The sequence below is a fragment of the Periplaneta americana genome, chromosome 1, assembly GCF_040183065.1.
Source record: "Periplaneta americana isolate PAMFEO1 chromosome 1, P.americana_PAMFEO1_priV1, whole genome shotgun sequence".
NCBI lineage: Eukaryota > Metazoa > Arthropoda > Insecta > Blattodea > Blattidae > Periplaneta > Periplaneta americana.
The window spans coordinates 83,134,884-83,255,733 of record NC_091117.1 but is presented as its reverse complement, the minus strand read 5'-3'; the positions used below and the strand labels follow the sequence as shown (position 1 = coordinate 83,255,733).

At 34.2% G+C, this 120,850-nt stretch overlaps 1 protein-coding gene and 1 long non-coding RNA gene across 3 annotated transcripts; both read left to right on the top strand.

Annotated features, from left to right (window-relative positions):
- Nucleotides 1-2,027: 2,027 nt before the first annotated feature.
- Nucleotides 2,028-9,419, top strand: LOC138709062 (uncharacterized). The gene is made up of 3 exons (XR_011334819.1): nucleotides 2,028-2,135; nucleotides 3,414-3,593; nucleotides 9,221-9,419. It is a non-coding gene; the product is annotated as an uncharacterized lncRNA (long non-coding RNA).
- Nucleotides 9,420-37,617: 28,198 nt separating this feature from the next.
- On the top strand, nucleotides 37,618-120,313 carry LOC138697486 (transient receptor potential cation channel protein painless-like). Of its 2 annotated transcripts, none has more exons than XM_069822787.1 (3): nucleotides 37,618-37,679; nucleotides 112,627-113,164; nucleotides 116,547-120,313. In XM_069822787.1, exons 2-3 carry the CDS (start codon nucleotides 112,746-112,748, stop codon nucleotides 119,719-119,721), a joined length of 3,594 nt encoding a protein of 1,197 aa, XP_069678888.1. In that variant the 5' UTR covers nucleotides 37,618-37,679; nucleotides 112,627-112,745; the 3' UTR covers nucleotides 119,722-120,313. The 2 variants fall into 2 exon arrangements, with proteins under 2 accessions (XP_069678888.1, XP_069678882.1); XM_069822781.1 differs by lacking the exon at nucleotides 37,618-37,679 and adding an exon at nucleotides 105,178-105,465.
- Nucleotides 120,314-120,850: the final 537 nt, after the last annotated feature.

The following is a 120,850-nucleotide window of genomic DNA, read 5'->3' as shown; positions in this document are numbered from 1 at the left end:
TAAGCAGACATATTTTCTTCGGTACCGGTAATACTTCACTATCTAATGTGTCAGCCAATTTTATACAATACAAGAAATCAGGAAGAAAATTTTCTGACAAGTGAGACGGTGAAATGCAGAATAACAAATGCTTTCCCCTTAGATAATTAGCTATAATATATTATATGGAGTTGGCCTGGATAGCGCAGTCGGTATAGTGCTGGTCCTCTGTGCTTGAAGTTGCGGGTTCGACCCTGGCTCAGGTCGATGGAATTTAAGTGTGCTTAAATGCAACAGGCTCATGTCAGTAGATTTACTGGCATGTAAAAGAACTCCTGAGGGACAAAATTTCAGCACATCGGCGACGCTGATATAACCTCGGCAGTTGCGAGCATCGTTAAATAAACCATAATTGTTTTATATGATATGGAATTATTTCTATATTTCATTGCAAATTTCGTGTAGGGGGAGGTACACTTTCCACTAGTATAATTTTACTATACATCAGCATAATATTCTTTTCTCACAATCTATAGATTCTTTGAAAATACAAATTTGAATGCTTAATATACAGAGTGTCTTAGGGAGAATGTAAAATACTTCAGGATAATGTAGTTTGGGTTAATCTACATCAGTTCACGTGATATACCTATGCCCGAAATGTAACGGTCTGGAAGTTATTGATGAGGAAACTTTTAAATGGAGAGAGGCGTTATAGACTCATTTCTACGTTTTATAATATTGTGATATAATATATTATTGAAAATACGGCACCTTGTGTTGTTCCAATAAGCATGTCTGCATATTTACTATGCGAATATACGAATTAAATGTCAAGTGAATGTGTATTCCGTTATGTATGTTACGCTTGTGTTGCGGTGCTCAGATTCTACCTTGTGCAAAATATCTGGCGTATTACGTCAAGTATGGTACACGGAACTGCAAGATGTTCTAGTATTTCTCCTCAACAGCTAAACTTCGGACATAGGTATATCAGATTAAATCGATGTAGGTTAACTCAAACTACATTATCCTGAAATATTTCAAATTCCTCCTGAGACATTCTGTATATTATCTCTATATTAGTAAGCAATTTTAATATTTTTTAACTTAAAACAGAACAGCTATTTTTTATTATGAACATTTGTGAAATATTTTATTCAGTCAGACAGAGTTTACCTGATAACTGAAAAAGTAAGTATTTAAATGGAACTTTGTATGCATGTACAGGTCTCTATTGTGAACAACATAGGTACTGTAATATAGAATGTACAACATATTACTTTAAATATTGATTTCATATTAAATTTAAAAAAATTATCAACATTATTTTCTTAATAAACAATACATTCATCATTAAATATTTTAGAGTATGTTGTTCATATGGCAGATTTCTACATGCATGCAAAGTTTCATTAAAACATCTTAAGTACCTATACTTTTTGAGTTACTAGTTAAGCCCTGTCTGGCTGAACAAAATACTCCATAAATTTCCATAATTAAAAAAAATAACTATTAGGTTTCCAAAAATATTAAAATTGCTCAGTGATGTACAGGCTGTGTATATTAAGAATGCCGAGTTTTACTTCCAAAGAACCTATAGAATCTGAAGAAAAAAATATTGATATATGGTAAAATTATACTAGAAGAAGGTGTACCTTCCCTCTGAGTTTTTAATCCTCCAACGGCCAGAACTTTCCGCGAGTGTAGAGGACAATCTCTCTTTTTTTTGTGTTATTAAGGTCCCTACCTTAAATATATTAATTTATTACGCACGATTAAACCAATGTCAACATATAACAACATTTATGTAACTTTCTATTGTCGATCTTTGTAAATAAAATATAATGCTAGAAATAATTACAATATTTTTACTATAGCTATTTTACGTAAATTTATACAAAATTAATTAATCACTATGTACAGTTTATATAAGTCTTAAAGTGTACCAATAAAATCATAAGACTTAACTTTCATATTATAGTTAATAGGCGCTTACTGTTCTAATTTAAATAAGAATTGTGTAGTACAAATTAATTCTAATGTTTCAAGGGTGTAACTTCCAGCATGAAGAGTAATGAGGGCCTGAACCGATCAGAAATTGGAGGACTGTTTGGTGAATTGTGGACATCTCTTGAATCGCAATTAAATTTCAGGTAACTTAATAAGTGCACCATGACATTTAGGCCTACTGTTTGGTGTTTTCAGTGCATAAAGAGAAAAAAAGAAATCTGCCTAATTCTGATCATAGTTACCGTCAATGCCTGTAAAACTAGTATAATAAATGTCTAACGACCTCATGATGTGTTCGAGTTTATTAAGTTCTTATATTTAGAGCCAAATATGATCAAATTAACCTTGATGGTAAATCGAGTATAGGCCTACCATGGAAACTGTTTTTGATCTATTTATAATCAAGATAGAAATACTTTCATTTCTATGAATGTGGTCGACCTGGTTTCTTAATAATGGTGGCTATTTTTCATGCAGTGCTTATCTATGCTTTCTGATGATTATTAAACATTATTAACATGAATTTTTATGATATAGATGACAGAATATAGTTCTAATACTTTAGTGTTCTTCTTTAAATCAAAATTTTCATTGTGCACACTAACCAGCTGTAGCATTAGTAACAAAGAAGGATATTAAATTTATTGTTTACGGTAACATGAAGGCATTTCAGATAGATTAGAAAATGATATCGCAAATACATTGATAAATTCTTACAATTAGGCTACTTTTGAAAGCTAAATCACATAAAAAATCAAACTGTGGTTTATTGTGTTGTATTGTATTGTATTATATTTATTAACATTCCATGGCATTCGTACATTGCTTCGAAGCTAAAATATAGAACAAGTCAAAAAACGTAATCCCATTTTTTTTTTATAATTTTGGAGAGAGTGCATTTTGATTCTAGACGGCTAAGTCAGTTACTGCACCATTTCTATAAGTTTGTTTACAGTGTGGAGGTTATTCCTGGACACTGTATTTTTAAGTTTCTTTTTTTTTTTTTTTTTTTTTTAGAGTGTAAATAAAAATTTCATCAAAAGTCGCCGACAGTGTGTGAATTCAGACGTACACCACTTTGAACAACTTCTATAACAACAAAATAAATACAAATTGACTGTGTGTAGATGATGCTATAGGAATAAATATACCAGGGAGGTTACCGATCAATAATGTAATGTAAGCATGTCTGATGCGCGTGTTCCCGGCCGGATTCGATCTCAAATTTAATTCATACTTACAAAATACAACAAACATTTGAATTCCGCAAGTATGAATTAAACATTAAAATCCTAGTGTGAAAGCAAATAATAAATTATTTAACTTACATAAATAAGCCAATATAATCTTCGACAAACCTTGCATTATATACTATTTGCTACTGTACCTATACTGTATGTGTTCTTTTCTTGTCGCCATAGGACTGAATACCTTAATGGTGATAAAGAAGGTTTCGGGTCCCTAAATGCTGATAACAAGACCTGGAATGGAATGATGGGGATGGTAATAGCACAAGATGTCGATGTTGCACTGACCGCATTCATAATGACTACCAGTCGTCAAGAAGTTGTTGACTTTCTTCCTCCAATTGTAGAGGCAAGGTAATACCTATATGAAAAATTGTGACCTATAAAAACAATTATTTATTCACAGGCTCATAGATACTGTATAAATACACAACATAGGAACAGTTGCATTGAAAACAGTCTTGCAACATATGCAAGATTCCAGGGTAGCTGAAACAGCACTACAGTACAAAATCTAAAGGACTACGAAGCTGGGAAAGATGGAGAGAACTAAATTAGGAGGCGGAACGATCTAAGATGTAGTCATCATCATAATCACCTTCATCGTCACAATCCTTTCATTCCTTTACAGAACATAATTACGGCCCTGGCAAAATTTTGAGAGCATATTCTGTTTTGAGCTAGATTTTTAGTCTGTCTCCATGTATAACTTTCAATTAGTTTTAGATCTTTCTTCTCCAAGTATGTTTCGGCCTCCTCCATCTTTTGTTTCTCTGAGCATTTCATTCTAACAGCTGCCTTACAATGCACATTGATGTCAATGATAATGGATTTCTTGGCACTCATATTTTAAATTGTGATAAAGTTATACAGAGTTTAGAGAGAGAATTGAAAAAATATAAACCTGCATTTAAAATTTTCACACAAATAAGAGCTTCTAGAATCCCTCATAACGAGAAATTTGTCCCTTGACATGTCATCTATCTGTCCATTTGTTCACTCGATATAAATTATTGAAGGCCTATTTATCGAAAGGGTTTAAGCGCCTGAGATATTGATTGAAAATATACTGCTCAGTGCGGGTTGAGACATTCCAAAAACTTGTTCGGCGCACGAATGAGTCACTTACAGCTGATCTACGACAGAGCACATTTAGTGTGATATTCTCTTAGAATGAATAAAATGAAATTTGAAAAATTGTCACTTATCCCCTTTGGAAAGATAGGTCTTCAATTTTCAATAGATTGACACTAAACTATTCTGTTTCAATACTGAAATGCAATGTTGTTTACTTCTAGTAAACTGTCTCTTCCTATCCCATTTATCTCACTCCAAGTTCTAAATTTTTATGGAAAAGGTTTCAAATCAGAAGTGACTATGCCACAATATAATAAAAATTGTCTCATCTTAATCATACCTTTCACTAATTTCATCTCATTTCATTCAATTTCATTCCACTTTATTTCACACTATTTATTTATTTATTTATTTATTTATTTATTTATTTATTTATTTATTTTAAAACAATGGTTTTCATAGGGCTTAACCATAGGCGATGTAAAAGAGTTATTAATCCAGGAACTATAGAACAGATATCTTCTTTTAACTACTTAGGCTGCAATATATCTTATTTGGGTGAACAGGATATTAACAATAAGTTGAGCAAATTCCAACAGATGTGTGGAACAATAAGAAGAACTTTAAGAAATAAAACACAGCGCTCAACACAATTAAAACTTTACAAAACCCTAACAGTTCAATTATTAACTTACGGCTCAGAAAACTGATCATTAAACCGCACATCAAAAATAAAAATTCAAGTAAGTGAAATGAAGTTCCTACGAGGTGTTGCCGGTTATACTTTATTGGATCATCAAAGAAATAAAAATAGCCGACAATTATTAAATATTTTTAATTTAGAAGAAAAGATTAAAAATCAGAAACAAAATTGGTACCAACATAACTTATTACAAGAATGACTAATGACAGATTACCAAAACAAATTATGGATTATGCACCAATAGGATACAGAAATTTCGGAAGACCGAAAATAAGATGGACAGATGATTTAAGCCTTGAAGACGGAACAGGCCAATAGACCTAATCCCTGTAGCTGAAGAAGATCTATCTATCTATCTATCTGTCTGTCTGTCTGTCTGTCTGTCTGTCTGTCTGTCTGTCTGTCTGTCTGTCTGTCTGTCTGTCTGTCTATCTACCTACCTACCTACCTACCTACCTACCTACCTACCTACCTACCTACCTATCTATCTACCTATCTATCTATCTATCTATCTATCTATCTATCTATCTATCTATCTGTTTATTTACTTATTTATTTATTTATTTATTTATTTATTTATTTATTTATTTATTTACTAGCTTAAATTACCCGGCGTTGCCCGGGTTTTAAATTTTGGTCTATTTGTAAATAAACCGTTTGTTAGACTTATCGGAGACCTCGGCAAGGGAACTATATAAAACCAAAACGAACCATATTTACTTATGTTTTCTCCTCTCTGGTGACGAATATTAAAGAAAGTGCCACTAATATCCAAAGAAACTGACTAATCGAAATAATTCCATCTCACCTATGAATAGAGTTTTAACAACATTAAGACCTTATGCTACAGGGATATTTAAGATATTTAACATTGTGATTGATGATAATATTTATCGTACCACGGCATTATGCATTATTAAGCCTTTCAGCCCACAATATATTTAATTTCCTTCAAGGCCAAACTACAATCTGTAACGGATGGATTCTATCAAATACATGGATTTCAGGGTGTTTTGCAGTAACGGAGACTATACTCATCAGAATTCACTCTCCTGGAGAAGGCAATGTAGAACACTACCACAACAGAAAATCATATTTTTCTATAAACGGCCAAGTCATTAGTGACCATAACTTATTAATAAGAGACGGGTTAACAGTAACAGTAAAATAGGCTCTATATTATTATTGCAATATATAATATTGTAACATTATCACAAATATTACTATAACTTATAATAATTGCTTAAAATCGAATGGCTATAATAGCAATACATGGGATAAAAACATAATATCCTTTCGTTTTTCCAGTTAATATTGCCACTCATATTACGTTTCGCATGAGTTTTTGACACAAATTCTTGTTAGTGCATAATTTTAATGAGTAAATATTTCGCAATAGTAGGTCTACTATGGCTATTCAATATTAAGTAAATTATGTGGTAGCAATCCTTGTAGTTTGAAAGAATTCTAGAATTCAATTGGATAAAACAGTCTGCTCACTATCTACAAAACTGCATCGAGGAATTCATAATACGGTCCTGGACTGCTTAAAGATACTTATTGCATGAATTCTCTAGTTTTAGCCTTCATGATGTGTAACAACAATGTAATTTAATTTCGTGTTAAATTTTCCAAGGCCTCGTGAAAGTCTATGTTGAATACAACAGACAATAATAAAGAACAATTGACTGTAGAAGATTTTGCATTTTAATATAATACATGAATATTTGATCTATTTATTTTTATTTTTTACTAGCTGTACCCGTGCGCTCCGCTGCACTTGTTAGAAATAAATATAAACTAATTACATAATTAAAATAGGACATCTGGTCCAGGGAACATTCGTGTTTGATAGAAGGATAAATCGTTTAATATGTCACTTAATTTAATTTGTATTTAAATAATTAAAATGCGATCATTTTGGTCCAGAGACAACTCATTTAGTGCAATGATAATTCCTTTAACATGTTTCTTAATTGTTATTACATGCAAATAATTAAAATATGATCATTTGCTTCAGAGAACATCCGTTTTTGGTGCAATTTGGTCCATCAAAATTTTGCTTGGAATGAAACGTATCGGAAATCATTTTTAAAGAAACTTTTGTTATGTAAAAAGCAATAATAAGAGATATATTTCGGTTTATTTAATTCAGGCCCCCTTATAACCCTCCTTTTAAATAAAGCATTTCGAATACCATATAGCCTAAAATCTAAGTTACAACAAACTTAATTTATATTGTAATTTTCATCGAAATCCGTTCAGCCATTATCGCACAGACAGAAAGATTTAAATATCAGTCCTATCAAAATTTTGCCTGGAATAAAACTTATCGGAAATCATTTTTAAAGAAACTTTTGGTATGTAACATTTTTCATGAAAATCAATAATAAGCGAGATATTTCGGTTTATTTAATTCATGCCCCCTTATAACCCCCCTTTTAAATAAAGTATTTTGAATGTCATATAGCCTAAAATCTAAGTTACAACGAACTTAATTTATGTTCCAATTGTCATATAAATCCGTTCAGCCATTATCGCGTGAAAAGGTAACAAACATCTAGACAGACAGACAGACAGACTGACAGACAGACAGACAGACCGACAGACAGACAGACAGACATACAAACAAAAATTTCAAAAAAGCGATTTTCGGTTTCAGGATGATTAATTATACATGTTAACACCAATTATTTTTAGAAAAGCGAAAATTACCAGAAAAATTTCGCTTACAGATTTATTATTAGTATAGATATCAGAAGTTACTGTAATAACATTATAGCATTATGTCCATCTAGAGAAATTACGCTTCCCAATGGTGAAATAATAATTAATTATATAAATCGGTTAATTTAGCTTCCGATATTACTTCATACAAATACAGAAACATTGTCTGTAGGCTATCTTTCATAGATTTCGATTGTTGCTGTCTAAGGCCCCTTATAGAAGAAGTAATTTGTTTTTTAATTCATTACACGGCCTTAGATGGCAGTTATTTTAATTTTAAAACTCATTTATCTCATTAAATATCAGTCCTATCAAATTTTTTCAAGGAATAAAACTTATCGCAAATTATTTTTCAAAAAACTTTTGTTATGTAATATTTTTCACAAAAATCAATAATAAGCGAGATATTTCGATTTATTTAATTCAGGCCCCCTTATAACCCCCCTTTTAAATAATGTATTTTGAATACCATATAGCCTAAAATCTAAGTTACAACGAACTTAATTTATATTCCAATTTTCATCGAAATCCGTTCAGCCATTATCGCGTGAAAAGGTAACAAACATACAGACAGACAGACAGACAGCCAGACATACAAACAAAAATTTCAAAAAAGCGGTTTTCGGTTTCAGGGTGGTTAATTATATATGTTAGGACCAATTATTTTTGGAAAATCGAAAATTACCAGAAAAATTTCGGCTACAGATTTATTATTAGTATAGATATATTTAATTAATTCAACTTCCATTTGCACAATTTTAATGTAGCCTATGTTCTTCTCCTGGTTATGAAGGTTAAATGTGCAAAACTTTGGCACATATCGGTCAAAGCGTGTAGATTTGTATATAGAACTTACACATCCACATACATACATACATACATACATACATACATACATACATACATACATACATACATACATACATACATACATACATACATACATACATACATACATACATACATACATACATACATACATACATACCCACATTCAATTTTATATATTAAGATTTATTTATTTATTTATTTATTTATTTATTTATTTATTTATTTATTTATTTATTTATTTATTTATTTATTTATTTATTTATTCATTCATTTATTTATTTACTTACTTATTTATTCATATGTTTATTCATTCATTCGTTTATTTATTTATATAATTATTTATTAAATTTATTTAATACATTCAATATTGTTTAATGTACGTATGTAATAATTTTTAATGTATTTAGTATGTATTTTTATAATAAATGTATATACTTTATTACCTTAATCAACCATATAGTAAGGATGAGTAACTTTTCCCTTAACTGCTGAAGGCTGTAACAGTGAGATTAAGTTTGGTAGCATGTGGATTTAATCATTCGCAATTTAACTAAAACCTTGAATATCTTTGAAATTATTTCGTGTTGATTAGTCATGTGTGGCTTGAAACTCTTCATTATAAGTTAAGTTATTTTGTTTTCAGGTCTGTGATATTCATACGACATTCCGATAAATACATCGTTACATGGAGCCACTTCTTGGCACCGTTTCGCAGAGACATGTGGTTGGGCATGTTAATGATAACAGTTCTACTTGGTTTTGGCCTCTTTGCTACATATCGAATATCCCCAGCGAAAAGAATGTCTATGACTTCTACTGGTTTATTCAGTTATCCATTTCGAATCATCCGTGTCTTCTGCCTGCAAGGTAAGCTATTAACTTAGTTTTACAGAATGATCATTTTATTTCGTATTATACTAAAAGGTGAGAAGAGTAAGCCTCAACTAATTAGTGAATGCAGGTAAATATGGTCAAAAAGCTAAAGTTATTACTGCCCACCGTTGTGCGTACATATTTATTTTTCGAATGAATACAAATTATTAATCTGCTCCAATGAACGCATCTCTACCTTGGGAGACTTGTTTAACTATTATTAGTATATTAGTAGATCATTCTATCCTTACAATATTTATTCCTAAAAATATAATCTTTGGTGTAAAAATACATAATCCTGCATTTATTCTTATTACTTGTTTTGTATTTCTATCCGTTAGGAGAACTCAATTATTAGTGTACTAGTATGCAGTTTGCAGCAGAGTTAAATTATTAGTCATCTTTATGCAGTCAGAAAAACTCTATTAATTCAATTCAATTTATTTGGCCATTAGACATACAGTTTTAGGTTTCGTCAGAACACATTGAAAAACATATAAATACATTTTAAAAAACACTAATAAAAGAAACAGTAACATTTAAATAATACAATGAAAACCTGAAGTAATTTGAGACTTTTAGATTAAAGAAAACTAACTAAATTGCGATTAAACTTATTTATTAAAATGCAATTTCATACAAATTTGTGTTGAAAAACTCAGCAACAGAATAAAAAGGATTATTTAATAACCAATTGTAAAATCTAGTTTTGAAGCTATTGATTGGTAATTTATAATATTGACTGGGGAGCTTATTATATAATTTCATCCCCATAATTAAAAAGTTTGTGTTGCTCTTGTGTAATCTACAATATGGAATATTAATTTGTTCACTATTTCTAATTTCATGATCATGTATATTGCCCACTAATGAGTAATTGCCGATATTTTGTCGAGTGTAAAGTACTAGATCATATATATATATATATATATATATATATATATATATATATACACACACAAATTTATGATTGTTAAAATCCGCGATTGTCTGAAAAGTGGCCGACAATGTTCCAGATAGTTTGATTTACATAAAATTCTAATGGCTTTCTTTTGTAAAACAATACGCTTCCAATTTTGGTTCCATTTCCCCAGAAAATTAGGGCATATCGGATTATCGACTATTATTATCATTACTCTGTCTCGGTGTCCAGTTTCAAGAATACCAAAATTATATTATTAGTCCTTCTTGGAGGCAATGTGTACTTTCTAATCGTATAGTGATCAAATTGTGTGCTTAATACTGAGAATATCGACGTAGAACTAAAAGAAATTATATTTCTTCGTTCACAATCTCAGGCCTAGACCAGATCATCTCGCAATGGAGTATTCGCGAAGTCTATCTGACCTCGTACCTCATGGCCATGGTGTTGTCTGTGTCCTACTGCGCCAGGTTCATCGCCACTCTCACCATCAGGCAGCCCGCATTGCCATTCAGTAATTTTCAAGAGCTACTGGACCATGGTTCTTACAGACTGGGGGTTCTGCCTCGGTCCTACCAGTTGAGTTACTTCCAGGTAACGTACCTATCTAACCTCAGAATTGAGGCGAGAGAAGCAATTTTGCATTTTGTGATTAAGCCACAAATTTTTCGATGGTGTTTGGATAAAGGGAGATAAGTCATAAAATCAGTTCTGGGTTAAATGAAAATTAAATATCGAGAACTTACTGCAAATAATTTTCTACACAAAATAAACACATAAAATGTATTCTTTTGTTTATTGCATACTCACATGTAGAATTTCACTTTGAAACATTCACAGCATACTCACTTGTAGAATTTCACTTTGAAACATTCACAGCATACATTTATGAAACCATGCTCTTAAACCATATGTGAAACGCCTCATACAGCATATTGGGTACGTCAACCGCGTCAGATGTGGAGGATGATTAGGAATTTGACCAACATAGAGCAGTGGAAACGAGCAGAAATAAACCAAGGCTTGATATTAATTAATATATAATAAAATATGATTAAATGAAAAATACAAACAAGTATAAATGTAATATATACAATAAGGTAATAATAATAATTAAATAAATAATATTAAGAAAAATAAATGTGAATGACAAGAAGATAGCAACGGTCGATATGCACAGAACTTTCCTGAAACTGTATACAACTGTGCCAGATACATATACAATATCAACTATTGGCTTGTAAGATATATATGTATATATATATATATATATATATATATATACAGGGAACGGATTTATATGGACCAAAAATATATGAAATATGTAAATATATATGTAGTTATTTTTACCAAAATATGGAATTAAATATGGATTTTTACCAAAATATGGAATTAAATATGGACTTAAAATTATAAAAAAATGACTATGTACGTTAAATATTGGTACATTTTAATCAAACTAAACAAAAAATATAATGGACGTACCTTATCTTCCAATGTAGTTTCAACAAAACACAATTTTTATTGTCTGTTACCATAACAATAGGTTACAAACATTTCTTTCAAGTGCTGAAAAGTGAATCTTCTTCTATTGTCTCTGAGGATAGATTTATACTGACTAAAAGAGCGTTCGACGTCACAAGAAGTAACTGGTACATAATTCAATTTCACAATGTCTGCTGGGGATAAGTCCAAGTTAATCTTCACTGTTGATTCACCACTCATCACAGCAACAACCTTTTGTAGTTCTTCATATCCAGGGTTTTTTGAAAGTACAGTGTCCACCTTAGCTCTTACTGCATCTGCAACTTTACCTCTACCACGATTCAGTTGTTCCACAGTACTATTTATAATTTCAAAACTTTCAGATAGTGAAAGGTGCCTATTTTGGAGACTTTTGAGCGTTTTTATGATGCATGAAAATGTATGCTGAATGTGAGCTAAGTCATTCTTCACACTTATGTCACAGGTAACTGTTTTCGCAGTATCAATTGAGACTGCATCTTCAGAGTCCAATGCAAGGAGAACATTGTTAATAGAGTCTATATGTTCGGCATAATATTCAACTGCTTCTAGCCATGTACCCCATCTAGTTAAAATTGGCTTTGGTGGCAATGGAATTTCAGGGTACATTTCTTTCAACACGTTAACTCTACTGGGAGCTTTGAGAAATACTTTTTTCACTGATGAAATCAACAAATCTACTTTAGGGAAATTGTCTCTGACCACTTCTGCCACACGATGAAATGCATGCGCCACACAAGTAAAATGAGTCAATTTAGGATATACAACAGATAATGCTTGTCCAGCTTTGACCATATAAGGGGCAGCATCGCTAATAAAGAATAACACATTATCGTACATAATACCCTTTGGCCACAGGATACCCATAGCTTCGTTGAACAGTTTAACTATAGTTTTGTTATTGCACTTTTCTAGAACATCACAATGTAAAAGAATTCGTTCAGAATATTGTTCACTTAACAAACCGATAACTACATTACCAACAAGTCTACCTTCTTTGTCGGGAGTCTCATCAATGGAAACCCAAATTGAACTATCTTTAATTTCATCTCTTATCTTCTGTATTGTCTCATCGTAGATGGATGGAGCATACGTCTTCCTAAGTGTTGACTCATCCGGGATTGTATGTTGAGTATATTTTTCAAGGAATTCCCTGAAGACCTTATTCTTTAGTTTGTAGAGAGGAATATCAGCAGAGATGAGAGAACGGCACAGGTCGATGTTAAACTCAGATCTTACATTCGATGTTGTTGGTTGTGTTAAAAACAATTGTCTCTGCTTGGAATTTAGTTGTTTGTTGGCCTGATGTTTACTAGTTGTAATGTGTTGTTGCACCAGGGACTTTTGTGTAGATGATACTGCACACTGACACAAATTACAAAATAATATTTTATTGTCAGTTGATAAACCATCTTCTTTAAATTCTGAAATGTAACTTGTTAGTTTTGATTTTAAATTGACTGAATGACGTACTTTTAGCATATTTACCGTCTTTATAGTATGATTTACAAAACTGAACCTATGTGTACTCTGACTGGCATTTAACTGTTGAGCTGCACAACTGAAGTCTGTTAAAAATTTTAAATTAAATTAATACAGTTTTGTAACTTACTTTCCCATTGTTGACAGGACTGCTAATTTTCAAATAACTCTGATGTTAAAGGGATTACTGAACATGTGTTTAAATCTCTATTGTTGAAATGTATTTTTAAAAGTTAATGGAATTTTGTTTTGTTTTATTGTTAAACCTAATATAATATGGACTGTTTTATATGAAATATGGAAAATATATGGAAATTAACGAAAATATGTACTAAACTCTAAAATATGGAAAAATATGGAAAATAAAAGTAGGATTTTTCAACCCTACACATTGTGAAACATAAAGATAATGCAAAATATAAATTATATTAGCTTTATAAGTAAATATGTATTTACATATAAATCCTTTCCCTGTATATATATATATATATATATATATATATATATATATATATATATATATATATATTCCTGTACAGTATTACAACTCTTTAAGTATCAAATACGTAACGAGAGGAGAAGGGTTGCTATCAATTATTCATACAAATGTCTATACCTTACCTCGAGACGAATCTCAAGGTAGCAGCAGCAGCAGCAGCAGCAGCAGTAGCAGTAGCAGCAGTAGCAGCAGTAGCAGCAGTAGCAGCAGTAGTAGCAGTAGTAGTAGTAGTAGCAGCAGCAGCAGTAGCAGTAGCAGTAGCAGTAGCAGTAGTAGTAGTAGTAGCAGCAGTAGCAGCAGTAGTAGCAGTAGTAGCAGTAGCAGTAGCAGCAGCAGTAGCAGCAGTAGTAGCAGTAGTAGCAGTAGTAGCAGCAGCAGTAGCAGCAGTAGCAGCAGTAGCAGTAGTAGTAGTAGCAGTAGTAGTAGCAGCAGTAGTAGCAGCAGTAGCAGCAGCAGCAGCAGTAGCAGTAGCAGGAGTAGTAGTAGTAGTAGTAGTAGTAGTAGTAGTAGCAGTAGCAGGAGCAGTAGCAGTAGTAGCAGTAGCAGGAGCAGTAGCAGTAGCAGTAGGAGTAGTAGTAGTAGTAGTAGCAGTAGTAGCAGTAGTAGTAGTAGTAGTATTAGTAGTATTAGTAGCAGTGGTAGTAGTAGTAGTAGTAGTAGTAGTAGTAGTAGTAGTAGTAGTAGTAGTAGTAGTAGTAGTTTTATTTTGGCTGGCAGAGTTAAGGCCATGAGGCCTTCTCTTCCACTCAACCAGGTTTCAATAATATACTTGAAATACAAAATTAGATTACAAAGATTACAAAACAACACAAAAAGTACGGTACCCTGTACTTCTGTTTCTAATATGGAACATTCTAATGACCAACTCAGTACTCGGTTCCTTATATCTATCTCCCTTGCTGTGGAACTTGCGAACATCTGACGAACTTCCAAGTCAGTGTAGCTCAAAATTTAACTATGCACGGAAGATCTATTTCCCGCTCTCCTCGTTTACCCATGCACCTGTGCTGCTATGACGTAACGGCTAATGTAAGGAATGCCGATATAAAAGCATGGCGTTGATGGACGGGGGTCTACCTCGTTGACAGCCGGGATACACGGCTCAACTTGTGTATTTCCCTAGGGAACAAAACTCCATTTGCACAAAAAATTACTCAACCCCCTCTAACCGAACACCATCGAATTTTTTCTACACAGCTTCAAAACACTTTATCATGAGCTAACTTTGGGCTATACGGAACAACGAAATATTTGCAGAGCTATATTGAGAGTATTCACTTTACTCATTTCAAAACGCCTGGAAAAAAAAAAAAAAAAAAAAAAAAAAAAAAAAAAAAAAAAAAAAAAAAAAAAAAACTTGATCGATGTGATCGATAGACCCCTAACTTTTCAATGTAACCCGCTAAAATACAATAAGAAACTTTAAAACGTGTTAATGTCTTCAATTTATTTAAGTCAATTTATATGTGTATAAATAAATAATTAATCAGCCTATAATATATTTGTATTTCCTAATTTTGAATTTTTCTTTTTGAAAAAACATATATAGGCCTACATTTCTTATTTATTTAGTTTCTTTTTTCATAAATTGTCCTATTTGATTGCCGTACAAAATTATGTAAATTCTTTTCTATGTTAATATTATACTATGCGATTTCATTGTAGTGCTCATTTTATTTTAGCTTAAAGTTTATTGCTATATTCCTCTTCTATTGAAACATTAATGAACTGCAACCATACACGAGTACTGCTCCTTCGGTCCTCAAAATTATTAAACATTATTAAATATATCCTCACTATTTTCTTACGTATTGTTATGTTATTCTATTTGTATTGTTATTTATCTTTATTTTGGAGGTACGTATATTTTTGTATATATTTAAAAAATGTAAATTTGTAATTACACAATGTAAATAAATTTGAAAAGCAAAATTTAAAATCCAATAAACACACACAAATTGGAAAATAAGGGAAAAAATTAATGAATGATTTAATTAATTCATCAATATTTATATAAGTGAATTGTATAAATAAATAAGTACACAAACATACCTACAAAGTAACACATACTAAAGAACAAACAAATAGGCAGACGAATAAACAGACAATTAAACCGACAGACAGACAAACAAATAGTCATACACACAAACAGACATATAAACAAGTACAGACATACAAACAGACATACAAACAGACAAATAGACAGACCAACAAACAGACCACAATAAGACAATCATGCAAACAAAGAAACAGACAAACAACCAGACAGATAGATAATAAAATAAACAAATAAGCAGACAAGCAGACACACAAAACACAGAGATACAAACACATCAATAGACAAACAAGTAGGCATACAAACAAACAATAGCAAACGGACGAAAAACAGACAGACAATAAGTAAGTAAGTAAATAAACAAATAATAAACACGTAAATAAATGCATGAAATCAAAAGTCCATAAATAAACAGAGAAATAGGTAAATACATAAATACATACATATATAAATAAACGTATAAACAAATAAATAAAAAAAACAATTGAAGAGAACAGAGAAATAAGTAGATACATAAATACATACACATATAAATAAACGTATAAACAAATAAATAAAAAAAAAACAATTGAAGAGAACAGGGGAAAAACAAAGTCGCAGTTCTCTTAAGAGTGATATCATCTAATTCAGTATATTACTGCAAAATTTGTTGCTGTTCCTAATGAAAAAGTAGGAAACGATTACTGTATCCGTGGTGATAATTCTCCTCTACCAGTTTTGATAAGAAAAACACAAATTGTTCAGTAATATATTGCATCAGACGATGATATCACCCTTCAGAGAATTGTGACATTAGTTTTTCACTGAAATCTTCAATTATACAAAAAAAAAAACAAGTAAACAAATAATCAGCAAATAAAATAAACACAAACAAATATCAATAAATGAATGTGCACACATAAAAATAAAAGAATTACAACTGAGTACTAGTTTTTGTGTCTCATGACTCATTTTTTCCCCCCTTTCAAACAGCTTCTTTTCACTTTTCCATGGTCTCTTTGTTAATTAAATGTAATATAAGGATCAATTTTGGCAGCCGATTACAGTCCATCTTGTCACTATATTGAATTTAATTACCAGACATTGCTATGCACCTTCTACTATTTCTCCAGCTTCTAATTTTCTCTAGCTGTGAACGATTTGTAAATGCATATTTACTTCAATATTTTAACACTCTAGGATTAAGATTAAATATTTCTCTAATACTCTCTATAAATATCACTATGTATAATGTCCTATAGAAGTGATTATATCCCATGTTTGAAATCCAAATTATTAAAATTATTATAATTATTTTTATAGTTATTGTCAATGGATCAACTTCTATTGAAGAATTTTGTAAATGTAACGATAACATACAGATTTTTTTTTTTCCTTGCTGTTATTTATAATCGCTTTGATATCTTTGGTCATATTGCGAGTTAATCTTTGGTTGAAATCTGAAGGCCTGTGTACTATTGTTGAGACTGGTTCTATTGTTGTGAACTAGATGGCGACTGTATATGTATTACTGATTTGTTATTAATAATACGATTTCGGTGATGAATGAGGCCGGCGATATTCAGGCATGTTGTGGCCCGACTTTCCTGGCATTTGCCTTACGGTTGAGGAAAAACCCTGAAAAACCTCAACCAGGAAATCGAACCCGGGTCCTCTGCGTAAGATACCAGCATGCTGATCCTTACACCACAGAGGTGGTCCATACAGATTTATCCGCGTTTCTGGACAAATTAAAATAAACATTAATCATAATACGTGTATTTAATAACACGAAAGGAAAATAGATTGCACGAGATTCGTAAAACTTTCAATAGAACAGAACGTTTCGAAAATGAGTAACATGTTTTGTTTTAAAAGTAATTTATGTTACAGAGAAAGGCTACTCGAAGCAAACTGTTAAAATTTAGCTCATCCATATTTTACAGTCGGCCTCAGATCCGGTGATGGAAGGAATATACGAGAAACTGCTGAAACCAGAAATCAACGACTCACCTGCAAACTTCCTGTCTGGTTTAAAACGCACGTGTGATTTAGAAAATTACGCCTTTATGATGCCTGTCTCTGCTTCGTACTCTTTGAGACAAAATATTTCGTGCGACGTCATTGAAGTGCCGGGCACATATACTTCCTCACTCTTGGCATCCATCATTGTCGGTAAAAACAGCCCATATCGGCGAATTCTGAGTCACAGGTAAGATATCTACTGATGTGAAATGTAAAGGAATCTTATTTTTATTGAATTAATTAACTTGTTTTCATTTATTCATTATTATTAATGTAATCATTTCAGATGTCATTCTTTTCTTCTTCCTTCTTCTTTCCTTACATTTTTTCAGTATCTTCGTTTCTTTTTACTTAAACATTTACTCTCTCATTTCACTTACTTTTAACGTGAATACGTCTTCGTTTCATAAGTAAATAAACCATTATAACATAGCATCATTAGATTTAACACGAAGTTCCACAAGTTGCCGCTAGATGCTGCACATGCCAAAGCGTAAGCATACTGTCACCTGTCGAGTGTTGCATAATCTAATGACAGTGAATAACCGACAATCATACATACATACAGTGCGATTATTTAGTCCTGACAGTCACCGTAAATGTGCGAGTCCATTTAGTTACGCCAAGGGGTGTTTGGGTTAGTTACTCGCTTGCCTTCGGAGCGATCGGATGTCATGCGTGCGGTAGAGCAGTATGTTTCTAGTACAATTAAGCTGTACTGCATTCCTTTACCGACCGCTCGCCTTTATCTCTACTCCGAAACTCTCCCCACTACTCCTATTACTTTCCCCCTTTCGCGTCGCTTAGTTGTCAGGACTAAATAATAGGTCTGTACATACATACATACATACATACATACATACATATTCTGCTCATGGGCAAGTCTTTCACTGCAAACCCAGCATTCTGCAATCTTTCATATTTTCTGCCTTCCTCTTAGTCTCTGCATATGATCCGTATATCTTAATGTCGTCTATCATCTGATATCTTCTTCTACCCCGAACTCTTCTCCCGTTCACCATTCCTTCCAGTGCATCTTTCAGTAGGCAGTTCCTTCTCAGCTAGTGACCCAACCAATTCCTTTTTCTCTTTCTGATCAGTTTCAGCATCATTCTTTCTTCATCTACACTTTTCAACACAACTTCATTTCTTATTCTGTCTGTCCACTTCACACGCTCATTCTTCTCCCAAAGCACTTCACTAGTCCCTTCCTTAGTTCTTTTTCTAGAGGTCCACAGAAGATGCTCCTTTTTAAAAGCTTTCTTTGCCATTGGTATTCTTCTTTTTATTTCTTGGCAGCAGCTCATGTTACTGCTTACAGTACATCCCAAGTATTTGGAGCTGTTCACTTGCTCTACTGCCTCATTTAGAATTCGTAAGTTTACCTTCTTTATTTTTCTTCCTATGAGATCCCATATATAAAACAATAAATATAAGACATAACAATAAGAAACCATATCAAGCAACTCTAATGCCGAAGCAACGCAACAAGCAACTAGCAATATGCAACAGGCAATATTTTGCTGATTAATACTCGTATGTGTAACATTCGGTAACGTCCAGATATAAAAAATATTCCGCATCCCGAAACGTCCATATTCAATAAAGACCGTCATTTATACATCCTTGCGGCAAAATGATCCGCTTAAATAAATTGTTTATTAAATGAAATGTAGAAGGAACCTGCTTAAATGGAAGTGAATGAAAATATTGGAAGAGTTTTATTTAAATTGATATATGTATTAAGGAATTCTTTTTACATTCTTTATTTTATTTATTTATTTTATTTATTCATTTGTTGTTGAACATAACTGGCAAAGCCCAATTACAATGTTCACGACTAACAAATTAATTTATAAAACATAAACAAGGAAAAGGAAACATATACTATTAAAAACTGAAACAAAATAGAAATAAAAGAAAGAAAAAAGGAGAAATTGAAATAAGGTGTGAAAGTAGCTTCAAATTAACTAACAACAATATTCTTTAAAATATGATAACAAGTAATTCTGTATCTAGATAAATTCATATTGAAAATATCAACATTTGGATGAGGACGTAATTTATTGTATAACTGTAACATTTGGAAAATTGGGGAATTTTTGTGGGATTCAGTATTTGTCCTTGGTATGTAAAACAAATTTCGAAATTTCGTTTTAAACTTAGGTGCTCTTCATTTGGAACATTTTCTTGAGGGTTGTCATGGAGTTTGAGATGATATGAAATGAATCTCAGATAGCCAGGTATATCGTTTTCATCCTTATTTTGCTAATAATTTTCGACTGTGTTCAAAATTTTATTTTGGTTCATCAGACAACTTCGATTTAATGATTGATTTATATTGGTGTTGTTGTTTAGTAACTGTTCGAAGACAGGTTGGAACCTCATAAGTAACACCAACAAGGCATCACTCATGAGGCAACTAAGCCAAGGGATAATGTGGTAGGGGGCTAGTTCCCATAAACTAATAATACTCGAGTGACCAATTCTTCTGTCTCTGTGTTGTTGCCAGTGGTAACGTTCTAAGTTTTTAACAACTGGTTCTTTCCGCTAACGATCGCAAATTCCTTACTTTTAATATAAGATATATTAAATAACGCAATAACAAACAGCTAGAAATAAAAGGAAATTGCAATGAAACATGCTATTGCAGAATTATGTGTAGAGTAATTTAAAAACACAAATGCTGACCCACGTCACAAACAAGGGGAGTATAGAATATTCACAAGGCCTAGTTTTTAATGTCTAACTACACCGACAAATTGTTTTAAACATCTCAAGATACATCTTCATATGCACTTACATTCTCCATTTTTACAAGTTTGTTTAACTTTTCACTTTCCGAAACATCAACAATTGTATCATCTATTTTACTTTCCTTAAACGAACCTCTACCACAGGCCTGTAGTACCCATAAGTAGGGGAAATACGACGTCAGCCTCCCTCCACTTCTATTGGGGATCATTGACTTCTACGTAGAGTTGTTGACATCCTTTGCATAGAGTCTAACAGTGGTGGCACTGTAATTAAAAAATGGTAATAAAGTCATTCTATTTATAATGCGTTATGTCGTTTCGAGGTTTACGATTATGCTAGATTTTCTGTCTGTAGTTCCTTTGAGATTTCTTTGCATCTAGCCTGCTTTAGATTTTCCAAAACTTTCCTCTTATCATCACCTACGGAAACATAAATTTGTAGCATGAACCTTGAAAGTTAATATATATGTCACTATTCATTTCAATACAAACGAGTGATGTCCTTAATTTAACAGTATATATATAAATAATCAATATAGAAGAGATACGTTTGGAGTAAATCCCGAAAAGATAAAGTATATGATGATGTCTCGTGACCAGAATATTGTACGCAACGGAAATATAAACATTGGAAATTTATCCTTTGAAGAGGTGGAAAAATTCAAATATCTTGGAGCAACAGTAATAAGTATAAACGATACTCGGGAGGAAATGAAACGCAGAATAAATAAGGGAAATACTTGTTATTATTCGGTTGAGAATCTTTCGTCATCCAGTCTGCTCCCAAAAAAGCTGAAAGTTAGAATTTGTAAAACAGTTATATTATCAGTTGTTCTGTATGGTTGTGAAACTTTCACTCTCACTTTTAGGGATGGACAGAGATTAAGGGTGTTTGAGAATAAGGTGCTTAGGAAAATACTTGGAGTTAAAAGGGATGTTACAGGAGAATGGAGAAAGTTACACAACACAGAACTGCACGCATTGTATTCTTCATCTGATATAATTAGGAACATTAAATTCAGACGTTTGAGATGGGCAGGGCATGCAGCAAATATGAGCGAATCCAGAAATGCATATAGAGTGTTAGTTGGAAGGCCGGTGGGAAAAGACATTTGGGGAGGCCGAGATGTACATGGGAGGATAATATAAAAATGGATTTGAGGGCGAAGGGATATGACGGTAGAGACTGGATTACTCTGCTCAGGATAGGGACCAATGGCGGGCTTATGTGAGGTCGGCAAAGAACCTCCGTGTTCCTTAAAAGTCGTAAGTAATCAATATACAGTTCATAATAATGAACTACAAGAAAGTTTGTCTATTCCATAATTCTTAATATGGACTTTGTTTAAATGTCGTTTAATATTGAAATGACGAGTAGAAATAAACTGGATGGGACACAGTAAACAAACAATTCTTTCGTATTCTTCAACAACAAAATAATCATATTCCCATTCCTTTGGAAGTAGCCTAGTATTCCTTCACGGGTTTAGATTTTGTCTTGTTTCAATTCTCTTCACACTGCAGTACGCGTATTGTGTACCTTACGCCGCTAGGATGAATGTTGATAGAACTGAGTACAGCTAGAACGCCATGACCACACTAGAAGAAAAGGTGGGTGGGGGAGAAGGGGTAATAAGGCAGTTGCTCTGAGAAGCTACAGTTCTGCAGGTCTGCTCTACCACAACTATTGAAATAAGTTTTATAGAACGCTTTGACGTATCTTTGAACTACACTACTATATAAATTTCTCTGTGCGAAAATTACATAACTGATTCAAACATAAGCTCAGCTTAAGGGTAGCCTATATGCATGGTAACGACCACAAATAATATCAGAAAATGCAGGCTCTAAATTTCTAAAATTATACAAGAAAACTAACTCACAAGTAGACAAAAATAAATAAGTAAATAAATAAATAAATAAAACAACAACAAACAACAACAAATGCCCTTTAAGGAACCCGCAAGTTCATTGCCGCCCTCACACAAGCCCCCCCATCGTCTCTATCCTGTGCAAGATTAATCCAGTCTCAATCATCATATCCCACCTCCCTCAAATCAATTTTAATATTATCCTCCCATCTAAATCTCGGCTCCCCAAAGATCTTTTTCCCTCCGGTCTTCCGACGAACACTCTATATGCATTTCTGGATTCGCCCATACGTGCTACATGCCCTGCCCATCTGAAACGTCTGGATTTAATGTTCCTAATTATGTTAGGTGAAGAATAAAATGCGTGCAGTTCTGCGTTGTGTAACTTTCTCCATTTTCCTGTTACTTCATCCCTCTTAGCCCCAATTATTTTCGTAAGAACCTTATTCTCAAACACCCTTAATTTCTGTTCCCCTCTCAATGTGAGAGTCCAAGTTTCACAACCATACAGAACAACCGGTAATATAACTGCTTTATAAATTCTAACTTTCAGATTTTTTGACAGCAGACTAAATGACAAAAGCTTCTCAACCGAATAATAACCGCATTTCCCATATTTATTTTGGGTTTAATTTCCTCCCGAGTGAAATAAATAAATAAATAAATAAATAAATAAATAAATAAATAAATAAATAAATAAGTAAATATGTAAATAAATAAACAAACAAACAAGCAAGCAAACAAATAAATAAATAAATAAATATTCCAGACGAATTTTGTTTGAAATAGGAAGTATATTTCAATTCGACCACAGGGTCCCTTTATCCCTTATGGATATCTCAAATATACACACTATGTAATTCCGGTCATAAGGCAGACATACATCCACTTTACACTAACTGTGTGTCCTAAGTGTCCAAATGGTCAGTAATCCCCGACCATTCTCCTCACACAAAATAATTCTTCGCCAGGTTCAGTGCGACATCGCCTCAGCATTGCTGGTGTAGTCTGTTGGAAAGAGCGTCGCACGGCATCCTTCAATTCATCCATGGTGTCGTACCGTTCATGTGCAACATTGCTTTTGATGAAACCCCACACCGCATTGTCACAGGTTGTGAAGTCAGGGCTGCGAGGTGGCCAGTCGAGAGGAGCTGGTAAGATGGGTGACTCACGGCCAATCCAGCGGTGTGTAAACCTGGGACAATGCGCTGTTGGGTTTCATCAAGGGCATTGTTGGACATGAACGGTACGACACTACTGATGAATTGAAGGACTCCTTGCGACGCGCTTTCCAGCAGATTACACCAGCAATGCTGAGGCGATCATCACACCGAACCTGGCGACGCATTATTTTGTGTGAGGAGAATGATGGGTACATACTGACCCTTTGGACACTTAGAACACACAGTTAGTGTAAAGTGGGTGTATGTGTGCATTATGACATAATTACATGTATATTTGAGAGATATGTGAGAGGTTACGGGACTTTGTGCCCAGCCTTTACATTACAATGCTTTTTTTTATGACTGAATATTAGATTGTGTTTTATGCTGCTGAATTCTATTGCATGTTGGACGTTAATATATGTTGGACTTCATTGTCAGATTTTTTCACTATTGGACTAAATTACAGTAGAACTTTAATGTAGAACAATGTCGTATGTGAACCTTTACGTATGGACATTATTATGGTTACTATTACGTCAGCATTTATGCGGATATGTCTGCCATTTCATAATAAAAATAATCGTCCGCATACATTTTTGGAAATCCTCTAATTTGTCCGCGTTTTTCATATTGAAGTCTTATTTATTCATTTTTATTTTGTTTTGTCTCATGTTGCTGTGAGTTGTTAGAAGCTGTTGCATTGTATGTGATCGATAAATGTGTAAATGCTGTTTATCCAGATACATCCTTCATTTTGTTAATTGTAAATAGCAGTGAACTTATCAAGGAAGTTATTAAATTCAATGGATTAGACTTACCATCGATTTTGTGGAAGCCTTCTTTTAGTGAAATTTAATTTAAGACATTTTACATGCAAACGTACGTTTGACTATTTGTATAGTAAGTATCAAGGAAGTGTTAAAGAAAATTAGAGCTAGTAATAAATATGCAGAAGCTGCAGAAGTGATATAAATGACGAAGTTGGTACAAGAAGTTCGTTGGTGGGAGGAATGTATCAGCGTTTACAGATTTCAGGATACGATATTCCTATGTTAGTGTGATTTTTTTTCCATGGACGTTATCTGTGAGTATGATTACTCTACCTACAACAATAGTTTCTCCCCAGTAATCTAGAATTGAATCATTTTTAATGACCTACGTAAATATTTAAAAGTAAGCGCAATGTTTTCTCTATATAATATGAGCATAATCTTCAAATAAATTGTCACAAAGTTTCTACGCATTAAACATCATGACGTGCAATCTCTATTCCATCTATTTCCTTCCTCACCAACATACAATTACGTTCTACCTAACGTACGCATTTCCGTGTTACATTCCGGCATTACTGAGCAAGCGCCATTTAATTTTATTTTTAAATCCTTCCATGTACCTAAATTGTATCAGTATATAATTACTTAATTCCGATCCAGTTGTATGTTCAACTATGTAAGCAAGTTTTAATCCTGGTTGAGTGTAAGAGAAGGCCTTACGGCCTTAACTCTGCCAGGTTAAATGAAGCAATTATTATTATTATTATTATTATTATTATTATTATTATTATTATTATCATTTTTCTCCCTTTGATTTAATTTTAATTTTTGATGAATAATTTGATGATAATTTGAGAATAATTTTATTATATTCATGTTATTTAAAATCTCTCACGAAATGAAGAAAATACACGTGTATCCAAGATATCAACTTGAAAATTGACGAAATTGTTAAAAAATGAAGCCAACTTATAATTTATAAAACAACAGTCTTTTTTTTTTTAATTGAATGAATGGCACTATGTGCATAGGGTTCAATTCCGTCTATAGAAATGAAATCCAACATGTGCATAGAAAACTTTTCAGAAGATATGAAATATACATTATATAAAATGGTCGGCATTCCAGCAATTATTATAAGGTAAGCCAATTATTTTATTGCCGAAAAGTGACTCGCTGAGTCACCGCTAAGCGGGCTGTTATTTGCCCGTATCACTTTTCTAACGCCGCCATAGTAAGCGAAATCTGTTTCCAGGCTACAATGAGTTGCATAATCCGCTTTTTTACGCCAACTATGGAGGAATCGGGAATTAGCCTATATTTTCTGCAATTACATTAAAGACTAGGGGCATTTCCTTGCAGATAAAGGTGACGGGCATGTAGGACTGACATCCCTACTGCTACTAAATGCCGATAAAGGTGGGAGTCTTACCCTCTCGCCGCCCTCTGGGCCGATTTGGCCTTCATAGGGTTGACTTTACTTTACCTTTACCTTTATCTAAAAGAGTGGAATTATTTTGCACCACAACAATATTAAAATTTCAGCCATATTGGTGCAGATTTCGTCTTAGTTATAAATATTTCTGAGCAAATTTTCCATCAGACTCAACTATCAACATAACATGCTTAGTAAATCTGAATAATTTGGTTCTTGTCCAGACTATGGACTGTTAAATATATACAGGAACATCATTTTATTTTACTTCAATTTTTATTGTACCTGAGTTTTTGAATGCACTTCAATCCTACCCCTTCTTCTAGTAAACTTACACAGAACCAAGACCGCATAGAGCCTACAGCCAAAGTTGTCTCACAGTCACAGTATACAGTACTGAGTGAGTATAGTACGTTCCAGAAATATGTCGTATTTTCCAGTGAATTTTTATTTTATTTTACTGGGTTATTTTACGACGCTGTATCAACATCTAGGTTATTTAGCGTCTGAATGATATGAAGGTGATAATGCCGGTGAAATGAGTCCGGGGTCCAGCACCTAAAGTTACCCAGCATTTGCTCGTATTGGGTTGAGGGAAAACCCCAGAAAAAACCTCAACCAGGTAACTTGTCCCGACCAGGAATCGAACCCGGGCCACCTGGTTTCGCAGCCAGACGCGCTGACCGTTACTCCACAGGTGTGGACTTTTCCAGTGAATAAAGTGCATTCATTATTGAATCATATTTTCGCTCAGGTACTGTGTCCGTTTGGTTACGTCGCTTCCCAGTTTCCTCCATCAGTTTCTGCTGGCCCCTCTGTGAAGGCTAGTGGCTGGGCTGTCTTAGCTCTTTTATGAAAACATTAATTTCTGTTAGGAATTGGACGTCTACGTAATATTACAATAATTTAAATAAAATGTCCTCGTTACGTAACTTTCACGTCATTTCTCCCTTTCCTACAACCTTGCGACATAACCACTTGGACGGACAGTAGATAGCATGTCTGGGTAAATTCATCTCTGCGAATAGGGCAGAAGTGAATATTGAACTTACAGTTATAGTGTAGGTACAGAATTACTTCAACAGGCGCAGAATTATAGCCCACCATGTCGACTGATTTGAGTGCTTTGCATCATTTCTTTTAGGGTTACTGTAAAACAGTTGTATTTGCTAAACATCCTATAACAATAGAAGAATTAAAGAATTAAATTCAAGAATCAATATACTAAATTTTAGAAGATATGCTTAAAAACGTTTTCGATAATATGCACAAAATAACTGAAGCCTGTATCGAAATGAACGTCCACTATTTTCAACAATTTGTTTAAAATATCCAGATTTTGATTATTTTTCAATTTAAATGCAGTCTCCATATTGTATGCTAATGCGCTAAAGACAGTGTACTACATATTGAATAATGAATACGTCCGCCTGCATACTTCAGCTAGTTACTAAAACATGTATCGTTAATACAGTACTGTATTTAGATTAAATAAAATCCTAACGAAAATTATCAAACTGAAGATCGTAATAGTTTCTAGTTTACGTAAATGGGTGCACTACTTTTCTGCCCTCCTATACCTAGTAAAGTGATCTGTTTTTTATACTAGTATCATCAAACTCCGGTCGTGGAAGGGGGTAACAAAAGTCTTTCTGGTTCTCAACAATTAATCCAAAGATATAGCCAGGTTAATATTAGAAATATTAGTAAAAATAAAATGATGTCCCAGTACAACTGTTGTAGTTAAATATGTGTTCCAATTATTAGTAATAATAGTCAATGTTCTTTTAATTATTGTTGAAATATTAGCCTCTTTTCTGTTCATCACTAAATCAATGGTGTGTAAAAATGATAAACATTCTTGACGCAGTTTTTACGTGTTATTAACCCACATTGAAATTCTCTGATAGTCTGCCATTCTTTATTGTCTTCTCTTTTAGGTAGCACTGTACACCATTGCTTTCATCTATGTTTGCAGAAAATTGATTGCACTAGTCAAGTTCAATTTGTGATGATATGAGGAAAATAACAAGAGTTCCATGGAATGATTCAGAGGTATTGGTTGTGCTGATGGTAGCAGGAGATTCATTGTCCAAATTAGTGGGAGGGGAAACACGCTTTGTCTGATACATAGTTATCGATAAGGTAATCACAAAGTTCAGTTATCTTTTAATTGTCTGACTTTTCTTCGTATAGATTAAAACCAAAAGTCATTCAATTCTTCATAATGAAAGAAAATAATGAAAGACCAACAATTTACGTAAGCCGCTTAGCTTCCTCAGTTGTTTTATTCATAAGTATTTTCTAACCCAAGACGTTTACTTTTGTTAACTTATGATAGAGGCCATTCGGTATCTCCTGAAACCTATCTGCGCGTGAGGGGAAGGAAAAAGTGAACTGAGAAGCTTCTCTCTCTCGCTACGCTTCTATTTGCAAGCTAGCTAGCTCGCTTACCCCAACCATAAGGGATTAAAATCACAGTACATATGGCGATCACCATCTGTGAGTTACGGCGCACGAATACATTTGGTTTCACGAGGTAACGAACGACCAATACCATTCATGTCAAACTCAATGCCACCATAAAGCTACACAGAGCACGGTACCAGACTCGGGGCAGATGACGTAAAGCAGACGACAATTGAGTCGTATTTCAGTGTTCTGTCATGAATCACACTGCCGTGTGCGACTGTAAGACCAGGAAAATTTCTTGCGCACTATTAGCTATAGTATTTAGTGACAAGTTTATAATCTCGAACTCCGAAGATTCATTGGGACATACAATCTTTGCTGCTGTTAAAATGGAGTCCTTAATAAACTGTTCGTCTGAAAATTTCGATGTCTTCCGAAAATCATGAGTGCTAGTTCATAACTTAATGAAGGATGAGTGGAACGGAGAAAAATTCTCTCCGGCACCGGGATTTGAACCCGGGTTTTCAGCTCTACGTGTTGACGCTCTATCCACTAAGCCATACTGGATTGCCATTCCGGTGCCGGATTGAATCCTCTCAGTTTAAGTTCCACCTTTTAGTTTCCCTTTAGTGGCCAACCCTCATGTACTGTGTCACAGATGTGTGACAGTGGCATAATGTACAACACATTATGTGCAGAGGTGCACTCATTACGAGTGACTAAGTGGTCGGGATCCGATGATGACGCAGAATTTCTACATGGAAATATCATATGTACTTCGGTACATCGTAATAATAGTTCATAACTTGCTCTCACAGCAACAACACTATACACCTCCATGTTCTACGAAAACATAAAAAAAAAACACTTTAAGAACAAAGCGCTAACCGACAGGTTATTATCTCAGTTTCCACAGAATCCCGTGAAGCTTTCTCTCATTCAAAAAGTTAGTATCGACGCATAAGATGCACCATGCTTTTCAGACATATTTTCAAAGAGAAAAGTGCGTCTTACACCCAGGAAATACGGGAATGTATAATAAACTTTAAGTAGAGTAGCCTACATAAGAAATTATAACAAAAATGTATACCTTACGGAATGATTAATGTCTATTTATATCAGTCCTTAAATTTATATTCATTTCCTTCAAAATTTGGTATCAATTTAATGATCAATTCTATAGTTTTAAATTTATATTAATTTCCTTCAAACTTTCGTATCAATTTAATGATCAATTCTATAGTTTTAAATTTATATTAATTTCCTTCAAACTTTGGTATCAATTTAATGATCAATTCTATATTTTCTTGGGTCATCGAAATGCAGGTCTCGGTCATTAATATTATCTATTACTAGTACGACTTTTTTACATATTAATTATGATTCTATGAAACAGGCTTTAGTCTCCTCTTAGGACTATACTACAGTAAATACGCCTACATGTACTATTAGCACATTCCATGATCTTTAAAACTGTGCAACTACGGTAAATAGCATCTAACTTGTTAGACAAATAATTGTAATATCTCGCAGCTCTTCCTATTTTTTTTTCTTTTTTATTATCATGATATTTTAATTAATTATTTTTATCTGTATGCTATATAGTACGTTTCTGCTCTTCAACTCTTTATGTATTGTAACACACACGTATTCTCCTATTAGTATAGCCTACTCATTTTATATTATATCGCAAGTGAATTAATCGTCGAATTTATTCGAGCAGTTTATGTCTTATAAATTGTATATATTCCCCTTACATTACGTAACTGATTTTGATTATATGTAACTTTCTACTTTATTTTATATTCTCCTTATATTATATAACTGATCCCGACTATTTGTAATTTTCTATTATATTTTATGTAATCTCTAAGCTAGCTTCTTTTGTATTGTTTAGTATTCTATTACATAATATTATGTATTTCATGTAGTCTATATTATTAAAATCTGGTTGAGTGGAAGAAAAGGCCTTATGGCCTTAACTGTGCCAGACAAACTACTACTACTACTACTACTACTACTACTACTACTACTACTACGACCACCACCACCACTACCACCACCACCACCACCACCACCACCACTTAATCACATCTATCCACTTTTAGACATTTTACTAGAGCATCTCGTTCTTTTTCATCAAATCCTTCAAAGTCCGCCTGGTGTTTCAACTCGTAATGACGTTTTGTATTGTACTTTGTTATAAAGAAATAATGTTTACATACTAAGCATTGTATAAGATTGATTTGCTACAAGGGTACATAAGAACACATTCTCCCATTCTACGTTTATTAACAAATCTACGCAAAGTAGGACATTCAGCGCGAATCATGTCTATGCATTCAGACGCAGTATTTTCTTGAGCTTCTTACGTCTCCCCCTGCCGAAGCACTGTGCTAGCAGTTCGGGCCACGAGATGCCCTGGGTCCGAGCTTGTGGCAAACCTGCGGCAGCTGCCACCAATGGCCGAGCTTGACATGACTGACCTATACCATTCTGTGATAGGTGGAATCTGCATTGAACTATTGTGCTTCTTCAATTCATACTGGTCCACACCTGTGGAGTAACGGTCAGCGCGTCTGGCTGCGAAACCAGGTGGCCCGGGTTCGATTCCCGGTCGGGGCAAGTTATCTGGTTGAGGTTTTTTCCGGGGTTTTTCCTCAACCCAATACGAGCAAATGCTGGATAACTTTAGGTGCTGGACCCCGGACTCATTTCACCGGCATTATCACCTTCATATCATTCAGACGCTAAATAACCTAGATGTTGATACAGCGTCGTAAAATAACCCAATTAAAAAAAAAATTCATACTGATGCAATAGCATTCAGCATTGCCACCTCAAAATCCACCCACTCTTGTTATGTTATAATCAGGCTTCGGTCCTGGGCACAGAAACGCAAGAAGTTCAGAACGCACGGACGATAGTGTTGTGTTGGTCGAGTGGAGTGGGAGATGGAACGCACCGTACGTCTCAACATGTAAACAGTCCGTCACAGTACGGCACAAAATATATTTCACTCTGTACAGATGCAGTATATACAGTACATTCCTAGTGTAGACAATGTCTACTATTAAAGTATTAAAGTGAGTTATAAACCTTCAAACAGGTGTCCCTACGCCGAAGCCTGTTACACGTACCGCAGCCAAGCAGCAATAGGCCTACACACAACGGTAATGCACATTACGGACCCACCTGTGCAGTCACCCTTCCACACGGGTCATGACATCATTTATACTCCGTGTACTCTAAACCTCATACTGGTTACTCTGTGTCCCTAGGCCGAAGCCTGGTTATAATACACTAAATCCAGATAAATATTCTCTTAAAAGCTAAAGTGAATGTATGCTACTTCTTCTTTGACAATGTGCTGGTACGTAGCATCCATTTATTCATTTCTCAGCAAATTAAACGTAAACAATAGCGAAAGTAATAAGAAGTACCCAACAATTTAGTTATTTACAAACATATGTTTCTTTTTAGGATCAGGAAAATACATTGCAGTGGGCAGCTACGTCGGTTGTTGGATCGAACTGTGTACTTATATCAACAAGGATTGCTGGAGACTTCTTTGACATCTGTAACAATAGAAGCAACGCTACCAATGGTTATAGTGTTAACGACGGGGATATTGGCAGGGATTCTAGTCTTCTTTACAGAACACATATTTTCATATTACTGCTATAAATCCTAGTTGAGGAAAAGATTTACTTTATTTCGTTCGAGAAGAAGAAATACATGGTATGTGGTTTCCTGGGTTCTTCTTGGAACAGTGTCAGGTTCATGAATGCATGACGCTCTACTTCCATGATCTCCACTCACCTTCCTGATGCTTTTAACTTTGTATTAGTATTATTATTTATTATTAGTCCGTTATATTTGCAATATTCGTAAGTATGATCATGTTTCCCCGTCTTTCCAAAATCTGTCTTGGCTAAGGCTAAGTGATAGACGAGCCCTGCATTCTCTTATTCTCTTATTTAAAATTCTGCGCACCCCTACCCTAATCTATTTGGCTTCTCGTTTTCAAAATTTATCCGCATATCATCAGCTAAATGCCAGGTCTCATCATAACAATTTACTCATTATACCCTACCACAAGACATCTTTATATTCTTCATCCTATACATTTTCAGTTGCTAGAAATTGGAACTCGCTTCAGAGTGATATAAGAGGTTGTTAGACAATAACTTCATTTAGGCCAAAATTACATAAATTCTTATATACCAAATTAATTACTGATTAATATTTGTTACTTACAAAGAACCTAACATCTGTCCATTCTTATTTTTACCATTAATTTCTCTTAATAGAATACAGAATCTCTAATGGCAAAATTTCATTACATTAATATTCTCACTACATAAATATATTTTAGATTTATATTTTTTCTCCCTATAATATAGTTCTAGTAAACTTATATTAAATTAATTCTCATCATTTTAACCAATTAGCTACCCTATCTCAACTTAATTATAATTATTTACATATTGCATATAGATTGGATTGAATTAAATTAGCTCATAAATTAAGTTATTACTTTTTCTTTTAGGTTTATCTCAATTTAAATAAACATGTACTAGTTGTTAAAACTTAACTGAAGAATATTGCTGCAGAATCTTTTAAGTGTATTGTAATTATTCATAATTTAAATATGTATGTAACTATTACCACTATTATTATTATTATTATTATTATTATTATTATTATTATTATTATTCTCTGTAACTTAAATATTATCTAAATATGTAATGTTCTAATAAACAGAACAGATTGTGTAAAAGACTTGGAAATATTCATATACAGTAAACTGTATTTTCATAATCACGTTGATTACACATTACTAATTCGGATAGAGTAACTTTATCAGGATAGGCATCCTTGGTCCGTGCTTTATGTTTAAAAACAATCACTAGTAGTCGCGTGTCCCCCAGCCGACAGTAGTGACGACGAATATTCATTCATATCAGCTATACTGTTCATTCACTGATGTTTCAGCTAGGTGCTAGGGTGTAGAGAGCACTCTGTCCAGCAGGTATAGATATTAGATATTTGATAGCTGTCTCAACCAGAATTTAATAACCGGCCTTCTAATCAATTCTAAATGAATATTTATATTTATTTTTTTAGCTAGTGGAAGGGTGTAGTGTTTATTTAGTCTGAAGCAAGTCAAGGCCTTATCCTATATAACCTATTCTGATACAGCTACTTTATTCGAACCTTACACATCACGCAATCAGAACTTTGGGAATAATGGTCAATAATTTATTATTTTTTCCACGTCTACTTCTCTTGTAATACTCTATTATGCATTTCCTTGGGGATAAAGGTGGCGGGCACATAGGACTGACACCCCTACTGCCATTAAATGCCGATTGTCTGTAAAGATGGAAGCCTTAACCTCTCGCTACACTCTGAGCCGATTTGGCCTGTCATGGGATTGACTTTACTTTTGTACTCTACATTAGTGCGATTGAAACTCGAATATGCATCTGTAGTTTTTGAACTCCGTTACAAATACTGATTCGGCTAAATTAGAAAATATTCAAAGAAAATTTATAACCTTAAGTTCATTCAGACTTCTGCTCATTAATTCTGAGTATGGCTGTGACAGAAAATGCGCTTACTTTACTTGTCGAAGCTTATAATGTTAGACATCATAAGCTCAATTAAATATCTATTCTTTCTTTACCAAGGTCCTCAAAAAGTGATATATCATGTGATTCCTTCTTAAGAAATATTAGCTTACGTATTCCGACTAAATATATGAGAGCTCACAAACTTTTCTGTAATAGTAATTCAAAATTTCTTACTTCAGCCTCCAGATGCATTCAAAATTCCAACATGCATGGCTGCGAATTCGATCCGTTCAGTGTATACCCTTAGTTTGTTCATAGTAATGACAATTTTTATTTATTCTTAATTTTAAACAAAGTTACAGGTATTTTCTAATAAAATATGACCCAAATACAGAGATATTATTGTAGTACACTGTGTACTGGGTATGTAATCCCACTACTACTCCCTCTAGCTCCACCTCAGTCCAGTCCACTTCAGTGTCAATCGCAGAAAAAAAAAATGCCAACATAATTTAACTTTTGAAATTGTGTTTCTAATAACAGTAACTGGAGATAGAGAGAGAGAGAGAGAGAGAGAGTGTGTGTGCATCAATAAGACTACGTAACAGTGCTAACAGAAACTTTTTTTTATATGAAGCTTACCTTCCTGAAGATATAGGTATCATATGAAATGTAAACTCAAATTATTTTATTATAATCCTGTTTTTAAGTTTACACATTATACTGGGATCACTTTTCTTTTTTCTGCAATGTTGTGCAGTATGTTATTCATACATCTCCAAGTGGCGGGCTGAACACGTGCAGACTTCTAACACATGAGTACAGCCTGTTACAAAAAAAGAAAACATTACATTGCTTCCATTTCTCAAATGAGGTCTAGAAATTCTTATACATTTAGAAATTTAAAATAAATGTTATAATTCAGACACATGATCTGAAGAATTAATTCATCAATTTAAGCACAGAAACTTAACATAAAAAGCAAAAAAGATATTTTCAATTCAATATTTTCTAACGTGAAAAGAAAAAAAAAAGAGTTCAGACAAGTTTGGGGGGCCAGTGGTTCCCCATGCCTCCCCCATAACTCCGCCTATGGTGCAGAGTAAGAAATTTCTTGATCCTGGAGCTCTGGAATTAACAGTCCAGACTCCCAAAATAGTTCTTAAACACTAGCTAATTGAAAAACATACATTAACAGCTGATGCCTCTATGAGTAAGTGTTGCAAACTTTAGGGACACAAAACAGTACCTATTATCTAGCCAAGACCACTTACATTCAATGCCCATTAAACTTAAAAATATATTATTTTTTAAATAAAACATTAAAATATTTAAATTTAGAGTCTTGTCTGTTGTCTGTTACACTAATAATAAACAAATATTTATGAAAAAGATTTTTTCATTGAAATTCTCAGTTTTGCACGGAATTATTGTAAAGTTTTTTTCAATAAATTGTAACTTGTACAGAAATTACACCACTATACCGAAATTACCCTCCAAACATGTAGAAATTTGAATCATATTGAATTTTTATGTTTGGTGAATGTTGTAGCAAATAAATATGTATTAATCTTTAATTTTTAAGATTAAAAAAATAATTGTTACCTAACTAATTATAAGATCAAAAGTCGTATAAAAATCACCACATAACAAAACCCAATATGAATTTCGTTTCTTTTGTACATATTACAAGATATTAAGTTTCGACCCATTCTGACAAATATTATTCTGCAAGGAACACAGAAAAATGCTGAACATTTAAAAACCCAGTAAATAGAACTTCAAATGCAGTACGCGTTCCTTTGAAAAATGTTTGTTGGTGACTTAAAAATGGTGGAACAGATAAGGTGATAACATTATCTGAAAGAGGGAGAATTTAACTTTTTTTCTGAAGGCAAAAATTACCAAAATCTGTCAAATTTCAGTCATAACTTCCCTTAAGCGGGAGACAACTTATTGCGGGTGTATTCAGGGAGTAAATCGTTTCATCTCCAATCATAGCATGTACCGGTACTGTATTACAAGAAGACTACTCCTCCACCTTGTTTATATCAGGTGAAAGGTTAGTTGGAAACAGATTTTTAGGCTTGCCAACTTTCGTAATTAAAAATTAGGGACACAAACGTTACTGACAATTTTAAGCACTAATTTTCACATATCAATCCACATATTCAACAGTAGTACTCTTATAATAGTGTATGTATATTTTAATAGAATCACTATTTCATATGTAAAAAAAAAAATACAAAAACTTGCCAAAATAACCATAAAACAAATTGAAAAGCAGTATAAATTCTTTATTGTTAACTCGTTGGAAACTAGGAACCCATCTTCTTTATATATATATATATATATATATATATATATATATTTTAGTGGGTTATTTTACGACGCTTTATCAACATCTCCGGGGAACCCATCTTATTGATGTAATTACTAACCTAATATAAACTAACCTAACGTAATCTGAACTAACCCGAACTAACTTAATCTATCTACACAAAAGATTCCAGCCACTCTTCTCGGAAAAAACAGAGACGTTTTATCACAAGAACTATTTATATATTTTAACACACTTGAAAGGCTGCGGTATTTTCCAAGTCTCTGTTGTTGTCCTCGTTGATGTCTGTATCTGTCCTATAAGTGGCCGTATAAATCTTTTTTTTTTTTTCCTTCCATTTTTCCGCCGAAACCAAAGAATGACGCATCAAGTGAAACAAAGTGGACATAATACTGAATGGCGCCAAACTTGAGTCAAAGTGCATAAGATGATCACAGAGAATATATGATTCAGTAAAATAATATCCTGTAGGCTGTGATCAAACCTGCCCTAATGTGTCACTCTGTTGACACATCAACGAAAATTAAATTTATGCCTTTAACATGCGTACTAGAGTCATTTCTGCATGCGTCACATATTGCAAGCATGTCTGTACTGTTCTCCAACCAGGAGATCAACCGTGAAAGGAATTTGCTTACTATTGCATCATCTATTGGAACGAAGTAGATAGATAATATTGCCGTTATAACGTCAGTTTAAAAACCATGCGCTCTCCTGCATTTGTTATTTCCTGTATGGAGAGATTAAAAGACCAGGAGATTAACAGTGATCTAATTTTGTAACTAGGGTAGTATCAATATGTGTGTATCAATGTTATTGTTTGTGCTGTGAGAGCTAGCCAATACAGATACGAGTACCCACGTGTGTGACCTTATGACATCTTATGACATCAACATTCATTCACAGCATTACCCCGCTTCGGCTTATTCCCCAAAGACTTTCTCGTCGTTGGAGTACAGTATGAGACTGTGCGGAAATATCTTCCAATCCAGACTAAATCCAACAATATGATAGGAACGAAAATCAACTGTAAAGATCTAATATGCCATGAAATCGGGACATTTTGATGCGCGCGCAAATTATTTCGGGACGTGGGACGCAATGGTCGAAATCGAGACTGTCCCGGGAAAAGCGGGACGGTTGGCAAACCTACAGATTTTGAACTAACGCATGAAGAAATTCAACGACCTTGTCATTTTAATGCCGTTCCCATACATTAGATCTAGTCTGAATGTTTACGTTGCACGTATCATATTTCGCATAGGCCATTTACTGATAACATTTACCGACTGATTTTATACGTTATCTTGTTCATTCCAACACAGAACAAACGCGAGAACAGAGGATGCAGCATAAAGAAGTTAACTGTCTCCAGCCTTATCAGTCATACGAAGATGTAGTTTCTATTGGTAAGTACAATATGGTCTGCCTTTTTATTTATAATTATTACTGATTGTCCAAGCCATAGTATTTGAGGAAAAAACGTCGCAAAACGAAATGAGATATGAGAATAGGCCCTGCAAACTACACTAGGCCACCATATTTAATTCTCTTGGATGTGATAAGAAAGATGCTCGCGTACTGCTTCCCAGGATGTTTGACAAGCGTTGTCAACTGTCACCAACTCTCATTCTCCTACAAAGTGCAAGCTTTCTCACGCACAATTCATAAGAACATGGACCTACATACCAGTTACACTCACTAGAAATTAGCGAAGACTCAGAAGTGAGAAAGAAATAGTAATTTGCCGAGAGTCACAGATCATTTCACAAAGGAGTTTGAACCCCCCTCCTTGAACTTACAAAAATACATATTTAGATTTGAATTTTGTATCCGTCTTTAAAGGAAATACATATTTAGTAGATTTGAGTATTTTTTTTTGTCCATAATCGTTTTCCCTTCTCTAATTTTTCACTGTCAGAGTAATAAAATCTATATCGACATAAGGCATAGTTCTCCTACCCCTATTTCAATATAATATGAATTCATAAGTAGGCCTAACTCTTGCATACACGTAACTTTTATCTAACTCAATTTGTTGTGATCTTTGTAGCTTCTAAGTTCATTCATAATATGTATACTTTTTGCTGGGTGAGTGGAAGAGAAGGCCTTACAGTTCTTAAATCTGCCGACTAAATAAATTATTATTATTATTATTATTATTATTATTATTATTATTATTATTATTATTATTATTATTATTATTATTTTGATATAAAGTAGCATAACAAACACATATTATTAGTATTTTGAAGTTGAAGGGCGGGCTCTGTTATTTTTCTGCACGAGCAGGTTGATTTGTTGTTTTATTTCAGCTGTAATCTGTTTTTAATTTGGAAATTTAGGAAATAGTGTCACACACAGCTAGAAGGCACTTCATGATAATCTCCGCATCTGTAAATGGCTTACTTAATTTCTGCTGCGTGGTACGATGCTTTTGTTGTCGATTCGTTTTCATGTACAGAATAATACATTACTTTCTGTTGAGATATTACGGTTATTTTTAACGTTTTCAGTCTTTTTACCCTCGATTGAGAATGTTTTGGACACTTGGTATCAACATTTGAATGCACGCTATTGTCATATCTATTGAGATATAAAGTTCATAACCAGGGAAAGGATTTATATGTAAATACATATTTACTTATAAAGCTAATATAATTTATATTTTGCATTATCTTTATGTTTCACAATGTGTAGGGTTGAAAAATCCTACTTTTATTTTCCATATTTTTCCATATTTTAGAGTTTAGTACATATTTTCGTTAATTTCCATATATTTTCCATATTTCATATAAAACAGTCCATATTATATTAGGTTTAACAATAAAACAAAACAAAATTCCATTAACTTTTAAAAATACATTTCAACAATAGAGATTTAAACACATGTTCAGTAATCCCTTTAACATCAGAGTTATTTGAAAATTAGCAGTCCTATCAACAATGGGAAAGTAAGTTACAAAACTGTATTAATTTAATTTAAAATTTTTAACAGACTTCAGTTGTGCAGCTCAACAGTTAAATGCCAGTCAGAGTACACATAGGTTCAGTTTTGTAAATCATACTATAAAGACGGTAAATATGCCAAAAGTACGTCATTCAGTCAATTTAAAATCAAAACTAACAAGTTACATTTCAGAATTTAAAGAAGATGGTTTATCAACTGACAATAAAATATTATTTTGTAATTTGTGTCAGTGTGCAGTATCATCTACACAAAAGTTCCTGGTGCAACAACACATTACAACTAGTAAACATCAGGCCAACAAACAACTAAATTCCAAGCAGAGACAATTGTTTTTAACACAACCAACAACATCGAATGTAAGATCTGAGTTTAACATCGACCTGTGCCGTTCTCTCATCTCTGCTGATATTCCTCTCTACAAACTAAAGAATAAGGTCTTCAGGGAATTCCTTGAAAAATATACTCAACATACAATCCCGGATGAGTCAACACTTAGGAAGACGTATGCTCCATCCATCTACGATGAGACAATACAGAAGATAAGAGATGAAATTAAAGATAGTTCAATTTGGGTTTCCATTGATGAGACTCCCGACAAAGAAGGTAGACTTGTTGGTAATGTAGTTATCGGTTTGTTAAGTGAACAATATTCTGAACGAATTCTTTTACATTGTGATGTTCTAGAAAAGTGCAATAACAAAACTATAGTTAAACTGTTCAACGAAGCTATGGGTATCCTGTGGCCAAAGGGTATTATGTACGATAATGTGTTATTCTTTATTAGCGATGCTGCCCCTTATATGGTCAAAGCTGGACAAGCATTATCTGTTGTATATCCTAAATTGACTCATTTTACTTGTGTGGCGCATGCATTTCATCGTGTGGCAGAAGTGGTCAGAGACAATTTCCCTAAAGTAGATTTGTTGATTTCATCAGTGAAAAAAGTATTTCTCAAAGCTCCCAGTAGAGTTAACGTGTTGAAAGAAATGTACCCTGAAATTCCATTGCCACCAAAGCCAATTTTAACTAGATGGGGTACATGGCTAGAAGCAGTTGAATATTATGCCGAACATATAGACTCTATTAACAATGTTCTCCTTGCATTGGACTCTGAAGATGCAGTCTCAATTGATACTGCGAAAACAGTTACCTGTGACATAAGTGTGAAGAATGACTTAGCTCACATTCAGCATACATTTTCATGCATCATAAAAACGCTCAAAAGTCTCCAAAATAGGCACCTTTCACTATCTGAAAGTTTTGAAATTATAAATAGTACTGTGGAACAACTGAATCGTGGTAGAGGTAAAGTTGCAGATGCAGTAAGAGCTAAGGTGGACACTGTACTTTCAAAAAACCCTGGATATGAAGAACTACAAAAGGTTGTTGCTGTGATGAGTGGTGAATCAACAGTGAAGATTAACTTGGACTTATCCCCAGCAGACATTGTGAAATTGAATTATGTACCAGTTACTTCTTGTGACGTCGAACGCTCTTTTAGTCAGTATAAATCTATCCTCAGAGACAATAGAAGAAGATTCACTTTTCAGCACTTGAAAGAAATGTTTGTAACCTATTGTTATGGTAACAGACAATAAAAATTGTGTTTTGTTGAAACTACATTGGAAGATAAGGTACGTCCATTATATTTTTTGTTTAGTTTGATTAAAATGTACCAATATTTAACGTACATAGTCATTTTTTTATAATTTTAAGTCCATATTTAATTCCATATTTTGGTAAAAATCCATATTTAATTCCATATTTTGGTAAAAATAACTACATATATATTTACATATTTCATATATTTTTAGTCCATATAAATCCGTTCCCTGTTCATAACCCATTATTATATCAAGAAACTAGACAGGACACTTCCGGTACTATTTTTTTAAGTAGCTACCGTACACAAATATGTGTCGTTGTAAACCTTCACTGGCAGTAATGATGCAGGGTAACCAAAGTTTTCTACAGTTGCCCATTATTAAAAATTAAAAAATTATTCTCAGAAAAGGAATTGATACAGTAATATTAGTTCAAGAGTCACAATAATCTAAATGTCTTTGAGAGCCGCTTGCGGCCCGCGGGCCGCGTGATGAGTGCCGGTGACCTATACTCTACAGTAGAGTCTCGATTATAGAGCTTTGATTAATCGAGGTTCCGTGTTATCCGAGCCCGATCCAAAAAAAATACTGTAAATACTGTACAGTATCATATTAGTTGCTTTTTTTTATGTATACGTACTGTATTTTTTAACGCCTGAGGTTCATATTAACATCATTTGTTCATTCTATATAGTCTATTAAGTAAAGAGTTTGTCTAATTTCTAATCAAAACAGTTTTCCAGTAACCACCCGTTTTATCAGAGTTTTTGCTTATCCGAGTAGTTTTGGTCCACATTAACTCGGATGATCGAGACTCTATAATATGGGTTTTCTTAATTCCCTTATTTTTCTCGTCGTTCTTAAAAATTCGTTGCAACAGGCAACAATGTCGCTACGTTCCATTAAATATTTCTTATAGTCTCGTTTTTGCTGTACTGAAATCCAAAAGCTTTTAGTACTTACCGCAATTAGAAACGCCAAGTTATAATTAATTTGTAGTGTTTCATATTTTGCGAGCTTCCGGTAAAATAACATCTAAACTAGTAAAGCCTTCTAATACAGCCTAAAGAAAGCAATATCCGTCTTAAAGCTTCCTTAATAAATGTGACCAATGTTGTAACAGGAGAGTAGCGAATACGTTTTTTGGAAGGGCTTTTAAGCTTCTCTCCCGACTATTTTTTTTTTTTCACAATTTCTTAATTTCTCCATTCAATCGGCTGGCATAAGATTATGTATTTCGTGTATTTTTCCTCAGACACCAATCTCCTGAACGTAGGTAGCTTTGTAGCTATAAGAAATAAGCAACTTTCAAGGTTGTTTATTTCTTCTTTAGACCGAACTGCATTCCAGAGAAACGTTCTATTTGCGCGTTCTATTAAATCATCCTCCTCTCTTGGCCCAGCCCTCTCGCCTGACTTCCTGTTTGATAATGAATTATCCATATTTCTCATAACGACACACACTCACACTACTTTGAACTTCAGTGTAAATATGGAATACGAACCAATCCGGTTAACGAAAACAGAGAAGGAAAAACAAGGATTGAGTAAAGGTTTCCTGTTCTCCTCGGTAGACATAAAAAATTACAGTGTAACATTTGCAAGCGAAGCGCGGTTACCACACACATGCACGCACGCACACACATACACACACACTAAACCTATAGACATCACAATACAAGAGATGCTAGAAATCTACAAGGTAACTCACAATGTAACTCACGGTATGCCCTTACAAATTGAGGCTACCCTTCATCTGAGACATTGGCCCCATCCTACAGACAGGGTGACCATTCAAGAGGCACAGGATGACCTAAAATATCCAATATAAATCTACACTGACGGAAGCAAAATTAATTAGAGAGTTGGTGCTGCAGCAGTAATCTTCCAAAACGAGAAAGTAATTCACAAACTGAAATTTAAACTAAACAATATTTGTTCCAATAACCAAGCGGAACAAATTGCAATTTTACAAGCTCTTTAGACACTGAAAGAAAATCCACAAAATAGCATCACAGAAATAATGGCTGCAGTATATACTGATAGTCAAATAACCATAGCCCTACTTAAAAATAATGAAAACCGAAATGAATTAGGCACAGTGGAAACGTAAATAAAGTGCAGGTAATGTGTGGGGAGAGGACGAGTCGTACGATGAACATGAGGGATGCACAGGGTTTTAGCTACAATTAGTTATATTAATTAACATTAGGCCTAATTGACATATTTTCCAAAAACACATAAAATAAAAGAACAAAAATTGCATAACATTATCATATACACATTTTAACAAACAAGGAATTGTAATGCTGAAATAATTCAATATAACAAATCAAATTTTGCTACTTAGTCTATGTATATGTTGTTGTTTTCAAGCAGCATTTTTATGGTCATGAATTTCAATGTCTGTTTGACTAACATAATATCACCGCCTTCTATACTATACCTGAATAAATTGAACTTTGAGAAGGGATTATTATTATTATTATTATTATTATTATTATTATTATTATTATTATTATTTTAGGAAGTAGTGTTGTCAATTCAGACCAATATACTGTAGTCTTGTTAATTCGGCCACAGAAGACGGTGATATTACGTTAGTCATACAGAGAATGAAATTTATGACTGTAAAAAATGCTGCTTGAAAGCAACATCATATAAGTAACAAAATTTGATTGTTATATTGAATTATTTCAACACTATAATTGCTTGTTTGTTAAAATGTGTGTATGATAAAGTTATGCAATTTCTGTTCTTTTGTGTTGTGTGTTTTTGGAAAATATAATTTTAATTAATGCTCCGTCATAAATGTAACTAAAACCGTGTGCATCCCTCGTGTTTATCGTATGGCTAGTACTCTCCCACACGTTACCTGCATTTTCTTTACGTTTTCACTGTGCCTAAACGAGACGCTCTACTGTAATAGAAAGAATAAAGCAAAAATGTAAACAACGATAACAGATGGACAATCCACACGAAATGGGTTAAAGCTCATGTAGGACTGCATGGTAATGAATTGGCGGATAGACTTGCTAAGGAGGCAGCCATGGAAGACATACTAGATAGCGTATACGACAAGATACCAAAAAGCCATATATTCAGAGAAGCAAAAGAAAATGGATTAAGCACCTGGCAACGTCAATGAGAGAGCGCAACAAAGGGAACTGGCTGCAAACTATTTTTCCCATCAGTAAAGGAACGCCTGAAGAACAAGTTGCCAATCAACCCGCAAATAACTGCCATAGTGTCTGGACATAGGAAGACAAGGGAATACTACCATCGCTTCGGAATCATAGACAGTCCATTGTGCAAATGTGGAGAAGAACATCAAACAGTGAACCTAAACGACCAAAGGGAAATACTGAAAGGAAAAATAATAAAGAAGCCACTGGCCAGCAACGAACAAAGAACTAGTGTAGTTCAAAGATATCTCAAGGATTTTGTATAATTCGTTCAAAAAATTAATTTTGATGAATTGTAAGAGTGTATAAAATTGTATAAGAAAACATGTAATGTTATATACGGGATGTAATGGAGCATGCGGATGAAGGAAAAAAAAAACACACAGCCTCTCATTTCTCTCTCTCTTTCTTTCTCTCTCACTGTCGTACTTCCACATGCACACACGTATAAATTAATAACGATATCCGTGAAATTATTGATGAAATTATCTGGAAAGGATACAAAAAATACTGAAAAATACAATAAAACGTAGCTAATTCGGACTTCAATATTATTATGAATTTGCGCTAATTCGGATAGTTTTTTTTTTCTTACACAAGACACTTTGAGATTAATATTCCACACAATGAAGTTAGAAGTGAATGCAAAGAGTGCAAAATATGTTGATAAACTCAAATTATTCAACAAAAGATTCATTTACATTATATTAATTGAATTTCTGGACTGTAATCCGAAAGTTCAGATAGTTTATCTTGTCTTCCACGTTCACACGACGAAGGAAAAGAAGTTTATTTTGCACCTAATTTACTCCTTGAATACATCTTCGTTATAAACAGACAGAAAAAGCAGCAAACAAACAAAATAAAGGAAAAACAGAGCGGAGTCGTGCATGAGAATTCCTTCACGCGTAAACCTAAGCTTTGATGAAATCAGCCGAAGACTTCCGAAGGAAACTCAGCGTATGGAAGTCGATCATTTTTGTTGTACGTAGAGAACAGCAGTGCAAACAAACCGGACAATACTTACGTCTTTCTTCAAACCACAGTCTGAAAATTCCAAAGCAGCTCTTCCTGTGCAGTAATTTACTACAACTAAAGAATTTAAAAACTCAATCCTTTTTAATTAATGTTTAGCATTCCATATGTTTGTAAAAGATATTTATAATATGTACGTCCTGTGCAGTAATTGACATGGATTAAGAACTTCGAACTCAGTCACACAGTAGCGTACGCATAATTTTGTCAAGGGAAGAGAGCAATATTAAAATTGTTTACAATATAACTTACATTATCAGTATTTAACATTTTGTGTATTATTATTATTATTATTATTATTATTATTATTAGCTGAGTCTTCACAGAGGGATATGAAACTAGTTCCTGCAAGAACGTTCGCGAAAACATCGTCACACTGCGGCTGTGAAAAAACAATTGCCAATGTGAAATTTTCACTTCTTCTTCTTCTTCTTCTTTGGCACTACGGCCCTTGTAGTCTAGCCTTGGCCTCCCTTAGGATCTTGGTCCATTCCTGTCCAACCAGAGCCTTCTGCCTCCTTCTTCTCACGCCTAGAGTCCTTAAATCTTCCTCCACTCCATCCAACCATCTTAGTTTCTGTCTGCCAATATTGCGCCTGCCTTCTGGTTTTGTGTTTAGAATCTTTTTTAGTATTCTCTGATCATTCATCCTGATTACATGTCCTAACCATTCCAATCTACGGGCTTCGATTTCAGCAACAATATCTGGAGATTTATATTGAGTTTTCAGTTCTGTATTATATCTAAGAAATTTTCACTAACCTCGCGAGAATCACTGCGCTACTGTTCGTTGAGAAATTTTAAAATTGAGCTTTGCGGTAGCTTAGACATATCAAAGAACTCGAAACGGTAATGTGAAGTTCATATTAAAAATATGAACACTGTCAAGTGCACAAAACGTTAAACGAACGTTTCACAATAAAGTCAGAACTCAAACTAATGAACGAGTGAATACCGTTCTTAAATAGAGTTTAAAATCGACAACGCACAATATCCAATAACATCTGCACTGCAGAACTGTTAAAGCAACCTTTTCAATACGTTACACAACAAGTTAAATTTCATATGAGGGGGTCAGAAGCAAAGGTGTACAAGTGACTTTCTAAGAACAAGAGTTACGTGCTTCCAGGGCGAACTAAGTCATCTAAAATTTTATTGACAATACACTAAAATTGAAATAAAAGATTTCACGAAATTTACGAAAGCTTAAGCACTTTCAACCACATTTTCTAAAAAATAACATAAGTGCACTAATAGCCCTTTGCTTCTGACCCCCTTATATTGTGTCAGCTTCATTTTATTACAAGGTCGGTACTAGGCTGTAGGTCTCTCTATAATAAAGATAGCATTGTTATAATTCGAACGTGCTGCAGCACCAAGCATAAGGATTATACTAGTATCGAAGGAGGGTTAGGAATGCTATGCTTATATAGATAAAAGAATATTCAAACCTAAATATGTCATTTTTTCAAAACGTTCAAGAGGGGCAGGATTCTAACCCGGTAAACCCCCCCCCCTTGCGTACGCCTCTGCAGTCACATATATTTTTTTTATTAATGTTTTGTGTTCCATACGTCTGTAAAATATAATGACTAACACTAACTTGGTAATAAAACAACTACAAAATATAAAATAATTATTTTTTCTATTGAAGAAATAAACCTAGTTCAGTAATTTTATTTAATTCCCACTAAATATTCCCCGCGTAAGTCCGAATTAATAAGGCTCTACTGTACTTATTTATGCAGCTAGTGGGATAAGTTCATTATTATTGCTCGAGTGTGTTTTTGAAGAACTAGGAGTTAGCCAACTTCTTTAATTACAGGGTTGTTTCCGATCTCTCATAACGAATTTGAATGATATCATGTGCGTTAGGAATCACACGACAGCTGAGGTGTTGCGCGAGGTGACAGACCAGTAGTGAGTGATCTTATAGTCAGAGTGCACGGCGACTCACAGCAGAAATCCCAAGAAAATGGAGCCTTTTTGGGAAGGGTACATAACAGCCCTTTCCGATGCCAAGTACAGTTAAGTGAAAATAAAAGAAGCCTGCAATAAACAATGTTTCGTTATTTCCAAGAAAGGCATCGTCTGTGTACTTAATAATACTGGTACTGTACTTGGCATCGGAAAGAGTTGTTATGTACCCTTCCCAAAAAGACTCGATTTTCTTGGGCATTGCTACTGCGATACACCGTGCACTCTGATTATGAAATCACTCATTACTGGTCTGTCGCTTCTCGCCGCAATTCAGCTATCGGTGTGATTCCTGACGCTTATGACGTCATTTAAATTCGTTATCACAGATCAGAAACAACCATGTATATGAAAGCGATAATGAAGCGCATCCCACTATTTGCATACAATACTTTATCCACAATCATATCATAACGTTTACTTACATACAAATAGCTTTTAAAGAACACGGAGGTACATTGCCGCCCTCAAATAAGCTCGCCATCGGTCCCTATCCTGAGTAAGATTATTCCAGTCTCTACCATCATATCCCATCTTTCTCAGATCCAGTTTAATATTATCCTCCCGTCTATGTCTCGCCCTCCCCTAATATATTTCCCCCCCCCCCCAGGTCTTTCAACTGACACTCTTTATGCATTTCTGGATTCACTCATTCGTGCTACATGCCCTGCCCACCTCAAAAGTCTGGATTTAATGTTCGTAGTTATGTTAGGTGAAGAATGCAATGCTTGCAGTTCTGCGTTGTGTATTTGTGTATTTTAAAAACTAGAAATTTATAATAATTTTCTTTATAAATAAAAGTAGGTCTATCATCATTCAATGTACTCTAGACGTTGGAATCCATAGATCATATTAAGTCATTGATTGTCATGTCAACCTAATAATATTTATAATATTTCCAATTGAAAGACCTATATGCCTAGCTGCAATTGAGAATTTATTAAGTTACTATGGTGAAAGAAGTATGTATAGGGTGCGTCAGAAAGAACGGATGGATTTCACATGGCAAGAAAATTGTAAAGATTCATCAAATCAAAAATTTATTGTTATCAACATATTCACCAATACATGCAGTTTATTTATGGAAAACAACATTATCCATATGATGTCCTTGGCTTTCAATACAGGCATCGAGGCGTTTTCTGATGTTCGCCATCACTTTCACAGTCATAGCTGGTGCAATTGCCACAATTTCTTCGCGAATCGCTGTCTTCAGTTCGTCCAGTGTATGTGATCGATGTTTACAAACTTACGCCTTCAAATGGTCCCAAAAAAGAAGTCGCAGGGCGCGAGATCTTACCGTAGCCTCGGACAATCTCAGTGCAATAGAATTTCGTCCAGGTGATTTCTTCTTTAATGTTGAACCTGTGATACGAAATGAAGCCACCCACCGCAAAATTGTATTCCGAGTTGGAATCCTAGCGTGACATCCGATGTCGAAATGAGTCCTGAGTGGCGATCACAGACTCTTCATTTTTCAAAAATGTCTCTACGATGAAAGCACGTTGTACACCAGACCAACACCATATTCTCAACTGAAACTGCATTCTATGGCCGACCCAACAGTCGTGGTCCCCCACACTATATCTCTCTCCTCGTTGCGTATCGATAGTTTGAAATCCATCCGTTCTTTCTGAAGCACCCTTTATAAGTAGTCATTATTATCATTATGTTTTAGCAATTTAATCCTTCCAGCCACACTATGGCTCTGGAGTTCACTCACAAACAAACATTCTGATGGGGGCAAATATAAAAGGTTATTTTTTTACACGTTAATAATGTCAAAAACGTGCTTATACAAATTTTGGCACTCGACCTGAATTACGAGACCGTCCAGAAAGTAATTTTCCCTGGTGCCATTTACAGAAAAAAAGCACAATTAAGTTAAATGGAAAGATTTTTGAAAAAGATACAGTAATTGTTGCGCTATTTATTAACATATGTCCCACCAGATTTCAGACATTTGTCATGGGATCAATATTTGTGTCTTTGTATCGTAAAAGTTAGCCGCCTGGGATCGAAACCAGCGTTTGACAGCCGTCTGCACCTCTTTGTCGATCCTATGATATGACAAATGTCTCAATTCCGGTGGGGAATATGTTGAAAAATAGCTCAATTGGTATGTCTGTTCCAATAAATTTTTCCAATTAAATCGTGTTTTTTTTTCTGTTAACGGCCCCTGGCGAAATTATTTTTTACGGCCCTCGTAATTGCGGTCGAGTGGCCAAAAATTTGTATAAGCACTTCTTTTGATATTAACATGGTGAAATAAAAAAAATAACTTTCTTATCTACTCCCATCAGATTGTTTGCTTGTCAGTCTCTAACAGAAGTGAATACCAGGAGTGTTTCTTTGAGTGTAAAGACGGCGGGCAGGTACGATTAAACTGTCTTTAATGCCGATTGTCTGTACAGGTGTGAGTCTTAACCCCTCGCTACTGTGTGAGCCTTCATGGCCTGTCATGAGGATGTCTTTACCTTTTATTCAGAAGAACTGAAGAGTGTCTGAAGACTGGTATGCATCTTCGGGGTTGACACATGCAATTCTACTGCTAGATTGTTCCGTAACTTCAATTGTCACATTAAGCTTTATATACAGAGTGAGTCAGGAGGAAAGGTACATGGTTTGAGGGATGATAATATTGGCATTCTGAACAAAAAGTTTATATGAACATATGTCCTATTCTTAACGGTTTCGGGGAAAACTAATGGAAACAATGAGGAACGGGAAAAGTGCAGGTGATAGTAAATTAAAACATTGTTACCTTATGTTCTGTTTTGTGTACTTTTCTTTACAGAACATGTTCAGAAAGTCCAGGATCAACTTCAATGCACTTTGCAGCTCTTGTAGACAGCTGCTATGTTGTTGATCTGAGCTGATTCGGACATTCCTTTACTTGAGCACAAGCATGTAAAATGCGAGCGTGAAGTTCCTTCCTTATTTCCACTTTGCGGTTGTAGACTTCGCTCTTAAGCCAACCTCACTCACAGTAACCCAATGGAGTAAGATTGGGTGACCTCGGTGGCCAAGAAATGACTCCACCGCGACCGATCCAAAGCCCAGGATACGTTTCATTTATCCTTATACAACCTAATGTCGTTTTAGTTGCATCCGCATGTGAATGCTAATGAAGGACATGAGACTGACGTGCGTGATTTTCAAACAGCTGTATGTGAGATACTGTTAAAAACAGGGCATATGTTCATATAAACTTTTTTGTTCATATAAACCTTTCCTCCTGACTCACATGTATTTATTTCGGTGGTTTGTAGATATACGCCACGGTTTAGGCGCAATTTTGAAGCTGCGTGGGAGTTTCGTCGTGATTTCGAATGCTGTGTACATGCTCACTACATCTCGCCAAAATATTGTAAAAAATTGCACAAAATTGTAAAAATTGTAGAAAATTACTAAATTGTAAAATTGTAAAAATTTTAAAAAATTGTAATTGTAATATTGTAAAATTTTGACTTGTTCCACATCTTAAAGCTTCATTGCTCAAGTAAGATCTATGGAATATAATAAATGAATGAATGAATGAAGATATTAATCATGTGATGTGAGTGATGTCCGATGTTCGCAACATGTCGATCACACATCAAGGAAGCCCCGCAGTTTGCCCTCTAGTTTTAAGTCCAAGAAAGTTCAAATATACAGTAGTAGGAGTTACGTATATGAAAGTTTTCAGTCTCTGTCTCCTTCTCACGAAATGTTAATGTTGTAGTTGGAGAGTACACAGGAAAATTTCCTGTTTAATTCTGGTGTAGTGTAGCAGCTATTAGTAACATTCCCCAAAAGATAGAAACTAAGAATGATAATTATAGATGTCTATAAATGGCAGCCTACAGACGTCCTTGGAAATTGCTTCTTCAAGCGTGACATCCGTGTCAACCGAAACTTCAGTGGCATGTCACACAACATCCGCGCATGGAATTTATAGTATTGCAGAGCTGTTCTCATAACGTTTTTTTTTTTATAATTACATACAAGTTCTTAAAGTAACTTCCTCCAATATCAGGTACCCGTCACTACACCTCTGGAAGGCGACGGATGTCATCCACAGCGTAAGTTTGTCTGAGCTTTGACTACTCTACAGCTGTTACAATGGTCTGTTTATTCTTTTATTGGACTGACATTTTTTTACAATACAAATTACATTTTTAAAGTGTCAAACAAAATAAGATCACTTTAGATAAAATATGTCACATTACTGTTAAATGAGGTTTGAACAAAAAACGCAGAAACGAGAAAAATAATACACTTAATTAGTTAACACAGCAATACCATGAAGCAACTTTTATCTGGAAGCTAGAAACACCTCCATAGTTTGCTAATGAAAAACAGTTATATTATAGTTTCACATTAGCATGTCATAAGTTTCTTAACAGTGATTGTCACATTCCGTGATGTCATAAGTTGAAACCTTTGCACCATTGATAGATATTCTACTTGTCCACAAAACACGTTCGAGCAGGTTACTTAACGCCTATACAGCTCTAATAACAGTTTTTGTCTGTATATACTTTGTCAAATTTGTTGACATAATGGAAGAATTACAACTAGAACCTGTAATTAATCACGTAAACATTATCGGAACAACTGAATAAATCATCTGCATGCAATGCGTAGAGATAGAATCCCAAGTCATGCTCCACTATCGTCCAAACGGGAAGAGATCTCTCGGTCGTCCAAAGAAGCGCTGGATTGAAATTCAACTGTGAGATAATAACAGGCCATATGGCCTAATACTTGAAGAAGAAGAAGAAGAAGAAGAAGTAAATTGGAGTATTTTTCCGTTATATATGGAAGTTTGTATTGAGTCCTTTGTAGATATATCCTTAACTGTGATGTTAATATTATTAGGATGTGTTAAACTTAGATGTCATACGTGTGAATATTCTGGAGAAACTATATGGAATTTTGGTTATGTTAATGTGGTTATTGTAGCTGTAATGGTTTCAGAAGGCTACATCCTGTTGACCATCTTGTCCCTGTAATGTTTTTATGAAGTGTCGCATCATTATCGCTTCTGCTTTATTACTGACCGCAGTGAGGCGAAGACCTCCTTGTTTGTAGTCGCTCCATATCTGCAATCTGTTCATCTTATACAGATGGTTTTACCATAAGCACAATCCAACAGCTCGTTTAATCTGCTAAGAAAATTTTTCAGGTAATGGTAGAATTTTAGCTGCGTACCAGATTTTTGCAAGATCTATGGCATTTAGGCCTATATACCAAATTCTTTGTATTATATTTAAATTTCTACTTAATTGTTGAAACATAATGCACTTTACGTTACCCACAACAATCTTAGATCAATTCATTTCTACTATTTCCTCAAGACTGCGTGTGAAAATAATACCTACAATTTTAATTGTACGTATGTGTTTCGGATCTTGTATGAGAAAAGAGATATCATTAGCATAAGCTCTTAAGGTGTGTAGATATTTGTTGGTGCTAATGCTTGAAACAAATTCATGTAGGCCTAGTAATCTAATACAGGGTTCCATGACGATAGCAAAAATTAGGACCTATGGCTGATAAGGAGCATCCTTGTCGAATACCTTTCTCTATTTTCACTGGGTTCGTAAGATATTCATTAACAGATAGTTTTTACTGTGCTGTTCCATACAAAGCCCGAATTATGTCTAACATTGCTATGTAGATATTGAAACGATCTAGGATTCGGAACATATAAGAATGGTCGATGATGTCAAAGGCTTTTTCAAGATACAAAGAAATCAGAGCTGCTTTTTCATTAGGATGGATATGATAGTGCATAATAGTATTGCGTACTGTTGCCAAATTTTCAAAAATATTTCTCCAGGAATGCCACAAGTCAGCTCAATTTGACTGATGTCGCGTAAAGTTTCTTCAAACGATTGAAAGTTTATAGTCAGTATTTATTAAGGAAACTCTGCAATTCTCTTGGGAGATCCTTTGAGAATTAGGACTATTATACCATCGGTGAACCTAAGAGAATCTTATGTTCAATGTAAATTTCACTGAATACTTCTAATAATGAATCTTTAACATACTGTCAATAGGATTTAAAGAAGTTATACTGTACATTAAACTATCTGAGCCTGGAGCATTATTACTTGTTGTATGCTTTAATACGTTCTCAATTTCTTGCAGAGTTATTAGTTGTGCCATGGAGTCTTGTTGATCTAAATAATGTATGTGATGTTCTACACTCTACGGTAGAAAATTACTAGCTTCATCACATGTTAGAGTCCTCTGGTACAGATGCGTGTAATAGTTCCTTGCTTCATTGTTGGTTTTAAGTCGTCTCCATTGTTGTTTTTTAAATTAGTAATGTAACGCATTTTTCCTCGTTTCTTTTCTTTTACTACAAGATATAGAGCACTTCTTTCTTCTGCAGCCATTGATAACTTTCTCGGATTGACGTACCTTTCATCACATTCTTTTGAATTGCACAAAGTTTATGTTTAATTTCTTGCATTTCTGCGTAGGCACATTCTTCACGCGATTGTTTTGTATGCAATTCATGTAGTACACTATAATAAAAGTTCAGAGAATTTTTCCTGTTGGTTGCATTAATATATCCTATTGCTTTAAAAAGGACTGTATTTTGGGTTTTATAAATTGTTGCCACGTATCACCTTTCGTCAATTTAATTTTATTAAATCCTTGTCTGCGTTTTAATAGATAACAGTTCTTCTTGAAACTCTATTCTTGTATTTTCATCATTCAAGAGTGAGGAATTTAATTTCCAATATTCTTTACCATATAACGGTAGAACTCTATCAGTGGCTAATTTCATGATAACACTATCGTGATCAGAGAAGGAAATTGAAAGGACAGAAATATATCGTACTGATTGTATCATTTCTTGTGTGAGGTAAAAACGGTCAATTCTAGAAGCCATGTTTTGAGGATGAAATCTATAATTAGTTTGAGAAGATGTTTCTGTTCCCAGGCACATTTTAATTGAAGTCGAGTAACCATAGTATCTAACGCTGGCGAGAAATTTTAATTTCCGGTCTGATCTTTTGCACACATTATACAATTAGAGTCTCCGCCAAAAATTAGATTATGATACCTGTGACGGAAAAAATTATGGTAGTTCGGTTCTAATGAAGTGCTCTCTTTCACGCCGTTTATTTGTTCCGGATGGTAAGTATATATTTATTATCAATGTGTCATCAGCTGTGTACGGAAGAAAAGTTCGAGACAGAAGAAAATGGCAGATGATAGACAACATTAAGACATAGGGTAAGGGGTACATTTTCGAACATAATACAATTCTGAACGCACTAAGATGTTTTAACATTTGCGAGTTTCATATGTTCGTAAATATGCTTGAGTTGTATAGCGTCGATAATCAGTCTTCTATAAGTTTGTCTCCTAAAAATATGTATTGTAAAGTGTTACTATATATACCACAAATAAATCATTTTTCAAATAAAGGTAAGTACTTTGGCTCTTATAAAAAGGCTCATAGTTTCCTGTTGTAGTATGATAAAATATTGTTTTTTATATGCTTCTAACCCGTTCTGTGGTCTTCGTTACACATGTCACCGGCACACCAATGCTATCTATTAACACTTTAGAAAACTATTTAGTAATTTCTCAAGGATAGCTGAATTACAATTTCGAACATTATTCAGGTATAATTCTGAACGTTAAGAGTACAATTTCGAAAAGTTGTTTGTAACCATTCTAATTGCATCATTTCTGTTGTTGGCATTTTAGATGCCGCGAAGGAAAACAGAACAGGAAAAACGTTTGAAATGGGGTTCTAATGCTATGGAAAAGACAATCAATGTAATTTCAGGGGATATTTCATTGAAAGGAGAATCCGCGTTGTATCACCTTCCACTGAGCACTCTACATGATAGAGTAAACAAGGAAAAGGAAAAAAGGGCTGGTCTTACTCCACGTGTTACAGGGAAGATTGAACATCCAACGGTACTGTCTGGAGACATGGAAAAAGCTTTGGTAGATAGGCTCCTGTACTTAGCAACTAGAGAGTTAGGTCTTACCTCCTTGCAGGTTAAACATGCTGCTTTTGATTTGGCCGTGGTCAGTCAGAGTCCCTCAGAAAATTCGCAAAATGGTCTTTCTGATTCTCCAGAAAATGTAGTTTGTGCCATTCTTAACTCGCCCGAGAAAAAAACTTGTTTACGTAAAAGAAAACTGCTCACGTCACTCCACCTTTCTCCGCAAGAGCATATCAACGAGATACGACCTAAGAAATCCTCTGCAGTTACTCGTAATACTCGGCCTAAAGGAAAGAATAAATCTGCACTCAAAAGAAGAGTGAAACAAAGGGCAACATCGTCCGATCCATCAAATGAAGACGAATGTAGCCTCTGCCTACTAAATTATTATTCAAAGGAATCCATGTTGAAAGGGAAGTGGATCCGATGCCAGACGTGCGACGTGTGGTATCACGAAGTGTGAGTGGGTGCTAGAGCATAAAGCAGTTTTTTTTGTGGCAAATGCCTTTGATCGAAATTGTACCTGATCTGTTCAGAATTGTATCCCTGTGGTACATTTGCGAACGTTTTTTGTTTACTGAAACATTTACAACTATGGACTATGTAAACATCCTTTATTTCTTATATTGTTGTGGAACGACAACTAGGTCTTGAACATTGTATTCACAATAAATTTAGAAATTTCTTATGCTTATATTTCCCACAAAATACAAATATGTGTTTACTGTTCCAAATTGTATCCCCTTACCCTATGGATCATATGCAGAAAATAAGAGGAAGGCGGAAAATACGAAAGACAGGAGAATGCTGGGTTTTACAGTGAAAGACCTGCCCTTGAGCAGAAAACTATGAATGAATGAATGAATACTAAAATATATATTAGTCTATATTAAAGCTTCATAATTTTACTTGTAATAAGCATTGAAGTTATTTGGGCACCTTTGCATTGTGATGTTATATTCAAATTTATACATAATTTTATATATAGGTCTATATATTTTTTTCATTGGATAAAATAAAACATTAAAACAATAAAGGACAAATCTAACAATTTGAAATATTACTGTTTCTTGTTGCTGTATTAATATCTAACAATGTAGATGAAGCTCATTGGTCAATCACAGTGATTCTTAAATATTTAAACTCGTCTTGAAAAATTCAATGGAGTTGAAAATTTCACTTTCTCCCATCATACTCATCTATGAAGAAACAATTGTACCCCATATCCGAAGGGATCGCTTTGCAGGAATAGTTATAATCTCTGAGAAAGTAGTACCTGGAACGTTCCAGACAAGATGCTGGAAGATATGTTATAGGCTATGCAGTACTTCAGTTCCCATGAGGAAACTCCTACTGTTATTTTGTAACTGTGTTTTCCGTCTTGATGACTTGCTGTTTTTTTTTTTTTTTTTTTTTTTTTGGAACTGTTATTTTTACAGAATCGTTCCGAAAGTATTGTTATCATAGACCCATTTACTGTGGATGTAGAGCAGACATTTTCAACTGCTGGCTCAGTGACGTCACACGTCCCTGCTCTCGAGCTTCTTGAGAGGAGAATCATAGGTGAAAGATCAAAAGGGTATTGGCAGTGGAAGGAATGGAGATGTTTAAATAGCGGAGACACAACATTACTCTCCCTCACGTGCTCTACTAGCTCTGCTCCGAGACGGGAAACATCACAAGTTGTCCAGTTGGAAATGACTGATATAGACGGTGCTTCAACTATAAATGACATGCTGTGGTAACGTCACAATGCAAGTTGAGGATGACTGGTCTAAAGGAAGGAAAAATCATACAATGCTCAAGTTATTTCCCTTCACGCTTGCAGTTTCTCACTGCTTCTCGAAACCAACATCAATCTTTTCTTTCTATTCCTCGTCCCTATAAACCAGGTGTGCAAGAAATGTGCTACAATTGTGGTACACGTCACAAGCCGGAACACGTGACTCATCAGTTCCTCTCACCCCCACACGTCATTGGATATGGCAGAGGGAGAGGAAATAATATGTATTCCTTGTGCTTGCGGACGTCACAGATACGTAATTCAAGGCCGGAGGATTGTGGACGGGGAATAAACTCTTTCCCATCCTTCCACCCATTTCTTCCCCAGTTCTGCATTCCTGCTATAAGCTTACTTCTCCTCCTACACAGAAGCTTTCCCTCGCCTATGGAATTCATTACCTAGTGACGTCAGAGATTGCCGGATAATGCCGCAGTTTAAAATTAAACTAGGAAAGTATGTTTTATCCCACGAAATCCGTTATTGAGAAACTGTTAGATTTATGCTGACAATGTTTTTTGTCTTTATTATTTTAGTAACAATTTCCTTGTGTTTGAGTAACCCTTCCTCTTGTCTTTGTGCCAGGATACTACAACAGCCTATTTTCTTTAATTGATTATACTGAAGCTGAGTGTCACCGTTATTTTGTATCTGTATCTCTTTTATTTTGATTGTGTAATTTCTTAATATGTTAAACTAATTTGTATTACTTTAAATTATTCTACTTGCATGTGCAGTTGTTTTTATTATTATTTAAATTTTGTCACACGTTATTATATTACTTTAATTTGCATGATGATGATGACGTACACTTTTTCTTGTAGTTGTATTACATTTTTTATAGTGTGGTATAGAAGCCTGACGGTCTTAACTCCAGCAGAGTAAATAAATAAATTAATAATAATAATAATAATAATAATAATAATAATAATAATAATAATAATAATAATAATAATTGATTACATTACGTAATTATATTAAGAGAGTCATATCATATATTTTGAAGGGATTAACATTTTGGTGTGCCGTGTTGAGTCTAGGCCTGTCTAGGGTGTGCCGTGAGTAAAAAAAGGTTGCGGAACACTTGTTTAGAAAATCAATTTCATGTTGAAGTTTGCCGATAAGCTATTAATGTTTGACTATAATTATATGTGTACAAAATCGCCTTTGCTTATCATAAAATAAATAAATTTTCATTAACGTTTTCGATACTTGTGTATCATCTTCAGATGTGAAATGTTAGATTAATATGGTGAAAACCTTGCCTATTAGATGGAACTTAATGTGGTAATTTTCGGGTCGTATTAGTGTGATTGCTTGGACTTAGGTTGACCTATGATATACGTTAGGTTAAATCACTGCGAGTCATATGATATGATCTAAAATATAAAATAAAACTGTTTAAGAATTGTAACCACTATTAGCGTAGTTATTGAAATGTGAACACTTTGTATAAACACTTTAAAAGTTTTATCACTTTGAACATGTGTCGGCTGTATTTGCCGATACACAAGTATCGAAAACGTTAATGAAAATTTATTTATTTTATGATAAGCAAAGGCGGTTTTGTACACATATAATTGAATCGGTGAGTTGGAAAAGGGGTCAAGTCCATCATTTTTCAAAATGGCATTTATTGGCGATACTTGACTGCTATGTCTGTACGCATCGTTTGGTATAACAAGGAGTCATGTCCCGTCCACAGAAGTGTGCGTTAGATTAGTATTGAGTTGGAGAAGGGGTCATGTCCAGAGTTTTTTGTCTCTCCTGAACAATTTACTTTTCAGGACATGACCCCTTTTCCAACTCAACGATTCAATTATAGTCAAACTTGTTTAGAAGGTTAACCTGCCTCATGCATTTGCAGAATCTGTTTGGTTCTATACATTTTCAGTGTATTCTGTTTATATAGTACAACACATGCAGCTAAAGACGTAATTCTTGGGAGCTTACTTCAAACACGACTTGTCTTAAATTCTCTTCTAGGAAAAGCGACGAAGTGACGTCAGACAGCATCACATTGAGACCGAAGTAGGTGAAAGGCTTTGACGTGGAGATGCCAAGGTTAAGGCTACCGTGGAGGGGGTACTCGCAAGCAATAATTTCACTAGAACAGGAGTTCTAAATCTGTTGTACGCGTACCACCACACGGAATTTGACGTGTTACGCCTTTAAACTTGTGCCGGCCTGGGTGGTGCAAGCGGTAAAGGCACGGAATGCCTCTACCGCTTGGTCCGAAGAGTTGTGGGTTCGAATCCCGCCTCAGGCATGGATGTTGTGTTTGTATTGGTTTAAGTAAAAGGAAACAAAGAGAAGAAAACAAAGATAAATGGAAAACGGCCGGTAAAAAAAGAAAACTTGTGAAAACGACCAATACGTATTTTATTGTAGCTATTTCAGTATACATACATACATACATACATACATACATACATAATGTTCTGCCAAATGGCAGGTCTTTCACTGCAAATCCAGCATTCTCCAATATATCCTATTTTCTGCCTTCTTCTTAGTCTCCGTATATGATTCATATGTCACAGTTCACTCGTCCAAAAGCAGACAAGCATAAAACATTCCAAAACTATAGCTCGACCAGTTTTGACTTATGGGTGTATTAGAAAAAGAGATAAATCCGAATAACCGCAGCTGATATGCGATTTATGAGAAGAACGGCAGGATACACAAGAGGAATGAAGGCGTTCTAAACGAACTCAAGATCGAACCAATATCAGAATATACAGGAACACAAAGAAAAAATGGGTAAGCCCTATCAACAGGATGAATAACAGCAGGGTCTCAAAAATAATCCTCCGTTAGGCCTACACACAGCCAGGAAAAACATCAACAGGACGTTCTGGAGAAAGATGGATCGAGTCCGTAACAGGGCACATGACCTACTACATGTTTGGAAGATGATGATGATGATGATGATGATGATGATTATTATTATTATTATTATTATTATTATTATTATTATATTTCATGTGGTTTGTAGTAGTTAATTGTGGTTGAGTGGATGAGAGGGCTTGAAGGCCTCACTCAACAAGACGAAGAAATATAAATAAATATTCCTTATTTTACCCGTAAAAATAAAAAAAAACTGCTTCATTTGAATGCGCTAGAAGTATGTATACATTTACAGCATGACTACTGTCAATTTCTCATATCTAGTGTTGGTGTTAGTTTTCTATAATGCTTGGGTAGGACGAAATAAAATGAACAGTGAAGAGCTTCAAAACCACTGTTGTAAATTACTGAAAAAACAACAGCAAGAGCTTTTTCTCTTAAAAATCGCTGACAGTATTAGTGCTTCAATAAGCTGACTTGGAGTGTTCTTTAATAGGAGCAGTTGACTTAGATTGATCTTTCAATGTAGGCCAGATTTTGAAAGCCATTTTAAGGGAGTAGAAATGTTTTTCGTACGCTTTAATCTCTTTTATATTATTGTTCAGACCCTAAATTAGCAGTTGGCATCAACATCTCAATTTCCATTTCTTTTTTTACTTAGATTGTTCTTTGCTTGCACCCTTTATATGGATTGTGAACACCTTTTATTGAAAAGAAATAGACAGTCCTTTCCCATGATGAAACCCTTCAACTTTTTGAATTACCAACGAAGGACTGGATAGTACTTTTATATCTATAAGTAAGTCGAAATTCTGAATAAGAATGGAAAATGAATATCTAAATTTACATGAAATAGCAAACAGATTTCTTCATTTTTCCTCCACATATCTTTGTTAAACTGCATTTTCTGCCGTGACTGTGCTTAAAACGATACAAAGGAACCTCCTGTATCTTTCTGACTGTCTCCGGTTTGCTGTCATTTCAATTCATCCCAGAATTAACAACCTAATGGACAGAAAAAAAAAGAACAAGAAGTCTGACTAGCCTCGCTGAAACCTTAAAAATGTTTAATTGTAATAAAAACATAAAATAAACTAAGCAATACGGTTAACTTTCTCAAACAACTTATAATTATTGCTGTGTTAATGACCTACATTTTTAAATTCGTATTATTGATGTTGGAACTAGTGTTAAGAATTCAGAGATTCATACATTTTTATACATACAGTTACATACATTGCATATAAAAACATTTGGCATGTCTATGCGCTTCTCCTGCTCACCTAACTTCTGTGGTGAGTCACAGTTAGGATGACCAGATGTCCTCTTTTGTCCGGACATATCTTCCTTTTTAGGCCTTTGTCCGAGGTCCGGGCGAATTTTAAAAAAATCAAGAAATGTCCTCCTTTTCGTAACTTGTACGCCTAATATTTTGAAATTATCTGATTTGACGCCTTTTTCAAGTAATTTGCCTGTAGATGGCAGCAGCATCGACGGAATATACTCTTTGCCAACGATCATAATTCTCTTTCCTTACAAAGTAATATTAAATTCACATTTTGTGCGGTCTTTTTATGTAGCCTATTTTGATAATAATTATAGTTCCCTTGTCTTTCATATGTAGTTAACTGTAAAATCATTTTATATTATTTTTATTTTAAGTATGCTGTAATAAAAATAGATATTGTCATAATTTTAAGTGTAATATAGGCCTAAGACTAAATCTCAATAGATATTTTCTGTCCTCTTTAATAATTATAGTTCCCTTGGCTTTATATGTAGCTAACTGTAAAATCATTATTATCAAGTTTTGTCATACTTATTTTGTAATATTAACATAGTTTTAAGTATGATAAAAACCTAAATCTGTGCTGTAAATATTTTGTAAGACAATAGATATTGACGTAATTTATAATGTAATATAGGCCTAATCCTAAATCTAAGTACATATTATTTCCGTCCTCTTTTTTCGAACAATGTCCTCCTTTTTGAAGCTTTGTGTCCTCTTTTCTATCGATGTGAATCTGGTTACCCTAATGACAGTGCATAATTATTATTTCCATTGCATTGCCCTTTACTTTTTAAGCCAATAGGCTATCATTAAAATCAATTGTATTCATTTTATATGTGTTATATGGTCAGAAAGGGATAATGTATCAATGAAAATTATTATAAATTAATTAATGATGTCCGCTTCAGAAAAACTACAACATGCTACAAAATTCCATTAACTCAGTGATTGATAATTAATTAAATTATTTGTCAACATATCACATCGTTTTCAGAGTGGGTACTATTCATAGGCATTTCGCTAGCCCGCGCTACGAGCGTGCTAAACTAGCCCCGGCTATCGACTGGTTACTTGTAGAGGATTCATACCATATCATATCGCTAACACTGGTTTATGAAAACGAAAAACGTTAGTTCGCTTATCACCCACCGGAAGCCCGCGCTAAGAATGTCTATGAATACGCTAAAGTCTTAAGATTACGCCATACTTAATTATAAATACTTATGTTAGTTAAATGTATGAATTTAAAAAAAAATTGTAAAGGTATTTACGAGTAAATTGTTTGTGAATTGGCCGCGCTCTCTGAAAGGTTGAGAATCACTGGTCTAAACGCCTTCGCTGTATCTGCATAGAATCCGAGCTGGTAAGGATATGGATCAGTGTTGTTAAACTGTGTGAAATTCCACAAAACGAGTGGAATGATTGGCTGTGTGGATTTTGTGTGGAATACTTACAACTAGGCCCACTAAAGCTTTTAGTTAATTAAGACATAAATACCTATGCATTTGAAAATACCGGTACATTTGACTCTAGAGTAGTCGTGGGTGGATTATCTAAACCGTTCTTAATCTGTAGGAATAGCTTGGATTTTGTCATTCTGTTTGAAGGTTCTCGACTCTTTCTTTATAGACTTTCAAAGTTCTGAGTGTCAAGGAAATACTGGACACCGTTGAGGCGAAGACAGAGGACGGACACTGGAAAGTTTTCTTTTCTCAATCGTAATATCAGGGACTGGAATTCTCTACCAACAGATTTACTAAAGGCTTTATCAACAACTAAAAATGTGTTCAAAATTAGGCTTAAGGATTTTACTAATATACGGTAATATATTATGCATATTATTTTGTTGTTTTACAAGTATAGTGAATAAGCATAGTGAATCTCCAGTTATTCATATTGGGTGTGCAGTGTGTTCTGGTGAAAGTTTAGTGAGATGCAAGCAAATTCTGAGAGTTATAGTGGCAGAAAAAAGAGACTGATTTACAGTGAAAGGGTGTGAGTTACAATGAAAGGCCTAAAATAGCTTGCAATAGAGTCTAGGCTAGATGTTTTGAGTTTAATATAGTAAGTAGAATTCTATAGAAAAATAAGGGTGTAATTGATGTTTTGTTACTTGTAGTGTTGTATCAGTGAAGACGTGTGTTGTGTCAGTGAAGTTTTATAGTTTATAGTGGTAGTGCAAAGTATTTGAACAGTGAAATGTTTTTGAAGTGTTAGTGAAATCAGGGTAGTGTCAGTGAAATGTGTCGTAGTTCCAGTGCAGTGAGTGAGTTGAGAGGGAAATGAGTGTAGAACTGGAGGGTACTTGTGCATGTATTAGCATATCGTATTTCCTCGTGGGTTTAACCCTTTCTTACCTAAAGATACCATATGGCAATAATTAACTTTATAGCATTTATATACTTGTGTGTTACATATGAAGGTAAATTTTGCTGGATAACTTCTATTTCAATACATTTTCATCAATATAGTTTTGTTTCAAATGTTGCCACTCACGTAACTTGGTCACTGAATTGATCCTAATACAGCTATTTGTTTCAACATGGATTGCTTGCAAATTTAATTTGGGTTAGAAAGGGTTAAGTTCGAACTTAGGCTGAAGATACACATTAGATTCACTTCAAATGCTATTTTAAGTGATCGTGCTTCATGTAATTTAGGATACTCGTTTGTTATTATTATTATTATTATTATTATTATTAATTGTAATTTCGATATGTGTCAGAGGAAGAACAATTGCTTGTATGCATCTGAAGTCTGAGTAGTAGAATATGTAGCTAATCGGCGATGTATGCATTGGAGGGGGAAAAGAACTGGCCACTCTACCCCATTATCTCCTGGGTTTCAGGAATGTTTGTCCAAACATTTTCGGTCCAATACAACATTTCGTCCAAATTTCTATGACCACACATTTAAGTCCAGTGGAGTAATTCCATAGCATTTTCGTCCTAGAGTAAATTTCATCCCGAAATTTTTTAGTCAAAAAATTTATCACGATTGATTTTGGAATTTAGATACTAGAAGCACATTTTAAACAGATGACAACAATATAATACCAAATAATGAAGAACTAAAAAATGGACAGGTTGTGCTAAGGAAATGCATCTTACATTAGTTTTACTTAAAATTATCAGGTATGGATCCCAAAGTAATTACTAAAAAAGGGAACAAACCACTGCTGATATAAGACGGCTACTGTTATCAACACCACTCTTATAATAAGACTCGAACCAGGATATAGTGGCGATGTGAGAATCGGTCTACCTGTAATGAAATTACACAGCAACCCGCAGAACCCCGAAGATGAAAATTAAAGAAGAACATTACAATTTCTAAGAAATAGCTGTAATGAATGCATGACCTTTGTTCTTTGATTCTTTTTTTTTTTTTTGTAATAAACATAGCTACGAGAATTTCAAGTAAATAAATTTGGAGTAAATTAGGTAAGAACAAAATATGTATAGGACGAAACTTCACATAATACTAAAATGACATGGACGAAAGATTTGTGGACAAAATTTGATGCAGGATAAACATATAACTGAACAAACGTAAAATTAGGACCAAATTTACGAATGGACGAAAACGTAATGGACTAACATTCTGCTAACCATCTCCTGGCCTAGTTGCGTCATAAGTGATGCCTTATTGGTGTTATTTATGAGGTTCAAACCTGTCTTCGGACAATTGACTAAACAACAACAATTGTAATTTATTATTAATTGTCATTATTAAGTGTAATTAGTTGCCACTGCCACCGGGTATTTACCCATTTGCAGTGTACATACATACATACATACATACATACATACATACATACATACATACATACATACATACATACATACATACATACATACCGCTCATAGCTCAGACAGCTCTGTCTGACGTCGCTTGGAGAACAAATTTTTACCGCTATGAGTCATGTTGAGAGGATGGGTGAGACACTAACAAGAAGCTGAGTCACTTGTCTGGTTTTCCCTGTTCGCTCCATGTACTACTGGTAACAAATATATTTTTATTAGACCTACTTAAGATTAAATTGCTTAATACACTCCGTATTTAAACAAATAATACTGAATGTAAATAAATAGATAAATAATACAGTACATCTAATACATAATTTAAACACTTCATAAACACTATTATACAATGAAGATTGACCTATTTCTGAAATTATGTAGCTATGAAAGTGTGAATATCGAAGTGGCAATAAACCAGTGTTGAATGTAGAAATCTATGTAACTATAGTACATTTTATTCATATACTGTAGCCTATCTATTCTTCATGATTATAGTTCATAAGACAAAAATATACTCTAAAGTCATGTGTGGAATTGTGTGGGATTTGGTTGTTACGGGATGGATTTTCATAGTCTGACAACACTGGCACGGATATGACGGCATAATGAATATGCTCGATGACAAAGTTCGTTAAATGAATTTATATTAAAAAAATATTAGTCAACTGTTATTTTAAAACTTACTTTTATAGTAATTTAGACCAAATGTTAAAAAAACAGTATTTTTATGTTACTCTCTATGACTGTTTACATTGCACTTAATTGCGTAAGGAACGGGGTGGCAAAATATAAACTGCCCCGGTCGGCAGAATGTCCAAGGATGTCCTATGTAATACAAAAGTTAGCAATTTACAAACAAACTTATTTCGGAAAACGTATAATGCTAAATTTTATTACCTGTTTACATGTTTCGGCCTGCTATTGGCCATCTTCAGAACATCTTCTAAGATGGCCAATTTAACACGTGAAAGACACATTATACGTTTTCCGAAGTGATATAGTGTTAAAAGTTGTGTAATGAAGATGTACAAAAGTCATATATGGAATTTTGTGGGATTTGGTTGTTACGTGGGTGGATTTTCATAATCTGACAGCACTGGTACGGATATGACGACGTAATGAACATGCTCGACAACGAAGTACGTTAAATGAATTTATAAAAAAAAAATATTAGTCAACTGTTATTTTAAAACTTACTTTTGTAGTAATTTAGACCAAATGTTAAAAAAAGAAAAAAAAACATTTTTACGTTACTCTGTATGATTGTTTACATTGCACTTAATCGCGTAAGGAAGGGGGCTGCAAAATATTAACTGTCCCGGGTGGCAGAATGTCCAAGGATGTCCTATGTGAGACAGAAGTTAGCAATTTCTAAACAAAAATATTTATTTATCAGAAATGTAAACATTGTTGTTAGGAACAAAGGAATTGTGTCTAAAATATGGAATGAAGATAATGTGACTGATGAAAAGGGGGATAATATTGTCACTCGAAAAAAAATACTTCTTACAAATAATCTAATACATCACGAACTTCGGTTGCCTACTAGGGATTGAAACTCAATATTGGCTTTCGGACGGGGTTAAAGCTGAGCCTAGTATCTACGTGTATTCGTACGTATCCTGCGGGTAGTGTAATATGCTAAAAATAAATGTTTGAGCTGTGACTTCAGTCAGTAAGGAACTAATCAGTTCAGGAAATATATCCGCTTGGTGAAGACGAAGTGAGTACAATCTGTTAATCATAGGCTTGGCTACAGTATAAATGTGCCTTTCTGTGCATGTTATGATTTTATAATACCGGTGATATTTGTCTCAGATATATTTTATTCTTTGTCACATTTTATTTGGATGTGTATGTAAAATTGCCTGCAGCATACTACTCTCCAATTACGTAGTAAGTATTTTCATTACTAGTATTCATTATTGAGAAAATAAAGTAACTTATTTACACCGGTAGTTTTGAAACCGTGCAGCGCGACTTTCTGGAGTGTGGCGACCTTAGGCAACGCCCTCGAGGGTTTCTTGATAGCTTGACAGAATAATCGCCCGACATGACAAGTTGCGCATTGTGAATTCCAAATAATGTGTTACTTTTTCAGTTTCTTTCTCTCACAGACTCAAGTATTTACTGATTTACACGTAAAAACAAAAGTATTAATATCATTTTTTGCCAACCAATTTAAAAATTTGTGGCGTTAATTTTTATTATGAATAGCGTATAGATAATATCAGTCTGTGAAGGCGTAGTACGGCTTTGAAGAGGGTGAAAGGACACTCTAGTGGGACTTTATCAGTTCTTTAAGGGGAGATGACAATGAAAATGGTAAAAAAGCCTATTTCTGAATTTTATTTTTAGGTTGCCAAATTTTCATTTCGAAATTCCGACAGAAAATTCCCCAAAATGATATTTAAGCCACGGTGCCATTCCGCACTTCCTTATAATCCTGAACTTTACGGATAATTTTCCTAACATTACATTTTATGAAAAAGATTGCACCCATAACTCAGAAACTGACGAATTTTTCTTAGAATTTTGCACACTTGCTTAACTTTGCATATGTTTTATTTTAATGTCAGACAATCTTCATAGCTGGTATATTTTCCAATTAATACAGAACTTTAATTTTTGCAGTGAAAATAAATTGTGGAAAATTATTTTTAATTAATCATATAAATGTCACAGAAAAATCCTGGCCGACAATATTACTTGACTATGTATGAAGTAAGAGTGTACAAAATATCGTTGAATTATATTCATTGTTTTCGTAAAAATGGTAAATGAGTAAAATGAAAATTACTAAAATATTTTAAGCCACTCTTGCCCGAAACACATATTCAATTTTCATGATAATTGTCATACCTGCTTCAAATGATATTATATGCAACATATCCAAATTTCATAACTCTATGGCACAAACTAAGGTGGTGGTGGTGTTGGTGGTGGTGGTGGTGGTGGTGGTGGTGGTGGTGGTGGTGGTGGTGGACCTAATATTGTCTGACTTTGTTTAATTGTGTTATTGATTTTGAGTATGTGCTATTCTTTTGTATGTCCAACAACTATTAGTGAACGTTTGCATTTACTGCAGTAACTTATACGGAGTTCAGGGTATGATTTTCAACTTATTGAAAACTATTTTCAGGTTGCGTTTGCACAGTCAAGTTCATAACTTTATAGAAATGCGTTTCTTCTCGTACCGTACTTATCTTATTGTCTCACCTTTGAAGTCTAACCTAACATTGTTCATAAATTAACGCTGGACGTTTATTTAAGACAAAATTTAGTAATTAAACTTAATAAATACGAAAAATATAACTACTGTATTTCGATATAAGGATATGTCGGAACCGTCTATATATGGAAATGTTTGGACCGCAGCGACGGCCATCTTTGTTTCTATATTAAGGCCTCCCCACACCAACGCGAAATATTCGCAGGCGTGGCGGCGACGAATAGTTCGCGTATACAACGGCAACGAAATTCGCACGTTACCCCACACCGACGCGAAATATTCGCAGCGCTGACGGAGACCAAATTTGGAGTATGCAGAGGAATATCATGTCGTAGCTCCTGTGATAGTCAATCAATCGCACTGTTATTTTTATGATTGGCAGGTCAATGTCTGAGGAAAGCATGGAACAAATTTTGAAATCAAAATTATTTTTAAAACGCGGGGGAAAAAAAAGATATCGGTACTAATTTGGAAGTGATCTGTTGAAAATAGACATTTATACCTTCAGGAGTGGTTAACGGCAAACTCTTTTATTTTTCACGTTAGATGGGGGTCAAAGCGAATGAAATGTTGAGAAAGAATGGAAATTACTTTTAAAAGTTGTCGCTATTCAGAACCTTTACTGGTTTTTAATTTACGGCGTGTTAAAGAAAAGAGTATTTTTTTACTTGGCGAAGAACTCAAGACAACCTCTTGTCTGTTAATACAGAAATCTTTGCTATGATTTCAAATCCGCTTACAAAATATTTCCATCGCTTAAATTGTTTTAATTATGAGTTTTGAAATGTAATAATAAATATTCAAATAAATGTAATTAAAATATAAATAATGCAATTAAAAATAAATGTAATCACAATATTAAAATAAATGTAGTTACAATATTAAAATAAATGTAACTGAAATATTATAATACATTTAATTAAATTATTGAAAGAAAAGAATCAAAATGGCGAACGATGATACCTAGTATTTAGCCTTAGATGTTGTGCTTGCGGTTGCAAACGTTGTCAAAGAACTTAAAGCTCTGGAGGAGAGAACACATAGAAAAAAAGATAGAAGTGTGGGTTAGAAAGTGAACTCCACGTAGAAAAATACAAATGTGCATCAGAAACAAGAAGGTAAAGATATCTGAAAAGATAAATTACCTATGAAACGAATATTCAGAGAATCCCTCATAACATGAATTACCATCCCAGCACATATAAATAATTGAAAATAGTGAAGTGAATATAAAAGATCCTTTATTGGTAATACATTTTTTATTCCTACTCATAGAGATCACATTGGAAGGTTCTCGGTCATTTAGCAATTTTCTAGGAATTGATGAGAGTACGTTCAACAAACTCCTAACACGATATAAATCATTTTAGTGTCGTGAAATAATACATTCACATTTGGAAACAATTATTATACTTTAATTGTCCGCGTTTCTATTATAATGTAATATAATACGTCTAAACTCCCTCAATAACATATTTCTCATGTTTTTTTTTCATCATTAGATACAAAAAGAAAACCATACTAACTTTTATTAAACTTTTTACCAACTAATACTCCCTTGAATGTATAATGGCTACATTCACTAAAATGCGCTTTCAACGCAGAAAATATCATAAAATTCATACAGTATTTACAGTTCTAAATATATGATCGTGCAAAAATAATACACAATAAAAGTGTGTTAAGTGCGTAACAAAATCTCGAAAACAGAAGAGACTCTACTTCGTCTCGTCTTTTCTAACTTTTCTTTGATTCTGTTATAATGCCTCCTTCAAGAGAAGGAAGACAAGAGATGATGCCAAATCTAAAATCTGGGACGGGTTTGTCCACAAGTAGTGATATTTGCGTATAATTAATAAAATTATCCTGTTTATGTGTAAGTGTAAGTGTGAAGCAGTAACCGCTAGGTGTAGGTTTTGCTCATTTTTTCGGCGATGTATGCAATGGAGGGGGAAAGGAACTGGCCACCCTACTCCATTATCTCCTGGCCTAGTTGTCTCATAAGTGGTGCCTTCTTGGTATCATTTGTGAGGTTCAGACTTGTCTTCGGAAAATTGAATAAACAAGAATCCTGTAATATTATATTTAATATTTAAAAATTAATTGCAAGTCTGTTATTTTAACATTATGTAGACAAATATCGCATAATAAAATAAAAATATTAGCCTAAGTCCATAACATTGATTATTATTAATTGAGCTGTAGTGACACCAAACGCGAGTATTAATATTAGGAGATACAGCGCGAATCCATAAGGTTTAATGAAAACAATTAATAGGCGTATTTATGTTTATTGAAACAACTCTAATATACTAGCTAATATAAAAGTTCCTACAGTATTTCATAGGAATAAAATATGAATGAGATTAGTTTTGACAAAAATTGTTATTAAATATAGGCTTATATGTTTACTTTTAAGAATGAAACCTTTCATAAACTAAGAAAATTATTACTTTGAACTATTAAACCTTAGTAAGATGTTAAATGACGCAAAGTTCATATAGCTAGGTTCTCTAGAAATATATTTCTGTACTAAGCAATGCAATGATATTCTGAAGGACTGATAAAAGTCAACAAAGATGCGAATATGAAATTATTCCTTATAGACATGCCTTATGTAGGCTAGAATTTTTCTCTTAAGGTATGTTAAAAATGTGAATAACTTACCACTTTCATTAAATTTCAATTGGATTGCATCTCATATTGCCCTTTTTCCTTACTTACTTGTAATCCTGTAGAATAAATCGTATAATACTGGATGTTTCCTTACAATTTCTCACAGAACGCCATCATAAAATTCGCGGCGGCAGCGAAAAAAACCGCGGAGGCGGCGAATCTAAATTTCAAAGCTGCAGATTCGCAGACGTCCGGCGATACTTTCGCGTCGGTGTGGGTACACTCATATACCGAAATGTACACTAAGACAGTGGCAACTTTGCGAAGCGAAACATTCGCCACCGCTGCGAATATTTCGCGTCGGTGTGGGGAGGCCTTTCTGAGTATTGGAGACGGTCTTGCTAATACACAGTGATATTTTAGTCCCTCCACACTACAGCAGGTAGAATGGCGGTCAGTATACCCGCAGAGATATAAACCTCGACTCTGTCAAGGGCAAGATAACTTCACCCTCCCCCATTGTATGGTCTGGTTCAACTTACGTCATACCCTAAAGATGAAACCTAACCATTTTCCTCCCATTACTACATATGCTAGTGGATTGTGGTGATTTTTCTTGTTTGTACGTTGAATTTTCTTTCGTCAACTTCGTTTATAATTTCTATACTGACAAATATTACAAGTGGTAGTGATTTTGTAACTGGTATGTTGGCACCTGAAACAGACATTGTCGGTATTGGAGTTCCATGAAATTCAAATTGTACTAGATTTCTGAGCCGGTTACTGGAATCTAGTGAAATTTCAACATACTAATAATTAATTAATATCAGTATTAATATTAATACATAATAGTTATCTTATATGTTGCGTTGTGGTTATAATTCAAGACTATAGTCAGGTAAGTTTTTGGAGTCCTTATCAATAATTTCATGTGGTCAAACAAAATACATTTTTAGGTTAGGTCTCGTGAATCAATTGTTTAGTCAAACCAATGAATTTCATATTGCCAGACAGAATACCTAACATGTTGATCCCTTTCTCGTATAGTTTGCCTTCGAGAATATGTTATAAATTATTGAATTATTTAGAACAATTACATAAATTAAAGTATGGTAAGTAAATAAGTCATTCAGTACGTAGGATTGAATGATATCTGGTAATAGTTGGCAACACTGAGAAGGCGGCAATATTTGCTATTTAGGAACTGTTCTTACATGACCCTCACTATAATAAAAGGGTTGCAGATAACGATCAGTGTTGGACTATCTGTTCCAGTGTGTGTGTTGTGACAAAATTGAAAATGTTTATGACAGAACAATCAATTCTGAGACCACGTACCACGAGAAGCATATATTGATTTCTGTGAATGGTTGCAGATTCGGCGACATGGTGTTGAAGTACCGATTAGAATATTTTTATGTTTTTACGGATGAAGCCTGGTTTTTACCTGTCTTGTTATGCTAATTCTCAAAATAACAGAATTTGGTAATCTTTCCATAATGTAGTGAAAGAAAAGAAACTGGATCCAGAGAAAATAGGCGTGTGGTGTGAATCCTGAATTCATTCATTCATAGTATTCTGGGCAAGGCAGGTCTTTTACTGCAAACTCAGCATTCTCCAATATTTCTTATTTTCCGCTCTTCTCTTACTATTGGCCTTATTTCTTTTTAGAACCGTTGTTCTGAAGTTTACTGTTCCGATATTCTGTTTCTATTTATTGGACAGTTAAAGTTAGTGAAGAATAGCTGTTAAACAGTTTTATTTAACAGGATAATGCTACGGCTCATCCATGCCAAGTGTCAGTTAATTTGCTGAGAGACATTTTCGGAAAGAGAATAATTTCGCAAGTTCTATGACCTCCGAGACCCTTTAATCTTCTTACTCCACCCGATTATATCTTTTGGGATGCTGCTAAGTCGACAGTAGGTCTATATCAAGACAACCCTAAAGAATTTATGACCTAAATTTGCCAATAAGAAATTACAGAAATACAGTGACAAATAAACATTAAACTATCCCATAATAAAATAAAACATGTGGAGCTACGCCTTGGATAGAATGGGGGACATTTTCAGCGTTTTATTTGAAAGAGAAAGTTCACATTATTATTATTATTATTATTATTATTATTATTATTATTATTATTATTATTATTATTATTATTATTATCATCATCATCATCATCATCATCACTTTTTTTGACGTTCAACAAAATTTTGTCAAATATCATTTCGAGAAGATTAACTCCATATGTAGATGAAATTATTGGGGATCATCACTGTGGTTTTAGGCGTAATAGATCGACTATTGATCAGATTTTTTGTGTTCCACAGATATTGGAGAAAAAATGGGTGTATAAGGGTACAGTACATAAGTTATTCATAGATTTCAAAAAAGCATATGACTCGGTTAAGAGAGAAGTTTTATATAATATTCCTATTGAATTTGATATTCCCAAGAAACTAGTTCGATTAATTAAAATGTATCTTAGTGAAACTTACAGCAGAGTCCGTATAGTTCAATTTCTATCTGATGCTTTTCCAATTCACTGCGGGCTAAAGCAAGGAGATGCACTATCACCTTTACTTTTTAACTTCGCTCTAGAATATGCCATTAGGAAAGTTCAGGCTAACAGAGAGAGTTTGGAATTGAACGGGTTACATTAGCGTCTTGTCTATGCAGATGACGTGAATATGTTAGGAGAAAATCCACAAACGTTTAGGGAAAACACGGAAATTCTTTTTGAAGCAAGTAAAGCGATAGGGATTGAAGTAAATCCCGAAAAGACAAAGTATATGATTATGTCTCGTGACCAGAATATTGTACGAAATGGAAATACAAAAATTGGAGATTTATCCTTCGAAGAGGTGGAAAAATTGAAATATCTTGGAGCAAGAGTAACAAATATAAATGATACTCGGGAGCAAATTAAACGCAGAATAAATATGGGAAATGCCTGTTATTATTCGGTTGAGAAGCTTTTGTCATCTAGTCTGCTGTCAAAAAAAGTGAAAGTTAGAATTTATAAAACAGTTATATTACCGGTTGTTCTTTATGGTTGTGAAACTTGTACTCACTTTGAGAGAAGATCAGAGATTAAGGATGTTTGAGAATAAGGTGCTTAGGAAAATATTTGGAGCTAAGAGGGATGAAGTTACAGAAGAATGGAGAAAGTTACACAATGCAGAACTGCATGCAGAACTGACATAATTGGGAACATTAAATCCAGACGTTTAAGATGGGCAGGGCATGTAGCGCGTACGAGCGAATCCAGAAATGCATATAGAGTGTTAGTTGGGAGGCCGGAGGGAATAAGACCTTTGGGGAGGCCGAGACGTAGATGGGAGGATAATATTAAAGTGGATTTGAGGGCGGTAGGATATGATGGTAGGGACTGGATTAATCTTGCTCAGGGTAGGGATCGATAGCGGGTTCCTTAAAAGCCATAAGTAAGTAAGTATTATTATTATTATTATTATTATTATTATTATTATTATTATTATTATTATTATTATTATTATTATTATTATTAGGTATTCTGTCTTTTACTGACTTATCTAAATCCACTTCAACCAGTCCGCCATTGTCTCAACACCAAAAGGTATTTGCAATCATTCGTGAATGGTTGTTTAGGCTAATGCTATCACAAAGTCAGGGTTACCACTACACTCCTCTTATCTAGCGGGTTGTCGCTTATGCCGTTACTGTGGAACGATTTGCATGATATGTATTATCAATTTCTGTATATCACAACTGGTTGAATTGTTTATGCCTTAAATTTAATAAAATTGTTTTGTATTATAATATAGCTCAACTTATGAATGATCGTTTGCGTTTGTAAATTTAATAATCTGATTGGCTATGTATTGTATACTTTTAGTAGAGCCATCGATGTTGGTCAGTCGACAGACTCGCTGGGCTGCTGATCCGGAGCTGCGTTCGGGCTTGGGTTGGACCCCCCTTTGGACTTTGGTTTCTTCGGAGGTTTTCCCCAGCCGTGGGACTGAAGCCGGATGGTCTATGGCGAGTCCTTGACATCAACCCCTTTGATTTGATTACCCCCTTTGATTTGATTACCTGGTTGGGTTTTTCCGAGGTTTCCCCCACCGAAAAGGCAAATGCCGGGTAATATTTTGGCGAATCCTCGGACCTCATCTCATCTCACTACATCTCGCCAAAATGTAAAAAAATGTAAAAAAAATGTAGAAAAATGTAAAAAAATTGTACAAAATTGTAAAAATTGTAGAAAATTACTAAATTGTAAAACTATAAAAATTTGTAAAAATTGTAATTGTAATATTGTAAAATGTTGACATGTTCCACATCTTAAAGCTTCATTGCTCATGTAAGATCTATGGAATAAAAAAAAAAAAAAAAAAAAAATAAAAAAAAAAAAAAAAAAAATTTAAAGATCAGACTCTTCCAAACCAGAAAACGAATGGCAACACTGAAATACCTCCACTTATCCCTTATAGACAATAATGCTGTATTATAAGTGTGCATTTTAACAGATTATTCCTTGTATAGATTAGAACACAATTCCATAGTAGGTTATTCCCAAATGAATACTTTTCTCAGAAAAAAAAAATGTATTTTCCCATAATGTTAACTCTGTTTTACTCGATATGTACAGAGTCCTTAATATTCAGGGTGAACCTTAAACAATATCATTAATTTCAGGGGACTGTTCTTTGAGATATTTCAAACAGAAATGTTTAATACAATATTTCTCGTTTTTGCTTCTTTTTCAAAATAAACATTGTTTTATATGAAATATTTCATAACGTGTTTTGGGAAAGCCATAAGTCACAATATGCTCAGTCAATTTAATAGAGCAGTGTATTATTATAAAAAATGATTTAAAAGAATTTTAGTTTTGTCCTTTAAATGTGCAGAAATATGATTCGAACAAATGTAACATTTTAAAATTCCTTTTGAGAACGAAACACTATCATCGTCATCTCACTCAGACGCTAGATAACCACAGGAGTTGACAAAGCGTAATAAAATATCCAACTTCTCTTCACTTCGTCGTAATGTCCATATTTCTAACCCCCTGAAACGCCACACTCCATACAAAGCACTTCACTAGTCTCTTCCTTAGTTCTTTTTGCAGAGATCCGCACAAGATGCATCTTTTTCTATTAAAAGCTTTCTTTGAAACTTCCTTTACTAGATTATCTAACATATCAAATGTCGAGATACTACAGAGAGAGGTCGTGTGACACGGCTAATATTATACGCTTCGTGCCGGTAACGAGAGGAGATGGCGTCTTTGGGCGTGATGGCACAAGTTACACTGATTCATGGCCTAACTACTAATGACATTAACATTCAGCTTTGGCTCATAGTCTTGTTACAGCAAGCACTTTAAATTCTTGAGAACTGATCTCGTCACTGGTGCCTATACTCGGTGCGGAGAAGGACATATTCTACGTCAAAAAGTAATAAGTAAAATTAAATGGGCTACTCTAATATTAGCATGGGAATAAATTAATTACTCTAGGAATCGATTAATTAATAAATCTCTAAGAAGTAACAACATTCTACATTTACAGGGATAGCTCTAACATTGCTCACTAGGTGGAGAAGTCCCCAATGTTTCAGTGATTGTCATTAAATCCGAAGCCGAGATTCCTGCCTTTAAACACAGGATGGATATTTTTATGGGCGATAGAGCCCTTTGTATGGCTTTCTTTGGAAGGGAATTATGTACGGAGATTTAGTACGTAAGAGAATTCTACGTCTGAAAGAGAGGACTGTAGAAAAAATTGTCCTGCCTTTTCTCGCCCACGTCAAAATTTTGAGGTAGCAATCTCATACCAGACTCTGAGTGACTGTTGGTTTATCTCATCCTCCTGAAACTCGTACCATAAATATTGAGGGTGTAACTCTTGCCCCTATTTTTTGCAATGTAGGCAACTCTGCATTTTATGAGGTGACATAAGAATTCAGGTTACCTTACAGGGCAGAGATGTAAAAATGTGGCTGGCGGAATGATTTCCTCTCTTTACCTCCTCCTACCGATTTAGATGCGCGATGGAATTGAGGGAGAATCGCGTGGCTTTGACATAAACAATTCCCCTCTCATCGTCACATCGATGGAGGGGGGGTAATACGTTACGCACGATTTCTCCTCATTTACATCCCTGGCACAGGGAGTGATTCGTGCAACAGGAATAGTTAGGGTGCGAATTAACGGGGGATGTAGGGATTTCCCTCCCTGTTGGAAAGTTGTTCCTCTCTCATAAATTCATATTAACATCCCTGCCAGGGATAACTTATATCCACTCTCACAAAATATAATTGTTTTAATACGAGTATACTTTATGAAATATAAAGTAAGCAAAGAAAATAATGTTGATGTATTATCATCACCGACAACCTGACAACAATCAATAACTTAGGAATTACACATCTTATCTTAAGCCTGCTCATGGATATAATTATTATGATGATCAAAATGCAAATAATAATAATAATAATAATAATAATAATAATAGTAACAATAATAATAGTAATAATAGTAATAATAATGATAATAATTTACCACCTCCTCGTGGTGCGCCCTGGAAACGCTAAAAGAACGGCGAAGTAGTTTACCACACCTGCAGGAAAATACTGGGAAGCAAGAGGGAAGATGATGGCCCTCCAAATATAAAATTTGTTACTCTTCCTTTCATGTTGTATATATTTCATCATTCTTGCTGAGATTAACTATTTATGTACTCTTCTCACTGTTTGTTCGTTTATTTGTATATTTGTTTACTTGTTTCAGACTCTATTAATATTGCATGTTGCCATTATCACGGCTAAAGATAAACTCTACAGCCCTGCATTAAATAAATAAAACATAAAAATAATGATGATGATGATAATAATAATAATAATAATAATAATAATTTTATGTGTGGTATTCTCTATCTAGGATTCTGTCTCCCCCCCCATCAGAAATCTTAATTCGCACCCTGGGAATAGTTATACACTACTGGAGACAGACGACATACGTACTCGTAGCTAGTAGTCATGGGGCTAAAGCGGTAGGTTTTTAACAATACAACTTCTGTTCAAATCCAACTGTGGTCGGTTATTTATTTTTTGTATTTTTATTCCATGTCAAACTGAAGTGTATACTTGGTCAACTGGTATTTTATTGTTTTGTTAAATACCGAATATTTGTTTCTCACTTGTTTTAAAGTTACAACATGGTTATTTTTTTTAAACTTGGTCTTTATTTAATGCAGTTCTGTTCAAACACTAACTCTATTTGAATTAAGTGTACAATTGTACAATTGACATTATTATTGTAGTGAGTTTCTAAGGACTATTCTGAATAGTAGTTCTTTTTGTTAATTGCAACTGGAAACAATAAAATTCAAGCACAAATAATGTGTAGTTAAAGAGGTAAGCCCACTCTTGCGTCACTACTACAGCAGATGTTCAAAGTGCCTACCATCTTGTTGGATGCACATACGCACTCTCCCGATGTTAGACAACATTACTTGGCGTAGCATGACGAGTTGTATGGACTGGAATGCCCGTCGAATCCGATGCCATAGCTGCTGGCGGCTCATCGGTTATGTGGCATAGACCGTTTTTTGACATATCCCCACAGGAAGAAGTCGCAAGTAGTGAGATCTGGAGATCTCGCAGGCTATGTTACTGGTCCTCCTGTTCCGAACCAACGTCCAGGGAAGATACCGTTGAAATGATTGCGGACTACTTCCGCTCTGTGGGGTGGTGCGCCGTCATGCATCAGCCACATTCCTTTCCGAACATTTAGTGGAATCTCCTCCAGTAATAGCGGCAGATTTCTTCGTAAAAGTTCCTATACCGACGACCATTCAGGTGTCTCGTGGAGAAATATGGTCCTATGACTCTCTCACCAAGAATTTCAACCCACACATTAACACCCCGGCGCTCCTGAAAGGCGGTTGCCCTCAACCAATGCGGTTTGTTCACACTTCAGTAGTGAACATTTCTGATGTTCACGTGTCCATTATTTTGAAACTTCGCATAGTCACTAAAGAGGACATATTGCAGGAAAGTAGGATTCTGATTGATTTTCTCCAGCAGCCATCGACTGTAGGCGACGCTGTGCACGAAGTCCGTTTCCCGTTAACTCTTGGTGCAACTGAACGTGGTAGTGTAAAATCTATGCTGGTGAAGGATTCGCCATACAGTCATATGACTTATTCGAAAACGTCTCGTTATTTTCTGGTTTTGTAAGATGTGGTTTACAACTTGGTTCACCATGGCTTCGTTTGTTAATTAGCAGGCAAAATTTTTATTCTAGAACTTTCAACTTATAGATACTCCCTTACGAACCCTTTTTTATAACCCTAAATAAATAAACGCATTTTAAATTAATAGAGATATGTGAGTGGTAATCGCAGAATCTATGACTGGGGTCAGAAAAGACCCCTTTAATTAATTATTAAATTTCCATGACAGCCTCTTTCGTGTTATGGGTTTAGCTGTTAATGTAAAATGTAAGTGTCCAGTTTGTAACACTATTGTGTTTACATATAAAAAATAGAGACAATATCGTTGCATTGTTGTTGTTACAGAAATGGTGAAATGGATGTTTTATATGGTGCAGGTTATAGTGAAATACAATTATTTCTAAAAGATTTAGAAAATTATTATGTACAGTTTACAGAGAGTGATGGAAGGGATTATCATATGAACGAAAGAATACTATATTGTAATATTCATAATAGTTAATTTTGCTTCCTGAAATTCTTTATTCGTCAGTTCGTTTGTTGTCACATTCCTGTAATTTCTGTGCTGTGAAATGAAGAATACTGAGTGACAAGTAGTATTTTTCACATGTCCTGTCATTCTATGTCAATTATTTACTTTTTATTTTCATAGCCTGTGAATATTATGGCAAATTTTACATGTAATATCACAACATCAAGAAAAACTATGCAATAAATTGTTAAGTCATTCTTCAGTGAGATAACTGTGATCAAGAGAAATAAGAAATGCTAAGGCGACAAAAACTATCCTTGTTCCGTCCAATATTTATGTTAGTTAACTTTGCTTCTTGAAAATATGTAGGCTAAGTATAAATACATACAATAAGAAAATAAAATACTAAAAAATATGACAAAAATAATAAGAAATTACATATTTATATATTTCATCTATTATTTGCATGCATAATGTTCGTAAAAATGCAAATTACCTCAAACAGGGTTTACGTAATTCTGGAGGAAACAGGATACAAGGGTTAAATGACAGATAAAAGCCTACTAGAAGAGTTGGGTCGTGTTCTTATATGGTTGGAAAACAGAATTTCTTGCTCCTGTCAAGTACTTATTATACGTAAAAGTAATTAGTTATTATCCAAAAATATACGAGTATCTGTTGTAGCATTATATGCCTGCTTGTCTCTGAAGCGCTTTCACTCCACGTTTACCCTCTCCGGACGTCTTCCTAAATGGCGCGAACTATATAATTATGTCATGGTTCACAGTTGAATTGGCAATATTTCTACCAAAATCACTGTGCTCTCGAGATACTATCTTTAAATGACACTGTCTCCCTATAGTTCATGTCTTATTTTTCAGATTACCATCGATTTGGTTCCACTGAAGAGGGTAGTTTTTGGTATAAAATTCGTGCACGTTGATGATTTCGCTACTGAAATGGAGAAACAGCTGAAAAAACCCACAGATTTGAGCAGAACTGGTGTAACACGAATTTATATTGCCGAGACACTATAAATGGGATGAGAATACAAAATTAAGGTACGTAGAGAAAATATCATTGTTGATCTCTGCAGGGATGTTGTCTGTATTGGTCATTAGTTTCATTTTCTGTGGGTGTACTATGTTAAATTAAATATTTTTGCCTTTATATTCCTCAAAATTATTAATCACCATCAATTGTGTATACGAAAATTAATTTTGATTAAATTAAAATGAAGTTGAATATTCCCTTAAACTCTTACACTTACTCTACACATTTCCTGCCTAAACGGAACACAGCGGCTCTTATCACTTACGTGACGTAGTCCGCTTGGATGATGTCACCATATTAACAGAAAGTGTGACCAGATATCTGGAATGTCAAGCACATAAATGTTTGACGTTAAAATTACATGGTTTTAGTTCTATGTTACAAATCTAATTTTGTGTTTATTTGCTTCAAGATAACGAACTGCGTGCCGCCGCCCCTAATTGAGACCTTACAAGATGGCATCCGAGTCACGAGGAGGAGACCACAGTAATGAAGACCATGTAATTCCTTCAGAAGGAGGAACACAAGAATTGATGACACCTCAAGAAAAACTCATTAAGGCATTTGATGCTGGTGATCTACGTACATTTTGTGCCCTACTGAAGCGTAAAGACGTGGACCCGAACTATGTATATAGTAAACCTTACTATAAAAGCTGTGTAGAACTGTGTTGTAAAGTAAAAAACCGCGAAGAATTCCTTACCGCACTTCTGAAAATTAAAAAAGTCAAAACAACTGTGAATCAAATACGCAAAGAACCCATTCATTTGGCTGCAAGGGCTGGAAATTCCAAGGTTTTGCGTATGTTATTGCAGGATAAGAGGACTAAAGTGAATGTGATTGATAGTGATGGAAGAACTGCTCTGCACTATGCAGCAATGAAGAATAATCCAGGAGATAAAGAAAGCGATGAAGTCACAAATGAGTATATCGCGTGCATCAAAATGTTAATGGAAAGACGAAACTTCAACATAAATCATCCAAGTTTCAAAGGTTTCACAGCCATTCACGAAGCAGCCAATTTTGGAGGAAAGAAAATAGTTCAAGCTATGCTAAGATTCAGAGGACATGATTTAGATCTCGATAATCCGAAAGGTGGAGGCAAAACTGCACGTGAAGTTATTCTTAGTAACTTCCCAGACCTACTAGATTCAGAGACTTACGACGAACAGTCAGGTCTTCAAAATAAATTACTAACAGCTTTACTAAATAAAAACCTGAATGCATTCAAGAGATTACTGTTCAGTGTTGACTCTGATGGGAATTCAGTAGTAGATCCAAATTACAGGTATAAATCTCAAAAAGCCACATGCCTCGAGATTGCCGCAAAAGAGCGTGGATACAAGGAGTTCGTAAAGACTTTGCTTGAAGCAGGTGCAGATCCAAATACCGTCAACCCTACCACAGGAGATTCGCCATTACATACTGCACTCGAAATGGAAAACTTCGAAGTTGTGAACATACTTCTATCTGGGGCAAAGAAGATTGATGTTGGTATGGAAAATACTTCAGGAAAAACTCCTCTCCGAATAGCCGCTGAACATTGTAGCATTGATTACTCTACATACAACGAGAAAAGTCGTGAAACACCGTCAACCAAATGTAATCAAATAGATGTCTTAAGTAAAATAATACAACGTTTACTTGAATACATGAAAGATAATAATATCCGCTGTAAAGAAGAAGATATTAACATGATTCCGCGTAAATTTCTCGTCTCAGCGAAAACTATCCAACTGAATGAGCTTACAAGTAATACAGAGACTGATTATTCATTTTTATTCCAATTCCTTTACAGAAATGAACAAGAAACCTTCTGTAAAGAATACAAAAAGAAAATTAATAAAGGAAAGAATGGTGATGATTACACAGATGGAAATCACACTTTCTTGCAATACGCTGTGGAGAAAGGAATGACAACTGTAGTGCAACTGCTGTTAGATTCTGGAGTCAATCCAAATTCAATCACTAAACTAAATCATATACCACCAATAATAATAGCAGCGAGAAGCAAAAACCCTGAAATATTAAAATTACTTCTAAATAATTCAAAACTATATAGGCTTGAAATCAATAACGTGGATGCAAAAGGAAATACGGCTTTACATTCCGCAGCAAGGAACGGAGACCTTGTGTCTGTAATCGAGCTGTTACGAAACAATGCCGATATGAACATTCGAAATGTTTTCGATAAATCTCCTTTCACATTTCAAACACTGAAATTGTTATTAGACAAATGCATAGAAGACCAAGGCCATACGTCCAACGAAGAGTATAAGATGATAATTTACTTCAGGTTATTGCTTACAATGAAGAAATTTGACAACAGTGACGTTCATGGTTTAGGTAACAGTATATGCATTGGTACGCAACGAAGCGCACAGAATGATTCTGAACAACCAATTGCAGAGAATTTTCAAAGCGACAGCAAACAAAATTCTACTGAAGACCTAGAATTAGTTCAGATTAAAAAATCCATATCGTATCAGAATAGTGACGCCGAAAACACATCACAGAATAATTTAATCGAGAGATATGATGTAGAAAATGGAACAAAAGAAGGCGAAAGTAGTGAAACTTCTCTACAGGGCAGTGAAGTAAATTCATGCAGTGGCGTAGAAGAGAAGGATACGGATTCTTTACTAAATACTGCCAGTCGTAAACCTGAAGCTCCGAGAAATCACAATACAGATACTATGTCATGTGAAAGAAAGACTAAGAATCTGCGTAATACATCAGATGTTTGTGAAATATACATATCTCAAAGCACGAGCAGTTTTCAGAACTCTGAATATGAGACACATTTGTTAACGTCCAACGTTGAAATAGAACCTAATAAACAATCATGTCAGATTTCTGTTGATGCATCGAAAGAAATGGAAACTGAAATGAAATTTCTATGCAATATTATCAAAGAGAAAGAACTCAAAAAGATTCTTCCCCACCCAGTAATAAAATGCTTCTTACACTTAAAGTGGAACAGAATCAAAGCGTTCTACTATGCGAATCTCATACTTATTACTTTATTCGTAGGAACATTGAACTTTTATCTCTTAGGAGAGGTCGCAAATTATTCAGATGGTTCCAACAGTACCAACTTCTCAGATACAAAAAGCAATGAAACTTCAAAAGGTATATCTAACATCAGTGATCTGTCCATCATGGCAGAAGTTATGAAGTATGATAGGTGTACAGTTTTAATAATTACTTCTCTTTTGTTTCTACGAGAAGTCCTGCAACTTGCAATGAATTTGAAACGTTATGTGACAAATTGGGAAAATTTGTTGGATTGGAGTTTGATAATGGTTACAATTTTTTTATTATTTGGAATGTTTGTGGAGGAATTAACAGTAATAGGAATACTTTTGTCTTGGCTAGAACTGATACTTGTCTGGGGCCGACATAGAAAATTTTCAATGAAAATTCAAATGTTGAAGAAAGTATCCAAGAACTATATAGAATGCCTTCTACCATACATTATCATTATCATGGCATTTGCATTCAGTTTTTATAGCTTATTTCACAATTCAAAAGACGAAATTTTTTTCAGAAATCCTTTTCATGCCCTTTTCAAGACAATAATAATGATGAATGGTGAATTTGAAATGGGAGATTTCCCTCAGGAAAAATTGTTCTCTTTCACTTCTGTACTAATATTTGTTACATTCATATTTCTCACTGTAATGGTGCTAATGAATATGTTGACGGGTTTAGCTGTCAGTGATACAAAAACCATAACCGACAATGCAGAACAACTGAGTCTGGAAGCTCAAGTGGTACTGATACATGAAATTGAGACAATCATAGTTGAGTGTTATAAATTTACATATAAAATATGCACATGTTCTCTGTTTTCGACGATTGGTAACAAGTTGAGGAATTGTCTTCGACAAACTCTAGTTTTTCCATATGAATCTGAAGAACAGCAATACATTACCATCACTCCCAACAAAAGGCAAAAACATCAAGTTTCTTCAGATGTTTTGGGAGACACCATCAGAATTATAAGTGAGAGGGATCATATCAGTGAAGTTGAAAAACTTCGAGAAAGTCTAGACGTTCTTCATGCCGATTTTAAGAAGAGGTTTGAAGTTTACGAAAAATCCATAATTGAAAACAGAGATATGCTAGAGCAAATTGTGTTAAAACTAGGAATTAATAAGTAATTATATTACATAAAGAAGTCAGTATGTTACACAAATAATCTGTGGCGTTATGGCAGAAGCTGATATGTACAATTCTGAAAAACATATTTTATTGTTTAAATATGTTAAAAATATTGGTTTTAACGTTATGAGAAAACATGGTATGTCTACTAATACTAATAATTAACTAATTCTAATAAAAGATATTTACTTTAATGTATCTCTAATTATTCATCAAAGAATAAACTTTACAACTGCTCTCCTGTAAAATATGGAAAATGTACATATTAGCTCATGAATAACACCACAGAAATATGTCATATTGGATGTTACAATTTATGGACAAATATGTTTCGGTCATTGAAAGAAGTATACTTTATAAAATTATGCTCAGTTCTGGTGATCCAAAATTGAAACTTATCATTATACATTTTCATTACACACTTTTAACACTTTGTATCACTTAATAATTTTGTTATAATAACAACTTTTTAGTGTTAAAGAATAGGTAAATTACCAAGTTGACAGGTTTTGACTTCTTATTAGTCATCCTCAGAACAAATGAAGTTCTTGCTTCATCCGGTTTCTTCAGTTGTTTTGCTGGTGGATGCATTTGTGTGTCTCTTCATGATTTACATCACGATTACATATATTTAACATTTTGTATCACTTACACAAACGATCTCGCAGCAAAACAACTGAAGAAATCGGAAGATGCAAGGACTTCACTAGTTCTGAGATTGACAATAAGAAGTCGAAACTAGTCAACTAGGTTATTTATAACTTAGTTTTCTTTAACACTAGAAACTCGTTACTATAATAAAATTCTTAAGTGAACTTTGCGGTTGAATGCTGTCTCTTCTAACAGACTGTCATGAATTTCTCCGATTTCCAAGTCGTAATATTAGGTCTATACTATACATGTAAATTGTTGAGTTCGAAGAGGACCTTCTCAAATAACAAAGTAATGTTCTTTCTGTTCCTCGGCTTTTGTTGTGAGAGTCTGATACTACACTCTGTGAAGTAAAATCACATTTGTTTTAATTCCTCTGAAAATGAGAGAAACTTGAGTTGTGATGGTCTTCCTTGAATCCAATGATATCATAAATAACATGGTATCTGACAGCTTTGTAGGTATAATAGATTAAGGGAGGAACATAAATATTTATGCATAGTTCACTCGAATATTTCGATGCCCTATGACGTCATCTCATGTTTCGCTACCGCGGGCACAGCGGAGGCTTGCGGTGGTGGCTCCTTTTTTGTGATAATTGTTTCTCATGTTGATCAAATTAAACTTAAAGTAATGTGAATACGTGTATGAAACCAATTGATTGATAGATTAAGGATGAAATGAAAGTTGAATAAAACTAAATACTGCATTTTAGATTTCTTCTTTTCCCTTTCATTTTGCTATGTTATAAAATATAACTTAACATTACTTAATGCGTTTTACACACGTATGCTTCATTGCAAAATATGTGATAGAAGAAACTACAAAACAAGAGAACTGGGTAATTCCATGCAAAACAGTATTACGAAAAACATTCATATCTCAAAATTTGTTACAAGCTGTACATTCAATTCTTTATGTCGTATATATTAATCATGTACAAAATTATGTTTGCGACAGCTATCATTTAAATGTAATGGGCAGTTAAAATATTTTTATTTGAGCGCACAGCTCTATTTTAAATTTGTTTTCTGACCATAAGAATAATTACAACAATTTTTTAAAAGATATCATTAGATAGCTTACAAAATAGGTTATTAAGATACTATAATTCAGTGCAGCTCTGAAAATTGTGTTTAAAGAAATTCAAAAATATATTAAAAATAACGCCATTACATAAAATCGAATATTTCAATTCACATAAAAAATAAATGACAATTTACTGAGCATTTTCATTAGGCTGTCAAATTTTCATAATGGGATCTTCAAAAATAAGGAAGTTATAAATTAAAACAACTCGCCGTGTAAAGTGTGATCTATGCAGCAGCGCCATGCGCCATCGCTGCTGCTGGTCACTGCGAGAAGCGTTTCCGCGTTGACGACCGGTGCGCGTCACACGTCTGATTTCAACTAGTTTCGGTACTTCTGATGAAGCAGAATAGGGTTTTATTGCTAACTTTCCATTAACTGGAACCACACAGTGAACACTTCTTGTTCCGGGAACAGTCTTGAGGCCGGCAAATCTTTGAGGATTTAGATTTTGTGGTAACTACTACTTCATGTTTTTCAATGGATGTGAATGACACAATAATTCCCTATATACATTGCATTTTGATCAACTGTACAGTCCTTTAGGAGTTGAAATTAGAGTTCCTGGCTTTTCAGCGAGTCGCTTAATTGTACCCCTTACACTGTCACTGGGCCCTTTACCGTGACTAGTTCCAAAGAAATGCCACTCCGCAGGTATGTGAAAATCGTGTTCATGAATGAGTAGATTAACGGAGTTTTTTCGTTCTTGTATTCGCTAGCTGCGCCATCACTGAAATCATATATTTTAGATATTTCGGTATGTGTTTGTTTCAGATGTTGTATCATTTTCCCTAAAAAAACATGAACTGTTGCACTATCGTGAACTAAGCATTCTGAAATTACTGAAAAACAAAGGTTCTCTAAATTACCACCAACTGAATTTCTATAATATACTGTGAATAGGTGTATTGTTGCTTGAGAAGTACTCCAGTGATGTCCTTGTGTAGCATCCTGAATAATGAAACTGTAATTCTCTGAAAAATCACCTATGATATAATGAACTCACCGGGCTTTATTTCATTTTTAAGCTACTTTAAATAATTTGCTTGGGACTTTGCAGTGAAGTTGTGTACAGTATCTGAATTTTTTAAGCCAACCAATGAAGTTATTAATGAAATTTACACAGTCACTTTTCACTAAAATCATATTGGCCCTGTCAGTTGTCCATTCCGTGTACTAAATTTCTCTGTAACAATGACGTCAATATTTCTGATAGATTTCTGATAGCTAAAAGCCTATACCTCTATTGACATTATTGAACTCTGTTACAGTGAACTATACTCCGTCTTTCATTAAATGATATTAACATAGCACTTAAAATGAAACAAACAAATACATTAGTGGACCATTAGTGAAAATATTTCATGATCTTCTGTAATGTTGGTTTTAACGGAATTTGGGGCATCTTTATTGCGTACTAATTGCTCAACAGTATGCGCTATGATCTGGGCAGTGCATGAATTGAGGGAACTTTGTAGATTATTATCAGATGAATTAGCTACTTCCGTGGTGAGATTTACTTATTTTCATTAACGAAAACGATGTTCGCATATGTATGTTGATCCGAACATGTATGTCGGAAGCGTGCTGATGAAGCCTGGGATATCTGACTTTTGGAAAATGTGAATAAAAAGCACACCAATTTTTTCCCCACTTTTATATTTCACCTTCAGTTCACCATCACACTGTAAGTCTGTAATTTGTAGCTGAAGCTCAGCAGGAGCACAATCTACATCGACATTGGATATAGATATGATAGAGATGGGGAAAAATAACATAACGGTACTTTCAGAACAGTTCCAAAAAAAAAAAAAAAAAAAAAGAACAGTAGTTCGGAACTCTCTGTTCGAAAATAACAGTAGGATTTTCTGATGCACTGGTCCTCATAGGTGGAGTATACTGTATAACATACCGTCCAGCCATGTTGTCTGAAACACTGCAGATACTTCCTCAGAGACCATAATAGTCCCAGCCAAAGTATTCTTGGAAGTACAGGACGCGTTTCAATATTAAATAATTATAATCAGTCTGACTTGCAAATCAGCTTCAATTACTTTGTTTTCTACTAACATAGCAACAAGAATAAAAAAAATCGAATTTTAAGATTGTGTCTATTATTATTATTGTTATTATTATTATTATTATTATTATTATTACTACTACTCCAAAGTAATAATGTTTTATTACGTCCAATGAAGAAACAGGTTATTATATACCATATTGTATTGCACTATAAATTTTGTAGCCCTATATGGTAACATAACAATGCAAATGTAGCCCAACTAACTATATATATATACATACATACGTACATACACACGTACGTACACACATACACACATAAACTGGCCACCTAACAAAGACGACCTCATAAAAAAGTATACTAGGAAACTTATACAATTTATAAATAATATACCTTTTGAGAAAATTGGCCAGTTGTAGAAAAAAAAAACAAAATAGAATTGTAAATACTGTTAAATGTAAATGGTAGAAATTGTAAATAATTGTAAAACTAGAGTATCATAAAAATAAAACAATAATTTTAGAATCTGCAATAACATCACAGTCTAACAGTAGATTGTAAACTACAAAACGGTAGATAGCTATAATTAATTGTGACCTTAGAACATTTTTATTGAGAAAAAATAAGAGAAAATTGTGGAAAAGAAAATAATCCAAATCAGATTGTAAATTTCAAATTGCAGAAAATCAATATAAATGCAGCATATATTTCGAGAGAAATAAGTGAACGGCAAAAACAAAATCAACTGATCTTCAAATTAGATTGTAAACTTTGAATTGTTATAGATGATTGTAAATAATTGAAATATTATAAGAGAGCTCAGTGCATGTAGTATTACTCAATGTAATGGAACATGCCGTTTTTAATAAAAAAACACATACACACATACACACATACATACATACATTCATGCATACATGCATACATACATACATACATATATACATACATACACATACATACATACATACATACATACATACATACATACATACATACATACATACATACATACATACATACATACATACATACATACATACATACATACATACATACATGTAACAAATAAAATGATAAAGTTTCAATAGAGACTAATATCACGTAGTAAATAGTCTTTATTTAAGAGAAGGAATGATCAAATCATTGCGATGTTTTATATAAATTACTGCACTTACAGCTGACTGTAACCAGTGGCGATTCCTCACTGAAGGATATGAGTATGATCCTACAGTTTAATTTCGTGCCTCTGAGGATAGAAAATGTATGCTAAGTCCTGCGAAAACATTTTAATTACAGATTTTGATTTTCAGTGCGTCCCGACGTATTAATTTCCTTTACGCTTCCACTTTCTGTCGTGAGTTGTCGCCACTGTACAGCTGAGAAATTACTTCCGAGGAATCATCCAAATATCTTACAGCAAACGGTATTTCTAACAGTGAAGTTAGTGGACAGGGAGGGTGCGGAGGGCAGGTTATGGCTTGAGTTTAACCGTGTTTGAAGATATGTCCGCGTATCCTAATACTACGACCCCTCTTTCTGAGTGATGGAGATCCTGTCAGAGACTACAATAAGAATAAAATTTTCAAGTACCCTTATAGCCTCCTTAAATGCAGTTCATTGGTCGTTTTAAAAGAATAGAATAAACGAAATAATAAATAATTTAAAATTATATAATGTAAAGAATAAAATGAATGAAAACAAAATTACATAAAAATAAATAAAATAAGCTATAATAAATACAAGAATTAACAGGACTTTCAGATGACAGGACAGTCGAAAGATTATCTGAAGTTGTATTTTATCATTTAGAATAATTTAACTGTAGCAAGAGAACATCGGTAAATATCGGGCAGTACAATGGTTTAGGAGCCATCTTCGCAACCAAAAAGAGGAGGAGAATCGAACTTCACTACTAATAAATTGCCAGTTCCAGAATGGTGAGTCAAAGACTAACATAGGCCTACTTGTATTGATTTTGTATGCTCTATTATTATTATTATTATTATTATTATTATTATTATTATTACTACTACTACTACTACTACTACTACTACTACTACTACTACTACTACTACGACTACTACTACTACTACTACTAATATATTATTAATATTAGTTTATGTCTTGGTCATCAATAGCCAATCATATATCCTACATACAAAAAATATCATATTATTATTATTATTATTATTATTATTATTATTATTATTATTATTACTACTACTACTACTACTACTACGACTACTACTACTACTACTAATATATTATTAATATTAGTTTATGTCTTGGTCATCAATAGTCAATCATATATCCTACATACAAAAAAAATATCACGCGTTGCCATTGACGGGCCATTGTAACAGCTGTCGTAGTTCTACTTGCATTGTGGTCTAAGATTTTGCAAACAGAACTAGTTTCGAAACAATATGATATGTTGGTCATTATTACATTGTGTCAGACGCTTGCTGTTATTTCGGAACTACTCTCTGAAACTATTATTACTTTCTTGGTTGGAACGGGAACACTCGGAAAAATTCCGGAAAAAGAACGACTTTTCCCACCACTATGCTTTGAAAATCTTAAAATCTGACTCCATACGTCCAAGTCCATACTACTTTTATTCAATACTGCAGCTAGCTTCTGCCAAGAGTCGCTAGTGAACGGGGAGATAGGGTTGTACAATGTCGAGGTTGAGATAATACCCGCGAAAGGGAACTTAGGGGACGTATTCAAAGAAACGTTCCGCAACTGCCAGCAGATACCGAAAGATCACGGCAGCACACGAACATCAACGATCTCTCATTCCCAGTTGCGCTTTAGCGGAATAGTAAACTTAAAGGGCCGTATTCATAGACATTTTTAGCGCAGGCTTTCAGTGGATTATCAGCGTTTTTCGTATCCATAAACCAGTGTTAGCGATAGGTTATGATTTGAATTCTGTACTAGTAACCAGTGGATAGCCGGGACTAGCTTAGTACGCTCGTAGCGCGTTCTGCGAAATGTCTATGAATAGCACCCAAAGAGTTTGTAATACTTACTACTAAAAGCCAGGTTATGAACCGACTAAACAGGAAGTAGTTGGGAGGGCGAGAGGAAAGTGCGGGTTAGAGGGGTAGCCTGTGCAGTGGTGACACGTTGAGTGTGAGGGGTTGGAGAGGAAAAGGAGAACGGAGCTTTTCATTGGACCTCACGTCAAAATGTCGTCTGCTAACGAAAATTTGGCAACGGAATCACGGAGACAGTGTAGCCAAACTTCCCAGTTCATTTGCAGTACCACGTGCATTACGAGTCGCGTTTCGTACCAGCATCATTAGCTCGTGCTTTCTTAACACAGTAATTTTAATTACTAATATTGTTGATAGTGTTATCGACAACTATATACAGTAGTTGTTTTAAACATATCGGTGACAAACGCTAAACACGCTTTGAATCTCGCGCCATTATGTGGCAACAGAGCTTAGAAAAAGAGCAACAGAACGTTGTTTCCGGTTTAGTCGGTTCATAACCTGGCTTTTAGTAGACACATACTTTGAGTGGCAGGCAAGGAAAATGTCACAAATTGAATTGGCTAGCATCTGCCATTAAAGGGAGTGTTTGCGGCGAAATTCGAAAACAGTACCACAATACATTGATGTAGCCTAGTGATAGACACTGTTTTAAACATCTTTTACTAAGGATGAGCCGTGATGAAATAGAGATGAATGGCAGAGGAATGCTATATTTATTAAAATATTATAATGATTCATCTTTGGCGATATTATAAAAAATAAATTAAATTATTCATATACATTCGAGATAAGTAAGTGAAATATTGAATAATGGTCATGCCAACATGAATTTTCAATATTACCAGTATTGTTTTAAGGTCATAATAATAGATAGTTACTGTAATATTTAAAATGATCTATATTTCAGTCCATTCATGCAAAGGAAGAGGAAAGTATATGCTGCTTAGAAAAAGTTTAGTGGTGAAATATTGAATAATGGTCATGCCAACATGAATTTTCAATATTACCAGTATTGTTTTAAGGTCATAATAATAGATAGTTACTGTAATATTTAAAATGATCTATATTTCAATCCATTCATGCAAAGGAAGAGGAAAGTATATGCTGCTTAGAAAAAGTTTAGTGGTGAAATATGAGATCATAAAAATTCTGGAAACACTGATTTAAAACATAATGAGAATAAATTTTATCATAAAACAATATATTCATTGTAGCTATAGTTGATGACCACCAGGTTAGAGGTCAGTACAGGCCTTTTAATGCAATAGGTGGTAATAGTAGGCCTAGTAGTAGTGGTAATAGTAGGCATAGCAGTAGTGGTAATAGGCCTAGTAGTAGTGGTAATAGTAGGTGTAGTATTGGTGGTATTAGTAAGCCTAGTAGTAGTGGTAATAGTAGGCCTAGTAGTAGTGGTAATAGTAGGCCTAGCAGTAGGCCTAGTGGTAATAGTAGGCCTAGTAGTAGTAGTAATAGTAGGCCTAGTTTTGGTGGTTTTAGTAGGCCTAGTAGTAATGAGACCTAGTAGTAGTGGTAATAATAGACCTGGTAGTAGTGGTAATAATAGGCTTAGTAGTAATGGTAATAGTAGGCCTAGTAGTAGTGATAATAACAGACCTAGTAGTAGTGTTAATAATAGGCCTAGCTAGGCCATCAGCTATATTTTCACTAATTTGTTTGCATTTAAGGGGAGGCAGAGGTGAAATGTTGAACAAAACTGAAGAAAATTTGGTTTTTTCCATTTTTATTATCTTTATACACTATATTTTCATATTCCGATGTTAGTTTTTGATTTTGTCCTTTAAAGTATGAAATTAAAACCTAGATAACTATATTACTATATTATTCCCATAATAAACTAATACTTATCATTATTTATATACCTTCTCTGAACATATAAATAAAAAGAAATATTGAAAATTTCTTACAATATGGTGCATGGAGCATTTTATATCAAACGATATAAAGTTTTATAAAATTATTAATATTTACAGAACTATTGTACTTAGAAAGTTGAAACTTGGTATGTCCATTACTAATAACATACATACATACATACATACATACATACATACATACATACATACATACATACATACATACATATATACATACATACATACATACATACATACATGCATACACACACACATACATACATACATACATACATACATACATACATACATACATACATACATACATACATACATATATACATACATACATACATACATACATACACACATACATACATGCATGCATGCATGCATGCATACATGCATACACACACATACATACATACATACATACATACATACATACATACATACATACATACATACATACATACATACATACATACATACATACATACATACATACCTACATACATACATACCTACATACCTACATACTCGTACTTAGTATCCATGATCAATTTCAAACAAATCGGATAAATTTTGTGGATTTTGAAATATTCACCTCACGTTCTGAGTCGTTGCTTATATTTTCATACCCGCAGCTTATATCATTATTATGAAACACACCACAGTACAGTCCGATTCAAAGAATATCTTATATACAAGTAAATGACTTTCGTTCGAAATAATTTTACAATATACCTCCTACATTTTCTAAATTAAAAGGAAGAAAGCATTGCATATATATAATCCTACCCTTACCAGATCAATATACAATATTTGTTCAGTAATAATGTAGAGATCTTCTACTGGTCGCGCGCCAATTCATGTTAGTAAAATTGCAATTCTTCATATTGATCAAAATATAATTTGGTTAATTGGGTAAAATTGTATGCCGCGGAAGTTACGTTTATATAAATGTATAATAAATAGGGTTGCAATTGATATTGCAAGGGCAATAATTAACACACACATTGCGATTAAAACAGGGAAGAAAGTATTTTAAAATGTACAAAATCGTACGAAATATCGGTGAAACCAATTTTCCCTGAACAAATTGCATCAATTAAAAATAGAGACTAATTACCATTCAGAATAAATATTTTATGGATTCTAAAAAGTTGTTTATTAATCTAGAGGTATTGGCTGTTGACTATATACTAAATTCCAGCACAAAATTCATTCAGAATATGTAGAACATACATGGGCATCGTGCCTCACTTGAGAATTTGTGCCTCACTGACCTTCACAGAGCTTATCGCTCTGAGTGACATCTTCACAGTACCCGTTCCTCCCTCACGTAGCTCCTAGGCGTGGGCAGGGTCTATATCAGTTTCATAAGCAATATCAGTGGTGGCATAATGGCATTATCAAAGCAGTGTGTACGCGTTAGAAAACGATTATTTCTTGAGAAATGGGAGGAAGAGTTTTTTTTGCTGTTTAGAAAAGGAGAACATGCGATGTATGTTATGCTCGAAAATCCTATCAGGCATTAATAAATTTAATATACAACGACATTACTCCTTATGTCATAAAGAACATGCTGAATTAGAAGGTAAGACAAATTAAATGTTATTTTTCGTACTATTCCGAAGAAAATTTATGATCTTAACATTTGCATAGTATATTAAATACGACATTATACCTTAAACACGCTGCATTAAAATGTACGAGGAATTAAATGTTGTTTGTACGTATTATTTCCAAAAGAAATTTATTATATATATATATATATATATATATATATATATATATATATATATATATCAAATGTGCGTAGAAAACGAAATATGATTTTCTGAAATTATTTTAGGTCGAGAACGTGCAAATCTATTAAGTAATCTTGAGAAACTCCAGAATATTCAAGAAAATAAGGGTAGACAACGTGATGGAATATTATTGGATAGTTACGCAATTTCTCGCCTGTGATTTAAATCAATTCAATGATGGAGAAATAGTAAAGAGGTTTATGATTAAAGCTGCCAAATTAATTTGCCAAATTGAATAAAAGTTTTCGAGTCTCTCATGTTAACCAAGCGCTTTCCTAATAATTCGCCACTGACCGCCTTAGCGATTACGATAAGGTGACGCAGGTCACAGCAGTTTATATTTCCCATCCTACTCTGCAGTCTCCTCTCCTAGTAAACAAATTATTTCAAAAGAGTGCCTCACGTAACCGAAAATTGTGCCCATGTATGATGTAGAAATTACACTTTTGGATTTTACTACATGTATAGTATCGAAAGGTGTTACATTATGCCCTTAAATACTGTACATGTGTTAACTGTGTTTATGTCTATCTGCATTACCCGATGTTTTATTATTTTTAAATATAATTCATAGTACTGAAACTGCCATATTGAATTGGCACAAATTGTATTATTCATAATTTTCGTCTCGAAAATCCCTGAGATATCTAATTTAATTTTTCACTTTAAGGACAAAATCGGACAAAATAATACCTTATTCATATTCTGTGATCGCAAAGATCCCCAGATATCGACTTTCGTCGAGATCGGATGACATGAGATTTCTCACTCTCTTTTGCCTTTTCATCAGTACCTTAGAGGAGATGGTATTTAAAAAATCTAAGAACGTTTAACCAAAATTGTGGAGAGTAACGTTCATTTTAAATTGTACGTTTCTAGTTAAATACACTTTAGTGAATTTTTTAAACCGTTAACTCCTTTCTCTCTCCTCTCTGCTCTGTTAGGAAGTACAAAAAAAAAAAACATGAAAAGTTATTTGAAGGGAGTACATGAAATTGAATTTTTTTACATTCTTTATACATTTTAGAAATAATTCTGAAAGATGTGATGAATAGTCTAACCCAATTTTATGAGTGTCTTTGTTTTAAATTTAAAGGCTGCACGTCTGCTGATTAAAAAAATTAATTGGTATAATTATTTTGATCATTATTGCCTCCCATTTTCCAACTCTTAATGTTTGTATTTCGTAAATCTCAGTTCTTATCTATTAACTAAGAATTAACAGAAACCTATTATACTAAAAGCCAGGTTATTAACCGACTAAACAGGAAGTAGTTGGCAGGGCGAGAGGAAAGTGAGGGTTAGAGGGGTAGCCTGTACAGCGATGACACGTTGAGTGTGGAGGGTTGGAGGGGAAACGAAGAACGGAGCTTTTCATTGGACCTCACGTGAAAATGTCGTCTGCTAACGAAAATCTGGCAACGGAATCACGGAGACAATGTAGCCAAACTTCCCAGCAATACCACGCGCATTACGAGTCGCATTTCGTACAGCGACATTAGCTCGTGCTTTCTTAAAAACCGTAATTTTAATCACTAATATTGTTGATAGTGTTATCGAGAACTATAGACAGTAGTTATTTTAAACATATCGGTGACAAACGCTGAACACGCTTTGAATCTCGCGCCACTATGTGGCAACAGAACTCAGAAAGAGAGAAACAAAACGTTGCTTCCGGTTTAGTCGGTTCATAACCTGGCTTTTAGTATATAGAGTTTAAGGATATTTAAGTTGACGAATAAGTCAGTCTGTTGATTCTAGAATAGTTTTTTTTATTATATAGATTGTCTTTATACTTTATAGTAACGAGGAAAAACTATGCAGCGGCATCTGGAATTATCTCGAAAAATTTGTGCCGGAAACTGGTCCCTTTCATATACGTACAAGCACACATTATAGATTACTGTAGTTCTATAGATTAGCTATATGTGCATAGTTTTTGGAAGTGAATGTCCATCTAAGTCCACTCGGATCTTGATTCTGTACGTTTACCCTTATGTCCTATCCATTCCAGCTTCAGTTTGCTTGCTGCAGAGATATCAGCCGACCTTGCATTGCTGAGTAACTCGCTCTGGAGTTCATATTAACAAAATCCGTCTGCCAAAATCGCTGGCTCCTACTATAACAGCCCCTAAGTTACCTTTCACGGGGCTCTATACCTGTTTTTTTTTTAAAGATGGGACATGACAGGAGCGTTGCGATCGGAAAAACAACTGAATGTCACATAGCGTGGTGGGTCTGTTGCAACGGCCTAGAATCGTTGGCCTGTTGCCATGGTAACAACGGTTGAGTTGCCAAGTTACTGTTCCCACGTGGTAAGTGCTCAATAGCTCTCTTGGCGACATTTATTATGCACACATTGTTAGCATTAGCACGTTTCGTCTTTGATTCTCTGTCGATTTTTGTATTGTTTTTTTTTACCTTAGCGTCAATTGTCAATGAATGTTTTAACGTCAGCCATCCTAACGTCAATTGCTAGCTTCCATCAGCTGGCAGCGTGGTAGTCCATATTGGCAACATAGCGCTGTAGTTCCAACCTCGGCCGCTTAACTGTCATGTCCCATCTTAAAAAAAACAGGTATAGCGTGTTTTAAGTTTATTTTCTTTCGCGTATTCAACTACAAATTATTTCAAATTCTGCGCACCGCTACCCCAATCTATTTGGCTTCTCGTTTTCAAAATTTATCCGCATATCATCAGCTAAGTACAAGATCTCATCATAACAATTTATTCATTATACCCTACCACAAGACATCTTTATATTCTTCATCTTATACAGTTTCAGTTGCTAGAAATTGGAACTCGCTTCCGAGTGATGTAAGGGGTTGTTGGACAATAACTTCATTTAGGTCAAAATTACATAAATTTTTACTTAACATATTAATTGCTGATTAATATTTGTTACTTATAATGAAATTAATATCTGTCCATTGTTATTATTATCATTAATTTCTCTAAATAGATTTACAAAACCTCTAATGGCAATTACATTAATATTCTCATTATAGAAATATATTTTAGATTTATATATATTTTTTTCTCCCTGTAACATAGTCCTAGTAAGCTTATATTAAATTAATTTTCATCATTTTACTAGCTATCCCAAATATTAAATTAATTATAATTGATTGAATTAAATTAGCTCATAAATTAAGTTACTACTTTACCTTATAGGTTTACACTGGTGGCCATAATTCTGGAAACTTTTTGTTTTTGTACTGAATTATTATAACATCTGCATTGATTCATAGATTTATACAATTGAAAATGTTACTCGTGACTGATTCGTTAATTATGGGGTTATAATAAAGGTATTATATTAAATCCTGAATATTTTAACAATAAATCATTTCTATGTGGGAAATTATGTTCTTGTCGTTTAGAAGAGTTTCTTTGATCTTTCAATGCTAATCGACAAATCTGCCTCACATCTCTTGGACTTACTTTAGGTTTTCTACCAGTCCTAAGTGTTCCATTACAAGATTTTGTGGATTTGTACTTCTGCCATACCTTCTGGATGCCAGACACTGTAGCACCATTACCAAGTTTTCTTCCAATTTCCTTGAATGTGTAGCCTTCTTCTCGAAGCGTGACTGCCCTAGAAGGTGTCCAGTCCTTTCGTGGATCCATTGTGATAAAATGATCGATAAAATTTGTTGTAAAGCAATCAGATGTTAACCTAACGAAATCTTAAGTCAGACTAATGATAGAAACACACTAATAATGTCCACATGTTATGCTAACAGTGCTCAACAATGCTTCTACCGATGAACAATAATCTTAAAATAAAAATTGGGCCAGTTTATATTACAGTAAATAATGGGAAATTATAATGAAATCTGAAATTAATATTTAGATCTTAAACGACAAGAACATAATTTCCCACATAGTAATGATTATTTATTGTTAAAATATTCAGGATTTAATATAATACCTTTATTATAACCCCATAATTAACGAAACAGTCATGAGTAACATTTTCAATTGTATAAATGTGTGAATCAATGCAGATGTTATAATAATTCTGTACAAAAACTAAAAGTTTCCAGAATTATGGCCACCAGTGTATATTTTTGTCCTTTCTTGCAAAGGAAAAGGAAGGTACCGGTATATGGTGCTTAGAAAATGTTTAGTGGTGAAATATGAAATCATCAAAATTCTGGAACCACTGATTTAAAAAATTGTAAGAATAAATTTTTATCATCATAATCTATTAATTGTATAGTTGATGACCACCAGGTTAGAGGTCAGTACAGACTTTTTAATGCAGCAGTAGTAGTAGTAGGCCTAGTAGTAGAGATATAATAGTAGGCCTAATAGTAGTAGTAACAGTAGGCCTAGTAGTAGTAGTAATAGTAGGCCTAGTAGTACCTAGTAATAGTAGTAGTAGGCCTAGTAGTAGTAGTAGTAGGCCTAGTAATAGTAGTAGTAGTAGGAGGCCTAGTAATAGTAGTAGTAATAGTAGGCCTAGTAGTAGAAGTAGTAGGCCTAGTAGCAGTAGTAGTGGTAGTAGTAGTAGGCCAAGTAGTAGTAGTAGTAATAGTAGTAGGCTAGTAGTAGTGATATTAGTAGGCCTAGTAGTAGTGGTATTAGTAGGCCTAGTAGTAGTGATATAATAGAGACCTAGTAGTAGTAGTAGTAGTAGTAGTAGTAGTAGTAGTAGTAGTAGTAGGCCTAGTAATGATGGTAATAGTAGGCCTAGTATTGGTGGTATTGGTATGCCTAGTAGGCTAGTAGTGGTGGCAAGGCAAGTTGTGGTAGTGGTGGTGGTAATAAATTGGTTGTCATCGGCTATACTTTCAACAATAAACTAGAAGTTCATACTGTACAAAACGAGAACATATTAATCCTATAGATTCAAAATCCCCTATATCCATTTTCACAAATTGAAGAATTTTGACAGTAACTGGTGACAAATAGAAAGAATTTTCAACCTTACAATGACTTTTAACAAACCTTTTTCTTTAAATTTAATAGGTTTTCGAATTCGAACTATATAATTCATTAGAATTCATTCTTAGCAAGCAATATGTGGGCATAACTAAATTATGAATAAAATGGTCTTTAGGGGGTTTTGAATCTAGAGGATTCATATATGATATCATTATTTCTGAAACAAAACAGTTTTATTCAGATGCTGTCTGAGGATTTTCTTGTGCACTTTGCTATTATAATCCATTGTAATATGATGGCACCTAACCCTTACATACATTGTTGAAATAAACCTTATAAACCTGATTAATGTGTTTCTGGAAAAAACTTTATCCAAGAAATGTTCCGAAATTCTGTAAACACATTCAAAGGAGGAACTGCATTTAGAACATTCATCCAAATATTAAGAGATGCACGCTTTCCTAGGCATCCTACAATAGTAGGCTATGTTAGAACAATATTTTGCGGTGCAGTATTTCACCATTTTCTTATTATTTCCCCTCAAGTGTACTTATATTTATTCATACTCCTCAAATAAGCATTAACTGCTTCCACTCCCTGCGAAGCATCAACTCCCTTTAATGGCGGCCAAACTGGGGTTCAATTTTGTACGAGAAACTAGCACCGTTGGTGTCTCTAGTTATATATTACAAACTCTTTGTGCATTACTCGGATTCATTTCTCTCCGCCAACGAGTTAGAAGAGAGATTATAGAGTAGTCATTGCGCAGCCATGTTTGAAGAAAATCGAAAAAGTGTCCGCCATTAAAATAAGTGCCTAAAACAAAGTGGGCGTGACGATAAGTAAGGTTGGAGTGGAGATCAAGAGCGCCCGCAGGATCCAATCTCAGTGGTAGGAAGATGAATAGAAAATTAGAGGAAGTGGATGCAAGAGGAGAGAGAAAACTGAACAGGAAAAATAGCCAGTTCTGAAATCTAAATTACCTTGCGTACGCAATTGCTGCCACTGGCTATTCTCTGTGGGCACCCTTGGTCGAGAAGCTGTCAAAACTTCGTTTGCATAAATCAATTAAACTTAAGTGGAAAAAACCTAGTGTTTCGTCAAAAATTTGACTTATGTGCTAGTAACTTAATCTAAAATAAACAACTTATGTACGCTGAATTTATAACACTCTAGCTATTTCTAGAAGGAAAGCTTAAAAGAATAACCTAAAGGACCAAAATTGTCATGTACGTACAAGAGTGCCAGCAAATAAATTGAAGGGAATGTTAATATTCGTCAGTTTCTTTAATGCGACCTGCAAGACTACCTATAAAATGAAAGAGTATGATTCGGATTATTTTATTAATTGTTTTCCCAGTCTCTACAAGTTGCATAAGTTATTATAGAATGAAAGTAGGCCCTAAATACAGTAAACAATCTTTACCTCTAAGCTTGTAACTTGAGTAAAACATGACCCAAAACCCCTTTAGATTTTTTTTGTTACAGTAGTGTATAATTATCGGAATGTGAACGTGAAGACAGCAAGCAACCAGTTGGTCTGTCTGGGCGCCACAGATGATGATGATGATGATGATGAAGATGATGATGATGATGATGATTATTATTATTATTATTATTATTATTATTATTATTATTATTATTATTATTATTATTATTATTATTATTATGTTATTTCTATTCCCTCCAATCAAAATACCAATAACAATACAGTATACCCGAGAGTTTTGCAGAATTTTGGATGCCAGTGTCGAAATACAATTTTAACATTTTATTGATATTAGGTTTTAACTGGGTTTGAAACGGAATTGTAGTGGTTTTATCCGTATTTAGCTTAAGTCCATTGCTAGTGAACCATTTTATCTTTTTTTGTTTATCGTTTGTCTTCGAAATAGGCCTACTTTTTACAAGTTAGAGCACATCGTCTTCTTATATAAGCAATAAAGACACAAGAAGTGTCGTGAACACAAAACGCTATGCTCGGAGCGACATAATTTGTCTCGTTTCATATTTATTACACACTGTTTCACCACTTTTTTTTTCAAAGGGAATCTGCAAAAAAAAAAAAAGAAAAATACTGTACACACGATATGTATGCCGGGCTTTGTTACACATTTACGCATGAAAAAAAAGCTGCTAATTAACAAAACCATGGACTTAACTTCATAAAATTTACCTGAAATATGATATATCATTGCTCTTTTTTCTTCTGCTATTGCAGTTACATGCAGCACACACGAGGCTTTTTTTTTTTTTCGTAGCTCTTATCTCCATGTACACAACGTTGTAAGTAGACGAATTTATACAACGGAAGACGCTTATTCCACTTCTGCCGTGCTTCGCGGAGGCACGGCTAAGAGCGCTGTATAACTCGTGAAAGAAACAATTACCGAAAACCAATGGTGGCGTTGCTGTCTGTTTTGACGTGTGTATGTAGCAACTCGTTGGTATGTAGGCACGCCGAGGGAGAAGAGGTGCGAGCCGATGGAAGTACTGTCTCTTCCAAGAAGATGAACAAATGAGGACATCGCTGTGGAAATAAAGAACGTAGCAAGGGAAAAATTCGAAGCTAATTAAACGCGCAACATATGTTTACGAATGAAATAATAATACCGTGCGATACAGGACACGTATTCACATGCAATGGAACAAACTAAAGTCGTAATGTAACTATCACAACGCAAGACTCATTCTATCGATGTCATTTCTCTTCCGACTGTACTCTTGAATATCATTCAAGCTATCTCGTGACCTTTCCTGTCATTCAGTTAGAGAAATTTTTGAAGCGAAGAAAGAAATTATTTTGCGCGGTAAGCTTACACCTGATCCAGACTAAAATAAAACGGTGTGTGCGTCACTTTAAAAAAGAATAATATGCAGAAAATTTTCAGAATTATTCTGTATTTTATAATATTTCCTAACGAGGACACTTAGGCTGGTATTCATAGTCGACACTTTCGATTAAAGTGTCCTTTGGAAGACGCAAAGTATCACTTTTCCGTTGCACAGTCGACACTTTGGTGCAAAGGGACACTTTGGATGAAAGTGTAGTTCCGACCACACTTTGAGCTGAAAGTGGCACTTTGTATAAAAATGGCGGACGTCTTGGAAATTGTCGAATTATTAGAACGTGCGGAAGAGATGGCACAATTAGTGGACAATGTACAAATTAGAGATAGGCCTAAAGACAATCCCGTGGAATTTTATAATGATATAGAATTAAAAAAAACGGTTCCGATTTGATAAAGAAACTTATTGAGATTGCTTATATTTTCGATGACTGGTTGACAAAAACGAATAATAGAGGTTTGCCAGTGCCTCCAATAATGCAGTTATTGACTGCAATAACTGCATTAAAATTCTATGCTATATATATGTACCATACATTAATATATATATAATATTATAGTTCAGATATTTCTGTAGTGACATTCGTATATCTATAACCTCAATTCGATGAAGTGATATGTAGGTAGATATGCCCATATAACCTATTTTTTATTATTGAAACGAATTTTTTAACTTAAATAATATTAAACTAACTTCAATCTAATGTAGGCATAACTATCTTAAATTGGCATTGAGAGACCTCACGTGCCTTCCTTCTAAGCAGATTCCATAATTATATTGGGTTTAAAATGATTTTGATTTTTGTTGACTACCTGTTTTTTTGAGATAAGATTTATCTTGATGTTGATATAATCATTACTGTTTTGATACCGGTAATATATATTTTCACGCCGGTAAGCAATACATCTACTGTCTCTAGTTCATGTGCAGTCATAACCTCACCATGAAAAGAGATCTCATACTATTAAGCCTAGGCCTATTTTGTTATGCATTGTAGAAACATTTGGCATTCAAAATATTCCTGAAGAGCAGGCAATAATGGAAACGAGAGAGAGAAAAAAAAATAATAATAGCAGTAGTAATGTGTTTATTTCATTCTTTTTTTACTTCTATTCACTATTCACAAAAAAGACAAAAATGAAAATAAAGGAACTAACACGATATATCAATGAAGGAGAAACGTATAAAACCTAACTTAATGATATAAATTTAATTATATATATATATATATATATATATATATATGCACAAAACTTAACCTACTCAATCCAACTTAACCTAACTATATAAACTAATAGAAGATATGTACAAAATGTAACCGAACTATATAAATCAGTGGAACGGTTACATACAAAATTAAACTTGGCGGCATATATCAATGAAAAAGATATGTACAGAACCTAATCTAACTATATAAATTAATGGATCAGCTATGTACTGTACAAAACCTAACCTAATTTCACCAGCAGTATCACTAACTATTTAATAAAATGCTATATATCTGAACTGACTGAAATAATCTAAACTATCGTCAACAAAAACTAGAAACTGAAATAAAACAACTTTAAATATATATTTTCTTTCTCGCGCGATCAATTAGGTTCCCAATTCACATCACAAGCATTATAATTTGTAGGTTATACGTCATTAATTTGTTATTGTTTGTTCACTTGTTTTGAAAGGCATTGTGGGACTTCTATTACCAACCAAATTGTAACTCTACACTTTGCTGGCGCAAAGTGATACTTTGTAAAGTGCACTGCTTCAATCGTCTATGAATACCACTAATATGAAAGAGCCACTTTCGTCAAAAGTGTCACTTTGCAAAGTGGTGATATAAAGTGTCGACTATGAATACCAGCCTTAGAACGATTCTGGGTTCGATGATCGGATTCCTTTACACTAGAAGACACGGGCCGCCATTTAGACTAGGTTCAAATCCTGGTTGGGTAAGTTACGTGGTTGAGGCTTTTCTGGGGTGTTCCCTCAACCCATTACGAGGAAATGCTGGGTAACTTTAGGCAATGGATCCTGGGCTGAGTTGACATTATCACCTTCATGTGACTAACACACTAGATAACCATCGCAGTTAATAAAGCGTCTTAAAATAAACTATTTAAAAACTCATCTCCACCCTTGGACATTAGCAATAGGCTATATTGGAGTAATAAAAATGATATAATTTAACATATACAGTATTATGTAATAAATGTCAATTACTAAACTAAGGAAAGTTTTAGAAGTTAAGAAGAACAGGGGAAGAACGCGTCCACCAGCGTTTCCACCCAGAGTTAAAGTTCTGGTAAGAAGAATCCAAGAAATCTGCCGGAATCGTGTGTTCAGGAGTTGGCAAGCCTAACTGAGACTTACTTCCTTAAGAATCTGGAACGCTAACCGTACAGTGTACGCACATTAATCTCGCTTTCCCACATCCTGATAACACCGTTATCTATACTTATCCACATCAAAACCGAAGAAATCCACAGTCATTGCCTGGGGTCAAGTCTGGACGCAGTACTCTGCGTACTGTCGAAATGGAATGGTTCCATAAAACAACGCAATCAGTTGCAACTTCCTGACCTCTATAATACACTGTAGCGACGTCATCGCAGTTTCCACGAGATTCAGTGACGTAGGCTTCTCGGCTATTCCGTTATTTATACTTACTGTGGACTCACAAACCAAGCACAATCCCGACATCAGTTCGACAGATATCAAGGAAGAGACGAGTGTTTCTTTAACAGCGGATTTTGTCTGATCCACGTGGTAAGTGAATACTGAATACGACTTGTTTCTTAGTCATCCGTCGAATTTTATTTTCGCACTGGGCAATTGACAATGTCATACCTAGGAACCGTACTTCGTTCCACAAGGCTACAAGATTAAGTATTACTAGAGTGTTAAATTGAACGACGCGCGTGCATCTAGCAAGCAAAGTACTTGACTGCTTGCTCACGCCAGGGGTGTACACAAGAGGGGTTACCGAGTTCGAACCCTTCCCTCCCTCTTCAACTTAAAAAACGGCATATTTAGATTTGAGTATTTTTTTTTTTCATAATCGTTCTCCCTTCTCTAAGTGTTCACTGTCAGGGTAACAAAATCTACATCGACATAAGGCATAGTCCTCCTACCCTTCCTTCGTGCCAGTTTTATTCTTCATCCTTGGTGAGTTCCGTGTTACATTATTGTGTATTAGATTTATTTCAATATATTTTATTTTTTTTCCATGGATTTTCCTGTTATATAAAGTAAAGTGTCTTGCTTATCATTAGAACCCGGATGTTTAGGCATTTATAACAGTTAAAAAAGGCAGGCAAAATAGGCAATAAAAACGCAAAAAAAAGGCACAATAATCTTTGAAAAATGCATTATAAATTTTAAAAAGGCATAATATATTTTATGCAATAAATTTAAATTATATCAACATAACTCACATATTTACTTCGTAGATGACACATGCTGACTTACAAAATACTTTTTTTTCGTGATTAACTGTCTTTTCACAAACCTCACATAACAAAACTGTTCCAGCGGTCGAAAACACATGGGCACCAAATTCACTAACGTAAGCATGAAGTTTACTTTTCAATGGTTTACTGAATTTAGGCATTCTAGCTAACCAATCTTATACCTTCTCTCACCCGACAATAACTGACTGTTCCTCACTCAAATTTCTTTCTCCTACAATAATAAACGCGTATAGCACAGAATTGTAACAGTAAGATTTGAAAATATGAAAGCAAATAATTGGAAATGCTACGTGACAAATTCACCTGCGGGTTCCTTAAAAGTCATTTGTACGTAAGTAAGACTATCGTCGGTCTTTATTTTTTATATAAAAATTTTCTTTCAATATGTTAATTATTCCATTGGTGCAAATTATCTTCTTTATTACAAAATTGTAACCGTTTACTTTAACTCTTAGAATTACATGTAATGAAACACGTCTACATTTGCACTTATTATTATTATTATTATTATTATTATTATTATTAGGGCTTATTCCATTGTTTTTGTTTTGTTATGGCCTTAATTCTGCCAGTAAAAATAAAACAATTAAATAAAAGAATAAATAATTTAAATTGTAGGAAAAGGCATCGTGGTATCATCTTTATCACTATAATGCGTTATAAATAATGTATGAGATATAGTTTTCAATCATAAATAGAACGTGAACTGCATCACAAACAAGATGCAAGTATTCCCTGATAGTACCTGTGCCATGCGCCAAACATGACGTCACGTTAATATAGTCTATGAATTACTAGCCATATCTCCGTAAGCCCTGGGCGAGAATACGGTTCCCAGTCGTAACAAAATGACTAAATACATTGTATAAAAAGAAAGAAAAATAAATGTCACATAGGCTACGTTATAGGCCTACGCGTTTCTTAACAATTCAGTTTGTTTATCGTGGTTCGGATAATACATGTACCGTTTAAAGTTTTTTTTTTTAGCTATTTAGTTGATTAATTTAATTTAAATTATATAATTTTATATACAGCGAGATGAAAAGAAATGATTATTTGTATTCGGGATTGCACACAAAAGAAATTGTCTCTAATCCTAATATTAAAAGATATTTCACTTTATTTATTAATTACATAATTTAAGGAGATATACAGGGTGTTAAAAAGCATCCAATATTTTAGGAGGTGATAGTATGCATCAAAACAAAAAAAAAGTAATGCCTAATAAACATGAGTCCTACAACACATACTTTCTGAGATCTGAACGCTTGTTCATAGGAAGTGCTCAATGTGACATCCATTCACGGCAATGCATTTCTCTGTCCTACAATACAGCAGATTACAGATAATCATACGGTAGTTGACACCCCTGGCGTGGAATAATGATACGTCGCAAGGAATACTGAAAACAAAAGTTTGGTTGCAGATATAAGCGGGGTTCAGCAGAGATGATGTGAATTTTCGTAATCAGCATGCGTAGACTGATGAAAATCCCCATGCAGTTGAAGAAACAAAGCATCAGCACCGATTCTCAATCAACTTATAGGCAGGCGTTCTTGGTGATAGATTAATAGGGCTATACGTAATAGCACAGAGATTAACTGGGGATCGCTATCAGGACTTTCTTATTAACGTATTAAAACAAATTTCAAAGAGTGCGTGATTTCTTACGCCGAGAGGAAGAGGAATCCATTGCCATGAATGGACGTCACACTGAGCACCTCTTATAACAAGTGTTCAGATCTCAGAAAGTATGTGTTGTAGGACATTATTTTCTTCTTTTGATTCATACTAGCACCTCCTAAAATATTGGACACTTTTTTTAACACTCTGTATAATGGTAGAGTCTAGTAATCCGGATTTGAATATCGGCAGGTTGAAGTGGAATTTGTGGTGAACAAAGACGGAGATTGATGGGAGTTTTTCGCGGAAATCTGAAAATCGATTTTTTTTAAGTGATTTACAATATGAAAGTAAAGACTGAGTAAAAGAGAGTGTAGAAATCGTTTCGAGCGACAGTTCTCCGGCAGCAAATTCAGCTGTTCCGTGTTGGATTTCCGAACTGCTATTGACACAACGAAGATGGGTGTCTGGTGCGAAGACCAGGTGCCAACATTCTTAGGCTAGTACGGTGAGGATTCAAATACACTGCAGGCACATAGCATGTGGTTGGTTTTTCTCAGAAAAATAGTCCTATTCTCACACTATCTCCTAAACCTATTTATTCTGTAAACTATGAATACTTATGTATTTTATCTTATCATGTGGACGATAACGTTATCGGTAGGAGTGCTGCCAGTAATATTTTAGCTGGAAACCCTTTATCAGGCATATGACTGCAATTTTACAGTCTCTGAATAAGTCAGTATGAATTAAGAATCCAGGTCTGGTGCACCGTTAAACGAACGAGTGTAGGGTGAGCTTTTTATGTCGGAGACCGGAGTTTAAATTCCAGCGAGTTCAAGTACAATTTTTAGTGAACAAAACCGGCCTTCATAGCAGACATTCGCGAGATACTACTGTTTTCATTTGCCACCCGGTATCGCTCCATTTTTTCAATAATCATCGTCATCGCCGTCATTATTATCATCATTAGACCTCGTATGTTTAGGCTAGTTTAACGTAGGCTGAAATATATGTTCTTCAAAGCGCCTGGCTTTAGGCAATATCATCGCTCCAGACTTTCTCATGTTGCATACATTTAGGGGTTTTTACATAAAAATGTTGCAACCTATCCTATTTGAATCTAAAAACCCGAGGTCTAATCATCATTGTCATGGTCTAATTACACATAAGAGTTCGTTTGCAAGAGATTGTGAGAAAAATGGCGGTCATATTGAACACGTTATTCCTTAGGAAACATTTCACAGCCTATAATGATGAATTCTTTTCCGTTTCTGTACTACTTTATTACAAATAAATATGTGTTATGTGTAAAAGAAATGGTATGACATTTCGTGCGCCAGCCTAAGATTTACTTTTCATGGCGCACCTCGGCAAAAGTGGTTACAATTCTGTGGTTTCAAGGCAAAAGGCGGTGTCAATTTTTAGCGAAAATGAGATTTTGCGACAATGTTGTGCATTTTTATTTTTAATTTAATATTTTACGAAGCTTTATCAACTGCTGTGGTTATCTAGGGTCTAACATATAAAAGTGATAATGCCAGCGAAATGAGTCCAGAGTCCAGGGCCGAAAATTACCCAGTATTTGCTCTTAACGGGTTGATGGAAAAACCTGGAAAAAAAACCTCAACCAGATAACTTGTCCCAACCAGGATTTGAAACCGGGGCCTCTCGTTTTACGGACAGACATGCTAACCGTTACTCCACAGCGGTGGACTTTGTGCATCTTAAATGTGGCAAAAGATGACATGCATATTTCGGTCACTTTTCTCTCTAACTCGTTATTACGAAACGTCATATTATTGTGATTCTGTACAGTCGTTCAAACTTTTAATTCTCTCTCCTCAAAACTGCAACTAATGACATCACCTTTCGCCTTGGAACCGCAGAATTTTTCCGTGCTACTCCTGAATAGGGAAACTTCGCTTAGCAATCAGTTCCCGCCGTTAAAAAAAAATAAAGTAAAAACGTATAGGCTAATTGAAATGGTCAGAAATAACATTCGACTATCTTTTGAGTACGCATACGTTCCCTTTCATGGACAAGATTTTAACTACTAATTTCACATTCCCTCAAAATTGTCGCCCTTCTCAATGCCAATCAATTGAGCAAGCATAGATAAAGACAGTTGGTTCGAATACTCACTGAAAAAGAATTTTCTCATGAAATTTCTTCCAGTGTATGGGACCGGTGCCCACTCAAAATCCTGATGAATTTGGGAAGCTACGATAGATAGTGAAATCTGGTTACGAACACTAGTTATAACGGCTGGGGGGTTCATCGTGCTGACCGCTCGATACTTCCGTACTAGTTGCATGATCGTTCACCTCTGCTGATACATGTGGACGTGAGTCCAGCAGTCAGCTCATCGGCATTAGCCCTTCATGGGCTATGGCGCCACGGATTATTATAAATAAAGAGAGGCTGCAAAAAAAATTAGTTGACTTCAAATAGATTAGAGATTTAATGGTGATATACAATAACGGTCCTATTAATAAAATCTCCCTATACAGACGTTTAACTGTCTTATACTTATATAATGAGTAGCTCGTTTATAAGTCGTGTGTAAATTCCTTACTAATAATCAATACATACGTCGTGAATAACAGTATAACTGTTACACAGCTACGTCATAGTTTCGTCATTACTTCATTACGAAAGGTAATAGAATATCTGAGGTTCTCTATTGCATCCGGTAGAGCGCTCTAGTGTGCCATGTTAAGTATCGATAGTAACACCACTGCCACCTGGTGAGTGAAATTCTAACTACTTACTCAAGTGGAAGCTTTTGATGGTTAGGCTCTAGACTCAAGTCAAATAATATAAGCTACAGCAATATTATTCTAATTATTCTGTGCTCTTTGGTTTGTTCTTCTGTGGTTACAAGAATGACAATCGATACGAACAGCTGTTAGAGGGGAGGCCATTTTTTTTCTATAGCCTATACAACGCTTAAACAAGGGGTTTCGTGTACATAGCTACTCCAAAGCAATTCCCATTGTATAGTTACAGACTGTTTATACATCCATCGCTTATGCATGGTTTATTAGCCGCAGTGGCGTATACTGGTTAAAGGGTTTGGGCTACCGCTGACCCTATTATTACACAAAATATATCTAACAATTACTTTAATTTTAATTACTATGGTAAAACTAATAATACAAAATTATTACATTATGTTATATTATAAACTTTTTCTTTTGTAATTTCCTTGGGCTACCGCCGGTAGCCCCGGTAGCCCGCAAAATACGCCCTGATTATTAGTAACGTTTTCTGTCTCAGCTCTGCTTAAGTCTCGTATAAAAACTATACACGGTTTATTAGTAAGACTGTAAATCGATATACGACATTTAAAACAGTCCACTTTTACATTACGTGGAATATTATTTGCCCAGTATTGCAAGAAAACGTAGTACCTATAAAATTTGAGGCAAAGATGGCTTTAATATTATTAATTTGCAAGAGAAAATAAACAAATATCTAATTGACTTTCACTTACAAATCACACAACTTCACAATTAATCAATAAAAGTCGTGACACACACAAGTCTGAAGGCAATTCCTACACAGACTGATAACGATAAAAGTACTCGTGGAAAATATGCGAAGTAGCCGCAGCAGTAGTGAAAATGAGAACCGGGCAGGAAATAGTGTGTACGTACATAGGCCTATAGCTCACATAATTCTTCCTGCATTGACATGCGTCCTCCGATCGGTAGAATGGACGTAAGTAGTCTTATTCTATTTTTCTGCTACATTTTCTTTTAATTTTCGGGCTGTATTATTATAATGATGGATTGGTGTCCAATGTTAGCAGAACGACTGTGTTTCTTGAAGGACTGTACAGTCACTTTTCCTCGTTTCTTATCGCTACTGCAGCTTCTGCAACTATAGGCCTCGCGGAAGAGAGCCGAATGATAACGCTCTGCTTCCTTTCTTAGGGATGAAAGTTAATATGGTCCAGTAGTATGTTAACCCAAGGGATATTCAAAAACATAAACTAATATCAGGCAGTTGTTCTGTTTTATCAAAACTAAAGGAGAGATACGTTTAGATTGCTATAACAAAACTATCTAGGCTCGCACCATGGGTCCTAAAGTGAAGGAAGGAGAAACATATAGGCTAAATCGGTGGCACTACCTATAATAGTATGTACTGATTATTCTGACTCGATAAAAATGTAAATAAACCCACGCAAGCATTATAAAAAAAATGTACATACTGTACAATCATTTGAAAAACATATGCAGCAGAACTTTAAAAATGGTGTCACAGTTGCTGACAAAACCATAAATGGATATTCAATATTATTCAATGTATTTTTCACATATCTAACAGTATTTTAAAGAAAAACTATTAAGTTACTAACAAATGCAATCAAAGTTAATTGTCATTTAAAAATCCTGTGCAACAGAGCTTTAAACATGGTGTCACAACAGCTGATCAGGCTGTAAATTCGCATTAAATTTTATGTATTCACATATTAAAGAGTATTTTAAAGGAAAAAATTGAGAATTTACTGATTTTTCACCATATTTAACCATCACAGTGCAATTTATGAATGAGATCGAATGGCATTCTTTTGTGTACAACTGAGCAAGTGGAAGCTTACGTCCTATTAGGGTGCAAAACAAATGCCTTCATTTATATGTACCCTTTGAATTATAATGAAATATAATAATTTATAAACAAAAATATTATTCATAACATTTTGATGAAAGTGAATTGCTGTGATACGCAGAAAATGTATAGAGACAAAGTAAGTGTCATCTTCATTTTTATTAAAATCAGTCTATACTATGCTATATTTTGTTGTTTTTTTGTTTTGTTTCAGAAATTGTTTCAGCAATAGCTGATCAAGATTGAGAACAATACGCTACACTACTTAACACCGGCATTGCAGAACTATAATAGTCACAATTAAAACAACAAATTCCGTGTAATTCTAACATCATGGAAGAACAAGAAAGTACCACCCCCACAGGCAAACAGAATTCAGAAGATCTACAAGAACAGCTTCTTGAGTCATTATTGGCTCGAGATATTTCCAAATTCTCTGAACTTTTAAAGAATCCAAATGTAAATCTCGTTCACAAATATGGACCACCTCATTGGTCTTCCTGTCTCGAAATAGCCTGTCGGAAAGCTGAATGTGAAGAGTTTGTTAGAGCTTTACTTGTGTCTGGTGTTAAACCGAATATTAACGCCATTGTACCGGAACCAATACACTATGCTGCATCAAAAGGAAATGACAAGACACTCAAAGTTCTTCTATTGGATAAGAGGACCAAATTAAATGCTGTAGACAGTTATGGAAGAACAGCCCTTCATCTTGCTGCAAAGAATTTTGGTCAAGGAGAAAATTCAGCCAGGTATAAACAAATAATTGATATGTGTTTTTTTAGTTAATAATATATATGGAATGGAAGTGATACAACTGTGCAGGTTGAAGTGAGCATTACAATATATTACAATAAATCGAAAACCATTATGCGTTTTGTAATTAAGTGCATGGTTAATTACAAAATTAGATTGAAAGTCTGCGTCGTTTGGCAATAGATCATCGCTGACTCACGAACGAAAGCACACACGCACTCGGTTTGAACGGCTGAGTTCCGTCCCTTAGCCACTACAGTAAGGATGCCAGACTTCCTAATGACAGGAAATAATGGTACATGTTAATCTTTTATTTCATTTGCAAAAATAAAAAAGCCGTCCATATTATTGAAAAACTGCAAAGGGATAAATCATTCCTTATCAGTTTATTTCACAATAATAATAAAAATCAGATTCGTACGGATAATACTTAATGGGTAAAACAATGTTAATATTTAAGAGAAGATTTTTTTCTGAGAAAATTATTCGTATGGGACTAATATGATTTTAGAATTTTCTTTGTTGTACTGTATCCAAGGAATATAATCTGTTAAAATCTGCACAGTTACTACTTCCGCTCTGTATGTGCATTTGTTTCAGATATGCATCTTTTTGTCTTACTAACTGTATACTAACTTGTGCAGTATAATATATTCCTTAAAATCTTTTTAGCAAGGGATGTTAGCTTTCAATTCCTTTCTTCAAGTTCTATTTTGAACAGATGCTAAAGAGACTATATGTCATTTTATACTATGCGACATACCTGAAATTTCAATATTTCAAAAAAAGCAAAGATTGCACGAAATTGAAAAAAAAAACATTAATTTAAAATATGCTTAAGAAAACTAAACAATGTAAAAACATTAAGTATTTCACTATAATCATAAACGTATGTTGGGATAGGGCCTTTGACCTGTTCCCTTATGGCTCTTAAAGGTGTACTTAGTTTCTCCATCTTTGTTTTGGTCGCTCTATGTCTCTTTTCCTACAATTCTAGATGTTACTACCATGATAATTTTAGTATGGGATTTGGTTTCATTCTTTCTAGGTGCCCAACTCACTTTTTCTAGCAAAATGATATAAAGTTGTATATTTTCTACAATAGCCTATTTTTCACTTTAAGGTTTTCTGTAATGTATGGATATCGTTGATTATGCATCACAGTATAAGTCCCAATAGTTGTCTCAAAAATCCCATCTGTGCTACCTCTAGTTTTTGCTTATCCCTTTCATTCAACAACCAAATTTCACTGTCATAAAAGAGTCGATTTTGTTATAACATTACGAAGAAATGTTTTTTTTTTCGGTTAGCATTTGGTTTATGGTTTAAATATTGCGTTTATTTTTATGTATTGCTGGAATTTTATGATTATTTCCTTTTCGTCATTTGATATTAGATTTCTCAGATATATGAATTCTGATATTTATTTTCCATTTAATCTGTCATGATGATTATCTGATTATCTTTTCCACATAATCTCATTGATCTTATCTGTGAGGCTTAAATTTTCTTTCAATTCAGTAACCGCTATCTGTAGTTCATCTGCATATTTTGCAATTGTAGGTAATCTGATCATCTGCATATAGATATGATTGTATTCTGTTCCTTCTGTTTAATTACATTCCACTGGTTGCTGATTATTCCCACCTTTCATAATTTTGTATATGTGAATATTGAAGACGTCTAATGACAGCCTACGTCCCTGCCTTACACCTTTATTATTAAGTAAAATTGTTGTCCATCGGGGCATTTTATGGAGAGCTTTGTATGATTGTATAAAGTTTGGATTGCTTTCCTGAAATGTACTTTCTTGCTAAAGATTGTGCCAAAGTTGTTTTCAGTTGAAATTATCGTTTGAAAATTAAGTAATTATATTCATTACATATAATTGAAAACTTTATAAAATTAATTTTAATTTGCATTACAAAAATAAAATAGACCTGTTAAGTCCATACGAAGGTGATCAGAACAGTGGAAATAAAACAGAGTAATATGTCTACTTTACTAACGAACTACTGATGAAATGTAGATACCGCTGTAACATCAGGTTACATTTCTAGGTGAGCTCCTCTGTTGTGTTTGGCAATATATATGTTGTAGTCTAGAATGTATAATTATTCGTTTATCTTTAGGAAATATAATTCTGTAGTTTGCCACAATTTATTTGACACATTACAATGTAAAATTGGGTCATATATTCTATAATTATTTCATAAATCAACTTTAAAACATGCTATATGTTGCAACTATATAACGTCTTATCTAAATAAATGTATGTTTAGTAAATCAGGTCGGTTTATTGCTACTATGGATATAGATAGGCCTATAGTAGAAATGTTTACTTAAATAAGCTTCAGGAGATAAACTGTAGCAAATTTATACCGCATTTCGTACAATTACTTATTATTAAAAAAGAAAGTCATATCTAGACTAACATAGACGTTGCGAATGAATTTGTCGCCATCTACGGATCACCAGAAGTGGCCTTTGAGATGGATGGGTAAGAAGAAGAACAAATTCTAAATAATCAATAGTCAAATGATCTTCACAACATACTTTGTAAGATGAACACTCACCACAATTTTCTGTTTTTTTCTGGAACCAACGTAATAATTTCCTACATTTACACATAAACATAAAAATATTTCATTCTATAGCCCAATTCGATACTTATAAATAAATTGTATCACATCAAACAAATCGCTAGAAAATTCTTCACGTTTGACACTAAATTTACCACACCATCTAACAACTTCCAGTTTTCTCTTCAACTTTAGAGAGTGTAGGCTAATATTCAAGTCTGGGTTTCACAAAAATCAGAAATCTGATTCAAAATCGTAAATAGAATAATTATTACTCTAAGATTCAAATAATTCAACAGCAGAAACAAAATCATTACGTTGTTCCAAAGTAGCAAAACGAAACAATTTTACTTTCCATTTTACCTTCGCAATCATTCTGCAATATTGTTTGTCACTTCCCAGTTTATTAGTCCAAACTTTGGTTAACATTTCATTCAGTCAATGGTTACCAGCTAACAATTACGTATTATAATAACGGTATAATTTTTACCACTGCTTAATGTTACTTTCTTTGAGGAACGAATAGTGAACCGTACTTCAAATCTGAAGCAGGCAAGACCACATGCTGATACACTTCATGAGTGGGGAAATGGTTAAATGGAACATTTCATTATATGCATAGAGTTTTTATGTTAATTATAGTAAACCGAATTCTGACGTCACCGTAGTACTTAATAAATCATTATTAACTTTAGACACATAGGATGTATTTCAAATATGGCAATGAAAATAGGACTATGAAGCTTTCAAATTTAAAGCTAAAGAAAATAATTCTAATGTAAACAATGTTTTCCAGGTACGAACGTTGCATTGCGCTACTGATGTCCCGGTCAGAGATGGATGTGAACAGACCCAACAAGAAAGGATGCACCGCCATCTATGAAGCTGCAAGCTACGGAGGACGTGACGCAGTTTTAGCTATGCTTAAACATGGATCCCATGTCTTAGACTTGGATTCTGCTAGAGGAATTGGCAGATCAGCGCGTGAAGTCATCTTAGAACGCTACCCTGATCTGAATACCATTCTTCCACCGCCAAAGCTTGAGCAGCTTCAATCCAATTCCTACACTCAACTTCTAGCAGCTTTTCAACATCGTCAACTGAATGTCTTCCGTGATCTTTTGTGTCAAGTGGACATGTATGGTAACGCACGTATTGATCCCAATAACTGGTACAGTAAACCTTACAATGCAACTTGCCTCGAAATGGCGTGCAAAGAAATTGGTTGCGAGGAATTTGTAAATGCTTTGCTTCTAGCAGGAGCAGATCCAAATACAGTTAATATTATAACGCATAAATCGCCCATTCATTTAGCTGTAGAGGCAGGCAATCATGAGGCCATGAAAATTCTATTACAGGATAGAAGAACAAATATTAACATGGTAGATGATTCTGGGAAAACTGCTTTACATATAGCTGTGGAAATTCACAAAAGAAGCGATGACGAAGATGACAGAAGATCCCTGGAGTGTATTTCTCTTCTATTACATCAAGAAAATATAGATGTAAATAAAGTTGACAAGAACGGTTACACAGCAATCCAAATAGCAGCGCTTAAGAAAAATCCTGAGGCACTAAGGATAATACTAGAACATGATGGTCATGAATTAGACTTGGACAGTCTGCAAGGAGTAGAACAAAAGTCAACACGTGATATTATTACAGAGAAGTTTCCATACCTGAAGAAACTTCTTCCACAGAAGAGTTTTTTAGAAGATCGTGAAAGCACTCTTCGTGAAACTTTATTTCAGCATTTACACAGAAGACAGACGGATGAATTTATTCAAATGTTTAAGGAAAATGTAAACAAATGCAACACTCTTGCATTACAAGAAATGAATGACGGTTATTATACACTTTTACAATATGCTAGCAATCACGGGTTGAAAGATGTGGTTAAGGTGTTATTGGAATTCAAAGCAGATCCAAATGCTACTACTGATTACGATAAAAGACCACCGGTAATACTTGCGTGCTTGAGACAGAATAAAGATATTTTAAAATCTTTTCTTCAATTACACCCTGAGTCAAAATTCAACATTAATGCACCAGATGCTAGAGGTAATACAGCTCTGCATTATGCAGCACACAATGAAGATCTTGACAGTGTTGTCGCACTTTTAAGTCACGGAGCAGATATTAAACTCCGAAACGTTTTTGATCAAACACCACTGCCAGTATCAGCTGTGGAAACTCTCCTTAATTACTCCCTGAAGACCAGTCATCATTTCCCAGACGATGAAGACTACGAGCTAATATTTAATTACAGCTTCTTGTTGGCACATACGAGACAGGATAATCTGGGAAAATCGACATCTCAAGAGGATGCAGTTCCTTTAGTTACTAATCAGGATGAAGAATCTATCGACAGCAATCACGAAATGCAAGTTCTTACACCTGAAATGGACCTACTGTATCATTTTAGTCAATCTGCAGAGCATAGGAAATTACTTACACATCCAATTGTTACGAGCTTCCTGCATCTCAAGTGGTTTAGAATTAGAGCAACATATTTCACAAGCATAGTTCTGTATGTTTTATTCTTAATTTTATTAAATATATACATTTTCATGGACTATGGACTACCGAGTTATACAAATAGTGATTTAAATGCTAAACTACAAAACGTTTCAACAGAAGCAGATACGATAGAAGAAGATCAAGAAACACATTTGGAAAGATTTAGGACAACGTACGGGAATCTTATTTGGATTCTACTACTCCTTATCCTATTCTGTCACACCTTAAGGGAACTCTTCAAATTTGTCATGTCTCCTTCGAGATATCTCCTCACACTGGACACGATGCTAGACATTGCATTAGTCTTCATTACTGCAATAGTGTTGTTCAAATCGTGGGATGAAGACGAGAACAGAAGATTGTTTACAGCATTTTCACTGTTTCTGTCATGGATTGAACTGGCATTGCTAATTGGGCGACTTCCCCAACTATCTAAAAACATTGAAATGATGAAATCTGTTGCATTATACTATTGTTACATTTTCTTATCGTATGCCTTTTTCATCATAGCATTTGCAGTTAGTTTCTATATACTCTACCACGACAATGTGACACCAGATAATAATAATCATAATTTTCATACACTCCGATCATCACTGTCACAAACAATTATGCTGATGGCTGATGGTTCTTATATGTCATCCATTTCAACTGTTGGATACAGCACAATCATGTTCCTATTGTTTGTATTCTTAATTAGTCTAGTTATGCTCAACATTCTGATAGGGATAGGTGTGAATATTGTCAAAAACGCCCAAGACAATGCTGAAATGCTGTGCGTGGTTTCGAAAATCACGTTACTCTACGAGATTGAGAGTACACTCATATACTGGAATAGATTCATGGAAAAGATTTGCAAACTGACCTGTGTATCGAAAATGGCTTCTTATTTGAACAATGCGCTAAAGAAGGCAATATTATTTCCAAATATAAGTCCCTCAGAAAAGCAGGTAAGTGTTCTGCTCAACATAAACTCCAAAATAGTCTTTCCAAATAAAAATTATGCCACTAATTACAGAATGGACTTGAAAACGCTTAACGCAGCAATAAGTATTATCAGTGAGCAAAAGGAAATATCAGATGTTGAGCAGATAAATAAACATCTACAACAAACACACAATGAAAGTTTGCAAAAAATTGCTGACAACAGTAACAACATTGATAAAATGCAAAACAAGTTTCATGAAAGCCATAAAAAACTTGAGATAGTTGAAGAAAGTATAAAAAATTTTCAAAATAAGATGGATAATAACCATAGGAGCCTAGAAAAGATCATTAAGAAATTTACAGATTTGAGTGAGTTGCAGTTCACTCACTCTCAGAAATCTCTAAAAGAAAAATTTGATAAATATGATGAGAAATTTGAGTGGGTTGAAGAGTCACAAAAACGTACCACAGATCTGTTGACTCAAATATTGGAAACACTGAATAATTCAAAATCTGATTTATAACAATGAATAACATAATAGAACCAAGAATGCTTATCGTTAGGCCTTACCATTTGAAATAAATCTTTCAAAGCTCTCTCCAAATCTCTTCTTTCTTTAGTTTGGAAAAGGCATATTTATAGCTAGGAATTCTTTTAAACAAACTAAGAGACGCGATATTGAGTTATGAATGACAAAGTAACCTGAAGGCCATCAGTCTTACAACATTTACAAGATCTTAAATCATCACTGCCATGAACATACAGAACACATTAACTATAATTAGATAACTAAGAATTAGTTCATATTTATTGTTCCTACATTAACAGTATTGTATAGTTCGCATAGGAGTAATTATTATTTATTATTGTACTGTATTGTATTTTATTGTATTGTACTGTATTGTATTTGTTAATGTGCCATATTATATTGTTAAATAATATTTCATATTGAAATTCTCATGATTGTCATTTTACGTATGAACTGTAGTAGGCCTACTATTATTAATTTTACTATCATCGTATTTATTAATTCATTTGTCTATAAATAGCATATTTCATATTTTATATCACTGAATGGAAAACAATCATTAAATTACTTTTACTTCCAAGAATCATTGTGGTTTATTTTCAATCTATGCCAAGCAACCCAACTGCGAGAAGTTCTCCTTAAATACAGCAACATATCTCATTTTTTGTTATTATTTTCGGCCTTAATTTTGATATATTTCTTTATTTTTCGAATAGGTGTGTATTTAATTATTTATGTGAGTGAGTGAGTGAGTGAGTGAGTGAGTGAGTGAGTGAGTGAGTGAGTGAGTGAGTGAGTGAGTGAGTGAGTGAGTGAGTGAGTGAGTGAGAGAGCGAGCAAGAATCAGAGACAAAAATGACTGAGATTTAATTCTCCTAGGAAAACGGATGGTGGTAAAACGTAATCTATGAAGATCTATGGTTTAGCAGCTTTTCAACAGCAATCAATAACAATGAATTACAAATTCTAATGACTAATGCATAGACCACGAAACTTTATGCACAAAACAGCCTGAACATACGCATGCAACTTTGCAGTTAAAACTGTTTAAATATGAGCTACAAATTGAAATATATGCAGTAAAAATTCACTTTAGAGTTTATTTGGTTTAATAATACGATGT

Coding starts and splice junctions, on each gene's coding strand:
- LOC138697486 (XM_069822787.1), top strand. CDS start 112,746: ATGGAAGAACAAGAAAGTACCACCCCCACAGGCAAACAGAATTCAGAA. Junction 113,165..116,546: donor CAAGGAGAAAATTCAGCCAG/GTATAAACAAAT, acceptor AATGTTTTCCAG/GTACGAACGTTGCATTGCGC.